The sequence below is a fragment of the Rhinatrema bivittatum genome, chromosome 7 (genome assembly GCF_901001135.1).
Source record: "Rhinatrema bivittatum chromosome 7, aRhiBiv1.1, whole genome shotgun sequence".
Lineage (NCBI taxonomy): Eukaryota > Metazoa > Chordata > Amphibia > Gymnophiona > Rhinatrematidae > Rhinatrema > Rhinatrema bivittatum.
This window is the reverse complement of record NC_042621.1, coordinates 139,944,697-140,066,592: the sequence shown is the minus strand read 5'-3', so window position 1 is coordinate 140,066,592 and position 121,896 is coordinate 139,944,697. Positions and strand designations below refer to the sequence as shown.

General features: G+C 45.0%; 1 protein-coding gene across 4 annotated transcripts; it reads left to right on the top strand.

Annotated features, from left to right (window-relative positions):
* The first annotated feature begins 1,311 nt into the window (after window positions 1-1,311).
* NDRG4 (NDRG family member 4) lies at window positions 1,312-107,714 on the top strand. 4 transcript variants are annotated; one of them, XM_029609245.1, is made up of 15 exons: window positions 1,316-1,564; window positions 10,687-10,792; window positions 43,950-44,070; window positions 44,292-44,354; window positions 46,426-46,486; window positions 47,446-47,532; window positions 53,541-53,597; window positions 53,855-53,958; window positions 69,651-69,707; window positions 70,004-70,055; window positions 71,456-71,503; window positions 74,001-74,036; window positions 78,846-78,897; window positions 95,604-95,642; window positions 100,799-107,714. In XM_029609245.1, exons 1-15 carry the CDS (start codon window positions 1,544-1,546, stop codon window positions 100,951-100,953), a joined length of 1,059 nt encoding a protein of 352 aa, XP_029465105.1. In that variant the 5' UTR covers window positions 1,316-1,543; the 3' UTR covers window positions 100,954-107,714. The 4 variants fall into 4 exon arrangements, with proteins under 4 accessions (XP_029465107.1, XP_029465105.1, XP_029465106.1 ...); XM_029609246.1 differs by lacking the exon at window positions 1,316-1,564 and adding an exon at window positions 2,062-2,156; XM_029609248.1 differs by lacking the exon at window positions 1,316-1,564 and adding an exon at window positions 3,284-3,373.
* Window positions 107,715-121,896: the final 14,182 nt, after the last annotated feature.

Below are 121,896 nucleotides of genomic sequence, written 5' to 3'. Positions count from 1 at the left end.
GAGCAGTGACAGAGGCTTCCTGCCCCCTCCCCCCTTTGGAACCTCCTTGACTTCAATGCCTCATTAACCCTGGGTCCACTACAGGGTGGATGGGCCAGACGCTGGCTGCCCGCTGAAGTGAGAGAGGTCCTTGCTGAGCCAGCGGAGCCTTGCAATAAATAGATGCCTTGCTGGGGCCATTAACTCCATCCATCTGATTTCTCAGCTCGCTTACTCCTTTAACCCCCTCTCCACCCCTCCTCCCCTCCCCGTCCCCCCTCCTCTCTCTTCTAACTCTACACAATTGTCTTTCTATGGCATTGCTATTTTTATGAATACTTTGTATATATTGATACTCTATATATATTTGTAAATTTTGCTCATAATGTTTTGCTTGATTATTTCCCGCCTTTATCTCCCCTCCTCATTTGTTCATACGTTAATTTGTTATATTTGTTCAATGTAAATCGCCATCCCAGGCGCCTGTTTCAGTTACACTGTAAACCGATGTGATATCCCTGATGAACGTCGGTATATAAAAATTTTAATAATAATAATAATCCCTGCCTGCTTCTTGATAGATCAGCTTGACCCTCCACTGTACCCAGCTACCCCTCCATGCCCACCGCATGCCTCGTGCCAGCAGGAAGAAAACAAAGGAAGGGGGGATGGGGACCCCGAGGTGCCACACCAGCACTATGGCCCCCGCCGTGGCTGCCCGGCTGAGCTCCCGGTGGCAGAGCTATGTGTGTGTATGGGTGTCGGTACTGAAATAGCAGGAAGGGGCTGTAGGGCTAGGCCGCTGTGCTTCCTCCGCGTTGTGCATCACCTGAGCTGCGAGATACATGTGAGCCTAATGAAAGAGCAGAGTTCTTTGTTCACCTAATCTTTGCCTGATTTCCCTTCCACTAATAGTGGCTTAGTTCCCGCTCTGTCTGAGCTAGATACAGCCGGCTCGCTGGGGGTCTGAAATGTACCCTCCTGCCATGGGATGAGATGCTGATGAACGCCCCGGGGAAGGAGGCTCTTACAGCACAAATATGGGAGCAGCGAAGTGGCGGAGGGAAAGAGATTTTATTACATGCGCGGTTTGCTTTTTGTGTGTCTGTGCTAGGGAGGGCTGGGGAAATGAATCGATGGAGAGGGGGAAGACGAGGAGAAACAATCCAGTAATTGACCAATAATTGTCTGGGGTTTTTTTTATATAGATACAAGGGTATTTGGAGCCAATTGGAATGGAAGCAGTTTGTGTAGCGGCCAATTGGCAGGGGGCTGAAATCCATTTGTGCTGCAGACAGAAGCTGCAGCGTTGCTGGCGGGGAGGGGGAGGGGGACTGACTGACTGACTGACTGACTGACTGGGAAGGACAGCAGGCACTTTATAAACCACAGCAGAAGCAATCCTGAGCCATTGCAGAGCAGGACTGCAGGGGGCTTGCTTAACCTCCTCCTCCTCAAACTCTGTCTGGCGCCTGTTTCGGCCGTGTGGGACCAACAGCCACTGCTTCCCGGGAGAAAAAAAAAACAACAAACCAAAACCCCACCACCACCGTTTTTCTGGAAGATGCCGGAGTGCTGGGACGGGGTAGGTTCTGCAGTTAAGCCATCGTTAGGAACGTACACACGCAGGATGGCAGCAAAAGCAGCAAGCGATTGATAGGCGGCTGTTCCCGATGGCGCCGCTGCCTTTACGGGGAGCGATAGACAGCCTTGACGAAGCTGCCGCTCTTAAAGTGCCGACTGGTTTTGTACAGGGGGAATGGGGCAGTGCTACCCGTGTCGCCTGCCTCTGACCGTGGCTCTGTACGGGGCGACAGCTGCGTGTCCATGGCGTTGCTCGGTCTTGGGGATGGGGCACAGGCAAGCGTCGTGTGAGATGAGAAGCTGAAGCGAGCAGGGTGCCTGCCTGTGTGTGGGTAGCGCCAGTGCTTTATTTAACGCAGCTGGGCGATTAATGGGTGAACGGGAGCAGGAATGCGCGCTGCGTGCCACATTCTTCTATTGTTATCCCAGCCGAGCATGGGGGGGGGGGGGGGGATTTTTTTTTTTTTCCTACGGATTATCCGATCTAAGAAAGCTTGGGGACGGGTCAGGTGCTTGGCGATTTACGATTCAGTGCAAAAGGAAAGCGGAGAGCCGTGCCTTTGTGGGGCCGAAATCCAAGGACGCGGTGCATGGTAGGGGGTGAAATACCAGGTTTCGGGACCTTGAAGCCATCGAGTACGTGTGATCTCAGCGTAGCAAAGGAATACAAAGCAGTGGCCGGCAGCGGAGGGACGTTGGGGGGTGCCTAGGGCAAGGCAGGCAGAAGGTGACAATGTCAGCGAGCCAGGTCGTGGAGGTCACCTCGCATACATCTCGTGTCCAGCCCTGAAGGGATATAGACAGACAGGGCTGAGGCGCTCCAGAGAAAAGCTACCAGACTGGTGCGGGTGAAGTGAGACTTAGGGGGAGCTAAAATATGAATACCATAGAGGAAAAGAGAGATTAGGGGGGGGGGGGGGGGAGGACATGAGAGAGACATTCAGATGCCTGAAGGACATACATAGACACAGGAAACCAATCGTTTTCAAAGGAAAGCTTACTCTGGAACAGGAGGGGTGGGTGGGGGAGAGGGTAGATTTGAACAGTAGCAGAAAATATTTCTTTGCTGAAAGAGAGATGGTTGCATGAAATGACTCCCTGTAGAGGTGGAGGAGAGAAAACTATAACAATAAAAAAAAAAAAAAAAAAGTGAGAGGGAAGCACAGAGGATCCCTATCGGTAAAGCAAGGAAGGCAGTGACAGATTGGCTGGGGGCTGGGCCATTAGATGAGCCTAGTGCTTAGCTGCTGTGACTTTTGTACGAAGAGTGTGTGTGTGTGTGTGTGTGTGGGGGGGGGGGGGGTTGCAGTATTGCTGCCCAGCTACCCTTCACGCTCTCGAGAGCAAAGGAAAGAGGTAATAGTGGGGGAAGGAAGCACAGCTTAGAGGTACTGCAGCTCATGTCTGCAGGCTGCAGCTCCCCCAGAAATCAGCCGGGTGGGTGGCCAAGCCCCAGCTGGATGTTGGGGTGGCAAGGTATGGGGTGGAGGGGGGGGGGGAGCTCAGTGTTGGATTAAAAAAGGAATCTTGTACGGACATCAGAGTAAGTTAGAGGTCCTAGCGGAAGCCTGGCAAGCTGTGCAAGGGACTTAGGAGGCTGGCTGCTCAGGCAGAAGCCATATTAGGATGCGATGAGAACATGAAATTTAGGAGTTGTCTCTCTCTCTGGAAGGCTGCGAGTACAGCCCAAACTAGAAGTCCTAGTGTAAATGCAGGGCTTCACGTACCTGGGACTGGCTGGCAGGCTGTGCAGGGGATCTAGGGGGCTGGCTGCTCGGGCAACTGTTGCAATTTGTGCTTCAGCATTGAGGTGAGAATTCGTAAAAGGCAGAGATGGCCTTTTGTTATAAGGCAAGGTTCTGTTTAAGTATTATATTTTTATATTACCTGCTTTATTGATTTTATTGCCATATACCATGTTGGGTGCACCTGATATTGGTCTGGGGAGGTGGTTACAGAAGTAAAAAAAATAAAAATAAAAAAAAATTAGGAAGCTTTGTGGTTAGACATGGGATGGGAAGTTGGGTGGATCTTGTCTATCTGCCGAAGATAGCGGAGTATGGATTAAGACCACAACAAAAGCTGTCCAGGGTAAGGAGAGAGAACTTACAGGTGCCTGGCAGCTGGGATCTATCTTTGTAGTGTGGACAGGAATAACTAATCAGACTGCATGGTCTGCTTGTTCTTTCTCTACTGTTATCTACTGTATGTTACTGATATACAGGTCTGCACTGCATAGACCTGTATACGCTGAATGGGTGCATAGGTATATGCATTTCTGTACAGTGGCTTGCAAGAGTCTTCAACCCCCTAATAAGTCATCAGATTTGTGTGGATTACAAATGATGCTTACACACGGCTCGATACAGTAAAGTGGGGCCGCGGTTACCCCACTCCTAACCCGCTTTCTACTCACTTTCCGGCCGCGTTAGCCCTTCCCGCGATACACTATCCCCTTTAACCCATCCTTACCGCCTCTTTAAATCCCCGGGTAACCCCTTCCGCACGCGGCATGTATATTAAATGTAAACGATCGAATTAGCTATTCCCTCCCATACAGTAACGCGCGCCCCGACTATCGCTATTTTACCCTGCCATTTTGCCCCGCGTTGCTGAGCCAGGAGAACCGGGACCTGCGCGGGGGGGACAGCTGCGAGCCGCTTTCGCCGCCGGCTGCCCCTTCCGGAGGGCGGCAGAGAAGGGAAGGGGCTGAAAAGCAACAAAAGGTAAGAAAACAACAGAAAGTAATGTCGAGTCGCTTCGGGAGGAGGGGATTTTAGGTTTTTAGAGGTTTCCTTTTGGGGGAAAGTTTGCCGTCTACCATTACCCCTGCCTCTAACGCAGGGGTAAGGGTAGGCGGTAAGTTAGCAGGTTAAACGCGGGGCAAAACAGCAGGGTAAAATAGCGATAGTCGGGGCGCGCGTTACTGTATGGGAGGGAATAGCTAATTCGATCGTTTACATTTAATATACATGCCGCGTGCGGAAGGGGTTACCCGGTGATTTAAAGAGGCGGTAAGGATGGGTTAAAGGGGATTGTGTATCGCAGGAAGGGCTAACACGGCCGGAAAGTGAGTAGAAAGCGGGTTAGGAGCGGGGTAACCGCGGCCCCACTTTACTGTATCGAGCTGTTCCCGCCTACCCTTACCCCTGGGTTAGAGGCAGGGGTAATGGTAGACGGCAAACTTTCCCCCAAAAGGAAACCTCTAAAAACCTAAAATCCTCTCCTCCCCTCCTTCCGAAGCGACTCGACATTACTTTGTTGTTTTCTTACCTTTTGTTGCTTTTCAGCCCCTTCCCTTCTCTGCTACCCTCCAGAGGGGGCAGCCGGTGGCGAAAGCGGCTCGCAGCGGCCCCCCCCGCGCAGGCCCCGGTTCTCCTGGCTCGGCAACAGCAGTACAACAGCTAGGGCTCCATCCACCCCAATCCTTCCTTCCTTCCTTCCTGGCTCAGCCAAATTGTGAAGCGGCTCGCAGCGTCGTCCCCGTCCCCCCCCCCCCCCCCCCCCCCGCGTAGGTCCCGGTTCTCCTGGCTCGGCGTGAGGTGAGAGCCCACTGTTCTGTGCCCTCTCTGGCATGAGCGGAGCGAAGCATTCTTTCATTGGCAGGAGCGCCCGTCGATTTGGGTCACGCGCGCCCGTCTATGTGCTTTCATTGGCCGGAGTGCCCAAATCGACGGGCGCTCCTGCCAATGAAAGAACGCTCCATTCCGCTCGTGCCGGAGAGGGCACAGAACAGTGGGCTCTCACCTCAGCCGAGCCAGGAGAACCGGGACCTGCGCGGGAGGGAGGAACGCTGCAAGCCTCTTCACAATTTGCCCGAGCCAGGAAGGAAGGAAGGATTGGGGTGGATGGAGCCCTAGCTGTTGTACTGCTGTTGCCGAGCCAGGAGAACCGGGACCTGCACGGGGGGGACCGCTGCGAGCCGCTTTCGCCGCCGGCTGCCCCCTCCGGAGGGCGGCAGAGAAGGGAAGGGGCTGAAAAGCAACAAAAGGTAAGTTGGCACATGTCGAGCCGCTTCGGGAGGAGGGGATTTTCGGTTTTTAGGTTTTCCTGGGTTAAAGTTGGGATCCACTTCCTGGTGCCTGTCATTTCAAATGTCATTTGAAATGACAGGTACCGGCGCACCCAGGATACTGTATAGGCGCTGTATTAAGCGCCTATACAGTAAAATGGGTTGCGCGGCCCTAACGCTTTGCATACGCGGCTTGCTTTTGCAAGCAATTTAAATAGAGCATCGAGCGGTATGTGATCAGAACAGTGCGTGGGGCAAATGAGGGTGCGCCCGGCACTGCCACACTCTTTCTAACGCGGCCTTACTGTATCGACCCGACAGATTGTACCAGACAGTATGTTTATTGCAAACCCAGTAAAATTTCAAAGTCACAATTCATTATTTCTCTGCATTTTTTGGTAAAATAAAATTAAAAACTGAAAAAGTAGTTTGGATCATGGCCCCGGTGGGGAAAATATCATTATAATTACTGCTTTGCCTGCTCCCCTCTCTTACAGAAGTGCAGGGCTGAGGCAGCCTGTCAAAATGAAGAATGTTCTTGCCAGTGAGATGCTATCCCACAGTTTTCTCTGTCTAGGGTCAGATGGAGCCAGTCCTGGATTTACTCAATTGCATTTATAGAGATCCAGAAAAATATGTCACTTGTTTCCATGCATGCAGTGGTATGCAGCCAGGAGTAATTCAGTCCCTTTTTTTACAAGTAGCATTGGGGTAATAAAGAGAACTAAGGGGCCGAGCGCACTGTATAACCCACAGTCGGACATGGGATAAATAGGCGCTAATCCACCCCCTAATGCAATAGGGGGATTAGCGCCTATTTAACGCGCGTCCGACACGGAGTGAATGAGATAGCGCTCATCACATGCAAATGCATGTGAATGAGCCTATTACTCATTCACTCCGAATGCAAAAAGATAAATGTGCGTCTCAGACGCACATTTATCGCTCAGATATTAACGCCTGCCTAGAGCAGGACCTGAGCGCATTGAAAAGAAGTACAGAAAAGCAGAAAAAACTGCTTTTCTGTACTTCTTTTTAAAGTAAATAAAATAAAATAACTTGGCAGACCGCCGAGTTATGAAGATCGACACTGGTAAACTCGGCCTCAGTTTTCATAACCTGTCTATCTGCCAGTAATGAAAATGGCCACAGAGTTTATTGGCGGCCATTTTCATTATTGGCAGGTGGCCGGTTATGAAAACTGAGGCCGAGTTTACCAGCGTTGGTCTTCATAACCGGCAGCCGCGACCCCCCTAATTTCCAAATTGCATGGCGCCCGCATGGCGCCCGCATGGCGCCCCTTTGCGGGCGCCATGCGGGCGCTGAAAAGTCAGCGCCTGCTTTCAGCGCACATAATTGCATTGGCCCTTAGTGATTGCAATGAATAAAGGCCCCATCCCAGTTGCATTATCAGCATTTGTCTGTGAAGCAGTTTTCTAATTAGTCTATTTAAACTGAGAAGCATTGAAGTTCTTTGAATAGTATGTGAGGGATGGCCCTACCAAGGGGAGAGGCAGGACTATTTTATTTTAAAAAATACTTAATATACTGCCTACATCAAATATTTACTAAGCAATTTACAATCTCATTAAAAACCATCCCCACCGTATCCAATACGTTTTCCACCCACCAGATTCCCACAACACTTCAAAACAATTCTTATTTAATATATTTATTTATTTATTTCGGTGCTTTTATATACCGAGGTTTAGCAGTTAGCCTTCACCCCGGTTTACAGTAGAACAACTTATTACATCGAAACCAGGACATGGAACATCGAGTGGTAGAGAATACATCGAACTGGTAACAGAGAAACATAGAACAAAACTTAAATGCTTGAACAGGGTCGCGGCGTGTTTAACTTAAACTTTGCATTGCAGGAAAGCACTGGGAGGTGGGTTCACAGAGAACAAAAGAACAAGGTACAAAGTACAAAACTCTAGTGTAGCTTATTGAGTTCATCTAGGAAGGGAAGTTCTAGAGGAGGGGTAATGACATTTAGCCCACGCCATCTCTGAAAGTTTGGCTAAATAGCCAGGTTTTCAGTTCTTTTTTGAAGGATTTGCAGTCGAATATCAATCTTAGGTATTGAGGTAAGGTGTTCCATAAGATTGGACCTGCAATTGAGAAGGCTCTGTTTCTTGTACTCGTGAGTTTCGCTGTTGGGAGTGATGGTATGTCGAGAAGTAATTTGCTTGCAGATCTGGTGTACCGTTGAGGTTTTTGTTGATGTATCATGTTTCTGAGTGTGTTGTTCTCCGTTTTGTATAAGGCGTTGTGCACTATAGTTAGGGTCTTGAATTCGATCCGTTGTTTGATTGGGAGCCAGTGAAGACTTTTTAGCACAGGGGTGATGTGTTCCGACTTTTTTTTGCCTGTTAGAATTCTGGCTGCGGCATTTTGTAGTAGTTGGAGTGGTTTTAGTGTAGATTTGGGAAGACCTAATAAAAGCGAGTTGCGGTAGTCAGTGCTGTTGAAAATTAATGATTGAAGAACTGTGTGGAATTCCTGATGGTGGAGAAGTGGCTTTAGATTTTTCAGGACGTGCAGTTTATAGAATCCTTCTTTGGTTTTGGTAGCGACGGTCTTTTTTAGGTTGAGATCTTTGTCAATCCAGATGCCGAGGTTCTTTGTATCATTTTTTATCGGGATGTTAATGTTGTCAATTGTTAGGGAGTGTGTATTGAAGGTAAGATCTGTAAGATTTCTTCCTATGAGGATGCATTCCGTTTTAGACATGTTTAGGCATAGTTTCAGATTGTTTAGCGTGTTACTAATTGAGGTTAGGTGGTTTGCTGCAGTGGCGAGAGCCTCTTCTAGTGTGTTGGAGATTGGGATGATGAACTGGATGTCATCGGCGTATATATAGTAAGAAATTCCGAGGCTTGAGATGAGGTGGCATAGAGGGAGAAGATATATGTTGAAGAGGGTTGCAGATAGGGCGGACCCTCGAGGTACACCGGTCTCGAGAGGAAAGGGGTTAGATGAATTGTTGTCCATGGAGACCTTGAAGAATCTGTTCTGTAGGAAAGAGGAGAACCAGTTGAGGGTACTTCCTGTGAGGCCGATGTTAGCGAGGCTTGATAGGCTTTTGTGGTGGTCGGTATCAAAAGCCGCAGATAGGTCAAGCAGTATTAGCAGATGGTTTATTTTGTTGTCGAGACCTCTTAAGATTTCATTCAAGAGGTTGACAAGAAGAGTTTCTGTGCTGCGGTTTTTTCTGAATCCGTGTTGTGTATCGTGTAGAATTTTGTTGTTTTCTAGGTGTTCATTTAGTTGAGTCAGAGCTGCCTTCTCGGTCAACTTGGCAAGTAGAGGAAGGTTTGAGATTGGACGGTAGCTGTTCAGGTCTTTGGGGTCTATATAAACATTATTTCCAGCCCAACTCCTATCCATCATCATATAAATATAATAAAATAAAAAACACCTTCATCACTATCCCACCTCACTAATAATCCTTATTCCAATAAAAAAACAACATCCCATCCTCCAATAATACATAATCTCTTCAACCAGCCATCCCCTAAACTATCTAGCTTGTTAGTCTGGTTAGATATGTTCTATTTATTACCTTTTGCTTTTATTTTGATGCCTATTGACTTTGTAGTTTTAATAATTTATCTCATTTATTTATTTATTTATTTTGTTTATTTTATATACCGTCTGTCTGACGAGCAATCAAGATGGTGTACATAGCGAATTTCAGTCTGGTTAAACCATTCTTAAAATTTAAATATATTAAAAATAAACTATAATAAATGTCAATAATAATAAATTTAACATGTTAAGATAAGCTATAATAAAATACATTTCAAGCATTCAAATGACCTAAGATCACGATAATTTAAAATCAAAGTAATATAAAATAAACACAATTAATCACTATAATAGCATTAAAATGAAAATAACAAAACATAATGGTTATAGACACAAGTTAAATAAGAAAATGAAGTATATCTATATAGAATCACTATTTAGTGCTTTTTATTAGTCTGATTATAGAAAGTGATTTAATTAAAAATGTCCATTAATTGACTGATGGTTGTATATTAATTAGACCATATGCCTGTTTAAACAGTAGTGTCTTTAAATTTTTCTTAAACGTTTTTATATCTTTCTGAGTTCGAAAGGAAGGGTATTCCATAATTTTGCACCTGCTATGGAGAACAATAAGAAGCAACGCAGAGGGCGACATCATAGATATTAGTCAAAAAAGAAAATGAGATAAGTCTCATTGAAATATTGAGAGAGTTCACTTAAGGGTTTTTTTTTTAAAAGGGTAATATTTAGAATTGATTTCACTAATGAAGTAAAAACCAAAAATAAACGGGATGAAGTAAATGACGTAACAACGAGTGCGTGTATATGAGACAAGTTGTAGCCCTTTGTGGGCAAGAGCCCAGGAGATTGCAGCACTAATCACTCTGATACCAATTCCCGATATTTTAATAATTAGATAAGAATTTAAGACTGTATTTTACAGTTTCCCTCATACATTGAAAACATTTTTTAGATACGAAGTGAAGCATTCAACCATTCAGTGTATTCATAGTTATAGATTTAAATAAAATACATAAGTTTTTATATTCGATTGTTTGTTTGTTTTATTGGAAGCCAGTGAGTGTGTGTGTGTGTTTATCTTGCGAGCCGCTTCGGTAGCAGAGGCATATAAATGCAAATAAATAAATTAAGCTTCAGCAAATAACCATGACTTCAACTTTTGAAACTTTTCATGATTTGCCTTTCTGTCACAAAGCCAATGGAATCTTATTCCACAGAGAAAATGCTGCACAACAAAAAGAAGACTTTCTCGTCACTGCTAACCTAACATCAGAAGGCGGTGCAGCCTTTAAAAAAAAAAGCCTTGAGCCTGGGACCTAAGCCCCTTTCCGGGGACATATTGGATGAGCAAAGATGCTGAACGCTCCAGGCCCTTAATGTCAACATTTTAAACACGAAACAAAATGCCTCAAACTTTACCCTTTCAGCAACCGGCAGCCAGTGCGGCCTGCAAAGTACTGAACCCTAATACTAGTGAAACCAGTAGTGGGATATGCCCAAGTGGGCTGTGGTGGCCTGGGCTGAATCTTTTCTCTCTCTCTCTCTCGTAGGAGCACGACATTGAGACCCCTTATGGTCTGCTGCATGTTGTTATTCGGGGCTCTCCCAAGGGGAATCGTCCTGCCATCCTGACTTATCATGATGTGGGTCTCAACCGTAAGTACCCTGCCCTTCTCAGTGTGGGGAAGTCCATTTACATTAGCAGATCCTTTTTCTGTTTTGTTGTGTTCACGTTTGGGGGCCTGTGTACTAAGTATTTTTCTCATGCCAGATGGGAAGAAACTCTTTAGTACCTCGAGCACTAAGTTTTAAAATTGTATCTATAATAGCTGAACGCGTCGTCATTCTTGTCTTGTTTAGCTCAGGCTCCTTCATTACTTGCCAGGTTTTGTTTTTTTTTTCGGGTAGAGGGGAGAAGAGGGAATGGGGGAGAGTAAGGGGGCATGTGTAACGTTTTTGCTCGCTGCCCCTCGGTCAGTCTCCCTGAAGTCAGGAGCCCAAACGTAGGCTGGCTGTCATGGGAGTGTTATAAAGCAGTGATGTATCCTCCTTTTGGTGCAGTGGTTCTTAACTTTTTTGGGGTCCCCTTTGAGAATTTGGTGAAAACTATGGACCCCCTGTCCAGAAAAATGCACATAAACACAGATACACACTGGTTTTTTTTGTGCCCAGTTCATGAAACCCACATGAAGCCCATCCATGGAGCCCAGTGAATACTGCTTGGCCTGGCCCTTCAGAAGTGCAGGGACGAGGCAGCCTGTTGAAAGGAAGAATTATCTTGATGATGAGATGCTAGCCCGCAGTTCTCTCTGCCATAGCTCGATGCCATACACGTCAGACTGAGCTCCACTGCATGCCCAGAGATGTAGTTGTGATTTTCCTGTGACTGTCTCCATGTATGCAATGTTATGTAACCAGGAGGGTCATCTTTCATAGTGAATTATGCCAAATATGCATTTTTAGAGATCGCTGCCAAGTTATTCCTACAAGAACCTCAAACACTTGAGGCACTTTATATGTTGCTGGAATCACTAAATGTGTATTCAGCTTTCGTAGGGTAACCCTACCAGATAATTGGTGCAAGGGGAAGGGGAAAACTTGCTTGATCTCTGCCAAGCCATTGCAGAATGCCTCCTGTCCTTTTGCTTTTGATTAACCATTCTGCATCGAAGGCTCAAAAATAACCTGAGCAGCCTCACGATGGACCCCAAGATGGTGGACTGGCTTACAAACTGGTGGAGTGTTAGACTGCAGAGGAAAGAAACGTAATTTGTGAAGAGTCTCTTGTGGACCTGTTCTCGGCTGCTTCTGTTCATTATCATTGTGCGTGGTGTGGCGGAGGGCTTAGAAGGAACAATTTGCCTTGTTGCAGATGTCACTAAAATCTGCAAAAGAGTGGACGCCCCTGAGGAAGCAGACAATGAAAAATGGTCTAAGAAAGTTTGACAAGTGGTCAAGTACTTGACAGTTAAAATTTGGTGCAAACAAAGTGCAGAGTCCTGTACTTGGGGTGTAGACATCCAAAGGAATGGGACACGATGGAGGGTAAGAAACTGACGTGCGTTGCACAGGAGAGAGACCTTGAGGTGATTGTATCCGATGAAATTCTAGATAGTGAAACAGTGTGATAAGGTGACGGCCAGAGCCAGAGGGATGCTAGGTGCAGAGGGAGAAGTGTAACCTGCAGAAAAAAGGTGGTGATGATGGTTTTGAACAGGTTTATTTCCTAGACCTCACCCAAAATGTTATGTCCTGTGCTGGAAGTCATAACTCCAAAAGGAAATAGACGGTAGGGATGTAAACTATTAAATGGTTAAGCAGTAAGTAAAGGCTTACTGTTTAGTATTACATTTAACTGGTTTTTTATAAGCTGCTATGGGGACAGACGGCAAACCTAGGCTGATCTCTCACACAGGGAAGGAGACCCATATTTGGAAGGCAGTGTGACATGTTTATAACATAATCTGGACCAAGGGTTAGAATGCATGAGTTTCTTGGCTACAGCTACAGAAATCTGCTCACACGTTCCATACCTCTGTCCAGATAATGCTGATGATGTGACATCAAGCTGCCTTCCTGCATGGGGTTTCCTCTGTGTGTGAGACACCTATCTGGTGCTGCTTTGAAGTACCCCTGCCCCTCACGTTCCTTGTAATATTTAAATGATTAATTGTTTTCATGAAGTTGGAGGTGGTCCAGAGAGAGGCTACCAAAATGTTATAGGGTCTACTCCAAAAGCCACATGAAATGAGATTTAAGGATTTTAATATGTACACTAGACAGAGGGGAGACAACAGAGATGAGAGAGAGGCATTCAAACACACGAGGAGGGTAATTTTCAAAGACACTTTCGTGGATAAAACACTAGTGCTTTACCTATGGAAATGGGTCTTTTACAAAACTACCAATCCAGTACACGGGAAGAAACGTGCGTAGGGGCTTGTGTGCACATGCTTTTTTTTCCATTGATAAGCAGGCTGCATTAGCCATTATATATGAGCGACATCATCCAGCAGCACCGAATGGATTCGTCTCTCGTAGCTAGTAGAGCTTAGAGCCGTGCTGAGCATGTGCAGGAATTCCCACACGGGCGTTGCCTCAGACATTTTTTAGCCAAACACTTGCATAGATGTGTGCACTGTCTCTCCTCCAATATTTTTTTTTCTCAAAATCCAAACTTTTTTTTAAACTTCCTTAAATTCATTGCCTCGCTGCCTAGGTAGCCCCCACAAAAGCATTTTTCAGTGCTACCAAAAAAAAAAACCATGGAGAAAGGAAATAACTTTTTACCTCTCTTAGAGACCTTCCCTCTTCAATATGTCGCCAAAGAAAGAACCAATGGTGAGCAGTTTTAAGCGGTGTATCTGTGGAAAGGTAATGTCCATTACCGATATCCACAAACTGTTACATCGCTTGGGCCCGGAACATGATCAACAGAACTGTTATGCATGTGGGCGAATGTCCTAATGTTCTCAGTACTCCAGGGTGCATAATATTGAGGAGCTGTGTAAATCTCTAAAGAGTCACAGTAGATCCTTCTCCCTCAGGCAGTGTCAGCTGCCTTGCTGGGAAAAGACCTCAGCAGAAGATCCTCTTAAGACCGCCCCCATCAGTGCAGGCCAAAACTGCAAGATCAAGTCCGGTTGACTGCCCTGTGTTGAAGAAAAAGCACCACCAGTCACTGAAGTCCACATTGCATAAGCATTCGAAGTGCAGTACTTCGGTGCTGTCACCATTAACGCAACCATCATCAGTACTATTGGCATAACCTGCGTTGTCATGAGTGGCGCAGTCTGCATCAAGACACTCAACTAAGGATCCTTCGCACAAAACATTGAAGCACTCTGCCCATCACCACGCTTGACGCACAGTGCAACAGACTTGTTGCATGATGCATCAAAGCAATCTTGAGTATGATGCATCAAGGTATTCACCGCCAGGAAGTTCACAGATTGTATTGAAGAACATCAAATTGGCACACTTAATACATGGTGTGGTGAAAACGAAGCACTGCACCCAATCAATGCATTCTGAATCTTGGGCGCTACAACTCCTCGATGCACCCAGTTCCCAAGATGGGAGCACACAGTGTAGCAATGATTCAATTGGCATTTACATCAATGCAATATCAACCAAATTCTTCAACATGATCAGAACTTCATTTATTGAAGGAAACCAAATCTAAATCTTCAAAATCATCGAAACCATGCTTTGTCAAAACTGCCAGTTTTGGAAGCTGCTCTACCAAAACAGTTGTATACAGCTCATCCTAGGTCAATCGGAGAACGGGTAAGGTTACCTCTCCCTCCTCCACTCACCATAGCACTTTTCCTGCCTCAGTTAATGTTGGGAAGTTTCCAGTTTGAAACACCAGGACCTATATGTTCCATATTTTTGTAACTTCTGGCCAACCACAGTCCCAGATGCAAGAATCAATCCTGGTATCGAAAGAGGATATACCATCGCCCACTGTGGGTCAGAGGCCATATCAATCTCAGTATCAAATCATGATTCTGGTGAAAATTTTCTTTGCTGCCTTTTCCAAGCATGACTCCCTGTTCTTCAGAACTCAGTATCAGCACTTCTACCTAGTGGCATCCCAGTTTTACTCATAGGGCTTAAATGCTTTTCTGAGCCAATTCTTCAAGCTTCTTCTTCATCCCACTCCATTGCAGCAGAGTCTAGTAGGTTGGAAGTAATGGACTGCTCGATGCTACCTCTGCTTCCAACAGAGGAACTGCCTGACTCACCCTCATCATTGTTATACTCCTGAGTGAGTCACCCTATGCCGGTTGGTTCAGATGATTATTTGACAGGCATGAACTCCGACCCACTGCCGGAGTCACCAGTTCATACATTGTCTCCAGAAGACCTCTTGTACTCAAAAGTTTGAGAAAATGGGAACAGTCCTGGGTGTGTCCATGTTAGTAAGGACAAAGAACCCAGATCTGAACTAAAGGGCTTCTAAAAATTCTCAGTACCTCGTCTGAACCAGTGACATTACCTGCCTATGCCAATCTTAATGTTCTACAGATGAGAATGTGGCAAACACCATTTCTGGCATACCAAATATGAGAAAATTGGACCTTAAGTACAGAGTTAAAAAATCTCCAGGGTTTAGTGGTGGTCAATTATTGCACCATTCAGTGGTAGTCAAATCTCCTATGAAAAAAGGTGAAGAAAATTCTGATCTGTTTGGATTAACCATCAGGAAAAGACTACAAGTTTCTAGATCACTTTGGCAAGAAAGTATTTCAAGCTTCCATGCTGATTGCATACATTATCATTCACCAATTCTATATGGTACAGTATTTCCATGACTGTCTCCAAAAGCTGAAGCCTATCCTCCAACCTGAGGAAGGATCTTCAAGCTCTCCTCAACCTTTCTTGCGCGCACAGAAGAGAGCATCCACCATTTCTTCCATTCAGTTTATGAAGTTTTTTATTCTGTTTCACAGACATCTGCATCATTGATTGGAGTACATGGCATGCTTCAAGCCAGCAACACACTGGAGGATGATCATGAAAATTGAGTGGACCTCACATTTATTTGAGATAACCCCTTCCGAGAAAAGCTTCAGGAGACGGTCATGCAGAAGGACCAAAATGTGACAGTTCAGTCCCTCTTGCTGGGTCTTGAACAGTCATCTGCCCTGATAGGGAGCTTCTATCATTATAAATGACCTTATTTTCACAGGCACCCCTTTTGGTCTTATCAGCAATACCATCCATACCCTCTCCTAAATCACCATCAACAGCCCTTTTCCACCAGGCCTAGACAGAGAGTGACGTCAGCCAAGCCTAAGCCTGGGTCCTGTTTTTGATCTCTTCAAAAAATCTGCATCCATCTGTTCTGGCTGTGGGCAGAATCCAACTTTTCCTGGACAGGCGACGCCATGTAACAAAGGATGCTTGGGTCCTCCAAATAGTGCAGTCTGGGTTCTGGTTGTTTCTCCTATCATTCTTCTACGTTGTTCTTCACTTCAACTAGATCCATCACATTTAACACAGTTTTGCCTGGAAGTTCAATCATTCCTGCAGCAGCAGGCAATAGAGCCCCTACCCGTGTCTCAACATGCACAGGGATATTACTGGAGGTACTTCCTCAACCTCAAGAAATCATGAGGATTTCAACCTGTTCTGAAGCTGTACAAACACCTGCTTCGAGAGAAATTCAAAATGTACTCCCTCGGCACAATTCTACTATACTTTCAGAAAGGAAAATGGATGTGTGCCTTGAACCTCAAGGATTAACTGCACATACACCCATCCACTGGTTGCATTGGTGCTGCCTTCGATTCATGGTGGATTCTACCTACTACCAATACAGAGTGCACCAGTTTAGCCCAAGAGTCTTCACCAAATGCCTAGCTGTGATAGTGGCACATTTGTGACATCGGGGGATTCAAGTCTTCCCTTATCTGGATGGCTGACTAATCACAGCAAGATCTCGGGAGAAAGTGATCAAATCTCTTCTGTATGAAACAATCTACCTCCTGCAGAGATTAAGATTTCTAATAAACTTAAAAAAGTTAACTAGTGCCCTCACAAAGACTAGAATTTATAGGGGATTAGATAGAACATTTCTACCTTCAGATCGAGCAACCATCATGCAGAGACTGATCTGCAAATTGCTCTCCTTCTCAGCAATCGAAAGCAACATTTCTTCTGGTCATACTAGGACATATTGCATGCCTGTCCAGATGGTTCTACCGACCTGTCTACATATTCGATATCTTCAGTGGGATCTACTTTCCCAATAGGATCAACGAACCCAGCCACTTTCCAATATAGTCCAAATTTCCAAAGAAATGGCTCAGGAGCTGAGGTGGTGACTGCAACCCCAGGTCCTTCGAGAGGGTGCTCCCCTTCATCACCTTCTATGCCAAATAATGCTGCCCCCAGATGCCTCAACAAAGGGATGAGATATTCACGTCATATTCTATCTGACCCAGGGCACTTGGTCTCCAAAAGAAAGTCAATATCAAAGCAACCTGCTGGAGCTACAAGTGATACAAAGTGTGCTCATTGTGTTAACACACCACCTTCAGGTCAAGAGCATAATGATTCAGACCAACAACCAAGAGGCCATGTGTTATGTCAACAAGCAAGGAAGAACGGGATCATCGTCCCTCTGCTAAGAAATGCTCAAGATATGGAATTGGGTGGACAGGAATCGGGCATTCTTACAAGCTTCTTATTGCCCAGGAACCTCCAAGATGCTGGCAGATTGGCTCAGCAGATGAGGGGTCTGTACAACAATTGGTAGCAGATAAAATCTTCAGATTGTGGGATCCATCATCAGTGGACCTGTTCACCTCTCAGGAAAAACTAAATCGATTCTGCACAGTTCTTCCAAGCAACCTCAGACTAGCTCAGGACGCTTTCCTCCTTGATTGGGGGATAGACCTCATGTACGCTTTTCCACCGTTGCCACTCATTGCCAAAACAGTGCAGAAAGTTTAAGGTCATGCTTGGCTGATCCTCATGCAGACCATGCTTGTCTGGGCCATGATGGAGCTATATCATGTATAACTTTCCAGCAGTTCTTCCATACATCTGGGAGCAGACTCTGCTCTGTTAACTTGGGTATGCCAGTTTATCAGCCAGCACATAATAATGAAAATCACATGTGAAATGACTTTTGCTCGACTGGGAAGAAATCAAGTTCCTTGTGTGGTTGCCCTGGGAAATGGACACAGCACCAATTTAAAATGAGCAGCCCAAAGCAGCTTAGTCTATAAAGTCATTATTTAACTTAAATCCTGAATTAGTTTTCTGTCAAAACTTCGCTGCATACCCTTGATGGCTGCTCAGCAAGAAATTTTCAGAATATTTTCATTTTTAAAGTAGAGATGTGCATCGTTTTTCGCCCGAAGTAGGAAATTCAACGAAATTTCCTACTTCGTTGGCATTTCGTTGTCCCCGAAACCCGAAATGAATTTTCCCCGACTTTCGGGGAAAATTCGGTTTTCGGGTTTGCCTGGGGAGAGGGGCACAAATTTTTTTTTTAAATAAAAAAAACACCCCAAACCACCCCAAACATTTAAATTAGCTAATACCCCCCCCCCCGATCCCGATCCCTATCCCTCCCTAACACTTACGAAGATCCCTGGTGGTCCAGCGGGGTCCCGGCCTCCATTTTCCCTCCGTGCCCTCCATGCCAGTGCAAGCCGCGCGCCTCAAAATGGTGCTGAATAGTGAATAGCCCGAACTACCATGTCACAGGAGCTTTCGGCGCTATTGGTCAGCCCCTGTCACATGGCCATCGGCGCCATCTTGTGCTCCTATCATGTGACAGGAGCTGACCAATGGCGCCGAAAGCCTCTGTGACATAGTATGGGCAAAGGCTATCGGCGCCATTTTGGTTACTGGCAGCCGAAAACGAAATCGCTCCCGGACCCCTGCTGGATCCCCAGGGATTATTGGCAAGCCTTGGGGGGGTCAGGAGGGGGCTCCTGACCCCCCCAAGGCTTGCCAATAATCCCTGGGGGTCCAGCAGGGGTCCGGGAGCGATTTTATTTTCGGCTGCCAGTAACCAAAATGGCGCCGATAGCCTTTGCCCATACTATGTCACAGAGGCTTTCGGCGCCATTGGTCAGCTCCTGTCACATGATAGGAGCACAAGATGGCGCCGATGGCCATGTGACAGGGGCTGGCCAATAGCGCCGAAAGCCCCTGTGACATGGTAGTTCGGGCTATTCGGAGGCGCGCGGCTTGCACTGGCACGGAGGGCAAATAGAAGCCGGGACCCCGCTGGACCACCAGGGATCTTCGTAAGTCTTGGGGAGGGATCGGGATGGGGGGGGGGTTGTATATGTATGCTTTAAAACGTTTTTGAGTGCTTGGGGTGGGGTTTTTTTAGCTTCGATTACTGATTCGTTTTTCGGCCCCGTTTTCGGGTTTCCTCGTTTCGTTTTTCGGAAAAACGAAACGAGAAAACCCGAAATGTACCACGAAGTACTCGAACCGAAAACGACCCGGTAGAAAAAAACGAAGCACATCTCTATTTTAAAGTAGCTTCTGCATTCTTTGCAAATGTTATTTCTCAAAGCATAGCCGTGTCTGATAATGGAAGAACTCTTATTCTTCTTAAAACGAATTAATGCTTCACCAGAGCAAAGAGTTAAATATAAACCGCCTGAACAAAAATGAATGAATAAAGCAGGGGTAAAGGAGAACTGTGGGGATCACTCCTGCCTCCTGAATACTCTCAAGCTTATGGGGGTAAGCTTGGTGGGCTTCTGGGGTGGTTACGTTTTTGGAAAGGAGCAGGGCTTAACTGTGGGATAAGGGAGAAGCTGAGGACTCTACAATATTCCACAAACCACCAAGGATTTTGCAGTAGGGTGGGAGGTAGCCCTGTGACCCCTGTAAAATAGTGGCCCTGAGATTCAGCCAAGGATACGCAGAACTTCTGGTCATGGCAATGCAAATGAAAACTTTGCAGGATTTATTAAATTGTAGTACTTGGGTATTGCATTTTAGTAAATCCTGGAAAGTTTTACAGCAGCTTAGTACATAAGCCTCTCAGAATTGAATGACTCCATCTCGGAGGTCTGTGCAGGAAAGGAAATATTTTCCTGCTTCATTGGCTCCAAGTGTTCATTCATTTCACTGATTTATAACATTTTTATTTAATGCAGAAATGCCATGAAGTAAACTTGAAAGAGGAATCATTGCTGGCATTTACTTTTTCTCTTACTTCAAATCTTGCAATCCATTGGATTCCAGAAACTGCACTATCCTCAATGATTCCATTAATTTGCTCACCACAGTGGTCAGATTAACTGACCTGTACATAAGAACCATATTGGGTCAGACAGAGGGTCCATCAAGCCCAGCATCCTGTTTTCAATAGTAGCCAATCCAGGCTGCAAGTAACTGGCAAGTACCCAAACACTAAGTAGATCCCATGCTACTGATGCCAGTAATAGCAGTGGCTATTCCTAAGTCAACTTGATTAATAGTTCGTGGACTTCTCCTCCAAGAACTTATCCAAACCTTTTTTAAACCCAGCTACACTAACTGCACTAACCACATCCTCTGGCAACAAATTCCAGAGCTTAATTGTGTGTTGAGTTAAAAAGAATTTGTTTTAAATGTTGTACTTGCTAACTTCATGGAGTGCCCCCTAGACCTTCTATTATCCAAAAGAGTAAATGACAGATTCACATTTACCTGTTCTAGACCTCTCATGATTTTATTGACCTCTATCATATCCCCCCTCAGGGCTGTCTCTTCTCCAAGCTGAAGAGCCTTAACTTCTTTAGCCTTTCTTCATAGGGGAGCTGTCCCATCCCCTTTATAATTTTGGTAGCCCTTCTCTGTAACTTCTCCAGTGCAATTATATCTTTTTTGAGATGCGACGACCAGAATTGTACACAGTATTCAAGATGTGGTCTCACTATGGAGCGATACAGAGGCATTATGACATTTTAGATTTATTCAACATTCCCTTCCTAATAATTCAGAACATTCTGGTGCTTTTTTGGCTGCCACAGCAAATGAGCCAACAATTTCAATGTATTATCCACTATGGTGTCTAGATCTTTTTCCTGGGTGGTAGCTCCTAATATCAAACCTAACATCATGTAACTACACCGTGGATTATATTTCCCTATATGCATCACCTTGCATATGTCCACATTAAATTTCATCTGCCATTTGAATGCTCAATCTTCCAGTCTCACAAAGCCCTCCTGTAATTTATCACAATCCGCATGCGATTTAACTACTCTGAATAATTTTGTATCATCCGCAAATTTGATAACCTCACTCATCGTATTCCTTTCCAGATCATTTATAAATGTATTGAAAAGCACCGGTCCAAGTACAGATCCCTGAGGCACTCCACTGTTTACCCTTTTCCACTGAGAAAATTGACCATTTAATCCTATCCCATGACTTTTTTAGTTTTCTTAGAAGCCTCTCATGAAGGACTTTGTCAGACGCCTTCTGAAAATTCAAATATACCACATCTACTGGTTCACCTTTGTGCATGTTTATTCACCCCTTCAAAAAAACGTAGGAGATTTGTGAGGCAAGACTTCCCTGTAGTTCCCAACCTCCTCCTTACCTCCACTTTTATGAATTGGAACCATATCTGCCCATCTCCAGTCCTCTAGAATTACTCCCAGCTCTAAAGAAGCATTGAAAAGGTCAGCTAGCAAAGCTGCCAGAACCTAAGTTCCCTTAGTACCCTTGGATGTATCCCATCCAGACCCATTGCATTATCTACTTTAAGTTAATTAGCACCTCACAAACACACTTTTCTGAAAATCAATTAAGGTTTACCTCACTGCCAGTCTTATTTGTGTTCATTTTATGTGGTCCTGCTCCTAGCCTTTCCACAGAACATACCGAACACAAATATTTGTTAAGCAAATTTGCTTTTTTCTTATCAGCATCTACATATTCCTCCCTTTCATCTCAGAGTCTCATAATGCCACTTTTGCACTTCCTTCTATCACTAACATATCTAAAAAAATTTTTTAAAAGGCTTGTCCTGTCATTTTAATGTATTTTTAGTTTTTCTTCCATTTGAGTCTGCATTCCTGACTACTTTCCCAGCTTTTCATAGCTTTTCCAGATATAGTCACCTGTCATCCTTTGTCTATGATTGCTTGTAGTTTATGGATGCTGTTTATTTAATATATTTCTGTGCTGCTGTAATAAGTAAAGCTCTGACTTACAAATATAAAAACATTCATAAGCACATAACACTATAAACAGAATAACAATGACAAAACGAGAGTTCAGAGAGAATTATGCAAAATTACATCCTAACATCTTCACCTTGCTCAGACATGACCAGAAAATGCAAGATTTTTAAAAATGTTTTTGGCACAAGTTGTCTGTTGCAACAACTCTGGCAGCGAGTTCCACAGTTCGAGAGCTGCAACAGAAAAAGATCTCTCCTGACTCTCAGAAAGCCGCACATGGAATACCAAAGGCACATCCAACCTTTCTTTTGTGAGGATCTAAGAGCCCTTAATGGGTTATGAATGCGCAACGTAGAATTCATCCAGAGTAGAGCCTCTGTACTAGTCATTTTATGGACTAGACAGGCTATTTTATTTTGCACTCTGAAGTTGACTGGAAGCCAATGTAATTCCTGCAAAGTCAGTGAAATATGTGCTCTTGCTGATGCCTGCTAATAACTGGACTAAATAAGCCGTATGGTCTTCCTTTGCCGTCATGTTTCTACATTTCTGTGTAGGTTTTCAACATAGTCAGCTGGATCCCTTTTCCTGTGGCCAGGAGGGATTCAATGCCTGTTCTTCCTTTTGTCCTCTGGCCTTGGGACTTTTTCGGTGGAAGGGGCTCCAGTCTCTCCATTCTTTAGGATTAATATTTGTGAACAGTTTGTGGCATTCCACCTGAATCTCCGCGCCTTGGGACCTCAGCGTAGTTCTTGATCAACTTCTGAAACCTCCCTTTGAACCTTTCCAGTGGGTGGATTTGAGGAATTTCATCCGGAAAGTGTTGTTTCTTGTAGCTGTCATTTCTGACTCAGAGTGAGTGAGTTGCAGGTTTTGGTTTCCTGTTCACCATAACCCGCAGTTCCTTCACAACAGGGTGGCTTTACTCACCTTAAATGACTACTGAAAGTGGTGTCTGCTTGCCACATCAACCAAACTATTGTCCCACCTACTTTCTTTCCAAGAGCCCATGTGCCAAAGGAGAAAAGGGCTCCTGGCGTACTACCTAAAGTGGACTCGACCTCACAGTCAACCGTTTGTCTCCTTTGATCCCAGTAACTTGGGAAGGGCAGTTGCCAAACGAACTCTAATAGGCTAGCATAGTTTTTCCCAGCCAGTCTGCCGTCAGACCAGATCAGGTGTGCTATGGAAAAGTCGCCACTGCCTGATGCTCAGATCCAGACCAGCACCCGGGCTCTGCTGTGAGCACCTCACAGCAACAAGAGTCAGCAGCATGGCTCTTAAACTCATAGAGCATGCATAGCCTGGCATGCTGCATCTTCTTCCTAGCTATGGTATGAGCCCTGGAGTGTAACAGTTAATGGGCAACACACAGGGCATGGATAGTCAGGCCTTATTTTGTTCAACACGTCCTCCTCATGAGCTTTCAGACTCTGGCTTATCCCTAGGCTGAGTGAGACAGGGAGAGCATGCCCCGAGCACTGAATGTGACTCATTCTGAGTTTTGGGAGCAGCAGTAGTGGAGGAACTCTGGCAGCCACATGCAGCAGCAAGGGTGACTGACTCAACTGCTTGCATCATCCCGACTTCTCCCTTCGCCTGGTGTACAGAGGGAACTGGCCCATTATGATGAGTGCAGTGGTGTCTCTCACCCCTTGTTTTAAAATTTGGAAGAGACTGGCAGAGCTTTCAGTGCTTCCCTAGCTCTTCTTTTGACTGGACGAGTCCTCTCTATGTCTGCACTGTGGAGGTTATGTTGCAACATTTTGGTTAATGTAGATGTGCCTTGGGCTTGAAAAGGTTGGAAAATATATGGTTAGTAGACTGTATAGTACACTGTTACACATTGGCTGGCTTACGGTTTACAGAAACCAAAGGTACTAAAAAATGGCATCCTAATATAAAGGTGTTATATGCATATTGCACCAGAAAATACCAAAAACCCCCTTAAAATCTAATTTCAATATTTCTTTAAGTGTTTTACCCCAATCGCACTGTGGTTGAAAAAGCCAGGTCATGTGATGCTGTGTTAAATATTGTTGTAATCCGCACTGAACAATCTGTGAAGGCACAGGAATATAAGCTTTTGAATAAATAAATAAAATATCTATGTAGAGTTGCACCAAGGCTGGCTATGTGTTTTAATCGTTACTGGCAGGAAAAAACATCCAACCTCCAACCAGGTGTCGTGTTAGAAAATGGAAAACACAAATTTTTAAAACAATAGGCTGACACCAACACAATCAGAGGAATGACATACGACTAGGGTCCTTTGTTTTCAGTTTAAACCAAGTTCCACCCATAAATTCATGGATTTTTCCAAAAGTGTCAATTGGTTTTAAACTGATTTTCACCCTAATTTTAGGCTGACTAAAGAGCAGCCCCAGAGCTGCAGATGCAGATGCTTCTCAAGGCCTCCAGCAACTGCTGGAAGCCAATGGCGGGCCGAAACACTTGCAGCGTTTCAAAGTCCCGGCCCCCACAGCAAAGGCGCTCGTCCGCCGGCGCTGCTGATGCGCTGCTTCACGTCCCCTCCCACCAAGCAGCCCAAGGGCCTGCTGCTGGGTAACGTCAACGCGGCATTTGAAGCGGGCAAGGCCCACCCAGAAGCTCTTCCCGGCGGGATTCCTGACCCCACAAAAAAAAACAAAACAGAGGTGCAGACCGGCAGAGCGTGGGAGCCTCAGCAAGCTGCTGCCGAAGGAGAGAGAGGAGAAGCCTGGAGCCACCATTAGTAAGGAGGAAAGCTGCTACAATGGGGGGGAGAGGGAGATTCTCAATCGGGGTGTGGAGAAAGAAAGGGGCACGCTAGGCATGAGATGGGTGGGGGGGGGATCTAAAGGTAGCGGTGCTGCAGAGCGGGAGAACCGGCTTAATATTGTTTTATTTTCCTGGCTTCTCATTTACCCAGAAAAAGGAGTCATGTTTTTCCATTGATTTTCTCCTGTTTGTTCTTGTCATAATAAAAACCCTGATAAATTCCCAGGCAAATGAAGGTCCCTACGTCTGGCCAAGCTGACATTCAGTGGAGAGCTGTCCGTTTTTTAATCTTGCCGCTCCCTTTAGGAGTTCTCTTGTGAAACGTCTTTTTAAGCAGTGCACGTACGAACAGGTTTTCCGACTCAAAAGTCCTCCCGGGGCTGAGTGTCACTCACGAGCACAGTCCTTATAAATAAATGGCCCAAGCCACTCGTGCTCCCACAGCCCAGACAGAGGCCCTCGTTTCAGTGGAAACCGGCTTCAACAGGGGGACCCATTTGAACATTAATATTCAGGAAAACTCTTCTGAAATAGACGCTGTTGATTAAAACTTCTCAACTGGACAAGTCCCGTATTGGTGTCCACTTTTTGATATTACCGCTGCAGCCAGTATGCAGTTCAACTCTCTGCAAACACAAAACGACTCCAGTGTCTTATTCGGAAATTCTGATTGCAGACTCATCCTGTGCAATTTATCAGGACATCAAGCGAAGTGCCACTAATATTCACTGGATTGTGAAAACGAGCATGAACGCTGATAATGAGGGGGAGAACCAATAATAATTTCAACAGTATGACAATACATATATTTATATTTAGGAGAACCAAAAAAAAAAAAAAAAAGCAAAGGAGCCATAGCAGTATGAACGTGGGAGGAAAGATGAGACAGGAAGCCCTGAAAGAGAGTATATGTCCCTTTTTTCTGCTTCTCTTCCTTATGTGGGTATTGGATGTGCTCTGATCCAGGAGAGGTTAAAAGCAGAGGCTGTCTGGCCTGCTTCCAGGAGATTGCAGCCTCTGTTTAGTCGCTATTGATTCTCAAAGTGCTGTGCTGAAAGCTTCTTACAGCCTTGCGAGTTTATGAAAGGGAGCTTGAGAGCAAGCCATGTGATCCTGCTGCTGCATAAGGTCACCTTGGAGGCACTGCAGAGAGAAATAACGCAAGGACGGGAGAGAACATCACCCACACAAAAGGACCGGGGCGGGAAAAGGGATACATGCTGAGAGGAAGAGACTGGGATAGAGAAAGAAAGAGAGGCACACAGACGGGAGGGGGGGGGGGGGAGAGAGAGAGAGCAAGACACTCAGACACCAGGGTGATAGGAGAGGAAGATAAAGACCTACGCAGTGAAGTAAGAGCAACGCCCCTAGAGAGAGAGAGAGAAAGCATCCACACTGAGCGGGGGAGGGGAGGGGGTGCTCACCGACATGAAGACGTGGAAATGCACCCCAAAACAGAAAAGCAGGAGAAATGGGGCGAAAGGGACGGATAAGACACACACATCCTCGCTCTCCAAACGGTGAACCCTGAGGAAGAGCCAGTGATATATACCGTAGTAGTCTGCAGATCAGGACCTCTTGATTTACCTAGTCTGCCCGCTTTTGGCACGGCCTCATTTCCTTACTACTTACTGTCTGACCTCCGCTCCAGACATATGTTTGCATCCTGCCCCTGTGCCGGTTACTACCAACTGCTGCTGGTAAAGCCGTTCCAGGCATCGCTTAACTCTCTCAGTGTGGTTGTTGCTCGTGTTTCCTCCCTACTTTCCAACTGCATGTCATGACCTCTTGTCCTTAACTTTCTTCTTTTTCTATAGAGAATGCCATGGCTAGATGTTTAAATGTTTCCATCATGTTCCCGCTTTTTCTTCCGTTTTCTAGAGACTCCTAAATGAGGGGGAGAGACGAGAGAGATGCTTCCCCTTAATACATACCATACAAAAAAAAAATTAAAACTCAAATGTTGATGTCCGCTCAGTAACGACGATACAAACTCCCTCCACTATAAATAGGGACCTACGTTTTTTCAGTTTTTATTTCATTTTTCCTGGAAATTTATCAGTGAAGACGAGAACAAAGATATTTACCTGGAAAAGTGACTAGTCATTTTTTTTTCACTGATTCCCCCCCCTTTTTTTTTGTAATTTAACTTTTTATTGAAAGTTTTACACTCATTCAGTAACTTATAAGTGCACCGTTTTAAACCCAGCACATAAACCTTACAAACATATTCAATATCCCTTCCCCCCCCCCCCCCCCCCCCCCCCCCCCCCAAATCAGTCAAAAACGCTGCACGATGGTCTGTATCCCAAGTTTGAAACAAGGCCCATTGCTTCTCAAATGCCTTCATAGGGTTTCTATGCATTGCTGTAAGTTTTTCCATCTGACACATATATGAGAGCCCCTTATTTAGTTCCTGCTTGTCCGGCAGCCTTTTAACCCTCCAGTGAGGGTTAAAAGTCTGTCCTTGGCATCCCTTCAACCAGAGCTGAAAACAAGAATACCATCTGATCTCTGTCCAATGTAACCTGAGTTATATCCTTTATCAATTGCAATATCATATCCCGATATACCTGAATTACTGGACAACTCTGCCAAATATGGGCTATAGAACCCTGTCCAACACTTATTTGAAACCTTTAGAAACATGTGTTGCAAGCGCATGGGAATATAATACCATCTTAAGTACATCTTAAAAGAGCTTTCAGCTAGCTGTGCGGATATAGAAGTTCTTGCTACTGTTCTTCTAATTCCTTCCCATACCTCCTTATCCACATGTTGGGCAAGCTCCTCCTCCCATTCCTTTTTGTGGTATAATAATCCCTCCACTGATCCAAATAATTTATATACTTTAGATATAAAGCCCTTGAGTGGTAAAGCCTTCAGGCAGTAAGTTCCTTAATCAAGGGTCCTTTCCCCATTTATTGTTTCCCCAATCGATGACTGATACAGATACAAATCAGCAAATATGCAAACTCATCCCCTTCAGGCAGGTCAAACTTAGCTTTTAGCTCAGAAAAGGATGCCCAACCCTGTGCCCCCAGAAGTTGACTAAGCCAAGTAATCCTTTTTAATTCCCATTGCTTAAACTTAGTTTTCCATTACCCCCAATAAAGTTTGTATTATACTTAATTGGCATTAATGGAGAAAACTTTTCCCAGGGCATCATTCTATTCTTGAGTGTAGCCTATATTGTCAATGTCCATTTCATAAAAGGATTCTTAATGGTCCCCAACTTTAAACCAGATGGTTGCCATGGACATGCAAAAAGTGGCATATGGTCAAGAAATCCCTGTTCTATTGTCACCCATTGTTTCTGGGACTTCCCTCTGTGCCATTCCAGTATAGCCCTTATCTGAACTACTTTATAGTACTTTTTAGTGTTTGTGATCCCCAGTTCACCCCAACCCTTTGGGAAATATATAATGCATTGTGAGATCCTAGGCTTCTTTTTCTGCCACAGAAATTCTGAGAACCATCTCTGCAACCTTTTCAGCAAATCTCTTGGTATGGAGTCTTGAAAGAGATAACTCAAACGTGACAACGCATTCATTTTCAGTACAGAGATTCTGCCCAACCAGGAAAGACTGGATTTACCTCAAGTGTATAAATCAGAAGTTAATTTTTGGACCAGCGAAGAGTAATTTAAATGTGCCAATTGGTTAATATCCTTCATTACCTGGACTCCCAAATAATGTTACATACTGTCTAGCCCACTTAAAGGGAAATCTATCCTGTAGATGCTCTGCTAACTCAGTCGGTATAGAAATATTTAATATTTCCAATGTACTCGCATTAACTTTAAACCCAGAAACCCTACCATATTGCGCTCAGCCACCAAAACTGGCATAGATGTCAATGGGTTAGTCAGAGTAAACATAACGTCATCAGCGAACATTGAAATCTTCTGTTCCATTCGCCCTACCTTAATCCCCTGAATATCCACAAATTGCTTAATTTTCTCTGCCATGGGCTCCATCAACAGAGCAAATAGGAGCGGTGATAAGGGGCATCCTGATGCTTACCCCCTTCCAGAGTAAAAGCAACTGAATACTCCCCATTTACCTTTACCTGGGCTTGGGGAGAATCATATTTCTGAATCTATACTTGAAAAGGCCTCCCCTATACCACACTTGTCTAATACTTTATACAGAAAGTTTCAATGGATCCTATCAAAGGCCTTTTCAGCATCTATGGCGAACAGAAGAGTTTCCTGCCTTGGTTGACCCGAAGCCCAGATCAAATTCAATACTCGTCAGGTATTATCGGAAGTGTTCCTCCCCAATATGAAACCAGACTGATACTCATGTATCAAAAACAGCATAACTGAGGCCAAACGGTCAGCTAGTATTTTTGCCAATATCTTTATAGCTATATTCAGTAGTAATATAGGCCTAGAAAAACCCACATACCGTTTTCTTTCCCACCTTTAGGTAACACTATGATGCCTGCCATGCGCATCGAGGGAGGAAGCACACCATCAACCAAGAGGCTGTTAAACAGTCTCCATAGAGGTCCCACTAAACAACTCGCAAATTGTTTAAAAAAATCTTGTTGAGTAGCCATCCAGATCTGGTGATTTATCAGGCTTCAGATTTTTAATTGCCTGAAAATTTCAAACTCCGTCATTTTCTTGTTTAGCCTATTCTGCTGGTCAGCCATAAGCCTCAGAAGTTCCACACCTGCTAAATAGGCATCTATATCTTCCTCATCTACACCTATTTCACCCTTGTAATTATCCCGATAATATTCTCTAAACCTGGATATTATTTGGTTGGGTTCATCTGATAAATGCCCTTCCTTGTCTCTTATCCCTTGAACCAGGGTTAGTTCCATTTGTTTTTACAATTTAGAGGCCAATAACTTTGAAACTTTATTCCCATGTTTATAGTATGTTTGTTTCACCTTCATCATCTGATGATTAATCGGATCAGGCATTAGTGTTTTTAATTGATTTCTCACCGTACCCAATTGTATCAATAATTTTGCGGACCACCTTTCCTTATGCAATCTTTCCATATCTCCTATCGCCTGCCATAGATGTTCTGCCTCCCTTTGTCTAATCTTTTTAGCCTGCGATGCCCACATAATGACTTTCCCCTCAAGACCCACTTTAACCCATCCCACAAAATGCTTCACTAACCTCACCAGTATCACTTTTTCAAATAATCCAAAATTTCCTGCTCTATCTTCACACCAATAGCCTCATCCTTCAGCAGAGCATTGTTCAATCTCCAGTGACTTCTGTGACTGAAACGTACTAAAGTCAGCAAATTCTCCCCAAATAAGCGAATGAGCAGTCCAAGATCGTGATTCTATCCCCATTGCCTCTCAGTTTGCTCACTAACCCATGGGAGCACAGCAGCATGTCAGTTCTGGAATAGGTTCCATTAGGAATTGAAAACTATGTATAATCCTTGCTGGTAGGGTTCATGACCCTCCAACTGTCCACCAACCCTATAATTTCCATCAACTTAAGTAATTTATTCCTATGCTTCTTAGATGCCTGAAGCATCGGTGAAGAGTTATCAAATTGAGTACGTATGTCAAATTAACCCCCCCCCCCCCCCCCCCCCCAATATAACCGGTTCTTTTGTCATTTCTAATAATTCTTCAAGGGAATCAAAGAAAAGACCTTGATCTTGATTAGGTGCATATACATTGACTAGAGATACCTCCTCCGCCTAGCTTACAATTAAGAATCTGATATCTTCCTTCTTTATTCTTGACCATGTTCAGTACAGAAATATTAAGAGATCTATGAAAAAGAATTCCAACCCCCTTATACCTCTTGTCACAGGCAGAAGCCAAGACAATTTGTATGTAATCTTTGTTTCAATAATCGTTCGTCACATTTTCTAAAATGTCTCTTGGGTGAATGCTGCAGCTGCCCTCAGCCATGTCAGTTCTTTAAACAACACCTGTCTTTTAGTAGGAATGTTAAGGTGGTATCCTTTTAGTCACCATTTTCCAGTATCCCCCCTAAACCTCCCCCTCGTCCCATGGCCATACATCCAGCCCTGCCGTCTTCATGGCTGCTACTGCCTCCACCATAACTTTAGCCCTGTAACTGACACCACTCACAGTAAATCAAATACTGAAAGGAAAGAGCCAATGGTATCTAACGTTCTCTTTTCTTAACTTATTGGTGACTTCCTTCTTTTCCACTCTCCGCTTCAATGGAACATGCACAAGTTTGCTTTACAAGGCCAAGGTATTTCCTCGCTAGGAGAAAATGCTTTGCACCTTAGCCCGGGAAATGATCTTTTCTTTGCTAGAGAAATCTTTTAGACATGCCACAATATCCCTGGGTAGATTACACCGTTGTGGGCCTAGCGTCCGATGCGCACGTTCCACTATAATTAGAACAGCATCTTGTCCTTCCAAATTGTTAGCTTCAAAAAGCCTGGCAAACCTGCTGTTTCACCATTATGGCGTCTTCATAATCCTCTCCCTCGGGCACACCACAAATCTGGATGTTCCGCCTGGATCTGTTTTCTAGATCCTCCATTTTGTCAAATATCTCCATATGTTGTTGCTGTTCCGAGCTTAGCTCCTTTCGCACATCCATTATGTGCCCAGCTTGATCGTCCAGTAGATGCTCCGCCTCATGCACTCTGCTGCCAAGTTCCATCATTTCCCCTCTCATCTCTGATACAATTTCCATAATTTCACTTCTAACAGCCAGAATGTCTTGGCGGAGTTCTCGCATCCAGCTTTTCATCTCCTTCCAAGATATTGACTGCTCACTTGTCTCCGGTTTCTCGCCCGGCACACTTTCCTCCTCTGATTCCGACAGCGAGGGCTCCCGCACTGCCTGCAACCGGCTCACGTGTCTCCCTACCTCGCCGCACGTCTCAAATATTCGCTTGCCCTCCGTGGTTTTCTTACAGGTTGCCATTCTCCCTCGTTCAGACAACTCTGGGATCTTGCAAGGATGAGTTGCTTTGACCCTGAGTTATAGAATTATTAACTTTTTAATCACATCGATTGTGAGCCAGCAGGTTAGGCTTCTATCTCAGGAGATGACATCACTTCCTCCCCCGATTTCTCCCAGTTTTGTTGTACTAAACACTAACAAATTCCCAGGAAAAATTAAATAAAAATGAAGATCTGTGACTATCAGGCAGTCTGTGAAGTATCATGGCACCCTGCAAAAAAACACATGGAGTGCATGCATATTAAACCTGTCATATCACAACAGCACTAACTCCCAGGACGCAAATGGAAAAAGAAACATACCTATGAAAAAGGCAGCACTGCAAGTACTGCAGCACGTCATAGAATACCAATACACCTCTTACTGGGAGGTGCAGATTGGAAAACAGAACTAGCTGGATTGGTACAGATCCCTACATGCTAGCAGAATACCTTACCCCAGTTACACTCATAGAATACAGAGAGAGATCCTTATCAAATACAGAGCCTGTGATCACAAACGAAAAATACAAATATGCAGACCAAAACTGAACTGGAAATCTCAAGAAGCCAAACTCCGTATTCAGTGCAACACTGGAGAAGTAGAAACAAAAATCTGTGTTGCTGTGTGAGGTCTGCCATCCCTGCCTCCTGTCACACTGCTGTCATGTATCTCCTGCCTGGCCAACAGGTTTGCTGACAGCTGTTCTCCCAGTTCTTTTTTACGCAAATCCGGAAAAGCACGAGGCAACAGCGATAGACAATTGTACTTATAGTGAGAGCTGCATGATGGTGACAGTGTGCTACTATAAATGCCTTCCCCCAAGAGCTTACATAATGACAGAGGCATAGAATTGTTGTATGTTCAGCTGTCTGACTTAAGGGTCCTGGGGTACAGATTGTCTGGCTCAGGGTCTCTGGGGCAGATGGTCTCTGGTTTGGGGTCCTGAATCTGGTAACACAATGCTTAGCCTGTTTTTTTGAGGGGGGAAACGTAATTCCTGTTTCAGAGGTGGATTAAAGTTAACTTACATTTCCGGGGCCAGTATTATTCTGTAGCAGTGGTTCTCAATAGGTGTGTCGGGTCACAATAGTATTGCAGATCCAGCAGAAGGCTGCTCCTTCCTCATCAGTCTGGACAGGAGTTGGCTGATTTCTCCTTTATTGGGTATGAGAGGAAGCTGCTCTTGCTTCCTTCTCCTCTTCCTGGCCCAGTGGGAGTTTATTCCTCTTTTTTTTTTTCACCCAGATGAGAGTGAAATATCACCAACTCCCGTTCATATGGGCCTCTGCCTGACCTGGCAGTGAGGCTGCTGCTGCTGCTGCTCTCTTCACCCCATGGGGCTGGACATGAAAGCAGGAGCATGAGGAAGAGAGGTGCGTGCTCTATAGATCCACTGCCGACTTCCGCTGCTGCTGCCTCATCTTCCTCCTCCTCTCCTCAGTTTCTTCCTCTCCTCTGCTGCTGGTAGAGCGGGAGGGAGACTCTGGATTGGACTGAAGGCTTATGCTGACTGGGAACCAGTAGGAGAGGGGAAATGTGCTGGGCAGGAAGACCTTGGGAGTCTGCTGGGTAGGAATGGTTGGGGAAAAGAAGGTTGGAGCTGCTGCGTAGGAAGAAGTGAAGGGGAGAGTTGAGCAGGGGAGAGAGGCGGCACAGGGAAGAAGATGCAGAAGTGGGGGGTGTCAGGAATGTTGGACAGGGATATGAGCATGTGAAGGGATGATTAAGGTGATGGGAGCATGGAGGGGAGTGACTGGGTACAAGGGCGAAACTATGTCAGATTTGAGAATATGCATTTCTTCTTTATTTGATCTTTGCTTAGTGTAGGAGGAAATATATTTCTGTTTCTAGTCCTCCAGTTTTGCACTGCATGCAGAAGGTGGTCTTGGGGTTTCCATTCCATGTTTTGTTTCCACATTTGTAATTTGTGGTCTTTTTTTCTATATTTGGTGAAGGCAGGTCTGTCTGTGTTCTGTGTATAAGTGACTGAGATGAGGTACTTTACTAGCGGTTTGTATCAGCCTTATTTGTAGTATTTTCTCCATATTGTACTGGGGGTGAACTGCTGCCTTTTCATGGGTAGGGCTATTGCGGTTTCATTTCTTGGAGTTAGTGCTGCTGAGGTATGGCAGGTTTGATGGATATGTACAGAGTGGGGTTTGTTTGTATTATTGTACAATGCACCTGGTAGTAGAGGGAGTTTATGATGCTGTTATTGAGATGAGACCAGAATCAGAATATCTTTTTTATATGGTGAGTTGAACAGGGAAATGTCTTAGCTCTGTGCTGCACCCATTGTTAGGAAGCGGGAGACTCCTGTGGATGCAGAGCATATGCTTATATTTAGTCCCATGATGGTCATGGCAGAAGAGATCATATCACCCAAACACTTGCAGATCTACACTGGCTCCCAATAGAACAGAGAGTTCAATTTAAAACACTATGCACAGTTCATAAGCTAATTAATGACGCAAATTCTGACTGGCTAAACACCGCATTACGATTACATGTCCCTCAAAGAAATCTCAGATCGGCCAATAAAGCTCTGCTAACCATACCCTCAGTCAAAACAGCAAAGTTGACTCAAGTTAGAGAGAGAGCACTATCTTTGGCAGGACCATTATTGTGGAACACATTACCCCTAGAATTAAGACTAATGAAGGACTTAAAACTCTTTAAAAAAGGCTTAAAAACATGGCTCTTCAAAAAAGCATTTCACAGTGAGGTAGCGGAATAACAACACATACATAAAGCAGGAAGTCAACAAGAGAAAAAAAGCAGACTTGCTTATTTGTATTATTTTCTCACAATTAAGTATTAAATTAGAAAGACAGCTAATCATAAATGGTAGCCACACCCATTCCCCATTTAGAGTATATTATTGAACCATGTAACCGTATAATAATGGCACCCTATGGATAAATGAGAAACCACATATTTGTGCCTGACTGTAAACCGTTGTGATGGTGCACTACTAAACGACGGTATAGAAAAGTTTTAAATAAATAAATAAATGTGTTCAGTGTGTCACTCAGGTGTGTCCTGATAGAAAAAGGGTTGAGAACCCCTGCTCTGCAGGGCTGTGCCAGAGGTGTCCCGGAGCTGCGATTCCCATTGTTTTTTTTTACCCAAGTCAGTTCTTATTGTCTCTTGTACCAGGTGCATTACAAGTTCCCATATGTAATCCAACCCCCAGGCCCTCCCATGTTTTACCACCAAGTTTTGTAAACAACTGCCAATATTAATGAAGTTATTGCCTGGACAACTGACTGTCCCCATGCCCTTGCTAGAAGGTACCTGGTCACCACCAACCTACTAAGATCAGCCCAGCCTGTTTCTGGGGAGCTGTAGCCTGCTGGGTTCCCTCCCGTGGTCTGCAGTGTTGCTAGCTCATGCTTTCTTTATCCAGGCCTTCTTATCACTCTTCTCTTTAGGAGTGAAGGGTGGTTTGGTTGCAGTATTGCAACCTCTTAATTGTCAGGGTTCTCTTTATCTGCCCTAAGCATGCTTGAACTCTGTCACAATACCGGTTTCTGCCACCTCTGCTAGTAGGTGGTTGCATTCCCTCAATAAAGAAGTATTCTCTCATATTCCCGCTGGACCTTCCTCCCTGCAACTTCAGATCATGATGCCTAATCCTTGAATTTCCTTTTCTCTGAAAAAAATGTAATATTCCTGTGCTTTGTTAAAGCCTGTTGAATATGTGAATGTTCATCATTTCTGCCCACTTTTCCTCCTTTCCTCCAGTGGACACATTTTGAGTAACATCGTAGATGATGGCAGACTATTGGTTCATCCAGACTGCCCAGTTATTCCTGTCCATGTTGCTAAGGCTTATGTACCAGCTGTCAGCTGTAGCGTGTGACTGCTTGTGAGATATTTCCCCTTATTCAGAATAGTTTTGGTTATCATTTTCATCCGTGCTCTTATCGTTTAAGGTAAATGAGCATACAAAATCCCCAACTTAGTTTATAGCCAGCACGCCTCCCTTCTCATGTCTAAGCACAAAGCTTTGTAAGAATCTAAAAAGCTACCAATAATAGCATAGCCACTGCCTGAATAAGCTGCCTCCTAGATACCCTTTGAAGCCTCCAGACAGATTCGGCTATGTGAGCGCCTTTGTTTCCGCTAAGAGTTCTGGTTAGTACTGTACTTACTTGCAGCCTGCCGGACATAGCTGCTAGTTGATTAAATGCTCATATTTCATCCCATCCTGGCAGACAGACCTGCATTTCTGCTAGAACTTCAAGCGTTTCGTATTTGCTGCTTTGCCATTCATTCCACCAGCCGCAGCCCTCTGTTGAATCATTCAAGTAGTGCATTTTAACGCTTAAACATGTGCTGCCCTATTGTGCTTGCACCATTTTGCAATGCAGAGAGGATAAGTTTCAATGAACTACGCCTGCCCACATATATGCATGTATATGGCTGCGCAGAGATCTACTCTAGTATTTTATAGCTAGCCCATATCATAAAATATGGATATGTACTCTTACGCGTGAATACGTGCAGTGCATTGAAAGTGCGAATTTTTCCTACAAATTTTAAAATGATACGTGCCTATATTTTACACGTGAAAATAAAGTAGGACACTTACTCGTCTAAGTCAGTATATTTTAAAACATGCACACATAATTGAAATTAGCGGTTTTCCAGTTTGTCCACCAGTTCACCCAATCCTTCAGATATTCAAGACTCTCTTGATTCTTTAATCTGAACTTCCCCCATTCACCCAGACCTCCTGCCCAGCCAATAATATACAAGAAACAAATCTGACATCAGTTATGCAAGCTAATTCAGGTGTAAAATTACACGAGGAAGTTAAGAACATAAGAAATTGCCATGCTGGGTCAGACTAAGGGTCCATCAAGCCCAGCATCCTGTTTCCAACAGAGGCCAAAACCAGGCCACAAGAACCTTGCAATTACCCAAACACTAAGAAGATCCCTAAGAAGATATATAAAAACCAATAAATAAATAAAATAAAATAAATAAATCCCATGCTACTGATGCAATTAATAGCAGTTGGTATTCCCTAAGTAAAATTGATTAATAGCCATTAATGGACTTCTCCTCCAAGAACTTATCCAAACCTTTTTTGAACACAGCTACACTAACTGCACTAACCACATCCTCTGGCAACAAATTCCAGAGCTTTATTGTGCGTTGAGTGAAAAAGAATTTTCTCCGATTAGTCTTAAATGTGCTACTTGCTAACTTCATGGAGTTACCCTCTAGTCCTTCTATTATTTGAAAGTGTAAATAACCGATTCACATCTACTTATTCAAGACCTCTCATGAGCTTAAAGACCTCTATCATATCCCCCCTCAGCCGTCTCTTCTCCAAGCTGAACAGCCCTAACCTCTTCAGCCTTTCCTCATAGGGGAGCTGTTCCATCCCCTTTATCATTTCGGTTGCCCTTCTCTGTACCTTCTCCATCGCAACTATATCTTTTTTCAGATGCGGCGACCAGAATTGTACACAGTATTCAAGGTGCAGTCTCACCATGGAGCGATACAGAGGCATTATGACATTTTCCGTTCTATTAACCATTCCCTTCCTAATAATTCCTAACATTCTATTTGCTTTTTTGACTGCTTTAGCACACTGAGCCGACGATTTTAAAGTATTATCCACTATGATGCCTAGATCTCTTTCCTGGGTGATAGCTCCTAATATGGAACCTAACATCGTGTAACTACAGCAAGGGTTATTTTCCCCTATATGCAATACCTTGCATTTGCCAAATGTATGCCCGTAAATTTCTTTTGAATTAGCAACTTGCACATTCAACTGTTGCTCCTAACCCTAGAGCAGCCCTTTCTTTCTTGTGTGCATGTGCGCGCACTTTTGAGATTTATAAAATACTGATTACAAGGATACGTGCTACTTACGCATGTATATGCTAATTTGAACGTGTGCAACTCTTTGCAAATTCACCCCGGCATCTCCTGTGCTTATCCCATCCCTCCTTAAAGCCTGCTACTACTTTAGCCTTCACCCACCCACTCTGGGAGCACGTTCCATGCGTCCATCACTCTTCCATGAAAACATACCGTACATCTCTCTTCTCTCAGAGCCTCGTCTTATGACCCTCCTTGTTCTAGAACTTCCTTTCCATTGAAAAGAAGACAGGAAACAGAGAGTAGGATTAAATGGTCAATATTCTCAGTGGAAAAGGGTAAACAGTGGAGTACCTCAGGGATCTGTATTGGGACCGGTGCTTTTCTATATATATATATAAATGATCTGGAAAGGAATACGACGAGTGAGGTTATCAAATTTGCGGATGATACAAAATTATTCAGAGTAGTTAAATCACAGGCAGACTGTGATACATTACAGGAGGACCTTGCAAGACTGGAAGATTGGGCATCCAAATGGCAGATGAAATTTAATGTGGACAAGTGCAAGGTGTTGCACATAGGGAAGAATAACCCTTGCTGTAGTTACACGATGTTAGGTTCCATATTAGGAGCTATCACCCAGGAAAGAGATCTAGGCATCATAGTGGATAATACTTTAAAATCGTCGGCTCAGAGTGCTGCAGCAGTCAAAAAAGCAAATAGAATGTTAGGAATTATTAGGAAGGGAATGGTTAATAGAACGGAAAATGTCATAATGCCTCTGTATCGCTCCATGGTGAGACCACACCTTGAATACTGTGTACAATTCTGGTCGCCGCATCTCAAAAAAGATATAGTTGCAATGGAGAAGGTACAGAGAAGGGCAACCGAAATGATAAAGGGGATGGAACAGCTCCCCTATGAGGAAAGGCTGAAGAGGTTAGGGCTGTTCAGCTTGGAGAAGAGACGGCTGAGAGGGGATATGATAGAGGTCTTTAAGATCATGAGAGGTCTTGAACGAATAGATGTGACTCGGTTATTTACACTTTCGAATAATAGAAGGACTAGGGGGCATTCCATGAAGTTAGCAAGTAGCACATTTAAGACTAATCAGAGAAAATTCTTTTTCACTCAATGCACAATAAAGCTCTGGAATTTGTTGCCAGAGGATGTGGTTAGTGCAGTTAGTGTAGCTGGGTTCAAAAAAGGTTTGGATAAGTTCTTGGAGGAGAAGTCCATTAATGGCTATTAATCAATTATACTTAGGGAATAGCCACTGCTATTAATTGCATCAGTAGCATGGGTTCTTCTTAGTGTTTGGGTAATTGCCAGGTTCTTGTGGCCTGGTTTTTGGCCTCTGTTGGAAACAGGATGCTGGGCTTGATGGACCCTTGGTCTGTCCCAGCATGGCAATTTCTTATGTTCTTATGAAAAAAGTTTCTTTCTTGTGAATTATTAGTGCCTTTCGGGTGTTTGAGTGCCTCTATTGTACTATTTCCCATCATTCCTCTAGAATGGTACACAGTTAGATCCTTAAGTGCCATCTCATAAGGTTTTAGGTGCAGACCCCTGCATCATTTTGGAAGCCCTTCTCTGGACCCTTGGATGAATTTTCTACATCTGCTCCAGGGAGAAGATAACAGCTGTCTTACAGTCCAAAAGGTGAAATGCAACCATTCTCTCTGAGCATGTGCAGCGGTTCAGAGGCCTCACATTTGTTGGTTATCAGCTGTGGGGCACCAGCTTTCCCTAGCGGACCATTGGGACCTGCCAGGCGAAGGGGAAGTCTAGCAAAAGGCGAAGTGAGGAGAGGAGGCGGGCCCGGGGAAGGGAATGAGATTGGGGGGAGGGGGGCTCGGGAAGGAAAGACATCCCCACCGCTCCTGGACCCCCTCACCTTCTGCGCTTAGATCTTTCCCTCCTGTGGGGGAGCCATTCTGAAATTTTTGCTTGAGGGTCTGGAACTTGAATTTACACTACTTGATACCTCCCCCACCACCTGGTGCTTTTAGCAGGAGAGCAGTGCCAGCGGCCTGACAGATACAATGCACTTCTCCTCTCCGCTGGCCTTGCCCATGCAGTTCATACAGATCAGCTGTTTGAATTGTTCATGATCTGAAGATCTCGATAGCAGTAATTTTGTGCCCTTAGCAAACCTTTAGTCATATCCTCCCCCCACCCAGTTTACCTAGTGGCAGCAGCTCCAGCACAGCGCTTCCTCCTACTGGTGGCAGTGGCTCTAGGACAGTACTGCCTTCTCTGGAGGCACTGGCTCTACCATAGCGCTCCTCTGATCTTTGCGCTGACAGGACTTTGCTGCCCTGCAAAACATTGGCATTCAGGGCGATAGCCTAGTTTGCCTCATGAAAGGTCGCCCCCTGCTCTGCAGGCTGCCCCAGGGTTTAAACCACTGAATGATGCTTGGACCTGTATGGGACAGGAGGGGACGGCACCAGCGGAAGGGGAAGTGCATCAGCTGCAGCAGACAGGCAGGAGCCCAGGAAGCGAGAGAGGCTCCAGCACTGGCAGTAGGGATGGGTGTGCTGGGGGGGGGAGGGGCAGCCAGTTTAGCTGCTTGGGGGCGCTGCGGCAAGAGCCAGCACCCACGTGGGTCTCGGCAAGAAAGAGGAGCAGCCAGGACCAAGGTGGTTCCAGCAAGGGGGAGCCCAGGAGGTAAGTGAGAGAGAGGATCTGGCAGTGGCAGGACTCAGGAGGAGCTCCTCGAAGCTCCAGGCTGGTGGGAGAAGGGGAGAAGATAGTGGGAACTTTAGATATTTGGAAGGAGGATGGAAGATCAGAAGCTGGGAGTCGGTGATTGGGGAAGGGGAAGAGCTGGAAAACAGCTATAGGGGAAGAGGAGAGAGTGAGAGTGGAGACTCAGAGACTTGTGGGGGAAACAGGATCTTCGCTATTGGGTAGAAGGGAGAGGAGACCAAAGATGGGATAGGGCAGAAAGATACAGGACAGGCACTGAAGGGGGGATAGATGGGGAAGGGAAGGTCAGGCTTCACTGGGGATCAGGGGAGGGAAGAGGGTGAGAGACGGGATGGGGGGGGGGGGGGGGTGTTCGTGGACTGACTGGGAGGGGAGATCAAATCCAGAAAGGAAGAAGCAGAGAGCAAGGGCAGGGAGAGATGATCCAAGATGGAGAATGATGCGAGGAGAGAGGACAGACCCAAGATACAGGTGAGAGGAACCTGTACAGGGTGGAGGGTGATAGAGGGAAAGTGGAAAGGATAGATGATAGACAGGGGACAGGAGGTTGCAGGGGGAGAGAGGGGGGGCAAAAACTGTGAATTGGGGGTGAGGGAAAGTGACCTGGGGATGGGAGAGAAGCCCTAGGAGGCTGAAGGAACAAGATAGCTCTAGAGGAGGGAGTAGAGGTTTGGGGATTGGGCGGGAGAATGGCTACTAAGAGTGAGTGCTTGGGGATAGGGGGAGAGCAGGGATGTGGGTATTAGATGGGACAGAGCGATGTGAAGGATCTGGAAGGGCTAGGAAGGAACAGATCTGTGAAAGAGATGAGAGGGTGTGGAAATGGGCTAGGAAGGAACAGATCTGTGAAAGAGATGAGAGGGTGTGGAAATGGGCTGGGGAGGGGGTGAAAGGAGGAAATGGGAAGTTGGGGAGGGGGTAAGGACAAGAAAGGGGTTGGATACCAGGAGGGGATGAGTGACAGAGTGGATCTGAGGCTGGGGAGGGGATGAGAGTCAGAGGAAAGTAGATGAGGGTTAGTGAGTGGGTGGTGGAAATGGACTAGGGACTGAGTGAAAGAGGAGGAGTAGGAGGCATGGAAAGGAGTGTGGGGGGGGGGGGGGGGAATGGAAGGAGGTAGAACGGGTTCCTGACTCCGTGCTTTCAGCTTGGAACAGGCTTCGAGTTGCTACGTCTTGCTCCTTCTCGTGCCTTAAGTAAATGCTGTCTAAAACCACCTTTTTGAAGCTGCTTTAAATCTTAATCCCTTATTATCCCCCTTACAGCCTTATTCATTTTTAACCATTTTAAACGATTTTCATAAAAGAAATTACCAAAAAGTCTCTCTCTTGCTTGGATGGAGAGCTCCGTTGATATGTTTTTGTACAGTTCCGCATACATCACGTAGCACTACAGAAGGGATGATTAGTGGTGGTACGAGGAGGGAAATCCTGCTATAAACCATGGAGAACAAAGATGAAAGGGAGAGATCAATGTCAGAGACGGAGCGAAGAAGGGAGAGCCTGGAAAGAACTTAGAAGACTAAAACGAGACTGGGACCAACTTACGGCTCGATCCAGTAAGGCCGCGGTAAAAACAGTGAGGTAGTGTCAGGCGCACCCTTCCCCCCCGCACGCACAGTTCTCTTCACTAACTCCCCGATACTCTCCTCTAATCGCATGCAAATGCATGCCGCGGCTGTGAAGCGTTAGGGAAGGGTTATGCCCGCGCAACCCATTTTACTGTATAGGCGCTGTAACAGCGCCTATACAGTAACCTGGGTGCGCTGGTACCTGTCATTTCAAATGACATTTGAAATGACAGGCACCAGGAAGTGTAAAAAAGTTTAAAAAGTGTAAAAAACAAAAAACCTGTGTGTTATATAAAAAAATAAAACAATTTTAAATACCTGTCGGAGGGCCGTGGGTCCAGGCGGGCGGCGGGCAGCCATCAGCGGCATCCGGTAGTCCCTTCTCCCTTCCTCCCTCCCTCCCTCCCCTGCCTGGATGAGCGCCAAAATCGCACGGGCGGGTCGGCAGCGGGGGGGGGGGGGGGGGCGGCAGCAGGATCCGGGAGCGGCGGGTAGGCAGCAGCGGGGGTCGGGGGGGGCAGGGTCAGCGGCAGCGGGGGGGGGGGGGGGCAGCAGCAGGGGGGCGGCAGCAGGATCCGGGAGCGGCGGGTAGGCAGCAGCGGGGTCCGGGGGTGGCAGCGAGATCCGGGGAGCCAGCAGCGGCAGCATGTTCGATCGCAGGCAGGTAGGTGGCAAAGTAAAGATGGCCGCCTGCACGGGAAAATCGTGCAATTGGCCGCTGAAGACGTGACGTCACGACGTTTGGCGTCACGGGGTGTGACGTCACGTCTTCAGAGGCCAATTGCACGATTTTCCCGTGCAGGCGGCCATCTTTACTTTGCCACCTACCTGCCTGCGCGATCGAACATGCTGCCGCTGCTGGCTCCCCGGATCTCGCTGCCACCCCCGGACCCCGCTGCTGCCTACCCGCCGCTCCCGGATCCTGCTGCCGCCCCCCCCCCCCCCCCCCCCAGCTGCCGACCCGCCCGTGCGATTTTGGCGCTCATCCAGGCAGGGGAGGGAGGGAGGAAGGGAGAAGGGACTACCGGATGCCGCTGATGGCTGCCCGCCGCCCACCGGCCGCCTGGACCCACGGCCCTCCGACAGGTATTTAAATTGTTTTATTTTTTTATATAGCACACAGGTTTTTTGTTTTTTACACTTTTTAAACTTACCATAGCAGGCCCGAGCCTTGCTACTTTTTCGTTTGTTTTTTTTGCCCTGGTCCCGTCCGGTCTCCTGCAGCCCCGTCCGGTCCGGACGGGGCTGCAGGAGACCGGACGGGACCAGGGCGGGTAAGCAATGTTTTTACCCTACACTACACTACACTAACTCCTACTAGGGGGAGGCGGTAAACTAGCAGGTTAAGGCCGCGGCAAGAACAGCGGGTTACGGAGGAGAGATAATATCAGCGCCCGTTACAGTATCGCAGGGGAATAGCTAATTCCTTCATTATACAGCTTTTTCGTTCATTTACATGCCGGGTGCGGAAAGGGTTATGCGTCTGTTTTCAGAAGCGATACGGACGCGTGAAACTGGACACTGTATCGCCGAACTGCCTTGCGCACCCGAATTGTGCGCTACGAGCACGTTACAGACGGGCAATCCTCGAGCGGACGATACTGGATCGAGCTGTTAGTCAGAAATATAAAGTGCCCAGAAGACAAAAGATAGAGAGAACACATTTCAGTTTCAATGTTTAGAGATTGGGTCCGTACATGCTTTATCTTTTTATTTTGCTTGCTGTTGGCCGAAATGCATTTCTGTTCCTCTTCCCCCAGTGTTGCACGGCTGTTAGAGACTGGCCTCTCCAGGTTTTGATTTCGGTTTTTGCCCGCATGTTTCTGTTCTTAATTTGCAGTCCCTTATTCTGCATTAGGTAAGGTCTGCACATACGGCAGAAGGGAGACATTCTGCTGACCTGTCAGAGTAGGGATCTGCAACAACAGTCTGGCTTGTTCTCTTTTTCCAATAGGAGGTGGGTCTGTAGAGATATTTGCAGTGCTGTTATTTTTTTTTTCTATAATGTATACTCTGCCTTTCGTGACACTTGAAATCTGATTTCATTCGGGTACTGTAGGTATTTCCCTATCCCCTGAGAGCACAGCGGCTGAGATAGTCTGTAAGTTGCAGGTTGCCCACCCTTGCGGCCAGAAAGTACCCTCTCGCATGCCTTTTGAGCCTCCCTGACTTCAGCTTTATAGAACGATCCCTTGTCTCAGAAGGAACTTGTGCGGGGGGAGGCTGGCTGGTTCTGTCTGCGGCGATTTCTGTTCACGTAGATTTGGGAAGCCTTCCCGCTTTCCGGCTTTTCTGACCTTCTTAACCCTGTTCTGTGACCTTTTTCTTTTGCAGACAAGCTGTGCTTCAACACCTTCTTCAACTCTGACGACATGCAGGAAATCACCAAGCACTTCGTGGTGTGCCACGTGGATGCCCCCGGACAGCAGGCAGGAGCTTCACAGTTCCCACAGGGGTAAGGTGCCAGCCCCCAACTGCATGTGCGTTACCTGCCTCCTCCATCCTCCACCTGTAAACCAGAGTGGGCCCCCAGCGCCTGGGGCCTCTGCTGTAGATGGCGATTGGTTCTTTCTGTAATCTTTGGGGCCCCTTTCCAGCTGCTACATTTCAGTTTCCGTGCTACACCCTCCCATCCCCATCCTAACGTCCTCTGTCCCTTTCCTCTCTTAATACCAGGTACCAGTATCCCACCATGGACCAGTTGGCCGCCATGTTGCCCAGTGTGATCCAGCATTTTGGGTGAGTGCACGTTACTGGGTGCTTTTTGAATTCTTCTGGGATGGATGGAGGGAGCAGACAGGGGAGAGTGGGAGTAAACATTCTGAAGTACACATTTTCTGAAAAAGGCAACTTATAAACATGTTGTAGTCTCTCTGTACTGCAGTAATGGTTACAGGTGGTGCCAAGATTGCTGAGACATCTTACAGCAGAGCTGGCTTTGCACCTGAAAACCCAAGGCTTTTTGGTAGCAATTGTACCCCTGATTTTCGTACCGCATGTACCAAAATACCATTGGTCCATGTTTAAAAAGGCAGATATAAACCAGGCCTGACCTCCTGCTGCTTACCATGAATGCTTCTGGTCGCCTTGGAGTTCCAGTCTCACACTAGGTGCTGATGCTCTGGGGCCAGTCAGTTTCTGGCCCAACAAACGCCAAAGTTCAACAACAAGAGCTAGTAATGTCTACAGATGGGGCCCATAGACAATTTTAGAAAATATAAGGCAAAGATAACTCTTTTTGGCATTGAAGAATAAAATGCAGGGGAGGGGGGAGGATAGAGAAGATGCAGAGCAAGCAGTTCATCTACTTCTGTTCACTTTCTCAGGGGAGAAGGCTGAGCCCTGGGCTGGGCTGCTTCTCCCAAGGGAAAAGGAAGAATTGACAAAGGAGCCCAACTAACTCCGAATGTTCAGCTTCTCCCCATCACCGAACTGCAGTAATCTGACAGTACTGCCTGTGCTTTAGGATCAGTTCTCAGGCTTGACTTCGGCTTGCACTTACGAGTGGGAGGGGGGGACTGCCCAATTCCTGAAAGGGGGACGTCGGTCATACTCTTGCAGGTTTCATTTCTTTCCTCCCTATAAATGGACAGCGCACCGCACCAGTGGATGAAAAGACAAGTCGGGAAAGCAGGCAGAAGGTGACACTGGAAATGCTTTCCAACATAGATTTGAGGAAGGGGTGTGTGTGTGTGGAGGGTGCTTGTTGAATGGGTTGTGGTGGAGCTGAGTCTTGGAGGATGGGGAGTGTAGTTGGAGTGTGTTGGGAGCTGTATTTGTTGGTATGGATAGAGGTGTATGGGGAGGTATAGATGGATGGGGTGTGTGTGGGTTGTGATTTGGATGGGTGGGGGTATAGAAGTGGGGTGTGCATGGGGAATGTTTGTGATTATGGTGGGTTTGAGTGTTGGAATTTGTGGTTTTGTGTATGGGATATGTGGGGAGAGGTATAGGTGGATAAGTGGATGTTGGTATGTGTGTGGCTGGCATTGAAGTGAGAATGTATGAAGAGTTGTGTGGCTAGGTATTGAGGTGGTGTGTGGCTGTATGAGTATGTAGTGGGTTATAAGTTTGTGTGGGTAGAGTAGAACTATATTGGGGGTATGGGGGAGAAAGAATAGAGGACAAATGAGTGAAGACATAGGGGGATTGTGTTGGGGGGAGCGTCTGACCTTGTGTGTGGCCATTTAGATGTATGTGGGGAGGTGGTGTTGGCGGAGAATATGTGGGGAGTGTGTGTGGTTTTGGAAAGATAGGGGAAGGTGGTATTAAGGATGCCTTTTTAAGCCGTCCTTCAGCATCTGCTTCAGTTACTTTGTCCTGTCTTTGTATGCCTGTGTTCCTATGGGCCAAACAGCTGAAAGAGTTTGGGGGGGTGTTAAGAGGAGCTCTTAGAACGGAAGAGTGGAGAACGTTCTGCAGCTTCTAAGTGTATTCCATTGAAAGCAATGGGGATTTTAATATTTAGGGGAGGCTTAGCTTTCTGCATGTACTGACCCAATGTTTCTGCTCTTCAGATTCATCCGAGAAATTCACATTTGTGACTTTCCATCCCTTTTTTTTTGGACTGCAGTTGTGCCAGGTGGACATTGATCCCTTTTTTTTTTAATTCTTTACAGCATCCTCTTATTGATTCTCTGCCTGGCAAATTGAGAGTCACTTAAGCCAATCAAGTCAGTACCGAGCTAGCAGTTATTAAATTGCTGATTTGCCAATTCAATACACTTCCTCCCCCCCCCCCCCCCCCCCCCGACTACTTTCTTGAAAATATGTTGAAAGGCAGCCATGCTGCTGTGTGTTTGTATTTCAGGTTTAAGTACGTGATCGGTATTGGTGTGGGAGCCGGCGCTTACGTCCTGGCCAAGCTTGCTGTAAGTGACCCGTGTGCTGTGGTGATCAAGCTAGGAGGCCATCTTGGTTAGAGCACAGTGGGAGGCTCTCTGCCAGTCAGCTCTCGTCATAGCCTGACCTCTCTTTGGGATATGTACATGGCTGCACTTTTCCAGTGCCTAGTTAGGCCCTGGGTCTCTTACTGGTACCCTTACCTAACCTGCAAGTAGTTAAGCCCCCACTTGGAGCATGAATTTGCTCTGGCACGAAACAAATTTTAATAAATAAGTTAATCAAGCACTTTACATTATCAGTCGATGACCAATTAAAAATCCTCTGTGACATCATCGAGATCTTAAAAATTATTTAAGATAAAATTACTTACCTGCAGCCCAGGGTAAATAGGAAAATGAAAGGATGAAGGGTTTATTTTCACTGCTTCTGCGTGGAAGGGGGATTTTCTATAACTCCTCCCACCATGAGCAGCTAATCAAGAGCTCCCTACTGCTGCTGCTGCAGATCAGTGAGGGACTCCGCTTCTCCCCCTGTGTCTCTCTGGCACAAAATGGCTGCTTCCCATCCGTGGTGAAACTAGTAGAGAGCTGCTCATGGCTAAAGCTGATTGTTTTTCCAGGTAGGCACCTCATCTGGCTCTACCACGTGCCTTTTCTGTGCGTTGCCATGAAAGTAGTGCTTCAGAGTTTTATCTGGTAGGGCTCTGGCGCCTTGCAGTTGCAGTGCGCTTGCACTCTGGGAAAGCACCACGACTGCCATCGCAAGAGGGCACTGAGGCCCTTCCCGCTCCCGTGAAAGAGCAGTGGGACCAGCATTGCAATCAGAGAAACCAGGGCGAGAGCATGAAAGAAAATGTGTTTTTGTAAAAGTTTGAAAAAATGAGCAGGGGAGAGCCCGATATTACCGTTCACTCTGAAAGGTGAGGCTGTGTGGACCTCTGTGCATGTAAAGCTTTCTTTCTTTCCTTCATTTCTCTTTGCCGCAGCTGATTTTCCCAGACCTGGTAGAAGGCCTTGTCTTGGTTAACATTGACCCCAATGGAAAGGGCTGGATTGACTGGGCAGCCTCCAAGGTGAGCAGCACGGATGAAGAAGCACTGGCACAAAGTCCAAAGGTTGAGGATCTGACTCCACAAACTAACACTGGCCTCCAGTCCCCTAGGGCTGCTGCAACCTGCAAAGATTTCAGCAAGACCCTTTCCGCTCAGTGGCCCGTCTCACTGCAAAGACCTCTCTGCAAAGTCTGCTTATTCTTCTCACTGCAGATTCGTGAGTGGTGTCTGTGTCTGCACTGGAAGATCTGCAGCTCTGCATAAACTCTCTTGGGAGTAGTTACCCAGTATATGCTGGGGAGATAAAGTGCAACAAACCTTGAACCCCGCTGCTGTCTGTGACCCACTTTTTATTGTTAAAGCATGCTCATCTGAATGCAGGTAACACTCATTCAGGCCGATGCAATATAATGTACTCGGCTGAGCGCACGCCTTCACACTCGCTAGGGACGCGCATCCAAAATCCCTCACGCAGTAAAGGGGATTAGTGCGTCCAAAACGCGTGTCCAAACCAGCGCTTAGCTAACAGCACTCATCACATGTAAATTCAGGTCGATGGGGCTATTAGCTGTTACCTCCTGTTGCAAAAATATTGCTGCGCAGCCAAGGCGCCCATGTTACCGCTGCAAATTTAACGCCTGCCCAGGAGCGGGCGTTAAAGCATGGGGCACTCAAAGGCTAATGAGGGGAAAAACCCAAAAACTCCTGCTTTCTGTGATTCCTTCTATTAGTGTCCTAGCGATACTAAATAGGAGGAACCACAGAAAGCAGTATTATGTCCCACTCAAATGCTTAACAAAAAATAAATCCTGCTTTCTGTGGTTCCGCATAGGCGGAACCACAGAAAGCAGCATCTCCAAGGTCTGGCCCAATCAGAACCCCTGCTTGCTGAGAGCGAAGGAGAGAATGCATTAATATTGAGTGTCAGGCACTTGATATCTATTCACTCCTTTACTTCCTGCCGATTGGTCCATTCACTGTCACATGTCAGTGAAAAGGACCAATCAGGAACAGTCCTGCCAGTGGTGAAGAGGGAGCTTTGGACAGGCTGTTCTAGAAGCACAGCTACTTCTCTTGGGTGCCTGATGCAGAGTGCTAGGGATGCACAAATTACCCATTGCACATCCCTTTTAGCGTGGCAGCTCATTTGCCTATTGCATCGACCCCCCCCCCAGGACAGGTGGATATGTGCACATTTTTTATGCGCTGATATTGCATCGGCCTGATTCTTTCTTAATGCTTTGCGCAGCAGGCTCATATAAACTTGACTGCAGAGCCCATTATAAACAGCTTCCACTTCACTCTAGTCCCCTTCCACTTCCTTACAGTGTACCAGAAAGCAGCCTGCCATGCTTCTGCAACTAAGCAGCAAAGAATATAATGGCAGATAAGCACAAAGATATAGTTGCACTGGAGAAAGTACAGAGAAGGGCAACCAAAATGATAAAGGGGCATATTTATTCACGCCTTTACTTCCTGCCAATTGGTCCATTCCCCTATGAGGAAAGGCTAAAGAGGTTAGGGCTGTTCAGCTTTGAGAAGAGATGGCTGAGGGGGGATATGATAGAGGTCTACAAAACCATGAAAGGACTTGAATGGATAAATGTGAAACAGTTATTTACTCTTTTGGATAATACAATGACTTGGAGGCACTCCATGAAGTCAGCAAGTAGCACATTTAAAATAAATCGGAGAAAATTCTATTTTACTCAACACTTAATTAAGCTCTGGAATTCAATGCCAGAGGATGTGGTTACGGCAGTTAGTGTAGTTGGGTTTAAAAAAGGTTTGAACAAGTTCCTAGGGCAGAAGTCCATAAATAATGCACCAGATGTAAACCTTTTTCAAAGGAAAGGAAGTTTTAGAGAAAGAAGTCATCATGTGAGGCTGCAAAGAGTTAGACTTAAGAATAACACTAAAAATGTCTTCACGGAAAGGATAATAGATGTATGGAACAGTCTTCTAGGGGAGGTGGGAGAGACAAAAGCAGGGATGGAATTCAAGAAAACATGGGATAAGCACAGGATCCCTAGCTGCAAAGATGTAAAGTGAAAGCCAGAGATCAACTGACATGCATCAAGCAGTAAACTGGGCTAAAAAGATGGGCTTTATTGTATACAAAAACATAAGCTCGGCATCCTGTTTCCAACAGTGGCCAATCCAAGTCACAAGTACCTGGCAAGTACCCAAACGTTAAATGAATAGATCCCAAACTACTAATTCTTATTGATTAATAGCAGTTTATGGACTTCTGCCCTAGGAACTTGTTCAAACCTTTTTTAAACCCAACCACTGCCGTAACCACATCCTCTGGCATTGAATTCCAGAGCTTAATTATGTGTTGAGTAAAATAGAATTTTCTCCGATTTATTTTAAATGAGCTACTTGCTGACTTCATGGAGTGCCCCCAAGTCCTTGTATTATCCAAAAGAGTAAATAACTGTTTCACATTTATCCATTCAAGTCCTTTCATGGTTTTGTAGACCTCTATCATATCCCCCCTCAGCCATCTCTTCTCAAAGCTGAACAGCCCTAACCTCTTTAGCCTTTCTCCTTTAGAAATATACATTTAGGTCCATAAGTCTTATAGGGCTTTTGTAGACCCTGCTCTATTTTGGTAGCCCTTTCCGGGACTGCCATTACCCTGTCTCTATCCTCCTGGGGGTACAGCCTCACAACACTAGACACAACACTCAGGTGAGGTCTCACTAATGACCTGCACAGTGGCATTATCGCCTCCTTTTTTTTTTTTTTCCTTTCCCTGCTGGTTATGCCTCTCTGTACGCAGCCTAGCATCATCCCTAGCTCTGTCTGCCCTCTTGTGGCACTGTTTCACTATCTTGAGATCATCATACACGATCACCACACGATGTCTTTCCTGGCAGATGGACGCCAGTATCTCATCCCCCAGTTTACTACTCCCAAATGCATGACTCGACTTTTTGCATTAAAATTTAGTTGCCAAGCCCTCAGCTGGTGCTTGAGCTTTCTTAAATGGCTTCTCGTTCTGTGTCCTCCCTCATGGTTGTCCACTCTGTTGTATATTTTAGTATTAACTCCAAAAAGACAAACGTTTCCTACTAGCCCCTCTGTAATATGTCCCATAAAGACACTGACTAGAAGCAGTCCTTGAGGCACTCCACTGAGCACCAATCTCCATTTGCCACCAATGCGCTATTGTCTAGCCCTCAACCGGTTTCGGATCCTGTCCTCTACCTTAGGTCCCAGCCCTAGACTGCCCAGTTTATTTATGAACCTCCTATGTGAGGGAATATCAAACGCTTTGCTAAAATCCAAGTGTATGGCAACCAGCACATGCTCCTGATCTAAATCTTTGGCCACCCAGTCAGAGAAATAGATCATGACCTACTTCTGATAAAACAATGCAGCCTTAGATCCTGCAACCCACTAGATTCAAGATACTTCGCTACCCTTCCCTTCTCTCCGAAGAGGAGCTGGTACATCAGAGTTCTGGGGAGGTATCCGGCTGCCCAGAGGCTAGAAATGTCCCAGTATTACATTACAAATAATGAACCAAACCTCATTTTTTGAGAGGCATATCTAGCAGTAGTTGCTATACAAATCTTTATTTTTTTTTTCTCTCCAGGAGCCAGGTGCAGACGTAGAACAGTATGACTAGATAACCCAACAAACAGGTCCACATATCCCTCCACTACTGAGAACCGTCCCCTTATCTTTCTCTCCCAATGATCAGAGACCTTTCTCCCATCCAATTCCCTCCTCTCCCACCCCCCACCCCCGCTTGTGGCTTGTAACCCCCCTTCTCCCCCCTGTTTCAAGCAGTAGGATCCTAATAGCCCTCACCATCTTTTCTGACTTTGCCAATATGCCTGGCTTGGCCCTTGCGGCCTGCACATTCACACATGGCTAGATCGGCCGGTGAACCATGAAACTGCAAAGGGCGGATCTGACAGCATCTGCTAGGATTGTGGTGAAGTATGGGGAGTGTGGGGCTGAGTTTCTGCTACTCATCTTGGGAGTGGGTAAAAATGTTGGGGAGACTGGGAGAAAGAAACGAGTGAGAGGCTATTGAGAGGGGGAAGAGAGGTGGGGATAAGAGGAGAGATGGGGAAAACAAAAGTAGATGAAGACACAGGATATGCTAAGGGGGAATATAGTGAAGGAAGATGGGGCAATTGAGACAAAGAGGTAGAAAGAAAAAAGATGGAGGGGTGGGAAAGATTTGGCGTGTGGAAAGGAGGAGCAGGGGATGAAACAAAGGGGGAAAGCTGAGAGAAACAGTAAGAGAGAATTATCCAAACCTTATTTGAACCCAGCTACATTAACCGCACTAACCACATCCTCTGGCAACAAAATTAGAGCTTAATTGTGCATTGAGTGAAAAAGAATTTTCTCCGGTTAGTTTTAAATGTGCTACTTGTTAACTTCATGGAGTGCCCCCTAGTCCTTCTATTATCCGAAAGTGTAAATAACCAATTCACATCTACTCGTTCAAGACCTCTCATGATTTTAAACACCTCTATCATATCCCCCCTCAGCCGTCTCTTCTCCAAGCTGAAAAGTCCTAACCTCTTTAGTCTTTCCTCATAGGGGAGCTGTTCCATTCCCCTTATCATTTTGGTTGCCCTTCTCTGTACTTTCTCCATCGCAATTATATCTTTTTTGAGATGTGGCGACCAGAATTGTACACAGTATTCAAGGTGCGGTCTCATCATGGAGTGATACAGAGGCATTATGACATTTTACGTTTTATTCACCATTCCCTTCCTAATAATTCCTAACATTTGTTTGCTTTTTTGACTGCCGCAGCTCACTGAACCGACGATTTCAATGTATTATCCACTATGACGCCTAGATCTCTTTCCTGGGTGGTAGCTCCTAAGATAGAACCTAACATCGTGTAACTACAGCAAGGATTATTTTTCCCTATATGTGTAATGGAAGTGTGAGAGATGGGGGAAAGGTTATGCAAATGCCACTTATTGGTGAATCTGAGCTAACTACAAAAAAGGTGGGAGAAAAAATTGAGGACATAGGAGGAAAAGGGTTCTGTGAGGGAGAGAGAGATCGAAAAGGAAGAAATGGAGTGAAATCCCACACTCAAATTAATTAATCAAAAGGGCAACAGAGTGTGGATACAATAAAGGTCCTAACAAAACTCTAGTAGTGTACAGTACTTTACTCAAAGAACAAACTCCTCTTGACAGTCTTTAAAAATGTCCCCCGACACAGACCCCTTGAGACTTGATGCAAGATAAGCATTTGAAATCTCTGCCATTGTCCCTCCCGACGCAGCCGTTGGACGAAACACGGGGTCCGTGTCGGGGGACATTTTTAAAGACTATCAGTTGAGAGTATTTATACAAGAGGAGTTGTTCTTTGAATAAAGTACTGTAAACTACCAGGAAGAGAAAGATAACAGGAATGAGTAAGACAAGTTAAAAAAAAAAAAAAAAGTTTCACAAGGAAAAATACTGTTGAAAAGATATAAAAATGAACAGGCAAAGAAGAGAAGAGAAAAAAGAGCTAGAATTCAAAAAAGCCAATAACAGAAAAGACAGAAAAAAATGCTGGTGTGTTCTGACATTTTAAATCTGCTACTGGAAAATCTGATCGACTGTTACATAGAAACTCTAGTGTAGTATATTACTGAACTATGTAACCGTAAAATATTGGCACACCATGGATAACTTAGAAACCAAACCAACCTATTTCGTGCCGAAATGTAAACCGTTGTGACTGTATATTACTAAACGACGGTATAGAAAAAATTTTAAATAAATAATAGCTACTGCTGTGCAAATCACTTGTGGAAAAATTCCCTGTCTATATGTGATACATATATGTACACCTCACATGCTCATATCTGGGTGTGTATATGTGTATGTGTGTATCTCTATATTTATGTATATATATATAGAGAGAGAGAGACAGATGTACATACATGTACATAGAAGGTTCATGTTTATATGGAAGACACGGATACATGTTTATATTTTACTTTTGTTGGCCCCAAATAGTAACCATTGTTTCCTTTCTGTCCCCAGCTCTCAGGCCTAACAAGCTCTTTACCTGACACAGTCTTATCTCACCTGTTCAGTCAGGTAGGCGTTTGTTCCGACAGGTAATTCACGTTCACCCTTTTGGTCAGTAACTGGGTAGCAGCACATTCCCTGTTCAGTCAGATTTTGCTCTGTGTGACTGTACACGTATGTTTGGGTTGGTTTTTTTTTCCCATTCTCCCACAGATATTCCTTCTCACAATTTCCTTCTGTGTCTGACTGTCCCACATTTACTCTTTCTCACTGGCTCACACACACACACACAATCGTTTCCTGATTCTTTATTTCTTTTAATGTAGGAAGAGCTGATGAGTAATACCGAGTTGGTCCAGAGCTACCGGCAGCAGATCGGGAGTGTTGTGAATCAGTTCAATCTGCAGCTGTTCTGGAACATGTACAACAGGTAATTCATCCCCACCACACCCCACAGTGTACAACAGTAATTCATCCCCACCACACCCCACAGTGTACAACAGGTAATTCATCCCCACCACACCCCACAGTGTACAACAGGTAATTCATCCCCACCACACCCCACAGTGTACAATAGGTAATTCATCCCCACCACACCCCACAGTGTACAACAGTAATTCATCCCCACCACACCCCACAGGGTACAACAGGTAATTCATCCCCACCACACCCCACAGTGTACAATAGGTAATTCATCCCCACCACACCCCACAGTGTACAACAGTAATTCATCCCCACCACACCCCACAGTGTACAACAGGTAATTCATCCCCACCACACCCCACAGTGTACAACAGGTAATTCTGTGTCTGTCACCTCCAGGTGGGCATAATGGTTACACCATGCTCCCTACCAGTCCTCTCCCTTTCAGGCTGAGACCAATGTACCAGAGTCTCACGTCTCTTCGTAGCTGCGGCTCCTCTCTGGTTACAGGAAACCGAGGTTCCCTCTGATGCTTAATGCTGTGTACTGCTGCTCTCCACAAGGGTTGAGACCTTTTAAGCTTCAGTTCCTCCATGTTAGGATTCCTTGCAAGATCCAGGAATTCAGCAGCACACCTCCCCCGTGCAGCTACACCATGAACTATATAATCCCAACCGTTTTGGAGGACATTTTGCTTAGGTATGTTGGTGCTGCAGACCTGCATCAGGGGGCCGGCCGCTGCTGCTGCTGCGGTCAGGGCTCACAGCTGGTTCTGCAGATTTCACAGCCTTCCTGTTAGGCTTGATAACTAGCTTGCTGCCTTCTCTTGCCGGTCCACTGGTGATGCCGATCCTGCTACTGGCCTTGTGGCATAACAACGAGTATTCAAGGTCTTATTTTGGAGAGAAGATGATTTCAGGAAGTGTTGTTGAATGCCGCTAGTCTGTTTTGAGTCTCTTGATAGGATTAAGCATTTTTATAATCCTGGCACCTGTGGCGTGGCGAGGGGGGGGTGATCCAGAGCCGCTGGGCTGTAGGTGGGCACCTGAGACCTCTTTGTCTATTCTTTTTTTTTCAGCTGCATGCAGGTAGAAGGCGAGAAGAGGGTATTTGAAAATGTTGGCTGTTTCTGTGACCTTAAGCACATCTACAAGGAAGATGAGTGGGGATAGTGGCAAGAAGGGGGGGCACAGGGCTGGCTACATCAATTTATTGCCCCCCCGGGTGCCAGAGACCTTTGCAATGCCACTGCCTGGCACAGGCTCTCTGAGGGCTGATCTGAGGGGAGGGGAGGAATATTTCAGTGGCAGCTGAGAGTTGCTCAAGTAACTTTGGTCTTTTCAACAGTTATTAAAAAAAAAAGTGTAATTAATCACTACTGTTAAACATTTACTGTATAAAACACTACAGGGTGCACGCAGCGATTATACAGACACAAGAGAGAGTCCCTGCTCTGTGGAGCATACAGTCAGGTTGACAGGGACCACTTTAGTGCATCAGGGATTTTTGCCCTCCAAAGTCTGAAGGGGAGAATAGTTGGAGGGGGAGGTTGTGGGTCCGTGAAGGAGGTGCAGGTAGGACCATCTGCTTCTGCCAGTTGAGGTGACTTGCGTGCAGACGTGGCTCCTGTAGATAGCAAGAGTGTAGTTGGGACGTTTGCCCAGCGTTTTTCTCTCACATTCTTCTTCACCTTTTCATAGATTGCGATGTCGCAGTGGACCCTGAAATGCCTGGAAGCGAGCAAGGACCTGTAATCATTTCCTGCAGAAACTGTTGCTTTAGGACTTTATAACTGTTGAATTGATTTTATAATTTAGTGTTAGTGACTAGGACACAGAGATGGGGCTTTTACCCTGGCTGTCATTCAGTGTTGCTTTGCTGTTGCTGGCTAAAAAGGCCCTTCCAGCCTTCTCCACACTTGCCTACTTTAGAGAGACCTTCTGGAGGCTTCACTGTTGTCCTGTCTGAGGGTTGGAGATGGCTCAGCTTCATGCAGAACTGGCCAGAATTAAAGATGTCTGCCTTCATATCCAGAATTCACCAAGTCTGTCCCAAAAAAAAACCAAGGAGTTCAGTTGGGATAAGGTCAGTGATGGATTTGGGCAGATGCTGGCCCTAGGCACACTCCGAGCTGGTCCCATGCCCCACCCACCCCAGCCCATGAACCTCTCCTCTACTGTAGTGATGTGATCCTCAGATTGCAGGGGATGTGGAGACTTAAGCCTGCACTCACAGGCCCCACCTCCTGCTCGGAAGCCTGGGAGGGGCCCCTAGAGCAAAGGCCTAGTCCCCACATTCACAGCAATTTTATTTTTATTTATTTATTTATCTATCAAGTTTTATATACCGTCATTTGGTAATGCCATCACAACGGTTTACATATTTAAACAAGGGATATGAAAGTTTACAAATAACAATAAGGGAGAAATAAATAAGTAGAACAGAGAATATCATCAGGGTACAAATAAGGTCAATGTACAGTCGGATGAAGGTATAGCAAGTAAGGTGAAGAGGAGTGAGGAAATAAAAAGTATGGGAAAGGTTATGTTCTCAGCTGGAAATGGTTCAGAGTTAAGTTGAACTTGGTAACTGAGAATGTTTTCATATCATTTGAGAGTTCCGTTGATGAGATGATGTTGTGAGAGTTAGGATTTCATTATAAGCTTTGAAAAACAGCCAAGTTTTCAGATCTCTTTGAATGTTTTCAAATTGGATTGCATTCTAAGATCCATGGGGATTGAGTTCCATAATTTTGGGCAAGCGATGGAGAAGGCTCTTTGACGGGTTGTTGATAGTTGAGCTGTTCGAACAGGGGGAATTTTCAGAAAGCCTTTGTTGTTTGAACAAAGGTTTCGTTGAGTCATGTGAGGAATGAGATTAATGATTGACCAGTTAAAATCATCTTTATATATTAATTTATGTGTAATGTTCAGGGTTTTGTATTCAATACGGTATTTGATTGGTAACCAGTGTAAGGAAAAAAGGATGGGTGTAATGTGTTCACGTTTTTTAACGCCTATTAGAATTCTTGCTGCTGCATTTTGTAGGATTTGGAGCGGTCTGATGCTCGAAGCTGGAAGTCCAAGTAATAGGGAGTTGCAATAGTCGATGTTGGAGAAAATAAGTAGTTGAAGTACAGATCTGAAATCTTAATGGTTAGAAAAGGTTTTAGGTGTCTGAGGATTAATATTTTATAATATTCATCTTTAATTTTGGTTGTGATGTGGTTTTTTAAAGATAGTTCATCGTCAATGATCTCTCCTAGGTTGCGTGTATGTGATACTGGGAAGATGGGTTTATTATGGTTCTCGAGCAAGAAGGGAGGTGGAGATGATGGGCTGGGTTTCCAATCCATGATAATTAAATCAGTTTTTTCAATGTTAATTATGAGTTTTAAGCGAGTTAGCAGATGTTTGATTGTAGATAGATATGTGGCAGTTTTCTTGTAAGTATCATCCAGCGAATTTTGAATTGAAATTAAAATTTGTATGTCATCGGCATAGAGGAAGTGGGTCAGGCCTAGCTCTTTTAGGAGATGGCAAATTTGCAGAAAGTGCGGAACCTTGAGGTACTCCAGTGTGAAGGTTAATTTTATTTGATAAGGTGTTATTGATTGAAACTTGGTAGTTTCTATTAGAAAGGTATGAAGAAAAACATTGCAAGGTTATATTATATAATCCAATTTCGGAGAGATGGTCAATGAGTATGTTATGGTTCACTGTGTCAAAAGCTGCAGATAGGTCTAACATTATGAGTAGGTATTTTTGCCCATTGTCAAACCCTATTAGTACAGTGTCATTCAATGAGAGTAGTAAAGATTCGGTACTGAGGTTTTTTCTGAAGCCGAATTGAGTTGGAAAGAGGATATTGTTTTTTTCTAAATGGTCAGTGAGTTGAGTATGAACAACTTTTTGTTATGAACTCTGCCCGCGGGTTTCCTCCTGGATGTTCGTTCCCGTGTCTCGTCTTCTACGCTCCTGAGCCTTCTGGTCCTGTGGGCCGGACTCCCTCGGACAACGTCTTTCCCGAGTTGGAGTGGCCTGCAGGTGGACAGGTGTCCTGCGCTCTCGAGCCATCATGTCCTGGATCTTTCCTGCGCTATCCCATCTCCTCGTGGTCCATGACCAGCCTGCAAGGGCTGTGTAGGGCGCGCAGTGGGACAGGGTGGTCCGCGACTCAGTCCCGCGGGTGGCCTGAGTAGGGCGCCCTGAGAGACAGTGCCAATGACCGCCTTCCCTGCTTCTCGTCTCGTCTGGATTCCAAGTTCCTCATTATGACTGCACCTCAGCGTCATATCTCTGATGTCGTTGCATCGACCCTGGTCCGGGATGCCGTAGCATCGACCACTGATCCGTGATGTCTTCGCATCAGCCCTGGTGTCAAGTCTTCGTCTGCGATGCTGTTGCATCGATCCTGGTGTCACGTCTTCATAGTCCTGGTGTCATGTCTTCAACCCAAGTCTTTGTGCCATGTGATGCCATTGCATCAACCCAAGTCTTCGTGCCATGTGATGCCGTTGCATCAATCTTCATAGTCTTGTCTTCGTGTCAAGGTCCGTCTGCCCTCAACCTCAGGCCAGGCCTGCTGCTCCATGCTGCTCGCAGGAGGTCTGGCCTGTCTCAAAACCTCCTATCCCTTGGGATATTAACTTAGTGTTGGAATTGCTTATGCTTCTGCCTTTTGAGCTCTTGGAGACTGCCTCTATGAAGTTTCTAACATGGAAAGTTCTATTTCTGGTTGCAGTAACCTCAGAGAGACGAATCGGTGAACTCTAGTTCATTATTCTCTTTATTTGCAATTTTACCATGACAGTCACCTTAAGTACACATCTGTCTTTCTTACCAAAGATTGTTTCAGCCTTTCACCTGAACCAAGTGATTACATTACCTACATTTTTTCCAAGACCTTACGAAAATGCCAGGGAAAGATTATTTCACACATTGGATTGTAAAATAGCCTTGGCATATTACAAGAAAAGAACCCAAACAAATAACCGGGCTTCCCACCTTTTTGTTTCTTTCATTCCAAATAAGCCAGGGGTACCAGTAGTGAAAGAACATTAGCTAACTGGGTAATTCCCATCCAGAATTAACGCACATCAGCTTGGAGCCGCGGCAGCTTCAATTGCACATCTTCATAATGTGCCTTCGTTGGACATTTGCAAAACAAGTATATGGTCCTCTCTCCATACCTTCACATCTCATTATTATCCAGACCAGCAAGTGGCTTCAGATACCTCTGTGGGATCAGTGGTGTTGCATCTTGCCACTGGATCTGTGGGCTGTGCAGACAGAACTTAAGAACTAACCACATCAAATGGCTGTGTCATTCCTCCAAATACTGAATCAGAGGTTTGTACATGACAACAACCCTAAGCTGGGGACTCCCAGACAGCATGACTAATTCAGCCTGCTTATCCAGGGGAAAAAACACGTGTTTGCTTACCATAAATGGTGTTTTCCATAAATAGCAGGATGAATTAGCCTTGTGATCCCACCTTCCTCCCTAGACAGCCTTTCTTTGCTGTACTTAGCTGACTGTCATCAACTGAGGAGATGGGGTAATGGCAGGGAACAGCCCTGCAGCCACACAGAGCAAAGCTCTGTATTTTTTGAGAGCAGCTCCACCCCCAAGCTGCCCAGAGGATGTCCCAGAGAGCATAGCTAATAGCAAACTTGCTTATCTTCTTTTTTTGACTGACGGCACACTGAGCTGAAGATTTCAATTTCCTGTCCACAAGGACTATAAGGTCCTTTTTCCTGGTTGGTGACTCCTAATACAGAACCCAGGATTGTGTGCCTGTGGTTTGGATTATTTTTCCCTATGCGTATCACTGTGCACTTGTCCACATTAAATTTCATCTGCCAGTCAGACGCCTAACCCTCCCAGGCTTACAGGGACTTTCTGCAGTTCTTCACAATCCGCTGCTGTTTAACAATTTTCAGTAATTTTGTCATATGCAAAATTGATCATCTCGCTCATTGTTGCCTTTTTCAGATCATTTATAATTATGTGGAATAGCACAGGTCCAAGGACGGATCCCTTTGGTATTCTGGGTGTACATGTACACCTTCTCACCAAAACGTAGATGATACACATGTGGCAAAAGACTGGATAGTCTCCAACTCGCTGCTGGACTTCTATCTGCTTTTTAATTTTTGCTAAACTTTTAAAGTTTTATTTTTTTTTCAAAATCATTTTTAATGAATAAAGAGTTTTTAAAGTTTTTAAATCTGTTTAAGGAGAGGGCATGTTTAATTCTAAAGGTTTTTAAATTTGATTAGGGCAGGGGTGGCCAACTCCAGTCCTTAAGAGCCATAAACAGGCCTGGTTTTCACGATATTTTGGTTTGGTTAGTAACCGCCGTAACAAGCCAGCTACTCCCCGCTTTGTGAGTGCGAATCCTTTTTTCCACATTTCCTCTTGCTGTTGTAGCTTAGAGCGATGTTGGAGTCACCATGTGTATGTTTATTGAATAAGGGTATTGTCTCCAGGCAGTAGCCGTCATTCTGGTGAGCCACCCACTCTTTGACGGCCTCTTGATTTTATGGATCCACAGTGTTTATCCCACGCCCCTTTGAAGTCCTTCACAGTTCTGGTCTTCACCACTTATACAGTGCGCTTGGCTGAGTGCACTGTATTGTATCGGCCCCCTGGATTGGGGTTTTCAAATGTGATTAAGTATCTTTTAATGGGAATATTTTTTTTTAAGCATCTCTTACGTTTGTCAGTGACCAGCAATAAGACTAACATTAGTTATAAAAATCAGGTTTAATTGCACGTTATTCTAAATCACACTTTTATTTTGAATATTTTCCTCCTAATGGGGTCATAATTTATTTAAAAGCATTTTTATGCCAAATTATTCTAGATTCTAAGCAGCTCACAATGAATCCATTCATAATATACAAATAAAAACAGACTTGCGTATAATCACAATATCAGTACCTCCATATTACAATCTTCCCTGACCTATGTTTTAACACCTCTCTAAACAGAAACGCCTTTACATGCTTCTTAAGTTTTAAGTCACATTTCCTTCTGCAACATCTCAGGGAGTCAATTCCACAAAGTAGGGCCCGCCGCAGCCAACAGCCTTTTTCAAGACTCTGTTAACCTGGCAGTGTAAGGAGCAGAAATATCCAACAGGCACCAGCTCATTTGAGAACACTTGATGGTCAGTAGACTTTTAACAAAGAACTAATGATATGGCTTGATTTAATGCCTTATATAAGAAAAATAAAATGCGTGGAATAGGGTGATCAATGTACACCAAAAATCATCAAGAAGAATTGTAAAGTATATGATGGTTATTTTATTCCAGAGCTTTCAGTAGGCAAATTTAGAAATAGTTCATATAACAGTACGTCCCTGACACAGACCCATGTTTCGCCCAAGGGCTCAAAACTTCAACAAAACGTTCTTAAATTTTTAACAAAAACTCTTATACTGCACCCTCTATTCAACAGGTAACCAGTGTAATGTATAAAGAACAGGAGAGAGCTGATAAAAACATGTTGTCCCGTTTGGAGTTTTGAACTATTTGTAATGCATTTACGGGTAGATTTTATAATTTTGCACGAGCGCGTACTTTTGTTCGCGCACCAGGCGCGAACAAAAGTACGCTGGATTTTATAAGATACGCGCGTAGCCGCGTATATCTTATAAAAGCCGGGGTCGGCACACGCAAGGGGGTGCACATTTGTGCAACCTGTGCGCGCCGAGCCCAGCGCGCGCTGCCTGTTCCCTCCGAGACCGCTCCGATTTCGGAGCGGCCTCGGAGGGAACTTTCCTTCGCCCCCCCCCCCCCCCCGGCGCTCCATCACCCGACCCAGGGGGCTGGTCCGGAGGCCTCGACCACGCCCCCGGCCTGGCGCCACGACCCCGGTCCGCCCCCGAAACGCTGCATCACGCCCCCGAAACGCCGCGTCATTTACGAAATGCCCCCGACACGCCCCTTTTTTCGAAGCCCCGGGACTTACGCGCATCCCGGGGCTTTGCGTGCGCCGGCGGCCTATGCAAAATAGACGCGCCGGCGCGCAAGGGCCCTGCGCGCGTAAATCCAGCTGGATTTACGCGCGCAGGGCATTTAAAATCCTGCCCTTAGTGTGGATTCAGGAAGGCCACGATAGAATTATAGTAATCCAAGCCAGATATAGTCAATTTCCAAATAAGGCTTGAGCTTCCGTAGTATCCATAACTTGAAAAATGACCTCTGTACAGCTATCTTTACTCAACCCTTAAAGGAAAGCTCGGAATCAAAGCTCGCACCTACCCGTACATACTCATGTATAAGTCGATATCATGTATAAGTCAATGGGCGATTTTGAGGCCAAAATCCATTGACCCATGTATAAGTCAAGGTTTAATATGAGTGATCTGTCAGGAAGATAATTTAAGAAAAGCCATGACCGTATTAAAAAAAAAAAAAAGTCACTGGACCACTAATTATAGGATAGGTCAGCGACACGATCAGAGTTAGCCACAAAAGTTAAGCCAGTAACTGCTAACAATGGAGTTAGCCACTTGACTTATGCGGCTAACTCCATTCCGTTTCAGCGGTTGGCGCATATATACGTGCATACCTCAGGAATGTTATACGCAGAAAAATCGATAATATGCGTGTATAAGTGGATCCAGATTTCTTTGGGGTTATTTTCTGGCATAAATTTCTCGACTTATACATGAGTATATACTTTATATATATATATATATATATATATATATATATATATATATATATATATATATATATATATATAGCCAATCCAAACATGCAAGCTTCTAATATTTGGTAAACTTTCGTTATTATCTATGTGTCATGTATATAGTTTCACCCCTTGTTACTCCCCCCTGTATCTTAAACTCACTGTTTAATTCCACTGTTCTCTCTGTAAAGCATATTTTGCTATTATTATGTTTTAATGTAAACTGATGTGATGTTTGTAACGAATGTCGGAGCTCGGCCACGCTTGTAACTCCTGTTATGCGTAGAAGTGCCGAGCTGAAGAAAAGGGGCGGTCTGGGGGGGGGGGGCGGGCTTGAGGCACCGGAACAGCAGCCTTTTGTTGCTGTGCTGGGGAAGTGCGCACCGGCAGTACAACTTGCTACTGCTCCTGTTGAGGAGCCAAACTTCAAAATAAAATTTTAAAAAATGGGTAGATAGGATAGGGATAGGAGGTGGGGAGGAAAGGGGAAGGGAGGTTGGGGTAGGGGGTAGGGAAGTTCCCTCCCAGCCTGCTCCTTAATTGGAGCGGACTGGGAGGGAACTGGGGAAGACCGTGATGCGTCGTCGTACGAAATTGCCAAAGTCTATCCCCCCATGCATGCGCATATTATAAAATCCAGTACACATGTGCGCGGAACCCAACGATTTTATAGCATGCGCGCGCCAATGCATGCATGTTATAAAATCGGCGCGCGCACCTTAGAAAATCTACCCATAAGTTTCTAAATTTCTTTACAAAGGGAATTGCAAAAACTTCGAACAGTAATACAGATGGAAAAGGGGAAGATGCAAATCTACTCACTCTAATGATTTCAGTTTTGCCCATATTTAAAGCTAATTTCCTTATCATTCACTAGACCAATCCAGCATGCCTGGGTTTAGACCTCCTGCCAGCAGGTGGAGACAGAGAAGATTCTGATTCACTGACGCTACCCCTTATAGTGCACAGTGAAGCCTGCAGACTTCAGTATTTCTCTGTATGGTAGAGATGCTAAATCCTATAGCATAGATTTTTAGGAGATAAATTGCTCCCAGGAGGTTTCTTCTTTGGGTATACTGATTGGTGGAGCAGAGGTGGGGGTTGATTACTCTCTTCTCTAAGCTTTGTCCTAGGATTAGGATGGGAAGAGAAAGCCAATGGTGGTGGTTCTCTCCTGTTTCAGTGTGTAGTCTGGCTCCTTCTCCTCCCTTGGCTTGGGAGTTGTCTTCTTCCTGTTGGGGATGACCTAATCATGAGTCCTTCGCATGGGCAGAATTCCTCCCGTTTTCAGGGAAATGTACTCTGAGAATTTTTATTAATATTTAAAAAAAAAAAAAGATGCATGTAACTATAAAAGGGATCGGGGATATTCATCTGAGGTGGCAGCTACTCTATTGCAGGCAAGGATGAAGTCCACATATTTGGCTTACATACATTTCTGGAAGGTATTTGAGGTCTGGAGTCCAAAGACCAGGATTTCTCCCTTAAGGCTTCAGTTCCTGAGGTTCTTTCCTTCAGTTCCCTGAATGTACAGGTTGCAGCTATAGTATGTTATAGGTGAAAGTTTCATAGTTTGGCTGTAGTAGCTCATGTGGTGATTCTCGTTTTTTATGAGGGACAAAATGTCTCCGTTCTGTGCTCTGTCAGATAGTTTCTCCTTGGAATCTGAATCTAGCACTCCAGGCATTACGTGCGGCACTTTTTCAACAGATTAGAGGTGTGGCTACAAACACTGAAGGTTGTGTTTCTGGTGGCTATCTGTTCGGCATGGCATGTTTTGGAATTGCAGGCTCTCTTGAAGAGAGCTATATCTACAACTTACAGAAGTGGGAGTGTACATTAGGACGGTTCTGTTTCTGCCAAATGTTGTTTCTTCATTTTACTTAGTCAGTGGAACTTCCAGGTTTCAGGAAGCGTGATACCTTGGGCGAGTCTGGATGTGAAGATGGTTTTGCTCAGGTATTCAAAAGACAAATTCTTAGGAAATCGGACCATTTGTTCTTTTCAGTGGTCAGAAAAAGGGAAGTGCAGCTTCTAAGTCTACTTATTGCTAGATGGATTAATGAGGCTATCAGTTCCATTTACATTTCTTGCGACTTGTTGGTTCCAAAAGAGCTTTGAGTCTATTTTGCAAGGAGTCAGGTAACTTGATGGGCAGAACATGATTCAGTATCACCTGCTGAGGTTTGTAGGGCAGCCACTTGGATGTCCTTACACACTTCTCTAAACATCATATGTTGGATGTGCAAGCTAGGGAGGTGGCCACAGTTTTGAGAACAGGCTTGTTTGGCTCCCTCCCTAATTGAAGGTGGCTTGGGTATATTTATTTATTTATTTGGCATTTTTATATACCGATATTCTTGTAACAAGTTACAAATCACCTCGGTTTGTTCCCAATAAGGAAGGAAAACTTTGATTTCTTACTTGCTTAATTTTTCTTTGAGTCTTTCCAAGATCCCACACATTGCTTGCCGACATTACTATGTATATATAGGTTTTATCTTGGATATGTCAATATTAGGAGTTAAAAGGACCTAGTTGGGTTAAGAGTCTGTGTTTTATCCTCTCTGTTCATAGGGGGTCAGTTAATGTGTCTATTGCTTTGATACAGTTATACTAAACTGCTGCAAGCTTCACTGTGCCCTATAAGAGGTATGATCAGTGAATCAGAATGTCTCCATCTGCTGGCAGGGAGGCTAAAAACAGGTGTGCTGGACTGATCTGGAAAGACTCAAGGAAAGAAAATTAGCAGGTAAGAAACATAATTTTTCCTTGTTAATTACCCAGCTCTTCACAGCACTCAAGTAAAATAAGTCCAATCATAGTATTGACATCAGCAGTAATAGGAAAGAAAATTGAATGGCATCTACATATATATATATGATAGTAAAGATCTAATCCAGCCAGTAATTTACAAATAAGTCTTAAATTGCTATTGAATAAAATAAATAGCAATGACCCTTATGGCGCCCCTGATTGAAGAGCGTACCAACCAGATGCTTGTGAACCATAATTTATCTGTAGCATTCACTTTGATAGATAGGAGCAGAGCCATATCAGAATAGTACATGACAAGCCAGTTTGATCCAAACTTTAAATCAAGATGATATAATCAAGCATGTCAAAGACTGCTGATACATCAAAAAGCACCAAGCTAAAGTCTGTGCCCTTGTCAAAGCCCCTATCAAAATATATCCAAACGGGATCATATCAAGATTTCAGTATTGTATTTTGGTCTAAAAGTAAACCGAAGTGGATGAAGTACATTATTTTGATCCAAAAATTCCAGCAGCTATTTCAGAACTGCTGATTCTACGATTTTAGTCAAAAATGAATTAATGAAATTGGCCTATAATTGGTTAAATCCATCCGGTCACTCCGTGGCTTCTTTAATAACAGATGAACTGCCACTTGCTTTAGAACAGGAGGCAAAAACACTTTTCAGCCAATGAGGTATTAACCAGTTTAGTAAAATAATCAGCAATGTTATCAATTAACATCTTAAGAACCACAGTACTGCATGAACTGAGAGGCCAGTTAGCAGCTTTCTTAAATTTAGCAATCTCTGTGGTTTCCTCTCTGGAAATAGATTCAAAATGTTCCCACAATATTATATGCTCTACTCTAGAACTTCCATGTTAATATTAGTGGAAGAAAATTACGCACTCAAATCAGCATCTTTTTAGAAAAAGACTTTGCAAAAACATCTGGAAGTAGAATATTTGACATTTGTTTGATTAGAAGGGCAATTAGTAAGCCTTGACACTGTATGAACTAATTTAGAAGAATTATATTTCCAATGGCCTTAATTGACTTATAAATGTAAATCGTTTTTTGTTTTAATCACTTCATTCCTATAGTTATCCAGGACTTTATTAAAGGCAGATAAATCTCCAGCTAAATGAAACTTGCGCCAACATCACTCAATCTGATGAAGATGTTTTAGATTCGAGTTCATGGGAGTACCACGGGGCACTATTACATCTCTTAATTTTTATCGACTTCATGGGAACTATTTCCTCAACCGAATTTAATGATTCATGTCATATTGTTACCTTTTTAGTACCACTGTGAACCAACCTCAGTAAGCTACGGTTACTAAAGAGCCCGCAACCTATCCAAGTCAATATGACCATGTTTAGAGATACTAGATGCACATCTATTGATATACTAAATGGCATCCGGCATCACTAAATTAAATTTAATTCGGTAACAATCTATATATCAAAATGTGACTGGGGTCGGTGTTCTGTATACACAGTACTTGTGTTGTGTTGCCACCTTGTGGTTGAATTGATAAACTGCATTTTTAGTATCTGTTGAAACAGTTTTGTAATCTTTGCTTTGACTGGTTAAAGTCACAGCAGAGAAGCAACATATTTTGGGAGATGTAGCTTCTCTGAGAAAACCCTCTGTTTTTGTACAGCAGGCTCTCAGGTAAGCCTGTACATCCTGGCTGCTTGTCTCTGTAAGTCTTTACAGAAAGCATTAACTTTTCACCTGGTTCAGCTAAGTATTCAAAGAGCGCTTTAATCCAATTGTGACACAGTTTAGAGAACTTGTTCCAGTCATTCTTGTCTCGGTTTCATTTTCTAGTAAAACCTGTGTTTTTTCAGTTTGTTTTCCTCAAGAAAAGTTAAATTTAAGAAGAAGCCTGTATTTGTGGATAAAACTGAGTAAGAGTTTAGCTATCTGTATAACTGTGCGGCATGCTGTAAAATAAGGCCCGAATAATCTGTACTACACAGATAATGCAAGGCCATTTTGTAAAATTATGCACAAAGGTAATGAGGGGGAGTTTATAACTATATCAATTTCATTAGATACTGAAAAGGCTTTTGCTGGGGTGGAGTTGGGAGTATTTCAGGTTTTAGATTAGTTGGTTTGGAAAATCTTTTATGCAAACACACATGCTGTATGGCCCCTAGAGTGAGATTATTGGTGAATAATATTCATTTAGATTATTGTGCTCTAGGTAAAGGTGCTAGTCAAGGATGTTGCTTATCTCCACTTTTGTTTAATTCAGTACTGCTGTGAATCATCTTCAGCAAGCTGCGGTAACCAAAGAGCCGGAAACCTATCCAAGTCAATATGATCATGTGTAGATATACTAGACAAACATCTGTTTATATCCTGAGAGGCCTCTGGTATCACTAAATTAAATTTAATTAAGTAATAATTTGTATATCAAAATGTGACTGGAGTTGGCTATTGAAATAGATTCTGCTTTGACTCTAAATGCCCGTAGCTTCTCCATGGAGAAGACAGGCTTTTATTACTTAACATACCACAGTATTATGAGGGTATATAATGTATAGTTTACTAGAGTTGCTATCATAAATTGTGCAGCTATTAAAAAAAAAAACAACTGATAACCTCGCAAATAAGCAAGTTACAGTTGTGAGTTATTGTGCTCACTTCTTAATCGTGCACCAAGCATTTACTTCATTTTTATAAAACGTTTTTGAATTTTTTTTTTGCAAATAAAATACCCAGTCTGGGTGTTGAAAATTGGTGTGTGATCCAATGAAGACATTAGTTGGAAAACATTGATTATAAAGTCATGTAGCTGAAAGGGTGCAATTCTTTAGCTCTCTTGAAGTGCAGGCCCAAGCCCAGGCCCAAGCATTGAAGTGAATAACTCTGGAAGCTGTTGATTCCCATGGCACATGTTAGCCTGACACCGGCATATCTCTTGCCTGTTTCAGGGGCCACCACCACGAATTGACTGCAATGAATAAAATAGCATGCTTCATAAACAATTAGTATATAGTGCTTTGAAGAAGATATAAGTGGCAAACTCACTGCAGTTTAGCGGACAAAAGTCCCAAGGCCATCAAAGCTAGCTGTGTGAGGACAGTTTATGAGTTACAAGAAGAAACGGACTGCCAATTGTGGCCCATGGCATCTCAGCCTCCGTTCTAATTGGACAAAGAGCACCAAGCACAGCAAAGATAATATTCTAGCAAAAATGGCAGGCTCGTTTGTAAACATAATCTCCCAAGGTGTGTTATTTCTTAATGGCGGCAGCAGATGACCCTATACTGTCAGGAAAAAATGCAATAAAATGATCGTACAAAGCAGGGATATGCATCGATTAGTAAAAACAAATCAGGCCAGTCGATTTATTTTATTTGATCAGGACACTTCTCTCCTTCCCACTCATTAAGGTACAACTCTGGTATGTCCTACTAGTGCAGATGGGTGAGGAGATTTGTGTTTTGGGATATTTGATTTACCGCCATCAATTCCTGTTTTAGTTCTCCAAACCAATCTGGACAGTCTCTTTCTGGATAGTACATGAGTTCCACTGTTTTCAGGATTACTTTTGTTTCACATGACACATCGATCTTTAATTGTTTTTCCATGTTTATGATTATAGAAGTTGCTTGACTCGGGGGGGGGGGGGGGGGGGGGGGGGGGGGGGAGAAGAAGAGATTTGGTTGCTGATGTCAGAGAGGCACAGGCAGATCTTGAGAGACACAAGATCTTGGTGTGTTTGGTCTCAACCTGAAAGGAGGACATAGCCCAGCTGTCCACATCTGCATATATACATCTGGTAATCCAGTGTCCCCTCAGGCCTATAAACACACCACAAGTAATCCTGCCTTTTCCCCCTTAAGCATACAAACATGCAATCATGGCCTTTAGGTCTCCCTGGGCTTGTACAACAGGCAATTCTGCCCCTATCGTCTCCAGGTGTATACTACAGGTAATCATGGGTAATTTTATTCCCACCTCCACGTGTACACAACAGATAATCCTGGGTAGCAAATGACCTCTTTATCTAAAACTGTAATTTGAAGATGGGGGTCAGACGTCTGTGAGCAGAGGAGGTATTAGAAAGCACAGGTCATCTGAGCCTCATCTCTAGGTCATAGGGAGGGACCTCTTTGGTTTTTACCACAAGTCATTTTGAGTCTATAATACATGATCTGAATCTACGCATTATTCCTTGGAATTAATCCTCTCTCTCTCTCTCTCTTCACAGTCGCAGAGATCTAGAAATGAACCGGTCAGGAACCATTCCTAACGCCAAAACACTTCGGTAAGCATCGGCTCGCCCCTAACTCTTGCAAAAGACAGGGATCTGAGCTCTGCTGCCGCACAGCAAACAGTAAATGGGAGGCCCAGTCCATAACCCAGTGCAATTGCTGCTTGTAATTAAATGCACACCCAGTCCCTGCTTCTTTGTGGCTGCCTCTTGCAAAAGAGACATAGACCAGATGCTTAGCTCTGCACAGCGACCCTTCCCTAGAAGTGCGCGTCTGGTCCCCACCTCAGCGCAGTCACGCCTCTTGCAGAAGATGTAAAGAAAGTCATTGGCATCCTTCTGTTTTGCAGCTGCCCTGTGATGCTGGTGGTCGGGGACAATGCTCCAGCTGAGGAAGGTGTGGTGAGTGCTTGTTTATTTTTCTGTTCTTTAGCTCTCAAAATTGGGACCTCCTGCAGCAATTCACAGAGAAGTAAAGGAATCGCCCCTTCTAAGGGCTCAGTTTTAGGAGGGTACCTGAGCTAGTGGGGGATCAAATTATCCACTCAGAGTCAATGACTGAGAAATAGAGCGAATGAATGCTAATTGTTCAAACGGATAAAGAGTTACGCTGCTGCATCCTAGGCTTTGCAGTTACACTGGGACTGAGTGGCTAAATTTCGCTGTCAAGTTTCTAGGTGACTAAATTTAGCCACTCAAGTTCTGGGTGGTCCTGGGAGTGAAGAGGAGAAGAAATTTATCAGGTTAGCTCTAAATTTCAATGTTGGCCAGCTAACTTAACTAACCAAACCTAGGTGTGGGGAATAGCTGGCTTAAGTATAGCCAGCTATCCCTGCACCTGGAGCCCTCAGTCTCTCCCCTCAGACTCCTACATCCCAATCAGCTTTTCAACTTTCTTCCCCCCCAGCAACCAGAGATCCTCTTCTCTTCCACCCCAGTGGCCAAATCAACTGTTCGATTCCAGACTCTGCATCTCTCCTTCCTCCCAGCAAGTTTTCCCAGTCAGCTGATCCTCAACCTCCCAACCTCCAATATCTTCCTTCCATCACAGCCGCCCAAGTCAATGTCAGAAATAACCACCCCCTTCTGACCCCTCCCTCCACCCAAACCTTGTGTTAAAAATAAGCCCTCCAACCCTTGATCTGAATAACGTTCCCACAGAACCCTTGCCAGCACCAGGGAGCCATTCTGCATGGCTCCCTGGTGCTGGCAGGAGGGGAGATTACATCCTTCCTGCTGGTGAAAGCACAAGACCCTCCGGGATCATGAATTGAAATCCCATACTGGTTGGGGGTAGGTGGCGGGGCCCAGGCTCTTTCACCTAATGTTTATGTTTGGGGGTGGGATGGTGTGGGAGTTTAGGATCAGGGGGTTGGGAAGGAAGGCAGGCTATTCGGGTGAGGACCAATTTCTTTTCAAACACTGCGTGCTTGACTTAGGTGGCTAGATTCTGTCCAGTTTACTTCTGTTAGGCAGATTTTCAGCCTCAGTCTAGCTGGCTAGTTTATGGCTGAGAATTTGCCGAAATGAGCCAGACAAAATCTAGCCATCTAAGGGGGTCTGTTTAATAAAGTTTTTTTTCCCATTTTGTGTTTGAGAAAAATGCTTAGTAAATAGGGCTCTAAGTAAATATAAATGCAATTTATTATTGGCTGAGTGAAGCAGAGACCATTAGATAAATGCCTGTGGAGAGAGATGGGAATAAGCAGGGGAACTAAAACAGGTCACTGGCTGCTGAATTAGACCATGTCTAATCTCTATTTCAAAAAATTATTTTATTTTATTTTTTTTGTGATTTTCAGGTTGAATGCAACTCCAAGCTGGACCCCACAAACACCACCTTCCTGAAGGTAACCTATACCTGCCTAATAGCCATCATCACTCCATACTCGCGTCACTCCCAGCAGTGTCCTTTAACTACCATCACTGCATGTTCACAGCATTCCCAGAAGTGTCTTTTTTTAGAACCAAAGACCACTTAATGCTGGATAAAGCCATCATGGACAGCTGTAAGAAAAAATGTAGTATAGCATGCATTGACTATAAGAGAGCTTTTAATGGCATGCCCCAATCTTGGATCATAAACTGTGTCACATATATAAAATACACCCAGACTTGATAAGAGTGCATCAAGTTCACCCGAAAATATAGCAAACCCCACGCCATCTGAATTACCCAAACCATGGAGAATGCAGGTAAGAAATATTTTAAAATAAAATTAAATATCATTCTTAACATTAAAATACAGCGAGAAATATTTCCAGGTGTTGCTCTGTCACCACTATTGTTCTGTCTGCCACTTATTAACTCCTTGGACTATAGATTTTGCCTTTTTCCCAGAGGCACAAAATGATCCACAGATAACAGCTTACTGTTTGTAAATGATTTGAACCTTTACAGCTTCTGTGAGAGTCATTTAACAGACCAATCCTGAGTAGGGAAGAACGTTTCAGATGACATCAGGATGACATTTGGCCCCAACCATAGTGCCAAAGTGGCTTTTCTTGGAGGAAAGTGAACCAAAATAGAAAGTATCTCCTTGACTGAGAATTGTAATATAAAGAACTCAAACAGGAAACGAATGTAATAAATATCTGGGAGCTAATGAAGGTGTACCTGTCCATCATAAAGCAATGAAATAAAAGCTGAGCAAAATGTTCTACAGAAGGTTGAAAGTAAGAATGAAAAGTGCTTTAACAGCATGGAATATGATACAAGTCATCAACCAACGTGCAGTCCTTGCAGTTTGATGGCTTTGGAATTATTGACTAGCCCAGAAAAACCTCAACCAGAATACTCCTTAATGGCTACCAGCTAAGCTATAGAAATCAGTATGTGTCAAGACCTTACTCCATAGGACCTGAAGAAAGTATGTCTTATAGAAACAGATTACAAATAGTCGGACTATAAGCATACTTGATGACATCAACAACCCCCAACGCTTAAAAGGTGCTAAACTATGAAAGTAAATAATCACAAACAATTTCCAACAAACATTTTGAGGAATAGAAGGAATGAGTGAGAACCCACCAGCACAAGTGAGGAATGAAGGAACAGAGTTAAAAAAAAAAAAATCCTGTAAAACTTGGACCAGCCAACAAGAAAAAACAAATGGCAACATGCAAATATGGTGGGGAAATACAGAGAGTACTTGCCTGACATGGGAATAGCTAAAGCATTGGACTTAGACCTAAAGGTGGGAGATTCTTAAATTTACAGTGCAGGGCAGTGAATTATGCACATGGTAGTTTACAGCAAGCACAAAAACTGTAAAATAATAGATAAATACTAAGTCTGTAGCACCTGATTGGAGACAGTTTCCCATGTCATGGCTAGATGTGCTGTGTTGATGTCAGAAGGCTGTGTACAGGAGCTGGTCTAGTGACTCAGCATGGAGGTGAAAGGATGATAGATGCCAAATGTCCTTTGTAAATATTTATTGAAGTGGAGACGAAAAAGTGCCCGACTCAGGCCGAGTTTCACCACTATCCAAGTGGCTGCCTCAGGGGCTAAGATAAAATATATAAATATTAATGCACATACTCACAAAAATAAAATTAAACATTAAAAACATTAATATGATACACAACAATACATAAAAATAACTCAATAAAAGCATAAACAATAATTACAAATAAAATGGTGAAATCACAAAATGATATAAAACAACATAAAGCAAATAAAAACAAGAACCTTAAATAGATAAAAATATAAATAAGCAAACCATCTCAGTAAGCGGGGCACCCAACTACAATACTGAATAAAATGGAGCAAAAAAACATTTAAAATGGCTAAGGACATTTGGCATCTATCTTGTTTGTTGATACCCTTACGGCTTTCATAGATCGCCTCCCTTCTAGTTTTGTGGGTTAAAGGATGATTGCACATTCCTATCACCTAATGTGTTTGCTTTATGTATTCCATGACAAGAATGACCCTCACTCCTAAACCAGAGAATGTTGGGTAGATTCTGAATTTCTCAGATTTACTTAAAAGCTTTGCATGGCTTGCGTATGCCTGGCTACCGAGCACACTGGGCCTCTGTGTAGTGAAAGCTGTGGGGACTGCAGGAGCTGCTTTGTTAATAGCTTTTTTAATGATATGGATTATTGATAGGAGTTATAGATAAAATTAAAGAAGGGGGACTGGGTGTGAGTTTTTGGAGGAGGGATAGCCTTTTAACTGATTTCTTGCCCTGAGTGAAACTCTAGCGAAAAGGGAGTGTTAGGGGAGAAAGGGAGGCACTAGAGAAGGAGCCTTGGAGGAGGCAAGGGATGGGGGCCCATCCTGTGGTGAACTGAGATAACTTGGGGGACACACTATAACAATGCAACAATTTCCTTGCAGATGGCTGACTCTGGTGGACTCCCACAGGTCACACAGGTGAGTCTTCTGATTTCTTTAGAGCATTGGTTTGATTTGGCCTTGGGTGTTTGAGTTTTGAGGACTCGGGAGAATCTCACTTACCTGTTTCACTAGATGGCCTACATCTGTCCTGTTTTCTCTGCTTGCTGCCATACTGCAGTTAATCTCAGACTTTGCCCTCACTTCTGCTGAGGATCCTCTCTTCTTAATCCTATGCCGCCTTGAATTCTGAGGCTAACTTCACCACCACCATTTTCATTGGGAGGCTGTTTCATATTATCTGCCTCCTTTTCTCTGAAAACCTGCTTCCTCACATTACTCCTGAGTCGACCCCTCTGCAGTCCCATGTCATGACCTCTTGCTGTGGAATTTCTTAGTCACCTAACAGTGCTTGCCTCTCGTACGTTTGGGAGATTACCTGCCTACCATACCCTACCCCTTCCAGGGTATGCATATTACCTGCCTACCATACCCTACCCCTTCCAGGGTATGCATATTTAAGTCATAGGGTTTATGGTGCTGTTCCAATACCATTTTGGTTGCTTTCCTATAGGTTGCCTCTCCTCTGTAGTTCTTTTGAGACGCTTCCTCTGGCACATACTCTAGGTGCACACTTACCGGTTTTGTGAGGTAGTATTATCGGTTCCGTTTTTCTGCAAGTTCACTTTTCCTATGCACAGTAGGGATGTTCATTAGTTTGTTTTGTGTTTTTATTAGTGCGCACTCATTTTTCACTGTGCACTAAAATGAAATGAAACTAAAACAAACTGTGCCTGCACACAAACATTCTTCTAACCCTTCCCACTCTCATATTGCATTGTTTGACCACCTTCAGGTTATCATATGCATTGCCTCCAGATTTCTTTCCAGTTAGGTGGTTGTCACTACCTTACCATACCTTGCTCCATTAATTTTCTCTATGCTGAAGTGCGTGATTGCATTTTTTTTTTGCTTTCAGTATTAAACTTTGCACAGGCTTTCTTAAATTGCCTCTCTTTCTTCCACTTTTCTTGGAGTGTCAGCCCGGTTGTACAGGAGGTATTGCCTTCTCGGCCCTCTGCTTACATAACTTATGAAAACACTGAGAAGAACTGGACCCAGGATTGAGCTCTGTGGCACTCTGCTGGTTACTCCGTGTCGCCGTTCACTCAGTTTCTGGTTTGGTGTTTCCCACCCAATGTGGCATCAGACCTGATCAGGTGTCCCATGGAAAAAAGTCACCACTTCTTGATGTTCAGATCCAGCCCAGCACCCGCGCTCTGCTCTCAGCACCTGACAGTAACAAGTCACCAGCAGTGGCTCAGACATGCAGGAGCACCTTTTTCAGAACATGTGTAATCATCCTAGGTACAGCATGAGCCCTGGAGCATCATGAAGGGCACGAATAGCCAGGCCCCGCTTTGTGCAGCACACATTGCACCAGCACCTCCTCTTCTTCCCCTCCTGAGCCTCCTCCCTCTTATTTTCAGGCTGAGTGGGATGGGGAGAGCATGCACTGAGCACTGGATGTGACTCACTCTGAGTGCTGGGCGCAGCAGCAGCAGCAGCAGTGGAGGAACGGTGGCAGCCAACATGTGGCAGGCAAGATACCCAGCCAAGCCGGCTGGCCGCACCACACTGACTTTTCCCTTCTGCTGCACTTGCATGGAGAGGTTGAGCTGGTCTATTGTGGCGGGTTCATGTATGTCCACCCCCCCTCTCTCCCTTTGTATTAAAAACTGACAGGGATTTCAGCATTTTCCTGGCTGTTCTTTTGGCCATTTGAGTCCTTTCCATGGCTGCATTGCCTGCTCCATGGAGGATTTTGTTAATGTAGGTGTGGCTTAAGAACATAAGAAAATGCCATACTGGGTCAGACCAAGGAGTCCATCAAGCCCAGCATCCTGTTTCCAACAGTGGCCAATCCAGGCCATAAGAACCTGGCAAGTACCCAAAAACTAAGTCTTGAGCTTCAGAATGTTGGGAAACAGTGTTCTAATCCAGGTCATCACCCTTAAGGCTCACCCCAAGACTACTCAGCTTGTTCATGAATATGGCTCCTGTATGGAGATCCTTAATGAAATACAAATAGACCACATTTAGCATGCTCACCTAATCTAATTCCCTGGTCCACCCAGTCAGAGCAATCAATCAGATTTCTATGAAGGAACCTTTCCTTGGTGAATCTGTGCCGTTTCAAATCCTGAAATTTGCTAGATTCAAGATATCCCCTCCCCCTTCTTGATTAGCTGTCCTGTACCACTCCTAATTCAAGACCCTGGTATTTGCCTTGAGATGTCTTCCCCACTTTTCATCCTCCTTGCCTTTTTTTATGTTCTCAGCGCCTAACCCTACTCCAGTATCCCTTCCACAAAACAAGCAACCACTCACTTCAACCCCTTCTCTAGGGTAGCTTCTTTCCCTTAGAATAAACTTCCTTCTAACATTCAGGATTCCCCATTTTTTCTCACTTTTTGATACTGGTTAAAGACCTCGTTTGTCAAGTTGATTTTTCTTAAATCTACCTCGAGCTCCCAATTTTCTCGGTTCACCTTACCACTGCTGTATATTGCCTGGCACGCTTAGTTCTGTTTTATTCTTTTTATTCCTTATAAAGCAGCTTGAGCAGAGAACCCAAGAAATACTGTAAATGAGCAGGTATTCAATAAGCCTTTACTTTTAGCAGTGATTCCTCTAATTTCTTCATCCCGTAACTATGTTTGGGGGAGGGACCAGTGTGGCAATGTGGGTTTGGGGAGCAGGAGAGGCCCAGCCTGACCAATTATTTTTTTTAAGTTGGGGGGGTTGGGTGATCAGAGGAGTCTGGGGTCTTCACCAGGGCTTGGCCACGTTTTTGGGAGCAGCCTCGAGGAAGCTTCGGGTTGGGCCCAGGGAAGCTTCCAGGAAGCCCCAGTGAGGTTGGTGGGGCCTGTGCACCACTATGCACCTTAGACAATATACCCCTGCCTCTAATTACTTTTCAGGCCCTTAGGGCCTCCTCCCATCCCCCTAAAATTTTGGTAAACTCCATAATAATATTCATCCCATCACTCCTTTCAGAACAATCCTGTAAATGCACATAACTGGACATCATGGGGCAGATTTTAAAACCTTGCGCGAGCGCGTACTTTTGTTCACGCAGCAGGCGTGAACAAAAGTACGCTGGATTTTATAAGATACGCGCGTAGCCGTGCGTATCTTATAAAATCCGGGGTCGGCGCGCACAAGGGGGTGCACATTTGTGCAACCTGCGCGCGCCGAGCCCAGTGCGCGCTGCCTGTTCCCTCCGAGGCCGCTCCGATTTCGGAGCGGCCTCGGAGGGAACTTTCTTTCGCCCTCCCCCCACCTTCCCCTCCCTTCCCCTACCTAACCCACCCCCCCCGGCCCTATCTAAACCCCCCCCCTTACCTTTGTCGGCAAAGTTACACCTGCTGAAAGCAGGCGTAACTTTGCGTGTGTCGCCGGCAGCCCCGCTCCGTCCTCCGGTCCCAGGGGCGTGGTCCGGAGGCCTCGACCACGCCCCCGGGCTGGCGCCACGCCCCCGGGCCCGCCCCCGAAATGCTGGGGCCCGCCCCCGAAACGCGTCGTTTCGGGGACGCCCCGGACACGCCCCCTCCCGCCCCTTTTCAAAAGCCCCGGGACTTATGCACGTCCCGGGGCTTTACGCGCGCCGGCGACCTATGCAAAATAGGTGCGCCAGCGCGCGAGGGCCCTGCACGCGTAAATCCTTTTAAAATCCGCCCCCATGAGTTTATCTGGCTGACTTTGCAATCTGGCCAGTAACTGAATATGCCTGTTTCAGAAAAAAACATCACAGTGTCTGAGGAATGATTTATATATGATCTTCGGGGGTAGACTGCAAAAAAATAATCAAGAAATACCTAAATTTATAAATTAAAAGATATCCATACTTCTTTGCTTGAATGTAGTCTGAGAGCCCGATGTAAGGAAGAGAATAGTAAAACTGTGCGCTGATTCAGTGCACAGTTTTTTAAACCCGGTGGAAAATAAAATTTTGATGCAATAAGAAAATGTTAATGAATGATAAAAAAAAACCAAAACCATAAACCCGAATTAAAGTGGGCACTTTGGGCCTTTTGCATAGGCTGAGTGCCCATTAACTCTGGAGTCACACGGAACTCAGCACAGAAAGCATTTTTTTATGTGCATAATAATAGATTTTTTTTTTAATGCAGAAATTTTGCTTTGTGTGCACAAAACATTTTTTCTGCACAGTAAACTCCAGACTATAGGTCCCGGTATCGGAACGCCAGCTTCTGCTGGGAAAACTAAACATTAGCCCTGGAAACTTTGCTCTGCCTTGGACTAGGGGGTAAGTTTCTAGTGCTAAGAAAACGTGAGGTAAACCAGTGTGTGCACCGCTCTACATTGGAAGGGGGGATAGTAGCTAATGCCAGTATTAGCATGGGATATGCACGAGAGGGTGCTAATCTGTACGTATTGTTGTGCGCAAAACTCCTTGCTGCATGCAGCAGTTAAGTTTGTGCATAAAAAATATGTGCCCGGCTGCAAGTTGAACTGTGCGCCCTGCCAAACGCACCTTATTACATCGGACCCTGAGCTTTTGTGGAAGAGAGAAGCAGTGTGGGTGTCTAGGGGGAAAGGGAGGAGAGAAGCAGGATGGGTGTAGAGGGGAGAAACGGTATGGGGGAATGGAAGAGAAGAACTGTGTGTTTTTGTGGGGAGGTATTTTTGGGGGTGGATGTTCCTGAGAGCAGCATATGGGGTTGTGTGTGTAGTGTAAGCAGAGCCAAAGGAAGAGAAGGGAAAGCAGCGGATCTTACACCAGACCTCTAATCTCCTTTTTTTCGTTTGTCTCTGTAACAGCCTGGCAAGTTGACAGAAGCTTTTAAATATTTCCTGCAAGGCATGGGATATAGTAAGTAGAAACCCCCTTCTGAGAGACTGTGTGCAAAGGTCAGCATGACTAGCAAAAAATGCATGCTTTGGTACGGATGCGTGCATGCTGAGGGTAAAGTGGATTCGAGTGAGTGTCTACGTGCTTACAACACTGCTGGTATGAGTGCAGGTGTGTATCTCTTTATTTCATATTTTCCTAGCGTGTAGCCAGATGGACTCCGGACCAATGGGTTGTGCTCCCCTGCCAGCAGATGGAGATGGAGTCAGATTTCAGAGCTGACGTCACCCTAGATACACCCCTGCAGTAACCTCAGCCCTTCAGTATCTCTCCGTCCCCAGCAGATGCAGACATGCTTTCCCTATGGGCATCACTGTAGCTTTTGGAAGAAGAAATTCTACTTTTAAATTGGAGGAAAGATTGAGCCCCGCTCTCCTGTGGTGATACCTAAAGGTCCTTCCTCCAGTTGAGAATTCCTGAGGTGATTTCCGAGATCCCTCAGAGGTGTGTCTTGGTCCAGTAGCTGGTTCCCGGCGTGGACTTTCACAGTTACTGCCGCCAATGGCACAGGCAGCCAAGAAACATAAGCGCCTTGCTCTCTGTGCTGCTTGTCATATTAGGGCTTCCCAGACTGATCTGGATTCCAACTTGTGTCAGCATTGTGAGGAAGTCCAAGGGGATTTGGCCTCCCCGGACTTTGCTGAGCTCGGCTCCTCCCATTCAGATGATGGATTGGCAGCCTTAACTGGAAGTACTCCGGATCTGAGTAACCCCCTGGCTGGGTCTTCCATGGGAGAGGGAAACTCAGCTGGGCCCACCCCAGTTCTCCCCAGGCTAGGCATGAACCTGATGGCCTTTTCTTTGGTGGAATTTTTCCACAGGCCTTTGTACAGGCAGAGTCTACTTCTTCATTTGCCCTGTCTGGACAGAAACCCAACCAGTCCCCTCTCCCTCTCCCATTCCTGTTGGCAGACCTCGAGGCATGCCCCACCTGACCAAGGGTGTCCCTAGTGAGGACTCTGATGGCACGGACGAAGAGCAAGATCCCTTGCAAGAAGGGAAAATTCCCCCGAGATTAGAACTGTATCAATTCATAGAGATGAATTGCTGGCCTTGGTTTCCCAGACCCTGCAAACGCTGGAAGTTCCTGGAGTGGAACCTATGACTGAACCAAAGAAGAATCCCATTCTGATTTCCTTGTGCAAAGCCTCTTGCTACTGCCCAGTACTGGAAGCCATCCAGGATTTGATTGACCTGGAATGGGATGCCCCAGAAGCAAGTTTTAAAGGGGGCCGGGAGTTAGAAGCTCTATACCCGCTGGATCCAGCAGTGAGAGAACGTTTGCATTTCCCTAAAGTGGATGCACTGGTCTGCGCTGTCTGTAAGTGAACAACTATCCCAGTGGAGGGAGGAGTGGTCTTAAAGGATGCGCACGTTAGATAGTTGGAGTCTATCCTTAAATAAGCCTTTGACGCAGTAGCAATGACCTTACAGATTGCTTCTTGTTGTGCCCTGGTGGCAAGTTCATGCCTTCTTCTCTCTCAGAAGGGGATAACTTGGGGGTGAATCCCAGAGCGGCTATGGGACCTGCCGCCGCCTTTTTAGCAGACACAGGCTCAGATTTAATCCATACTTCAGCCAGAGGAGTGGCCTTAGAGATAACAGCCAGAAGACAGCTATGGCTGCGGAATTGGTCAACCGATGCAACCTCCAAGGCCAACCTTACAAAGATGCCCTTTAAAGGATCACTCCTATTCGGAAACGAATTGGAAAAACTGGCCAGTAAATGGGGTGAATTTCCAGTCCCCCAGCTATTGGAAGATAAAAGGAAGCAGTTACAGTGCCGCTCGCCTATGAGGGGCCGGTCCAGGGACTGTCAGCATTTCTGCCCCTACAGAAACTCGACATTTCAGAGGTCTCGGCCCTTTGGAAGAACTGTCTTTTCATAGTCGACAGCCCAAGAGAGGGGCAGGTTTGGGTTCATGATCATCTCAACCTCCCAATTAAATTTTACCAACCCATCTTTGGAACGAGGAGATAGGGAGTCGACTGTCTTTCTTTTACTAAAGGTGGTGGAGATCACTTCGGACAAGTGGGTACTGGAAGTCATCTGAGAAGGATAGGCGCTTTTGCAGCACTCCTCGTAATTTATTCATGATGTCTCCTTGCCACTCCCAGCACACAAAGCAGGCAGTGGAGATTACTCTTTTAAGGCTCCTCAGGATGAGGGCTGTAATCCCAGTACCTATGCTCCAGGAAAATATAAGGCGTTATTCCATCTATTTCCTGGTACCCAAGAAGGAAGGTTCCTTTTGCTCTATCTTGGACCTCAAGAGTGTCTACAGTCACCTATGAGTGAATCATTTCATTTCCGTATGGAAAACTTACGCTCCGTGATAATGACCATACAACCGGGAGAGTTCCTAACCTCCCTGGACCTATCTGAGGCCTTCCTACATATTCCAATCTGTCAAAAACACCAACGCTTCCTACACTTTGCCATACTGGGTTGCCATTATCAGTTCCAGGCACTGCCCTTTGGCCTAGCCACCACCCCAAGAACGTTTCCAGGATTATGTGGTCATGGAGGCAGCGTTGAGAAGAGAAGGAATCCTGGTCCACCCATACATGGACGACTGGTTGATCCGGGCCATAGAAGAAAGTCTCCTGGTGACCAACAGGGTGACCTTCTTGCTTCAGGAACTCAGTTGGATAGTAAACCTGGACAAGAGCAGTATCAATCCTTCCCAGTCATTGGATTATCTGGGAGTCTGGTTTGACACCAGGTAGGGCAAGGTCTTTCTCCCGACCACATGAATATGGAAGTTGATGTCCCCGGTGCATCAGTTGATAAACACAAAATGTCCGACAGTGTGGAGCTATCTTCAAGTTCACCTTACTCCGCACTCAGAAGTTCTCTACATCTCTGTCTGGAAAGTACTTGAGGCCTGGTGTGAGGAACGCGGTGTCCCCCCTTGGGCAATCAAAATCCCACTTATTCTGGAATTTTTGCAGTAAGGCTTGAATAAAGGTTTGGCCCTTAACTCCTTGAAGGTACAGGTAGCGGCTTTCTCCTGTTTCAGGTGCAAAGTGAACGGAACCTCCCTGTTGGCTCATCTCGACTTGGCCAATTTTCTGAAAGGGGTGAAGCACCTTCGGCCATCCCAAAGGTGGCTGGTTCCCTTGTGGAATCTTAATCTAGTATTGGAATTTTTGGCAGGGCCTTCCTTTTGGCCGCTGCGCAGTCTTTCCTTACGTTTATCAACCTTGAAAATGGTGTTCCTGGTGGCTATATGCTTGGTACGTCATATCTCTGAACTGCAGGCATTGTTGTGACAGGAACTGTTCCTCCATATGACTCCAGGAGCGTTACAGCTTGATACTGTTCCATCCTTCTTGCCCAAGGTAGTCTCGGAGTTTCATTTGAATCAGTCTATTTCGTTGCCTTCCCTAGATAAGCACAGGGACGCGGAGGAATACAGCCTCCTCTGTCATTTGAATGTCTGTAGACTTTTGGTGCGGTATCTGGAAGTTTCAGAACTGGTTCGAAAGATGGACCGCCTATTTGTCCTTCAAAGTGGAAGGAAGCAGGACGAACCAGTTTTGCGGGCTATCATAGCTCGCTGGATTAAGGAGGTGGTCACGGGAGCCTATGTGGAGGCAGGAAAGCCAGTACTTTCTCAGGTTAAAGCTCATTCCACCAGGGCTCAGGCAGTCTCATGGGCGGAAGTTAGACTGCCGTCCTTGTTGATATCTGCCGAGCGGCAACATGGTCCTCCTTGCACACCTTCTCCAGGTTCTATCACCTGGACGTACAGGCCCAAGAAGATGCAGCCTTTGCAAAGGCGGTATTAACCGGACCTCAGGCAGCCTTCTGCCCCGATTGGGAGTAACTTTTGTACATTCAGTTGGTCCTGAGTCCACCTGGCTACACGCTAGGAAATGGAGAAATTACTTACCTGATAATTTCATTTTCCTTAGTGTAGACAGATGGACTCAGCATCCCACCCACAGCTGCCCAAGAACAGTGCCAAGGATTGGCTCCGTGAAGTGAATATCGATTCCAAGAGATTACGGGTAAGCCGTCACCCAGTCCCTAGATCAGGACATCTATAATCTTACTGGGTTATCTGTTTGTAATCAAGTTTGGTTATGGTTATCTGTTATGGTTATCTGTTTGTAATCAAGTTTGGTTATGGTTATCTGTTATGGTTATCTGTTTGTAATCAAGTTTTTTCGATAGTATGTCCACAGCAGCTTTTGAAGAGAATATTAATTAAGAGCTGGGGTCACCGCAGGGATGTATCTAGGGTGATGTCAGCTTTGAAACCTGACTCCGTCTCCATCTACTGGCAGGGAAGTACAACCCATTGGTCCTGAGTCCATCTGTCTACACTAAGGAAAACAAAATTATCAGGTAAGTAATTTCTCCAATATTTTTCTCTGTGCATTTTTGCCTGTGTGTGTGTGCATAGTGATGGATGTGTATGTCTCTTTGCAAGTATGTGTGTTATGTGCGTACATTGTGTGTGACACTGGATTTGCACATGCCTGGTGTACATATATTTGCTCAGATACATTCTTCCCAAACTGCCTTGTGCCAGGCTATTCCAGATGGATGAGTGCTGGGGAAGGGCAGCCCTTGGATGTCACGGGAGGGCCTGCTGTGCTGTATGTACACTACAGTTTTTTGATTGGATTGAAAATCCCATTTGCTGCTGTTTTGAGCTTTGTCTCTCACCTCTTGACAGTTGAAGCCCTGTGATTGGCTGCGTGCTAATGTGACAAATTCCGTTATTTAGTTGCAAAGGCAAAACATGAAGAGACACACGTTCTCCTTTCTCCTTTTCCTGTGACAGGGTACGTTAGAACCCTGAGACCAGCCACGTTTAGCACTCAGCATATCACTTGTGCAGACACCATTGTGATATTAGTTATAAAATATAAGAAGCCGGTGGAGAGAGTCAGCAGCAAAAGTGAATGAACATTCTGTGGCCTGCAAAATAACTAAATATGAGATTTACTTGTCACCTAATCCGGTTACTTTCAGCCAAGCTATTAGTAAGGAGATGGTCTGTACTGCTTTATCAGTGTTGGCACTTGTCCTTAGAACAGTAGTTTACATAAAAAAGACACAGAGATAATTCACAATAGTGCACCAAACCTATGCTTTATTTAAATGTTTTAGAGAATGCGTGGCTATATGTTTGTAAGCTTGGCTGAAAGCTTTGTCTTCCACTGGCTAATGACTGATTCATATTAGCAGTAAAGGCTGATGTAACAGGTCCCAGTAACTATGAATGAGGCTAAGTAGGGGGCGCAGCCAGTCAGAAGTAGATGTGGTAACTGCTAGAGTCAGCTCAGGTCAGGGGTTCCATTGGTCTCCAAAACCAAGGTAAACCCAGGAATTTTCAGTCCATCGGCTCAACTTGCAAGTTCATGGACCTGCAAACTCATTTTCCACAGAGAGAGAGGACAATCCGTACCCATGCGACTGCGAGCTCATTTTCAAAGGGAAACTCTGGGAGCTTCCCTTTGAAAATCTCACAATGCAGGTACGAAGTAACCCACGTACTTTACGCCCTGTATTGAAGCAGGTGCATAGGACAAACCAGAAAGTACACAGATTTAAAAATTCATTCTCGCGTGTGCTTTGCTTCCCCTAACCCTCAACTGACCGTGCCAGCTTTTTTCTACATGTTGTGATCAGTGAGCTTATGTTAATCGGCACGGAGGAGAGGGAAACTATTAAACCTGCATATGTAAACCGTTGTGATGGTTCTCCAACTTAACGACGGTATAGAAGAGTTTTTAAATAAATAAATAAAAACATTCGATTATTAACCCCCTATGAGTTCCAAACAAAATCGCTGCACTGAATTTTTCCCTCCCCCTCCCCTTTCCTCTGCAGGTAAAAGTCCTGCGCATTGTGAAACATCTCAGGCGTTTTTATCTGCTCTGATAAGGGGAGGGGCAATTTTCAAAAGCCTTTTTTTTTTTTGCAGGTAAACCTGTTTATCCACATACAAAGTTTTGAAAATTGTTCTTCCAATACCTCTCACTAGTCCTGTACAAGATACTTGATAAAGTAGCTCTAGTTAAAGATATTATCCCTGTAATCATCCACGTTTGGCTTTTACACTGTGGTTTCTCAGAAAAAGAGCGCATCAGGTTAGCCAGCAACTGGTAGCGGTGGCAGTGTACTGAGCTGTTCTATCCCATTTACAGCGGGTCAGTACCAGTGGGGGGCCGGCACTTGGGGGAAAGGAAGAGCAGCAGATAATGGGGAAATCGTGTGATTTTTCTTTGTGGCATCACCTTCTCTCCTCTTTTCCTTTCCTGGTCTTTAGCTGGTTTACCATCTACCGTACGAGGGGGTCACAGTTTTGTACTCTCGAACCTTGTACCTATTTTTAGGTAAATGAAAGTGAAAATGAAGGCACTTAGATTTGAAAGTACAATCTGTGCACGTTAACTTTCTCCCTTGACCTAACGTCACCTCTGGGAATGTGTCTTTGTACTCATGTTATGGCAGATTGTGTAGACTCTCAGGAGGATTGAGTGAGGACAGTCGTCAGACAGCCAGTGTCCTCAGATAAATTGCTATTTTATCGAAATGATAGGCCAGGTCAAATCGATGGAAGGGTGGCACTATTTGTTAAGGATAACAAAGAGTCAGAGGATAAAAGTCCTGCAGAAGACAAAATGCAGTGTGGAATCTCTCTGGACAGAAATTCCCTATCTGAAAAATTTTCAGACTAAAAATCGATTTTGTCTAATTTAAAAAAACTGAATTGGAGGTCCCCAAACTAAGACCCATGGCCCATAGCTAGCCAGCTGAGCAAGTTTATCCAGACTACTACTGCTTTGACCATCCACAGAAAGCAAAGGAGGTGCTGTGGGGATGGGAGAGGCTATCCTGCCTGTAGGGCTCTTCTCCAGAAAACAGCCACCGCTATTAATTGCATCAGTAACATGGAATAGACTTAGTTTTTGGGTATTTGCCAGGTTCTTATGTCCTGGATTGGCCACTGTTGGAAACAGGATGCTGGGCTTGATGGACCCTTGGTCTTATATAGTTATACTGGGATAATTTCCAAAGTGAACTTGCACGCATAAGCTGTCTTTGAAAATTGGTGTAACTTATAGGGCATATTTGTGGGCTAACCTGTACCCTACCCAATGTCACAAAATTACTCCCTTAATCAAACACATTTTGTTACAAAGCAGCATCAAAGCAAGTGCAGGCTCCCAGGAGCAGCAGAAGGAAGCCATCTGTAGGATGCTTGGACCTAAAACCTGTTGTTTGACCTGGTGGCATTTCTAATGTCTGTGGCTGACTGGGCAGCGAGCCTCCCTGGATGGTGCTCGTGACTGTCCCCCCCAGAAGAACAAATCGTGCCGAGCCTGCGGAGGAGCAGTGACCTGCATGAAGGTGGCTCTGGGAGCTGAGCAGCACAGGCACCTTCCATTTGCAGAGGGCTGACGTTCTCAAGTCCTTTCCTCCAGTGCCTCGTTCCTCTAAAGATGTCCATTTTAGATTCTGCTTTGGAAATGAGAATTGTTTTACAGTTTTTGTGATAATTCCTAAAAGTATTTCTGCATTTTGGGGGCAATTTTTAGCAGCTCGGCTAAGTGCAGAGTCCACGGGTACTTTTGTGGTCCATGGACTTTGTAGGTGGTTTTCAAAGAAAGAACTTCCTGTGTGGTATTTCCTTGAGAATTTGCTTATGCGGGCACGTGACATAAATACCTCACCCTCGCCCCCCCCCCCTCGTGTACTTCGTACCTTTCTTTTCTCCAGACGGACAAAGGCGTGGGAAATGGGCCTGTGTGCCTTTGAGAATTCAATTCCGCACATGCATTTTTATTTCCCCCTCAGTGAAATGTCCCTTTTCAGTGCAGCTTATAAGTAAGTGCATCACAAAACCCACGCAAATGTTCTCGTCCCGCTGAGAAGGGCAAATTTCAGTCAGGCCAGCAGTTTTGAAAATCAAGCCTGCCTGTAATGTGGCCCGCGCTTGGCATGGCTCAGCACGGGTCCTGGAATGAGCTTTTGAAGCTCGATGGTTTGGGGGGCATCTGAGAGACCATGCACAGCGGACATTCGGCTGTGAAGTGCTTTCCTTGGGGCATGTTCCGGGCCTGGTGCGTGCTCTCACCGTATGTTTGCACCGGTTCCAGGCTCTCTCTCTCTCTCTCTTTCTCTTCGGGAGGCCCTCCTCGCTCACAGTCTACCTCCTGCTCCCTTCTGTCTCTTTCCCTCATGTTTGTTAGTTTGTGTACATTGCCTCATTCTTTCTCTTATGTACGCTTCTTATGTACGCTCCTCTCTCACTATCACTGTTTCTTTTTTTTGTTTTTTTTATAACTCTTTATTTAGCATTTTTGTGGCATAAACAATGATGACAATAAAAAGACTTTCTCTGTTACATCCAAATAAAATACAAATTTAAAGTAGTGAGTTCTAATACAATAAAATCTTCACCGTAGGTTCCTGTACATACCCAGATCAGTCCAGACCAGTGGGGTTACGCATTCCCACCAGCAGATGGAGACAGAGAGCAAAGCTTTGAGGCACTGGTATCCCAAGTGGGCCACCTGCAGCTCATCAGTTTTTCTCTGACTCCAGCAGATGGTGGTCGTGTATACCTGCAGCTCTGTGTGAGACGGATTTTTCTTGCTCCCTGAGGTGCTAGGTTCAGTGTCTGGGCCATCCCTCAGGTAGAGCCAGGCAAACAGGGGATTGGTTACCCCTGGCGGTGCTAGCCCGTGTGGTTCCGGGTCCCCTGATAGCCAGGGGACTGGCTCCCTCAGCGACCCGAAGGCTCCCCCTCAGTGTCTGCGGTACAGGGAAGTAGCCCCTTTGGGGATTTTTTTTTCTATTATTCTTAGCTTAGGCTTTATTTTTTTACTGTTACTAGAAGTTAGTTTTTGTGTAAAAAAAACAAAAACAGCTCCAAGTTCCCTGTTCACCCGGCTCCTGGGGTAAATCAGTCTGCCCGGTAGTGCAGGTGTAGTGCTGTTGTCAGTGATCATTCCTCAGGTCTTGGGGTTTTTGCAGCAGGGATAATCTAAACGTTTGGCTTATAGATCCCTGCGTGTTCAGGTTTCGGCCCCGGGATGTCTGCTAGGGCGGGTAGGTGGGTGGCAGGCCTCTAGCCAGCCGCTCGGACATTGGCCGTTTCCCGAAAGGGGTGAAGCACCCTTCGTCCTCCTCTTCGTAAGTTATTCCCAGAGTGGAATCTCAATCTGGTGTTGAGGGTGCTTCGTGATCCCCCTTTTCAGCCTCTGGGACACGCTTCCTTGAAGACTGTGTTCTTGGTGGCCATCTGTTCTGCGAGGCGTATTTCAGAACTGCAGGCTCTTTCCTGTAGGGATCCCTTCCTTCGCATTTCGGCTGATAGGCTGTCCCTGCGCACAGTCCCTTCCTTTTTGCCAAAAGTGATGTCTGCCTTTCATGTTAATCAGTCCGTGGAGTTACCCGGATTCCTGGATTGGGCTCGTGACCCCGCTATGGGAAGAGATCTTCAACTGTTAGATGTTCGCTGGGTTCTCCTTCGGTATTTGAAGGTCACTAACTCATTTCGAAAATCGGATCACCTTTTTGTGCTCTTTGGAGGTCCAAAGAAGGGTGAAAAGGCATCTAAGGCATCCTTGGCTCAATGGCTGAAGGAAACAATTTGCTTGGCCTACATCGGGAAGGGTCGCCCCGTCCCGAATGGTTTGATAGCTCACGCGATGAGAGCGCAAGCGGCTTCTTGGGCGGAGTGTCAGTTGTTGTCACCTGAGGAGATTTGTAGAGCCGCAGTCTGGTCTTCCCTGCATACCTTCACAAGGAATTATCGTCTGGATGTCAGGGATCCGGACCAAGCTCTTTTTGGGGAGAGCGTCTTGCGAGCAGGTCTTTCGGGTTCCCACCCGGTGTAATGTGGCTTTGGTACATCCCACTGGTCTTGACTGATCTGGGTATGTACAGAAAAGGAAAATTGGTTCTTACCTGCTAATTTTCGTTCCTGTAATACCACAGAGCAGTCCAGGATCCTGCCCAGGTGCTACTGCCGAAAAACTGATTTTCCTAACGGTTAGCTGCTGTACTTAGGGAATCTATCAGGATGATTCTATAATATTTTGGTTTTTGTTATGAACCGTGGTTCAAACCTGATTTTCAGGTATTGGGGTCGTTTGTTTCGACCCTTAAGGGAGGTTTTTTTTTCCTGTTCGCCCTTGTTTTGGGAATTAGATGGTTTTTTTTGTCAATTATACTTTGCTTGGGTATCTCTAAATACTTTGATGAGCTGCAGGTGGCACACTTGGGATACCAGTGCCTCGAGGCTTTGCTCTCTGACTCCATCTGCTGGTGGGAGTGCATAACCCACTGGTCTGGACTGATCTGTGGTATTACAGGAACGAAAATTAGCAGGTAAGAACCAACTTTCCTATCTTCTCCAAAGTGTTTACTGAGTAAGAAAAGATATATGTACAGCTTCAGCCCAAGTGAACATTTAGGTTACACCCATATATGCAAAATACAGACCCCCAAATCGCATAATACTTAGCGTTTTCATTTTTAAGGTCATACCTTAACTTTTCTATGTCGGCTATGTGAAAGGTAAGGAGCCCATTGTCATCCCAAAGCGGAGCTGTGCACCCCAGGCCCTTATCTCTCCAATCTCTGAATGCTGGTGAGAATGTACACCCCCAAGAGGGCAGGGTTTTCATAGCTGGGAGCAATGGGAGTTTGTTTTGTTGTCCCTACCCAGAAATTTTAAAACCTGCCTCCAAATTTGCATTTTATGAGCTAGTAGAGGACTATTTCTACAGACTGTTCTACTGTTAGGAGAATCTCTATGTAAAAAAAAAGGGAGTACTGCCAAGTTAATCCTCTCTGCTTGAGTTTTTTCCAGTAGAAGCCATGATTCATTTTGTGAAGTTAACCAAGCTTTCAGAAAAATAAGTCTGGCTTCCCAGTAATATATGCAAAAGTTAGGTAGAACCACGCCTCCCTGTCCCTCGGGCAACCACAGGTGGCTTAACTTTATTCTAACCTGTTATTTCTGCCTTATGAACTTAGACGCACATTTATTTAGATAATCAAAGACACTGGCAGGAATTGAACAGGGGGTATGCTGGAAGAGGTACAGTAGCTTCGGCAGCAGGTTTATTTTAATCTTTTAGGTACCAACGTTCCGCAAGTGGAACATTTTTTCATATACTTTTAATTAATTGCAAATTTGTTTATACCATATTTATACCATATTTGGGTCTATGTAAAAAGGGGCATCAGGAAATAATTCCTTCAATGAGCAGGATCTAAAAAGTTAAGCAAGTTTTTTCTGCCCATCCAGGAAATCGTCAAATTCTCCCAAGCCAGCTTATTTTGCGTCACCTAATTTATTAAAGGGGTAGAGTTGTTTACGTAAAGATCTTTCTGATTCCTAGGAACAAAAATCCCCACATACTTAGTTGTTTGAAACATAGAAATGACGGCAGAAGAAGACCAAATGGTCCATCCAGTCTGCCCAGCAAGCTTTCACACTTTTCTTTTTTTCATACTTTTCTGATATTCTTGTCCCTTTAAATAACTTTTTTGGTTCTATTTCCCTTCCACCCCCACCATCATAGATAGCAGTGCTGGAGCTGCATCTAAGTGAAGTATCCAGCTAATTGGTTTGGGGTAGTAACTGCTGTAATAAGCCAGCTTCTCCCACGCTTGTTTATCCAGCCTGTGAATTCAGTCTTTGTTGGTTGTTTGAATATAAATCCTCCTATCATTCCCCCTGCCGTTTAAGCAGTGGGCTGCGCTGGATATGTATTCTAAGTGAAGTATCAGGCATTTTTGGTTTGGGGTAGTACCGCCGTAACAAGCAAGCTACTCCCCTGCTTATTTGTTTTACCCAGACTATGTAATTCAGTCCTTGTTGGTATATGTCTGAATATAAAACTTCTTTTCTTCATTCCCCCTGCCGTTTGAATTCCGAGAGATTCTCTGGGACCTCTGTCCTTGGATCTATCAGGAACAGTTCACATTTTTCAAAGTTAGCTTTGTACCCTGCCAAGGCTCCATCTGTTGAGGGAAGGGTAAGAAAGACTGGGCCGGATGTTCGAGGAGCTGTTATACACCAACATGCCGACAACATGCAGGAATATTTTGTGAACTCTCCCTTCGAGTCGGATCCCCTGGATCTCTGGATGTTGCCTGATGGCTGCTGCTAAGGGCTCTATGGCCCAGTCAAAGAGCAGGGGTAAAAGAAGGTATTCCTGTCTTGTACCCTGAGCTTTTGTAAAAAAGGATGAGAGAGACCCACTAATAGTTAGGCGGGCTGTTGGCCACTCATACATGGCCCTAATCCAGGCAGTAAATCTAGCAAGTAGCCCAGCTTGCTCCAAAAAGGAAAGGCCACAGGAGGCAGTTGAACGCCTTTTCTGCATCCAGTGAAACTAGCAAGCCCGGCATTCCCCTCAGTTTAGTTAAGTGTAAAAGATTAAACAGTCTCCCTGTATTAGAAATAGAGACTCTATCCTTCACAGGTCCTGTGATTCAACTCCAGAAGTAGCATTTCTAACCTAAGTTGCAACACTTTTGGGCATTATTCTCATGTCAGAGTTGAGATGGGTCTTTATGACCCACACTCCTGCATCTTTCCCTTTCTTCTATATAAGTGTTATCGTGGCATCAGTCACGGTGCCCAAGAAATATCCCTCTTCGCCCTAATTTCTCCATTTTTCAAAGAATTCGATGGAAAATCCATCTGGGCCTGGACATTTTCCTCCCAGCAGGGCTCACTACCACTATTTCAGTCCGTCTCTCCTGCATGTGTGTGTGTCGTATGGAATTCGCAGAATTCAGTGAGCTGGCAATAAAGTGGCAGACCAGTTTGAACACTAATAATTGCAAACTAATGCTTGTGGCGAAAGCTCAGTCTCAATTTCTTATGTATAATAGTGGGATCTAGAGGGTCTGTTGCCACTCGGAGAAGAACTCGGGTTGGTGTGCATAGTTTGATAACAACATTGCTCCCGAGTGCAGCAGTGATCTAAAAGGTGAATTGAGGATGTGTAAATAAAATAAGTCATGATGCCATTATACAAACATATGGAATGCCCACATCTTAACTACTGTGGGGTCAATATGCAGTGCAGCCACTGAACAGATGAGAGAACCGGCTAATTATGGCCAATTACCTTTTAAGTGAATATTCAACCTGCTAGGTTTTCAGCTGCATATTCGCTTAAATCTAGCCAGCCTGCAGCTGGCTTTCCCCCTGCCTAAACTTATTTGATTAGTGCTGAGAATCAGCACACGAGTGGATAAGTTGGTAGAAAACATGTCCCGATCCCCTCTCCCTTCCTGCACTCACTATATTAAAAAAAAAAAAAAGATGCCCCCCCCCCCCATGCCCTGTCCCTCCCTCCTAATGATTTAAAAAAAAAAAAAAACCAAATCATGGCCCAGCACACGAATCCCCCTTCCCTCCCGCCTTCATCGGAAAACCCTTAGTGTGAGCAGCCAGGGATAACCTTCTGCCTTCTCTTCCCCACTATCAGCTGGAAAAGAAGAAAGCCTGCAGAGAAGCCCTGAGGGATCCCCTGCCTCCCTCCCGTCCTTGAAAGGGTAGAGGGGTGGCCGGGACTTCTCAACCCCCACCCTTCTGTCCCAGAAAGACAGGCTTTTCCCGGCTGGCAGGCCGCACTAAGGTTTTCTGCTGACAGGAGGGCCCCTGCAGGGCTGCAGTGCTTTAGAGGCCATTGGGAAGGAGGGAAAGGGGCTGGGGCAGTGACAGGAGATTTTTTTTATTTTTTTTTTAAATTGATCATCAGGAAGGAGGGAGGGAAGGGGGAATAGGGCTGCAAATTGGGGGGGTTTTTTTTATAATTGACCATCAGGAGGCATGGGGCAGCCACATAATTTTTATTTTATTTTTTTAACCGACCAGCGGAAGGAAGGGAAGGATGGGAGATGGGGGCAGGCACATGATTTTTGTCTTTTTAGCAAAGGCCAGGAAGGAGGGATGAAGTGTGGCCGGCCGGTCAGCCAGAGTTAGGCCTGTTCCCGCAGCTCCTACATTTGACTGGCCAGGTTAGGTAACCAGCAGTGAAAAATCAGCCTTAAGTCTCCTTACCCCCGCCCCCCGGGTCCAGCTAAATGTTGCCACCTAGTGAAATTTAGGAGGGCAAAGTTTTGCCAGGTAGCTCAGTCTATGTTCAACATTTAATCTCGCTAACAAACAAAACGAACCAGCAACAGTCTTGTCACCGTAAACAATTCAACAAAAAAAGACTGAGATATCTAATGTCAGTTTGTGTACACCTAGTATAAGTGCTGCAAAAAACTTTTATGCAATTTATGAAACCACATCAGCAAGCCTGACAACGGCCGTGAAAACACTTGCCGTTCGGACCACTCGTCATTTGCGGTATTGGTAATCCATGCGAGATGTGTTATTCAGAAAATTTTTATAAACAATATCTGTTCCCCTATAGAGAGTTCATGAGCCCGACAGCGGCCGGTGTTTCGCGATCGGTATCGCTTCTTCAGGAGTCAATTGCAATATCATGGAACAGATGCTATGTAAAAACAGAAATATAGCATGAAAGGAATGAAATTTTGAAAAAGTACTTAACTGAGGTGTCACAGCACGCTAACCTTTATCCCGGACGATTCCGTCTCTCCAATCGGTAAATTCCAGCGGGACAGAGTAACGCTGAAAAGACCCACCCTTTAAAAAGCCCGCGATTTTGAGCACGTAGTGACGTCAAAGCATCATTAAAGAATCGTTGCCGTAGCAACAAAAAGGGATAAAGGTTAGCGTGCTGTGACACCTCAGTTAAGTACTTTTTCAAAATTTCATTCCTTTCATGCTATATTTCTGTTTTTACATAGCATCTGTTCCATGATATTGCAATTGACTCCTGAAGAAGCAATACCGATCGCGAAACACCGGCCGCTGTCGGGCTCATGAACTCTCTATAGGGGACCAGATATTGTTTATAAAAATTTTCTGAATAACACATCTCGCATGGATTACCAATACCGCAAATGACGAGTGGTCCGAACGGCAAGTGTTTTCACGGCCGTTGTCAGGCTTGCTGATGCGGTTTCATAAATTGCATAAAAGTTTTTTGCAGCACTTATACTAGGTGTACACAAACTGACATTAGATATCTCAGTCTTTTTTTGTTGAATTGTCAACATTTAATCTCGCCAGCTACCTACTTATTTAGCTGCCTGGATCCCTTTGAATATTGCCCTGTGTGTGCATTTCTGGAGACCCGTCTCAAAAGGGGCATAGTCACCAAGAAAATGTACAAAGAAAGCAACAACTTCTCTACGAGAAAAGGCTCAAAACATTTTTTTGGTCTGAAAAAAAATACTGAATGGAGGCGTAGCAGAAGTACGTAATATCCTGAAAGGTGGACAACAGGGGTAAGAAACTCCAGTCCTTGAGTGCTGTAGATCGCTCGGGTTTTCAAGATACCTTTTCATGAGATACATTTGCATGCATTGCCTTCATTGAATACAGATGCATCTTATGTATTTTCGTTGTAGAGATCCTGAAAATAGGGGGTGGCTTGTGGCACTCAAGGACCAGAGTTGCCTATTTCTGATGTGTGGAGCAACTAAATGAGGAACTGTTGTTCACCCTGCCTCATAATACAAGAACTAGGTGGGGAGGCTTTAATAAATCTCAATTACATTAATAAAAGAAAGTGAGAGTTGAACTTAATGGCACTCCTACCAGGGAATTCTCCAGATTTCCTCTCTGATTACAGCCCCAGCCACTCCCCTTCAGCAAGCCTGCAAGGAGACAGGAGGGGAGGGGGTGAGTCTGGAGGAGATGCTGCAGGCAGGAAGTGGGGAGGAGCTGCCTGCAACAGACACAGCTCAGTCTGCAGCTGCGATTCCAGGACTCCCTCAGCTGACGGCAGAGTGAGAGTGCATGAGTCCAGGAGCTGTGGACTTGTGGGAGTGGGAGCAAAGACTGTAGGGGGGGGAACACAGGGAGAGAGGAAGGGTAAGAATGCTGGAGAAAAAGTGGGGTGGGGGGATAGAGACGGTGGATTAGTGGAGGGTGGTGGTGTAAGAAAGAAAGCTGGTACGCATTATTTCTTCTTCTCCCCCCCGCTCCCCCTTCCCAACTAATCAATAGCTATCTCGGTGACCACAACCTGGGTATGCTCTCTAACACGGGACATTGTGAAGGCAACCAGCATAATAGAGTTCATTGCAAAATGGACCAGGCGTGGTCTGTTAAAGATAAGTCAGGAATATCTTCCGGGGTTCACAGCGTTCCTAATGTATGATTGCCAAAAACTGGAAGGGTATGGCAGTGGATGAACTCTACACATCAGTATTCTCTAAGCAGGAACGGCTTGCCATGGTCGGAGGCTGGAAGCTTGTCTAGAAAGACCTTTGATCTGACCCAGTTTGGCAAATCATATGTTCTTATGTCTGTGTCTCTGTGTATAACTGTCTTTCATCCTGTCCCTCCCTTATATCTCTCACTCTGTCTTTCCCTTATGTCTGCCTCTTGGTTTCTGTATAAGTCTTTCAGTCTGTCCCTCCCTCTTATCTGTCTCTCTTATTCTCTTAACTTTTTGCTTTTGTAAATAGAATTCTAGGGGATTTTTTTTCCTTTCTTTGAAAACAACCTGTCTTTTTTTTTTTTTTTTGTGTGTGTGTCTTGCCCTGGTCTCTTCCCCCTCCCTGTCTGTCTCTCTCTCAGTTGCATCCCTGAAGGATCGGAGGCAGAGCACAGGAGCAGGTACTGCCTGGTGCCGTTAATTCGTTTCTCCCTGCACTGCTGTCTGTCCCCTGCCCCCTTGGAATGATGCATGTCTATATGTGTGTGCAATCCTTGCTCCCTCCATACGCATTGGCTGTGAATGTCCTAATCTGGCAAGGCTCTCGGGGGGAGGGGAGTGAAAGGTGAAAAAAATAAAGAAAGCATCTCCATGCAAAATAATGTACAATCTTGCACCCTTAAACACTTCTCTATAAAGAGGACATGCAGGAAAAAGATCTGTGAGTAATAGTCTTGGATGGCCAGCATGGTAAAGCAGTGGGGAATGCTAACATGCAGTGTAAGAAGGGTGGTGCTGCTCTTTTATGACATTTATTTGTGTAAAGACAGGGAAGAGATGGATGAAGTTTAAAAGAGGTCTAGCAAAGAGAACAGGGCATACGACACAAGTCCTGTATGGAGAGGTTTTATGGAACTCAACATTTAGTTTCCAGAAGACATAAGGGAAAGGAGAATCTGATAGAAAAGTATGGCAGGTTTCAGGAAAGCACAAGAGTCACATTTTCCACAGGAAAAAAAAAAAAGGTTCAAGAATAAGGATTTATGATATGAAATTGGAAGGAGGGAGGTCTCTCAGATAATGTGAGGAAATGCCACTTTTCTGAAATAGCCTCAAACCTAAACACACAATACTCAAGGTTGGGCCTCGCCAATGGCCTGGTCAAGGGCAATATTAACTCCTTTTCCCTACTAGCAATACCCTCAGAAATCATCATATGAGGCTGCCACAGGGTAGAAGCAGGAGTGACAACACAAAGTTTTACTTCAAAGGCTGACGGCCGCATGGCATAGTCTTCCAGTGGAAGTTGTAGAGGCAATAATGATGGTAAAATTTGAGAGGATGGGGATAAGTCCAGCCACTAAGACCTGAAGGATGGGTGATGCATGGAACAGCCTCTCAGTGGAGGTGGTAAAGACAAAAAGCAGTATCTGATTTCAAGAAATCAAGGGATAAATTCAGGGGATCTCTAAGGAAGGGATGGAAATATAAAGCTAAACTGGTGGGCTATATGGTCTCTTTCTGCCATCTTGTTTCTGTATTTCTAAGAAAAGCCTGAGATCTGCTGGGCTTTGTGGCATGCAACTGGAAATAATGTGGTCCGACTTAGATGGGCCCTCTCTGCTGACAGATTCTGTTCTGTAGCTCATTCTTTTCATTGATTTGATAGCTCTGAAAACTTGGCCAGAAATCTAGAATCCACCAAAAGGGAGATCACTAACATCTTGTTTGTTTACCTTAATTTCTACCTAGCATAAATCAGAAATAGTGAGGAAGAGGAAGTGTGTGTGTGGAGGGAAGGAAGGGGTGCACAGATATGGGGATTGTATATAGAGAGGGTGAGGTAGTTCTCGTTCAGAGCATGTGCCATGAATAGATTTTGCTTTGCTCTGCATTTGTGACCTTTGGTTTAGGTTTCTTGTTGTCTGGGAGATCTCTAGGACCCTTGATGTCTCCATAGTCGGGTTCTGAGAGAAATCATCACCAAATTGCAGCTTCTGTTCCCTCTTCCAGATCCTTTACCCCTCACCCCACTCTTAGCTCCTGCCACCACTCATTTCTCAACTTCTCTCGTTGTTCCGCAGTTTGCGACTGCTCCTTTTGGAATCTGAAGTCAGTGTTCAAAGGGTTTGTCCAGCTAACATTTGAAGTTGGCTAAACAAAACCCCAGATTTGAATATTTCCACTAGCTCCCCAGCTAGATTTTTTGCGGATGACTCGTTACCCGCACAGAATGTAGCCAAATAAAGAGGTGGTGATAGAGGCATTCCCAGATCATGGCTAAACTATCCAGCCAGTGCAGATAGTCAGCTAGTTATCCAGCTAACTTTAGGACAGTTATTTGGCCAACTTGAGTTACCTGGATAACCAAGACAGGTCCCTATCCCCATCTCCTTCCAGCCCTCCGAGATATTTTTTAAAAATATAGCGCAGGCTAAGTGGCCTCCCATTCTCTATCTTTTAAAGAAAGAGTTGCCACAAACTCCCACCCTGGAAGCCCAGCGGGAGGTGGAGAGGCTCTGACTTCCTCCTGCTGGGCTGAATATTAAGTGCAGGTACAGCTGACAGATAGTGGCACTTAGCATTCCTTTATTCACTTCACTCTGGGATGAATGGACCAATTCCAGCAATACTGAGCAGAGATTGGTTCCCTCCTTGTCAGTGAATAAAGAAATTCTAAGTGACTATGAACTTCTCATGCTCAGCATTCACAGCTCCTTTTTGTCCATCTGCTTGGCGTGGTTCAGAATGCGTCAGGTCCTGAGCTGGTTTTCACTTCAGAAAGCTTGCTGCCGCTGTTGCTGTAACTGCTGTTGCTGCCTCTGCTGCTGGGAGCGATGTCAGCATGACGAGCACATTATGGGAGGTGGGGGCATGCTGCTGCTTAGTAAATGCTTTCCTGTTGCTGTTAGCGCACATTGGCCGCTCACTGGAGGCAGGGAGAGCTCCTCTTCAGGGTATAAAACTGAAGCTTACAATCCCCTGGAGTCTAAAATCCATTTGTCCATCTAAGTTCGTTTCTCTCGCAGACAATCAGCTGCCTCATTAGGAACTTGGGGATAGAAATTCAAAGGACTGCTGAGCTGCAAATTGAACAGATTAATTTTACCTGATAAACTTTGTCTGGTATTCAGCTACAACTAATTCGTATTTTGCTACGAACATTTTCATATTTTTTTTCCTTTTGTTTCATTTCAGTGTTTTAAATGAAAAACAAACATAAAATTAAAAAAAAAAAAAAACTAAAGAAAAAATGTCAGATCCAAACTCTGCCTCCCTTCCACAGCAAAGTTAGAGCAACTGAGGGATCACTCTTATTAGTTTTTTACCCAAATCTGATCCCCCAGTTGCTCTTGTCCCCTCCCCTCACCTGGATATTGCATTTCAAATTGGTGCTAAACCAACCAGCAAATCTGCTGGCACCATTTTGAAATACAGACTGGTGGGGCAGGAGCTCATGCTCCCTTTTCACCCACAGATGGGTAATGTACAAAGGGGGGGAGACAATAGAGCAAGGAGCCTGGGAGGGTCCTAGGCAAGTCCAGGGGAGAGAGGGGGTGCTTTTCCTTTTATAAATTCCATGGCATAGGATTTTTTTGCAGAGTGTTTGAAGGGCCTTGGCTGGCAGCCTGCAAAATTAAAACAAAACAAAAACAAATTTCGTTGGTGTTTTGCTTGCAAAATAAAATGAAACAAAACAGGAAATTTGGTTTCAAATGAAAGCTCATCCCTACAGCTCACTGGCTAAAGTTGCAGCTGCATTTCCAGTTAAATCGACCTGCACAAAACCTGTTAGCCTTAAGGCAGCCATATGTACAGCTGCACTACATGGACAAATTTAGCTGGCTAGCACTGAAAATCATGCTGACCTGCTAAATAAATGTGAAAACGCCACACTGGGCATGCCACTGCCAGGTTCATTCTCAGCCTTGTAAATCTGTGCACAGAGCTGGTTTGTGCAGCCAGATTGTAGCATTAAAAATTGCTGAAAGATGATGTGCTTAATTTTGTACCAGGTAGAGATTGTCAGCTTCGGTTCAGTTTGACCAGAGGTTCCTAAACGTTTGCATACAGCTATATCTCACATGGAGTACACACCACATGCATATACATGGATCATGTTTGCTTCATTCTGTAATGTAACTGTGCTAGGGGGTAGGTTTTTGGTTTTTTTTTTCAATTAGACTGTGAAACTGACTTAGAGCGATGTATCCATTAGAGCAGGGGTGGGCACTTCCAGTCCTCGAGGGCCACAAACCAGTCTGGTTTTCAGGATATCCCTAATGAATATGCATGAGAGAGATTTGCATGCACTCTGCCTCAGTTGTATGCAAAACTATGTCATGCATATTCATTAGGATATCCTAAAACCTCGACAGGTTTGTGGCCCTCGAGGACTGGAATTGCCCACCCCTGCATTAAAGAGATTAATGCTGCCCAGAAGTTCTTTACTAGCGCTGGAAAGGGGTTTTTTTTTCCGTTTAAAACACATTAATTGGAAATTGGGGCATAAAGATTGGGGCATAAAAAAAGAATCAGCATGTCAAGAAATTCACTGTGTGTCCATTTTGGAATTGTTTTGTGTGTTTAAAACTTTCAGAGGGATAGCCATGTTAGTCTGGTGTAGCAAAAACTGCCAGGAGTCGGGTAGCACCTAATAGCCTAACCAATTTATTGAAACGTTTGAGGACAGAGATGCATCTGACAAAGTGGACACTGTCCCCGAAAGCTCGTGCTTCAATAAATTGGTTAGCCTGTAAGCTGTCACCCAACTCCTGACATTTTGTTTGTGTGTTTAGTGATCACGTTCATTTTATAGCACCTGGAATCCTGTTCTGCAGCCAGTAGGCGACATTGCTGCTTTATGCAGGTACAGAAAGGGAGCCTCAGTTATATTTTAGTATTCATCTACATGCATATATATGGTTTGGTTTTTTTTTCTTTCAAATACCAAATTTCAGTGTTTTGTGCCAGTGTGTTCTTCTGATCTTTGCTTTTTTTCACCTTTGTTACTTTATAAAGGTTAAATATTGGATTGCACACAGCAATCTCTACTGCTAAGCTCATGTTACAAAAGGCTTGGATAATTAAAAATCTGTGCTCCAACACATCTGTAGGTAAAAATGTAGCATGCAAAGGCGATACACCTAGTAGGGTATAAGGTTTCTGATACTATGTGGGAACTCGAACCCAAAGTAACAGTGTCAGCACACAAGAGAATCTCCATTAGCAAACAACTTGTAGTGCATTGGTGGCGGGGTATACCCCAGAAATTAAAAGATGCACTGCAGGATGTACGTTCTTTTTCAGCATTGATCTAGGCCAATGGCATTAGAGCATTACCAGGAACCCTTATTGCAGGGATTTTCTGAACCCGTTCTGGAGACCCCCCCCCCCCTCACCCAGTTGGCTTTTCGGGATATCCGCAAAGAACGTGCATGAGATAGATTTGTGTGCGCCATCGCCAGTGTAGGCAGATCTATCTCTTGCATCTTGCGGATTTCTTGAAAACCCTACTTGTGGGCTCACTAGGAAAAGTTTGGGAACCCCTGACTTACTGGATGGAAATGAGCTGCAGCCCCTCGTGCTGACTCCTAATTCCTTTCTCTTTCTCTAGTGCCCTCTGCCAGCATGACGCGCCTAGCCCGCTCCCGCACAGCCTCCCTCACCAGCGCCAGCTCGGTGGATGGCTCCCGCCCACGGGCCTGCACCCACTCAGAAAGCAGCGAAGCCATGGGCCAGATCAACCACACCATGGAGGTGTCATGCTGAACGGCCACCGTCCGGCCTCTTCCTCTTTGCTTTCTGGAGACCTGCCATCCCACCTGCCGTCTTGTGCCGCTTCCTACAGATAATTTGTTGGGTGTCTAATTTTTGTAATGTGATATTTAGATTGTTAAGGGAGGGGACAGGGATTGTGAATCTTACAGGAGGGGGGAACACGACACCGCGTCACCACAACTAAAACAATATTTTGTTTACTTCTGAAGCTGGTGGGCTGTGCGCGTAGTAGTCGCACGGTAGCATTGAGTCACTCCGCTGGTCATGATTTTGGTTTTCTTCACAAGGATTGGCTTAAGGGGCTGTGATGCTAGAGGGTTGTAAAGATCTGGCAGAGGAGAGGAGTGGTGTTCTTTCGTGGGAAGGGCTTGTTACTAGAAGTATATGAATTACAGATGATACCAGAAAATCAAGGGCTTGTTGCCCATCGTATGCTTATGCATTATTATAATTATGGGCAGTGAAGCAATAAGAGCTTTGACGGGAACTAAATTCTATACAGTTAATTCCACCCTGCTGTTTCCCTTCAGAGCACTCTCTGAGTAGGAAAGAGGGCAGGTGTGGTCTTCCAGGGCCTAGAAAGCAGAGAGAAGAAAGAGAGAGGTTTGCTAGAATGTCTGAATTTGTAAGATTTCAAGGTTTCCTTTCTGAGGCCTGTTGAAATTCATGTTAGTGGTGTTTAAAAAGAAATATGTAGCACTCATAACTTATGAGGAAAAGAGTAGAGGTAGCGAGCAGAGATAGAAGCATGAATTTATTCTGAGTGTTTTAAGAAGAACATTTGCCACAGTTGTGCGAGTAAAAAGCTGAAAAACTGTAGTTGCTAACACGGTGCTGCTTTTTTTTTCAGCATTGTTACAGGTAAGAACAGGATTATAGCCCCCCCCCCCCCCCCCCACGCGCAAACAAGGGACAGCGGTGCGCCGAGATGAGATTTCACAAACTACAGCGAGGGAAAGCCGATGTGATTACATTTGGGCTTGATTAGTCAGGAGGAATGACTGAGTGAATTTTTTGCAGCGACCCAGTAGAATTCAAAACTTTGATTTGAGCCATAAAGAGGAGGTTGAAGTTGAGATGGAACCTCTGTGTTAGGGCAGCTGTGGACGATACCTTTGCAGTCGGATAATGACAACAGCAACCAGAAGGAAATCCATTCCTCCAAATTCCTTAGGTATATTTTGAAAATTAGAAGCAAGGGAGAGATCTGTAGAGACGATGGCAAGAAGGGCAATTCTGTAATCCTACAGGAACGCATCAGATGTTTCCTGAGGAATATGGGGCAGTCAGCAGAACACAGAACTTGCAAGGGTGGGGGCTTCACCACCAACGCGCCATCTTCTTGTAAGCAGTCTCTTGCCGTACCCAGACATTCAGAAATGTTACCCACATTGTGCAGTTTATCTTAGCACTACACAATTTTGCCATTATGGGGCTTATGTACTAAAGCTTAGTGTTTATGCTAAAGTTGTTTATAGAATGCGCTACAGCTAGCACTCTGTGTGCCGTAACAGCTTAGCGTCAACACTAAGCAGGGGTGAGGAGATGTTAGCGAGCACACATACAAATGAGGCTTTACTGAGGGCATCGCTCCTCCCCCCACGCCCCAATAGCCATCAGACCCCCAATCCCCCCACATGAAGACCTGGCTCCCTCCCGGCCCTCCAGAATGAGGGCTTGCCCTTCCGAAGGGTCCTCCCTCTTCCCAGGCCGGAGGAATGTAGTAGCCTTCTTTGCTTGGATCGCTGCAGCTGCTAAAGAATTGGGGAAGGAAAGGGTTCAAGGACAGCAGAAATCCCCTATGGTAGAAGGCCCTTTCACTTGGGGCTGTTTAAGCCAGGGGCTAACCATTGACAGGTGATGTGCATGCTGTACGTTTTGGGATTAACATGCGTGCACAGTCGGGAGGCCATTTTCTTAGCATCTACACGTGTACAGCAGGTTAAGTGCCCTTTTAACACACACTACATTTTTATCGGCTTGCATTCTAAAATGTTTTTAGCACAAGTTTTGTTTGCAAAGGCTCCTATATAACACAAGAACTCTTGTGTGTTCTAGAAGTAAATTTTGCTCAAGTAGGATACAAACACAACAACATTGCACGCCGATGCTATTGTGCAACAAGTATTTCTTTATATTTTCACACTAAGGATCGACAAGATGGGGAGGGTCAAAAACAGAATTCATCTATGAAATATTGAAGTCTGCAAAATGCCTAAATTTATGTATTTATTTAATGTTTTTTATATACCGATAACCGTTTGCAGATCGTACCGGTTTACATCGCATCGGTTTATTTGACAGTATGCAGATAATTTTCAAAAAGCCTCCATAAGGAAGTCGGCAAAACCACACATAAGTTACGCCAATTTTCAAAGTGGACTTAATGGTTTGAAAATAATCCGAAATAGTGTACACACTCACCCACTCACACTTAATGCCTGCTTCCTGCAGGGTGTAACTGGTGCACGCTTTTTAAAATAAAAAATATGCATGGGTTACGCACATAAAAACCAAGGGAGTTTTAGAACAAGCCATTTATATATAGAAAACCCGTGTTTTATGCACGCAAATGGCCTAGAAAATTGCCCCCTATAAGACACTTCTCAGAAACACCTCTTGCTTGCACGTTTTATCCAGACTTGCTGCTGCTTGTGTTCACGCTGGAAAGAGACCAGGGAGCAAGTTCTACATTTCATCCTGGCAGGGAACACCAGCATGGCTTGGAAGCCAATCCGGAGCAGTTTCCCTAGTGTGAACAAAATAGGATATAAGAACATATTAACTAATCGAGAACCGGAAGCTGGAATAACTGAATCCAGGAGCAGAAGGATTTGTGTGTGAAAGCACTTTTATTGTGTCCTGTAGTGCGCTTGTGCATTGTTTAGTGAATTAGAAATGTTAGTGGATCAAAGCATAGTGATTTGATTCCTTCCCTTTCCTTGTAATGTTTGAAGGATTTCTGGGATTCTGTCCCGTACTCTGCTAATTTCAGGAATTGTGTGTGTAAGAACCCCAGCAGAGAGCCTGACAGCATAAGCAAGGCATGTCCCGGTTTGCAGGCTAGCTAAACTCTAAAAAGAGACATGCTGCAAAAAAGAAACTGCAGGATACTGTTTAGATTCTGATAAGAAACTTGTAAACAACAAAAGAACAAAAATCTGGCGGTGTGATAAAATTATACTGTAGATGATAAATAATTTTCTTTTCCTCCCTGCTGTTTTTCTGGTTTCATATTTTCTACCTCTAGCTTATTGAGCCTCTGTTGGGCCCAGTTCACCAATGGCCTTTGACATGGATACAAAAAGGGCATGATCAATCCAAAATGAGACCTGGAGAAATTTCTAGCACAAGTATATATAATTCTATCCTGGGCCCCATTGCTCAGGCATTGTAGTTCAAGGGATCTGCGGGTTGGATAGGGAGTAATGAGCAGAGATCCAGGCATATTACAAACTGCACAGCAATAAAACACACTCACCCCCCACCTTAATCCTGCGGCGCAGCCAATAGCAAAGTAGCCCCATGTTTCTTAAACGTTGTGTTTTTTGTTTTATAAGTACTTTTTTTTCTCTATTTTTGTGTCTGTTATTTATGTCAGTTGTGGTTTTTATGGCTGACAATATATGAATGGTGAAGTGTGAATTGCAGATCTTTGTGGTGTGATGGAAGTATACAATTGCTGCATGTCACTGCTTAGTTTAATGCTAGTTTCTATTAGTGCATGTGGTAGTGCTACTAAGTGTATTTGTTAATACACTTTAATACTGGAGGCGGAAATACAGTATTTCCGCCCTGGAGGCGACTGTTCAGTTCCTTGTAAACCGGTGCGATATGTATTCTTTACAGGAACATCGGTATATAAACATTAAAAATAAATAAATAAATAAGTGCTCTGCGTTGTCAGTGCAGATATATCACTGTGCTTATGTAGATGTGCTGAGTGACAGTACTCTGTTTTGAAATGCATCCTGCCTTGTGCATATATTGTGTGTTTCTATTGATAACACTTTGAAATGTCTTAAAAGGATATAAGTGCATATACTGTGATATGTGTGTGAGTGAATGGGTGCAAGAGAAAGTTCAGTGTGCAGCATGGAAGTGATGAAAGGATAAGAGAGACGGTGAGCAAAGGATAGTGCAGGCCTTGAGGTACACCAACACATTTATGAAAGGCAGGCATCAGGAGATAAAAGTTGCTCTGACTTCGTAAAAGAAGTTCTTATATGGGAATATTTTACCCACTATTTCTGAAAACATGAATGCTGGTTACATTTTATTTGTTTCTATCTTACGTGATAAGAATTTTTTTTTTTTTAATTGTTCTAGTTATTTTTCATATCTTTTTCAGAACAGGAGATTGATTTTTTTCTTAGAAAGGTCAAAATCTCTTCCATTGACCCTAATGTGGACTGTGCACCTGCAGCATTATTCTAGAGCAGGAGTAAATGTATTTGGGTTTCAGAATTGGCAGAGGTGAATAAAACTTGTACGTGTATGTGAATGAATGGGATTTTGTGGGCGACTGGAGGGTGTGAATGGAACATCTCAAGTGGCTCCTCCTCTTAACACACCCTAAATAACATTTTTACGGCATGATTAATATTTTATTTTTCAGTGACTATGTGCGTTTGCAAGTTTCTATTTGGCAAAACCTAAAGATTTTCAGCTATTTATCTTCTAAAGCTTGAAACAAATTTGGGTGAATTCGCCTTGTAGTGCATGAAAGCAGTTAGAGCCCATCTCACATGAGTTATTGCTGTGTCCTGACTAGGGTTTTTACCAAGTAAGGAGCCTGTACAGAAGGAAGAGTTGCCTGGAGGTAAAAGCACTGGGAAATCAGGATTCAAATCCCACATCTGCCACTGATAGCCCTTGAGCAAGTCACTTTATCTCGTAATGCCTTAGGAACCCACTTAGATATTAAGCTCTGTGGGGAAAGCACTTATACCTGAGTACTTATCACCATTGTACAGTGCTGCAAACATCCACTAGCACTATAGTATGAAATAAGTAGTAGTATTACACAACCAATATATGACCAAGTGTTTAGGTTTAAATTTGTTCCTCGGTGATAATGTTCCTTGATCCTTCTTGAGTGCTGCTGATAAAACAGTTTGGTATCACATCTGTATTTGGCCTTCTCATTGATTATGAAAAATCTTTCTAACATTTCTAGTTAGCATGGATCCTTGATATGAGGAGTGTTAATTGTACCACTGAGAACCTCTTAAACACTGGAGCTTGAGAGTTCCTTGTATAAAGTGCCATTACGGAGAATCATCAGTTGCCCATACAGACTTCAGAGTTGATTTTACTGTGGTGCAGAGGTTAAACACTGCATTTACAGGACAGAGATCCAGGACTGGAGCCTATCTGAAAACAATGCAAGAGCATTCAGACTATGGTCTTAAGTGCATAACCTGGCCCCATGCCCATTCTACGTGCTGTGTATTGTTTGCAGCTCAGTAGTTTCCATATAGACAAAAATATGACGATTGGATTAAATGAGATACTGGTTTGGGATAGCTTACCTTCATGCCTTTCTGTGCCATCTCTGGTGTAAACCACAAACTGCAAGGTTTTCAGAAAAAAAAAAAGAGAGAGAGAAGCAAACATAAGCAATCCTTCCCTAACCAAAACCCACAATCCAAAAGAGGGGACGGGACAAAATCCTACTTCCACACAACCGCAATCCAGAACAGGGGAAAGGACAATTAGCAAAATTTCTTATTCTGTCCTTTCCTCCCATTCTGACACAAGCACGAATTCCAGAGGTCAAACTCTCAGGCCCTGCCCCACCTTCAGAGGTGGGCACAGACCTGAGCTGATGCCCCTTTCTTTCTGATCTTGTCCGTTTGCTGTAGCAAGGGGAGGTCTTCAAATTGGCTTCCATAAAACTGCAGAGCACTTCGGCCTGGGATAGGGGGCGAGCCAGCAGAGGTCAAGGGAATAGCCGCATGGCCCTTTTTTTTTTTTTTTTCAAGAGATCAGATATTATAAAGCAAAAAAGGAGTGCAACAAGTCGTGAAGGGGGGAGAATGAAAGAAAGCTCAGCTGGGGTGCTCGATGTTTTTTCACATCTGTTCATATGCAGAAGAGGGGGGGGGGGGGAGGTACCAGAATGTATATGAAAACATATGTACATTTTATATATATAAACATGTTCATGCCCCTGTTGTATCCATTTACTGCCTTCCAGTGGAATTATTGGCATCACTGTCGCCATCCTAGAAACTCTGTGATGTACTCCGTTTGTCTCAAACTGTTTGTGTGCTTCCTCTAATACACTTAATGTGGATGTTTCTGACAGCCGTGAAAATTCTTTATCACTGTAGATACTTGCTGCATTTTTCTCTTGGTGTATTCTTCCAAACAATATATATATAAATACCTATATATATAATATACATATATATAGAGAGAGATTTTTCCCTCCCTAAATGTTATAGCAATGGGGATGGGTCGAAGCTGTGGTTTTACTTCTACGATGGTCTGTAACTCTTTTTATTTTTATGTCAAGGTGGAAATTTTAATGAATTTGAATTCTTTTTCTCTCGGTGATACAAAATGACGTATACACAATATTTTATTTTTTTTGTTTGTTTGTTTGTGCTCTGTGGTGGTTGATGCTATAAGTTGCATTAATGCCATGATATTTAAAGACTGCTAAACAATGTAAAAGGAAAAAAAAAAAACCTGATGTAAAGAACTAACTGTGTTGAAAAAGTAATAAAAACCAAGAAGCGCTAGAAAATTGTTTGAAAATATTAAACATTTATTGCATTTCATTTGTAATAAAATCAGGGTTCATTTCTTCAGTTGCTAAGTGAAGTACAATGAATTGAAAAACAGACAGCACATAACAGAAACTGATAAACACGGTGAGAAAGGGTCTGTCCGAGGTAAAGTCATACAGACGAACCCCGAGATTTCAAATTCCCAGCCCGCCAACTGGCAAAATTGTACCCAGACAACCTCTTACCCAAATGAAAGGAGAGCGGGTGGGAGGTAGTGCTGAGATCTGGATTAATGGAGGTGGCTAAGTCAGGTGAATCAGTGCCCTAAATTACCCAGATGACGCTTGAGTAGATGTATTTGCCAGCAGAGTTTACCACCAGAACATTCCTGCTAAGGTTACTCAGTTTATTTTACCCCAAAACTTCCTGGTCGCTGCGCCGCTTGCTCAATATGGACATTATTGACTCCTTATTCTGATAGTTTATTATAATGGTTTGGCTTTCCTTTTGCTCAGATAGAAAAGATTGGGGGGGGAAAAAAAAAGAAAGAAACTGACGCGAATACAATGAAATGTGAAAGCAGTGCCGTATCCAAAAATTGCTCAAAGTTCTAATGGGTCAGTTCTGGGAGGCTTTTCCCCACCCCCTCCCCCCTCACCTTTGTCTGTGGGAAATGACCTTGATGAATGGGGCCCTATGTGTAGGCTCAGTAAGGGGACCGGTTTCAGAGCTGTGTGAGCAGGGCCAAAGCCTGCGAGGTTACTTTTACCCACTGATTTTGCACCAGTTGCCAAAGAGAAAGTATGAGCACACTTTACCTTTACAGGAAAAAAAAAGTACCCTGCAGAGATTGGCATCTGCTTTTTCTCTGGATACCTTTTCCTATCAAAACAACATGGAAAATACAAAACAAGGAGGAATGTCGCCCCCCCCCCCCTTTGCCTAACCCTGCACTGGGGACACTTCCAGGAAAATGTGGGTGAAGGTTATCATGTTGTGGAATAAGGCGCCTCCTTTAACCCATATGTAGGGGGTTTGGATTTTCAGAAGGCGTTTGACAAAGTCCCTCATGAGAGGCTTCTACGAAAACTAAAAAGTCATGGGATAGGAGGCGATGTCCTTTCGTGGATTGCAAACTGGTTAGAAGACAGGAAACAGAGAGTAGGATTAAATGGTCAATTTTCTCAGTGGAAAAGGGTAAACAGTGGAGTGCCTCAGGGATCTGTACTTGGACCGGTGCTTTTCTATATATTTATAAATGATCTGGAAAGGAATACGATGAGTGAGGTAATCAAATTTGCGGATGATACAAAATTATTCAGAGTAGTTAAATCACAAGCAGACTGTGATACATTACAGGAGGACCTTGCAAGACTGGAAGATTGGGCATCCAAATGGCAGATGAAATTTAATGTGGACAAGTGCAAGGTGTTGCATAAAGGGAAAAATAACCCTTGCTGTAGTTACACAATGTTAGGTTCCATATTAGGAGCTACCACCCAGGAAAAAGATCTAGGCATCATAGTGGATAATACTTTAAAATCGTCGGCTCAGTGTGCTGCAGCAGTCAAAAAAGCAAATAGAATGTTAGGAATTATTAGGAAGGGAATGGTTAATAGAATGGAAAATGTCATAATGCCTCTGTATCGCTCCATGGTGAGACTGCACCTTGAATACTGTGTACAATTCTGGTCGCCACATTTCAAAAAAGATATAGTTGTGATGGAGAAGGTACAGAGAAGTGCAACCAAAATGATAAAGGGGATGGAACAGCTCCCCTATGAGGAAAGGCTGAAGAGGTTAGGGCTGTTTAGCTTGGAGAAGAGACGGCTGAGGGGGGATATGATAGAGGTCTTTAAGATCATGAGAGGTCTTGAACAAGTAGATGTGACTAGTTTATTTACACTTTCGAATAATAGAAGGACTAGGGGGCATTCCATGAAGTTAGCAATTAGCACATTTAAGATTAATCGAAGAAAGTTCTTTTTCACTCAACGCACAATAAAGCTCTGGAATTTGTTGCAAGAGGATGTGGTTAGTGCAGTTAGTGTAGCTGGGTTCAAAAAACGTTTGGATAAGTTCTTAGAGGAGAAGTCCATTAACGGCTATTAATCAAGTTTACTTAGGGAATAGCCACTGCTATTAACTGCATCAGTAGCATGGGATATTCTTAGTGTTTGGGTAATTGCCAGGTTCTTGTGGCCTGGTTTGGCCTTTGTTGGAAACAGGATGCTGGGCTTGATGGACCCTTGGTCTGAGCCAGCATGGCAATTTCTTATGTTCTAATGGCCTTTTGACTTGTGCCACTGGCTTTTGAAAATCACCCTTTTATTTGAAAACCATAACTTCAGCAACCGTTAAATTAAAGGAAAATTGGTTCTTAACTGCTAATTTTCGTTCCTGTAGTACCATGGATCAGTCCAGACCCTGGGTTATGTCACCAATCCAGCAGAGGGAGGCAGAGAAAACATTCTAATGACTCTGACGTATACCCTGGAGCACCACCTGCAGTCAATCAGTATTGAGCAGTATCAAAGCAGAAATTTAACTACTAACATATTAATTGTTACGTATGGGGTGTTTTAGTGTGCCCTTGGGCCTCAGCCCGGGCCCAGACCTTCAGGGCCAAGCCGAGGGTTGACGGTGGCTCCGCATGGCTAACGGGCTGACCCTCTGCCAGGCCTGCAAGCTCCCAAGGCCAACATCCAAGGATGTTGGAAGTTGAATGGTCCTCCGACCATTCCGAGCCCTTTTGGACCTGCTGCGAGCAGCAGGCCTGGCCTGAGGTTGAGGGCAGACGGAGGCCTTGACACAAAGACAGGACTATGGTCGATGCGGCGGCATCGCAGACAAGACACTTGACAACAGCTGGGTTGATGCATCGGCATCGCGGACGAGGAACTTGACAACAGCAGGGTTGATGCGTCGGCATCGCGGACGAGGAACTTGACAACAGCAGGGTTGATGCATCGGCATCCTTGACGAAGACACTTGGCTGATGCGACGGCATCACAGGCATGACGAGGACTTTGACATCCAAACAGGCAAGTCACAAGGCATGGACATTAGCACTGTCTCTCAGGGCGCCCTACTCAGGCCACCCGCGGGACTGAGTTGCGGACTACCCTGTCCCACTACGCGCCCTACACAGCCCTTGCAGGCTGGTCACGGACCACGAGGAGAACGGGACAGCGCAGGAAAGGTCCAGGCAGAGAGGGACTCCAATGACGAAGCCGGTGTCATCCGAAGCTCCCTCTAAGGCTGGCGGGAACGGAGGCTCAGGAGCACAGGACACACAGTCCACCTGTAGGCTGATCCACTCGGGCACAACCTCATCCGAGGGACCCCCCGGCCTCACTGCAGATGAAGACGCAGGGAAGAACATCCTGGACAGGAAGACACAGCAGGATGTGGGAAATCATGGCGGAACATCAGAACATGGTCAGGGACCTCAGGCAGGACATCGAGACATGAAGACGTAGTATGAAGGCAGACGAGACGAGGAGCTCCACAAAGAACAGAAGACCTTACAAGGCTCTGGCAGGCAGGAGCCTCCAGAGGGAAGTCACCACGATGCAAGGTGAAGAATAGACTGACGAAGCAGCCCTTTATAGGGCTAAGGCAGGAAGTCCACTTGAAGGTGGGGCCAGCACACTTCCTGTGCCTGGCCTTTTAAATCTGGCAGAGAGGCGTGGGCCGGCGCCTAAGGAGCAGGAAACAGGGACTGTGCAGGACCATGGCCAGCGGCCTGCACAGCGTCTGTACGTCAGGAGCAGGCCCTGACGTCGGCAGCGGCTCCAGCCGCTGCGGGGAGCCCCAGGGGCGGCTCCAGCTGCCAGATGGCACCAGGGCTTGCGGCCTAGCGCCGTGAAGATGGAGGAAGCATCAGGGCGGTCCCAGCCCCGCGGGAAGAGGCAAGACGGCTGCGGTTCCAACCGCGGAAGTGGTGATGATCCAGGGCGGCCTCTGGGCCGCGAGGGGCAAGCGAGACCGCGGCTCCATACACATGGAAAGGCCCGACGGCGGCATCCTGCCACGTCGGGTGAAGACAGCCTGGGAAGGTGAGTCTGCTCGCAGGGAAACCCGCGAGCAGTGCGGTTCATGACATTAACTAGCTATCTAAATAGGAGAACGAATTTCCAACTCACAAATCCTAAATGGAAGCAGAATCCCAAAACAAAATCTTGGGAATAAACAAGAAAATATTAAGAAAAATAGCATGAAAGGCGGTTTAATCACCCAAACAGTGAACGAGCGGACTCTCCAAAAAGACAAATATAATACGCAGACATAAAGGGTGGGCGTCTGGACTGATCCATGTTACTACAGGAACGAAAATTAGCAGGTAAGAACCAATTTTCCTTTCCCTGTACGTACCTGGATCAGTCCAGACCCTGGGATGTACCAGAGCTGATTCAATTAGGGTGGGACCCAGAGAGTCCCACTCAGAGAACACTCTCTCCGAAGGCTGCCGAACTTGGAGCGTGAACATCCAAGCGGTAATGACGAGCAAAAGTATGCAACGACTTCCAAGTCGCTGCTTTACAAATCTCCTGAGGAGAAACTAACTGACATTCTGCCCAAGAGGTAGCCTGTGACCTAGTAGAATGAGTTCTCAACCCTTCAGGAAGGTCACGACGAGCTAGAAGATAAGCTGAACGAATTGTCTCTTTTAACCAACGAGCAATCGTAGCCTTCGAAACCTTATGACCTTTGCGAGGGCCACTCCACAAAACAAACACATGATCAGACAATCGAAAATTGTTTGTAACTTCAAGATAACGCAACAGAGCTCGTCATACATCCAATTTTTTAAGATCCCTAGAGGAAGGATCCAAACAATCCAAAGCCGGAAAAGCCAGAAGCTCTATGGACTGATTTAAATGGAAAGAAGATACTATCTTAGGTAAAAAAGATGGTACAGTCCGTAATGAAATTCCTGTATCAGAAATTCTAAGAAAAGGCTCTCTGCAAGACAAGGCCTGCAACTCTGAAATTCTACGAGCTGAAGAAATGGCCACAAGAAACACCACCTTCAATGTGAGATCCTTCAAAGTCGTATGATTAAGGGGTTCAAAGGGAGCCGAACACAGAGCCTTAAGAACCAAATTCAAACTCCAAGCAGGACAAGGATTCCGAAATGGAGGACGTAGATGTTGCGCACCTTTGAGAAAACGCGCTACATCCGGATGCGCAGCCAAGGATAATCCCTGAACCTTACCACGAAAACATCCAAGCGCTGCTACTTGTACCCGTAAGGAACTATAGGAAAACCCTTGGCTAAACCATCTTGTAAAAAAGATAAAATATTGGATACCGAAGAGTGAACTGGATCTACCTGATGCTCATTACACCAAGATTAAAAAACTTTCCACACCCTTGCATAAGCCAAAGATGTAGAAGGTTTTCTAGAACGCAATAAAGTAGTCACTACTGCATCTGAATAACCTTTATTCTTTAACCGACGCCTCTCAAAAGCCATGCCGCTAGAGAGAAGCGTTCGACCGCTTCCAAACAAACTGGACCCTGAGACAGAAGGCAGGGAAGATCTCGAAATCGAAGGGGACCATCCAGTGCTAGTCTGACCAGGTCCGCGAACCACGGATGGCGTGGCCACTCCGGATCCACTAAGACAACGTCGACTTGTTGAATTTCTATGCGACGCAGAGCCTTGCCAATTAGAGGCCAGGGAGGGAACACGTAGAGAAGAACATCCCTTGGCCAAGAAAGTACCATAGCATCTACTCCTTCCGCTCCTCTTTCCCTCCTGCGGCTGAAGAACCGAGGGGCTTTGGCATTCTGAAATGTGGCCATGAGATCCATTGCCAGAGTGGACCATCTTTTGCATATCATTTGATAGGCTTCCTCACACAGTTCCCACTCGCCTGGGTCAAGATGATGCCGACTGAGAAAGTTGACTTGAATGTTGTCCACCCCGGCAATGTGTGAGGCTGCGATGCTGAGCAGATGTTGCTCCGCCCAGGCGATCAGCTGTTGTGCTTCCTGAGCTACCAGGAAGCTTCGGGTTCCTCCCTGATGGTTGATGTACGCTACCGTGGTCGCATTGTCGGAAAGAACCCGAACCGACTTCCCGCAAAGGAGAGGTTGAAAAGCGATTAAGGCTAAACGAACCGCTCTGGTCTCCAAAAGTTTGATCGACCACTGCGCTTCCTCTTCGGACCACTGACCCTGAACAGATGTATTCTGACATACTGCTCCCCAGCCTGAAAGACTGGCGTCGGTAGTGACCACAGTCCATTCTGGAATCTCTAGTGGTACACCTCGTTGCAGATTCACTGTCTGTAACCACCAATCTAGGCTGGAACGGGCCATCTCTGTAAGATGAAGGGGAAAGTGGTGTAGTTCCGAAACCGGATTCCAGCGTGAAAGCAATGCAGACTGAAGTGGTCTCCTGCGCAAAGGCCCAGGGAACCAACTCCAGAGTAGAGGTCATTGAACCTAAAACTATCAAGTAATCCCACACACAAAGAATAGGAATAGACTGTAAGTCTCGAATTTGTGATTGAATCTTGAGAAGGTGATGCTCCGGAAGGAACACTATCCCTTGACGAGTGTCGAACCGTGCACCCAAAAACTCCAGAGATTGGGAAGGTAATAGGTGACTCTTGTCTTCGTTGATCACCCAGCCTAGAGACTGCAAAAGGCTGATTACCCTGTTGATTGTATAATAACAAAGAGATTCCGACTTCGCTCGAATCAACCAGTCGTCCAGGTACGGATGTACCAACAGGCCCTCCTTCCTGAGTTGAGCGGCCACCACAACCATTATTTTGGTAAATGTTCTAGGAGCTGTGGCTAATCCGAACGGGAGAGCCCTGAATTGATAATGTTGCCCTAGAATGCAAAACCTGAGAAATTTCTGATGATCGAATCGAATGCCGATTTGAAGATAAGCTTCGGTGAGGTCGAGAGATGCTAGAAATTCTCCTCTGTGAACCGAAGCTATGACAGACTGAAGAGTCTCCATCCGGAACTTTGGAATCCTTAGACAACGGTTGACCCTCTTGAGAGCGAGAATGGGACGAAAGGTTCCTTCCTTTTTGGGAACGACGAAGAAAATTGAGTAACGACCTTTCCGATGTTCTGATGTTGCAACTGGAACTATAGCTCCTAGGTCGCTTAAACGCTGTAGTGAGTCTTAGATTATGAGACGCTTTTGTAGGGAAGAACACGGTGAAATTAGGAACAGGTGGTGAAGTCGCCGAACAAAATCTAAAGCGTAACCTTGATTTATCACTGATAGAACCCATTGATCCGACGTACATGTGGCCCATTCTCCGTAAAACAGAGACAGCCTGCACCCTATGATGGGAACCGGAGAAAGGACCAGCCTTATCTCATTGGACAGACTTTGTGCCTCCTGAGACTTGGGAAGTTCCAGGTCTACCAAAGCGGCGGCCACGAAAGGACTGAGACCAATTCTGTTGTCTACCTGAAGACTGTTTAGCTGGAGGAGCCAATGGACGAGAAGAACGAAATCTTCTGTTAGACCGAAAACGAGAGCAAGATGAAAAAGAGCTTCTAGGCCTAGGACGGTCCTCTGGCAATTTGTGAATCTTATTTTCCCCTAGGGACAAAATTAAATCTTCCAGTTCCTTACCAAATAATAATTTTCCCTTAAAGGGTAAAGCCCCTAACTGAGCTTTGGAGGATGCGCTGCAGACCAATTCCTCAACCAGAGAAGTCTGAGAGCCAATACAGAAGCAACGATAGAGCGAGCCGAGGTCCTAATGAGATCATATAAAGCATCTGCACTATAAGCAACTGTAGCTTCCAGTCTACCAGCCTGAGCAACTTCTTCTTCAGAGAGGGAAGAATTGTTTTATAAAGCCTGGACCCATCTTAGTCCAGCTTGCAAAGCCAAGCTACTACACATGGCCGCCCGCACACCAAGAGCAGAAACCTCAAAAGTTTGCTTAAGCTGAACCTTGGAGATCTTTAAAAGTTTGCTTAAGCTTACGATCTTGGAGATCTTTAAGAGCCGTAGCCCCAGTTACTGGAATAGTTGTTTTTCTTAGTGATGGCTGAAACAGTGGCATCCACCTTAGGAAATTTTAAAATTTCCAAAGCTTCCTCAGGTAATGGATACAATTTTTCCATGGCTCGTGCTCACTGTCCTTATGTACCGGGAGTGGGATACTGCTGAGCCCCAACTCAGCAGTATCCCACTCCCGGTACATAAGGTCAGTGAGAGAAAGATGAAATGGAAATGATGTCGTGGGACCTCTAAGACCAAGCAACACTTGGTCTTAGAGGTCCCACGACATCCCTTTACTGGGACCTCGAGACCCAATTCCAGTAAAATAGCTGGAATTAAGGGACTAAGTTCCTCTCTTCTAAACAGGCGGACTACTTTGGGGTCATCCCCATCCGCAACATGAGGGTCTGAACTAATACTCAAAGCAGGGTCTTCATTTAAATCCCCCTCCAGCAAGGACTTGTCCGGGATAGATAAAGAGCCATGCTCAGAATTATCTGAAAAAGAAAAAATTGTCTGATCTGGACCCTGATGAAGGGGACACTTCGGAGCTGACCCCACTCCCAAATTTGTGGGACTAGCCCTTTTTGAGGAACGTGGCCTTAACCTCTGTTCAGATGAGAGACTCTTATGTCTCTTATGAAATTTCTTAGATTTGTAAGCTTTGCGAAGAAAACGAAGAAAATCCCCTGAAAAGGCAGAAGAAGAGGAAGAAGAATCTGAAATCTCCTCCAGGCTTTCAGCCGATAAATATGGCCCTGTTTCGCGCGGCTTATCCACCCCCCAGGGACCACCGGCTGCGGCGACAGCGGAGGCGGGTCAGAAGCACCCTGAATAGCTTGTTGTGTCGCCACCCTCAGAGTAGACAGGAGTGCCTCAGTTCCAGCACTGCAGCGAAATGAGTCTGGGGCAGGAGAGCAGCTGGGCCGAGGTTTTGGGGTCGCGCGAGGTGGCCGAGTCCCTTTTTTTTTTATTGGCAAACTTGATGAGCCTTCCCCCCCGGGGAGACAGGATGAACAGAGACTCTCCCTGGAGAGACGCGCGCACGCATCTCCACAAGCGCGGCAGGCCGTGCCTCACGGCATTATAAAGAAAAAAACGGCGCGAAATAAAAAGTATGAAATAAACTAAAAAACTAAAAGAAACCCCGGCGAAAAACAAAGGCACGGGCCCACCGAACACCAAAAGGTAAGTAAACAATGATTCAGCCATGAAGAATTATTTTTATTTTTCTTTTTTACCTGACCGAAACGCCGCGGCCTCCAGGAGCTGCTCCAAGTAGGGTGAGTGAGCCGGGCCCCCCGGTATCACCCCTGCCAGGAGTGGTTGCTGGGTTCAAAACCTCCCCAACTCCGGCAGCCTCAAAAACCAGGAGGGATAGTCCTCCCAGGACTTGGCAACCTCCCGGGAGGCAGTGAAACGGCTGTGAAGAAAAAATAAACTTTTTTTTTTTTTTTTTTTTAAATAACTTTGTGTTAAACAATTTTATTAATAGCACACCAAACAGTACAATCAGAACTGCAACTTTAAGTTTCAATTAAATCCCATTTAGGATGCCCCTTCCAGTAACACCTCTACCCCCTCCCAAACCCGCCCACCAGATTTAAATAACTTAAATGAAAAGAACAGGCTCTCTTCAAAAGAAAGCCCTCAAAAAAATTAACTCTTAAACTACCTGACTAAAAAATAACAAACTACCACAGACTGCAGGGGTTAGGAACGTCCACCTCTGCTGGGAGACAGAGAAATACCGATTGACTGCAGGTGGTGCTCCAGGGTATACGCCAGAGTCAGTAGAATGTTTTCTCTGCCTCCCTCTGCTGGATTGGTGACATAACCCAGGGTCTGGACTTATCCAGGTACGTACAGGGAAATGAAATAAACTTCCTGGAAGAGTTCCTTAGTTCTTTTCTTGTGTCAACAGAGCTTGAAACCCTGCTCTGAAACTGGAATGTAGTGATAAACTGAGCTGTGATGTCACAGAAACAGTAAAAGCCCTGTATCCGGGTGTGCGTGAGGAATAGATGAGGTCTATTTGGATTTTCAGAAGGCATTCGACAAAGTCCCTTAAGAGGCTTCTAAGAAAACTAAAATGTCATGGGATAGGAGGTGATGTCCTTTTGTAGATAGCAAGCTGGTTAAAAGACAGGAAACAGAGAGTAAGATTAAATGGTCAGTTTTCACAGTGGAAAAAGGTAAACAGTGGAGTGCCTCAGGGGTCTGTATACTTGGACCGGTGCTTTTTAATATATTTATAAATGATCTGGAAAGGGGTACAACGAGTGAGGTGAAGACCGCGACGAGGTGAGGCCTACCTGGCCCCCTCCCACCACTACTCCAGTGGCAGCAGCAGCAGCGAGGGAACGGCCCCTCCTTCCCTGCCCCCCAGAGCAGGGAGAGGGAAGCCGGTGGCAAGGACTGCCTACCGCCCACCCACCCACCGACAACTGAAGACCGTGGCAGCGACGCCAAAGGCGCACGCACAAAGGGGCGCAACAAAGGAACTTGCCCCTTTGAGCGCCCCTTCGTGTGTGCCTGAAGTGGAAGCCCGAGGTTATTATGCCATTAAATACTGACCTCCTGGCCCACTCTTCCTAAATAATGGAACAAATATTCAATATTTAATTCATACTTAGACAGGGCATATATGGAGAGCTAAGAAGGAAAGCATGAGAAAAGAAACAACACAAAGCTGATCTTCCCCACCATATGTAACCACTCTTCCTCACTCTCTTCCTGCTTCATGTTTACCCTGCTCCTATTGCATGCTCAGTCTCTCTAATTAACGATCTGCTAGAGGACTTAAATCCCTCCATTTGTTACATAACTGAAACCTGGCTGAAAGACAAAGACAATGTGCTATTAAACCAAATATCAAAGGATAACTGATATATTTCACTTTCCAAAACCCAAACAAAAAGGCGGGAGATTATTAACAATTAGTAAAAAAGAACTCAAGCTAGTAGATTACAAGGTAGAGATTAACCCACCAGATGAGGCTGCAATTCCAAAATCTCAAATAAACATAGGTATGGTCTACTGTCCCCCTGGCATACTACAAAAAGATTGCTCACCACTGATTGAACTGTTCACTAGGGATGTGAATCGGGCTTCGGACGATTGAAAATATCGTCGATATTTTCAAAATCGTCAGAAATCGGGAGCTCCCCCGAAACGATAGGAAAACCCCACGATATTGATCGTGGGGGTTCTCTTATCGTTTTGGGGGAGGGCGGGAAAAACGGCACACAAAAATAACCCCTAAACCCACCCCGACCCTTTAAAACTAATCCCTTTGCTTCCCCCACCCTCCCAACCCCCCCCCAAAACATTTTACAGGTACCTGGTGGTCCAGTGGTGGTCCCGGGAGCGATCTCCCGCTCTCCGGTTCCGATTCACATCTCTACTATTCACTAACGGCCGAATTTTAAATCGGCCACATGTGCAAATATTGTCACGTGTGTGGCTGGGCCCTGCGCGCGCCAAGCACATTTTCAAAAGGGCCCGGCCATGCGCACAAGTGACGATACGCGCATAATTGCCGGGCCCTGAAAAGGGGGCAGGCCAGGGGCCTTGTTCTGGGCGGGAAGGGGGGGCCGGGATAGCAGCCATTAGCCACTGTCCCAGGGAAGCGTGCACCAGCAGCCGGGCGGCGCTCATAAACTACTTATGATCCTGAGGAGCAGCAAGTAATGAAATAAAATTCAGGGCAGGTAGGTTAGCTTTAAGGGGTGGGGAGGAGAGGGGAAGGGAAGTTGGAGCGGACTGGGAGGAAACTGGGGAAGGCCCGCGCATGGAGTTTGCAAAAGTACACCCCCCCTTGCGCGTGCCACATGCACGCATGGATTATAAAATCCGGCGAGCATGTGCACGCAGCCACCCAATTTTATAGCATGCGCACGCCAGCGCATGCATGTTATAAAATCAGCCCGTCCATGTGCGTGCGCCGGGAAGCAAGCGCACATGGACGCGTGTGCGCATGTTATAAAATCTACCCCTAAGGTGTTTCCTTACCCAGAATCTACATGAATTGTAGGAAACTTTAACCTCCATGTAGACAAAACATCGACAACCTTAGATTGTGAAATGTTTTTAGAAGCAATGGAAGCCCTGGGATGGTCACAATTTGTCTCGAAAGCCACTCATAAAGCGGGCCTCGCTGTAGACCTAATATTTGCTCATTCTAGCAATTGCTTAATCAGTTCATCACGCATGATAGTGCACTGGTCTGATCACCATCTAATAAAGGTAAAAATAGCCTTTACCAGCCAACTCCATAATAGTATAGATAACAAGCTGACTTTTACATTCAGGAAAAAGACTGAGATGGAAGTACTTGCTGAAGCAATAGAAAATAAGCTCCTAGAAATAAATCAATTCAGCATCGGCATTTGATTCCTGGGATAAGATGGTCAATGACATAACAGAAAATCTTAGTCTTGTCCAGACAAAAACTATTAACAAAGATAAGAATAACTCCAAACATAAGAAGCCCTGGTACAATGTTGACTTGAGAAGCACTAAACAGAAGCGGAGAACATTAGAGAAACAATGGCGGAAATGCCCATCTGCTGAATCCCCTAGGAAAATATAAATCTTTCCTTAGAAAATACAGTACACTAACTAATAAAGCCAAAAAAAGAGTACTATGCAAAACAGATTCACGGGATTATATTTAATTCTAAACTGCACTTTCAGGTTGTTAAAAATGTAATTAAAGACCCCACTTCCTCAGTCTCGAAAAGCTACAACTTCACAAAGACCACTTGCAATGATTATGCCACCGCATTCTTTAGACAAAATCAATAAGCTGAAAACACAATTCCCTGTCTGTTCCACAACCAAAGCACCTGAAGATCCAAAGTACATGGTTAAGTGGTCCACATTCGACAGAGTATCTAATGTGAGTGAACTGTTTACTGGACCCTTGGGCCGACCTGTGGGAGACTGGGGAGAGGTGTTCTATAGTCTCTGGTATGTGACAGGTCGGGAGGTGGATACCAGGCAGGACGTGAGCTTCACCCTGGAAGCCGGTACTCCCCCGGGAGGAGAGCGTAGGAGTCCAGCCGCTGGGACTTAGGTGATTCACCCTGGAAGCCGGTACTCCCCTGGGAGGAGCCCGTAGGAGCCCGACCGCTGGGAATTAGGAGATCAAGGAAGCTGGAGCAGGCAGGCAGGGAACAGGAGATGGGCAGGAACTGAAGCAGGCTAGGACTGAAGTAAGCAGGAACTGAAGCAGGACTGGCTACTGGAACCAGACAGGAGCTGAAGCAGGACTGGCTACTGGCCACAATAGTAAGCAATTAAAAAAAAAAAAAAAAAAAGCACAAGCAAGCCACAGGCAGGCCTTAAGAACAGCTAGGCCTCCCAGGCCCTGGAGCAAATCCTGGATGGTACACAGGCGAGGCCCTGGCTTCGGAGCGGCCTCCAGAGGAGAAGGTGAGATACCTCCTGTAGCGCAGCAACAGGGGGGATCGTAACACACTAAGACAATCACAACATTAATTAACTTGTCCCTCTCAGAAGGAAGTGTTCCAAATAGTTAAACAAGTGGTGATAAAGCTGATCATAAAAAACAAGTCTGGTAGAATGAATGAATGGGTCAACTGGCGTCCAATATATCAACCTGTCTTTTCTCGCAAAGGTTTTTGAGAAAGCAGTGTTATCCTAGCTTGTAAATCAACTGGAAGATCAAAATATTCTCTTCCCAAATTAATTTGGATTTAGGAAGAGACCTTACTCATCTCACTAATGGACTCAGTTTTACGAGGGCTTGACACAGATGAAACCTACTGCCTTGTGCTAATTGACCTAACGGCCACCTTTGACACTGTGGACCATAACCTGTATGCCATCAGATGAGTAACATTGGAAACAACAGCACGGTTCTAAGATGGTTCTCTTCATTTATATCTAACAGAACATACCAAGTCAAACTAGGCAACCATATATCTGACACTTTCTAGTGTGACACAGATGTCCCTCTAGGCTCTGTCCTATCAGCAAGACTATTCATTATTTACATGCTCCCACTATGTAAATTACTGACGAATCTAGGAGTAACTTTCTTCTTGTATGCTGACGACATACAGTTTTACATACCACTCTCCGGATCCTTTGAAAACACAGCTTCAATACTTTCTACCTATATGAAAGCAAACAGCAAGAACTAACATAACTTAAACTAACATTAAA

What these genes read in the sequence shown, in the direction of transcription:
- NDRG4 (XM_029609245.1), top strand. Translation starts at nt 1,544, where the DNA reads ATGCCGGAGTGCTGGGACGGG. An exon ending in ACGTCCTGGCCAAGCTTGCT is followed by an intron (nt 46,487 to 47,445) that starts GTAAGTGACCCG and finishes TCTTTGCCGCAG; the next exon opens with CTGATTTTCCCAGACCTGGT. An exon ending in TTGACTGGGCAGCCTCCAAG is followed by an intron (nt 47,533 to 53,540) that starts GTGAGCAGCACG and finishes TTCTGTCCCCAG; the next exon opens with CTCTCAGGCCTAACAAGCTC.